General features: G+C 40.2%; 4 protein-coding genes across 6 annotated transcripts; 2 read left to right on the top strand and 2 right to left on the bottom strand.

Moving 5' to 3' along the window:
* Positions 1 to 4,803: 4,803 nt before the first annotated feature.
* On the top strand, positions 4,804 to 6,612 carry LOC134858318 (myb/SANT-like DNA-binding domain-containing protein 4). Its single transcript, XM_063874145.1, has 7 exons — positions 4,804 to 5,181; positions 5,371 to 5,438; positions 5,620 to 5,793; positions 5,885 to 5,943; positions 6,034 to 6,093; positions 6,221 to 6,283; positions 6,367 to 6,612. The coding sequence occupies exons 1-7, from the start codon at positions 5,027 to 5,029 to the stop codon at positions 6,514 to 6,516; spliced, it is 729 nt and encodes a 242-aa protein (XP_063730215.1). The 5' UTR covers positions 4,804 to 5,026; the 3' UTR covers positions 6,517 to 6,612.
* A 455-nt stretch (positions 6,613 to 7,067) lies between these two features.
* On the bottom strand, positions 7,068 to 8,320 carry LOC134858319 (putative nuclease HARBI1). Its single transcript, XM_063874146.1, has 3 exons — positions 7,648 to 8,320; positions 7,448 to 7,563; positions 7,068 to 7,252 (listed from the first exon to the last, which is right to left on the bottom strand). Exons 1-3 carry the CDS (start codon positions 8,075 to 8,077, stop codon positions 7,109 to 7,111), a joined length of 690 nt encoding a protein of 229 aa, XP_063730216.1. The 5' UTR covers positions 8,078 to 8,320; the 3' UTR covers positions 7,068 to 7,108.
* A 55,944-nt stretch (positions 8,321 to 64,264) lies between these two features.
* Positions 64,265 to 91,202, top strand: fancl (FA complementation group L). 2 transcript variants are annotated; one of them, XM_063875341.1, is made up of 14 exons: positions 64,265 to 64,579; positions 65,176 to 65,234; positions 65,310 to 65,370; positions 65,866 to 65,922; positions 66,212 to 66,309; positions 73,518 to 73,614; positions 77,396 to 77,464; positions 82,918 to 83,068; positions 83,168 to 83,251; positions 85,342 to 85,387; positions 86,954 to 87,035; positions 87,804 to 87,920; positions 89,691 to 89,762; positions 90,069 to 91,202. In XM_063875341.1, exons 1-14 carry the CDS (start codon positions 64,493 to 64,495, stop codon positions 90,102 to 90,104), a joined length of 1,116 nt encoding a protein of 371 aa, XP_063731411.1. In that variant the 5' UTR covers positions 64,265 to 64,492; the 3' UTR covers positions 90,105 to 91,202. The 2 variants fall into 2 exon arrangements, with proteins under 2 accessions (XP_063731411.1, XP_063731412.1); XM_063875342.1 differs by lacking the exon at positions 85,342 to 85,387 and having other exon boundaries at positions 86,921 to 87,035.
* LOC134859050 (serine/threonine-protein kinase VRK1-like) lies at positions 88,832 to 114,444 on the bottom strand. Of its 2 annotated transcripts, none has more exons than XM_063875338.1 (14): positions 114,249 to 114,444; positions 113,211 to 113,345; positions 112,129 to 112,184; positions 109,146 to 109,215; positions 106,277 to 106,364; positions 104,551 to 104,659; positions 104,371 to 104,463; positions 104,071 to 104,203; positions 96,443 to 96,563; positions 96,222 to 96,280; positions 93,614 to 93,780; positions 91,621 to 91,755; positions 90,613 to 90,825; positions 88,832 to 90,472 (listed from the first exon to the last, which is right to left on the bottom strand). In XM_063875338.1, the coding sequence occupies exons 2-14, from the start codon at positions 113,338 to 113,340 to the stop codon at positions 90,152 to 90,154; spliced, it is 1,695 nt and encodes a 564-aa protein (XP_063731408.1). In that variant the 5' UTR covers positions 113,341 to 113,345; positions 114,249 to 114,444; the 3' UTR covers positions 88,832 to 90,151. The 2 variants fall into 2 exon arrangements, with proteins under 2 accessions (XP_063731408.1, XP_063731409.1); XM_063875339.1 differs by having other exon boundaries at positions 90,613 to 90,822.
* Between the last annotated feature and the right edge of the window lie 29,735 nt (positions 114,445 to 144,179).

Below are 144,179 nucleotides of genomic sequence, written 5' to 3'. Positions count from 1 at the left end.
AGACTCAAGTTCTTTACATGATGTAAGGGCTTTAAGAGAAGTACCAATAGATAAAGACAAGTTGAAATGTTGGCATTGAGTAAAGGTGAAAATAAAACAGTTTTCCATAAAATACTATTACAGAGCGATTAAGATAAAACATATTTGTGCATTTATTTCACAAACATTAACTGAACGTGGTTGGTAAAACCTTGCTGCTGAAATTCAAAGGTTGAGTATCATGCATAAACACACATAAAATTACAAAAAGCTCTGTCCTCCTCGACATGCACTCACAGAGATAAACAACAATAATAAAAAAAGAAGCTCCTCCATCAGCCTGCCCACCAGTCCATCCCTCAACCTCAGCCACATCATATGTGACTGCTTTAATCGCAGGCCAATCACTGCCGGGTCACAATTAATAAAAGCCACAGCAGCCGCAAATAAACAAGTCCAAATTGCTGCCTTAATCGAATGATGCAAACATCGGTGAGTTACAAAAGTTCACTGCTGCCACTGACAATTTCCTAATTGTATTCACTCATTCATGGCAATTTTATTAACATGGAGCGGATGTCTTCTGCCCTTCCACTGTCACAGCACCAGGGATCTAATTTCATTATTTTCCACAAGATTTGCTTGACTACTGCCGCCATGCTAGTGGCGCGCCATGGCCAGATGTTTATGCTATTTAAATGAGGAAGCAAAGCCTGTTGGGTAAACATAATTAAAGAAAGTTGAAGCTTTCTTTTTTTTTTCCTCCTTACTTTCCCCTCTCTCTTGCCCTCTCTTTGTGTACCTAGCTCTTCTCCTAGGAGCCACACTATCTTTGTTTCTTAACTTTACTTCATTAGACAAATTTCAATTAACATCGGAGCCACATGTTTCTCTGAGCGGGAGCACCAGGCCTGCATGGTGGGCTGAGTACGCAGAGAAGTGTGACGCGGTGGACACAGGAAGCACAGATGCTTTAGTCTCTCTCAACATGCGAGTATGTGCTACAGAAACTCCTGCAATAAAGGAGTTTGTTGCAAGTCCATCTCCTGAAAGTGTGTTTGTCTCATCATTCACAGCTCCATCCTACCTGTGCGGCTGATGAATCCAAACACTGTTGACCCTGTGGCCTCCTCCGTTGCGTGTGTTTATTAAAATCATCATCCAGCGCAGACCAATCACACATTACTGTCCACGCCTGTCGCATGCTAAATAAGAGCAGAGACAGAGTAACAGAGAGAGAGACGTAGGGTAAATTAAATCACTCATGTCACAGTGCTAATAGGCCAGCTCCACTCTCCGTGTAATTCCAGGGGCAGAAGCTGCAAAAAAAAAATAAGTTGAAAAAAAAACTAGAGCAACAACAATCTATTAGGGCCAATATCACAGACAGACTGTTACAAGAGGTCATTACAAGATTATGTAAACCAAGAGGGCGCATTTCCATGCAGTGGTCATTTACATGTGATTATGGCATCAGTGATTATACAGTAGGCGCCTCAGACGTGTCAAGCTAGACACACACACATTGAATTATGTTATGTTAGGGGGACTTGATCTTCAGAATAAACTCCCTACAGCTTCTGTTTGGTCGGATTTATTCGTAGATGCCCTCATTTAGCAGGATGATTTGAGGGACGCCTCGCTCGTAAAAAGCCCTCATTCTAACCGCGAGAAGCAGAAGCATCCATTTACTCCCTTTGATAGAAAACACCCCATTCTCCGCGCCCCATCCAGCCTGCTTGATGGCTGAAATATGCTTTGCGCGGCTGCAGCCATACAGGCGCTTTTTAAGTATGCAGCGCGAGGCACATTCGATACCCTTTAGTGCACACGAACTGAGTAGCTGTCAAAAATACAACAGGCATCTCAAGTAATTATGCAGATTTATGCAAAACATTAACAAGAAGAATTAAAGGCACAAATGAGGTGGCTACACTTGAATTGTTAAGATTATGAATAATTACCATGAATCTTTTTGCTCTTAATATAACTTGTTTTTGATAAACAAAGCCTTAATTATCGGAATACTTTGGAGGATTCCGGTGACCTTCATTAATCTTAGACAACAAGTCTCCGGTGAGACTTGAGATGAGGTACGTGCACTCTCGTGCGCTTGTTCACGCCCACACACACACACACACACAATGTGTAGGGTAAACACGCACGCATGGCAGCGCATATGCTAACTAGCCACTTCAGCCTGCAGCGAGGAGACAGACAGGTATGTCTCCTAGTTAAGCCAAGAGAGCTCCTCACACTCCCCGGTGTGTCCAGGTACGCTAAGCCAGGAGGACAGATGCATGCACACACACTCACACATACACAGCAGGTGACTCGGATGCTCCTTTGAGAATTGGCAGCACCAAGTTCTTCACTAATTACAATTACAGCTCACTTTCCTCCCCTTTCCACTTTCCTACAACTTTGGACATGAATATTCCAGTGGAGCCATCGTGCATTGGACACGCTGCTCAATATGTCCAATAATTAAAAGCATGATGTGCAAGATAAAAATACTAAGGCAGTGCAGACTGTGCTCAGAGCTGGCTGGGAAGAAAAATTAAATTCAGCAAAAAAACACAACACTGTACTGGAAGAGAGGAGCCTAATCTGTCCTGTTTTAATCATTGCACACAGAGGTGGAAAAAGTACTCAGATCTAAAGGAAAAACTAGCAAAACTACACTGTTAAAATACTAGAAGTAAAAGTACAAAAGTATTAGCATCAAAATATACCTGAAATACCGAAAGGGGGTTGAAGGGGTAGTGGTATTGCCTTTGTCAGAATCATATGATTTTTTTACTATATTTATTGATGCATTGATGCATTCCTCCTTTTAATGTTGCATCTGGTAAAAGCGCTGTTTATATTTAATTACTTTATATGCTTCTGGTTAGCTTTACCTAAAATAACACACCAAAATGTAAAAGTTAAAATATGTCATATTTTATATATATTCTTTTTTTAATAGTGTAAATCTGCAGAGTAGCTAACTATCTGCAAAATAAATGTTATGGAACACAACAAAATGAAGGTGGGTTAAAAATACCATAATGTTGGAATACTCAGTTGAAAAACAAATACCTCAGATTTCTACTTAAGTACAGCCCTAAGGAAAAGTTAATGTATTTACTTTAGTTACATTCCAGCAAAGCTTTAGAAAACTCCTAATTGTCCCTCTTTATTGTTATATTTTTTGGGTATTAAAATCCTCAAGATAGCACATAATGTTTCAAATGAATAACTTTCTGTGCCACTCAGTAGTCAGATATTGAATGCTGTGTTATATATCCAGTAACAGCAAGATTGTCTGGGACATTACTATTTAAATACTATGCATGATAACTGATACGATCATATTAAGTTTGATTATTTGTATTTGTGTTCATCATAATTCATTGTCTCGACTCTACACCCTGTGATGCTCAAACAATAAAGTCTGGTCCCATGGGCGCCAGGCAACCCCGAGTCCTGTCAATCAAATGTGCTGATTGTTTGTGTTGAGCTGTCCTGTTGTTTCTATTTTTTCCGTCTTCCTTATTTTACTTTTACTAATTTCTGTGGAGAGCCAAGGGGCGAGAGTCATGGACATTCTCTTATCTAGCACAGAGTCTGACAAACTCACTGCTGATTACCCAGAGTCATAATAAAACATCTTTATAAACATCTTAAAAATAGAGGAAGCTACCGTTACTAATTTGGTGTTGAAACTTAAACAGACTATTCTGCCAAAGAATAAAACGGTTCCTCTGAAGGGCTGAGGCTTTAAAACAAGAGTCAGTGGTTCAAGAACATCTTCTGAAAAAAGGTTATGACCTTAATGTTCCATTAGCGAGCTAAGCTAACAAGCCAACGTTTTTTTGCTATGACAGAACGAGAGCTTTATTTTTCTTCTTTAAAAAATAAGTTATTATGTATAACAAGTAGTGTGGAGTAGTGCATAAAATTACAGGGGGAATTTAAGAGAACAGTAGGAACTAATGTCGAGAAAAGCTAAATGTTGCAATTGTGCTGATGGTTAACTCGTTAGCAACGTCGGTTCAATGTTAGCCATTCAAGTAGCTGTCACTTGGCTTCTGGTATCGCGGACAAGTGAATATCATTATACTGTGTATCCTCAGGGGCGTTTCAAGACACTCTGGGGGCCCCAGGCAGAAGAGACCTGGGGGGCCCCACACAAGCACGCACACGCGCACGCACACACACACACACACACACACACACACACACCTCCTCATCATGGCTTGAAGTTGATGGTATGGCTGGGAATTATTTTTATAAATGAGTATAAAAGTAAAAAGTATACAAATAAGAAGTCATTGCTTAAAAACAAACATCTGTGGGGCCATATTAAATCAAATAATCTAAATTGGGGAGCAACTCACTGTCAACTCATAATAAATTCATCCTACCGTCAGCTGTTGAGGCATCTTTTTGAGGACAAAAAATGTAAGCAAAGCACCTAGAGATAAAAAGAGGAAAAGAGTTTTAATATTTTAATCAAGCAAAGTGGACAAACACCCAATAGTTAAGATATACATGAAATCATTCACAGCCGTTGACATCACTCCAGCTTAAGTTAAGATTGTGTATACTGTAACACATTTAAGAGCCAATTCAAGGAGATGCATAATGTCTTTCAACTGCTTTAGTGACAGTTTGGACCGAACTAGCTAGTTCACTGACAGAGTAGCCTAGCTGTTGTTAGCATTGTTGTCCTTGTTGTTGTATTGTTAGCAATTGATTATTCTGCTAATGGGAGGAAAGAAACACTTTGGATTAGCTAATTTATTTTTTAATAACATAGCTTTTGTTTATCTTTTACACACCTGGGGCCTGTACTACGAACGGAGTTCAACCTACTTAGAACTAACTCAGGGTTTCCGCGGTAACCCGGGGTTGACTAAACCTGGACATCTTGATTGGTCTTAAACGGTACTACGACGCTGATTATGAAGTTGATCAGCTGAACCTGTGTTCACTCAACCAGAGTTACTGCGCGTTCACATAAAAGGGGTGGTACCAGCGCAAAAAAACACTCTCGATCATGGCGGGCTCTCCCTATTTCACAGAAGAGGAATGCGAGATCATAATGAGGAGTTATGAAGAGTATAAACCGACCCTGGCTGCTAAATCCAACACCGCGGCAGCAAACAAGGCGCGACTGGGGTGTTGGCAGCAAATTACAGACCGCGTAAATTCGTAAGTAGGCCTATTTCTTTACTTCTATATGTCCGTTAAAATAATCCCAACCTGAATACAGTATGTCAGGACGATGTACAATAACAGTCGGAACGTTACTGTATCGTATGTGCAACCACAACTGAAGCAGGACAACTGAATGTTTAGTCCCCTTCACTAATTCTGTGTATGTCCCTTAAATACTTCCAGAGGTACCAGCAGCGCCAAACGGACCTGGCAGCAGGTGAAGATGAAGTACAAAAACATCATTCAGAATGGTAAGTAAGAATGTGTGTGTGTGTGTGTGTGTGTGTGTGTGTGTGTGTGTGTGTGTGTGTGTGTGTGTGTGTGTGTGTGTGTGTGTGTGTGTGTGTGTGTGTGTGTGTGTGTGTGTGTGTGTGTGTGTGTGTGTGTGTGTGTGTCTTGTCAGAGAGAGCTAAATGTGTCTGTCTTTAACAGCCAACAAGAAGAAGGTAGAAATAAGGCGCACAGGAGGAGGGAGGGCACCAGACTCCTTTACTCTTGCTGAAGAGTTGGCCCTAGCCAACAACAGTGGCAGGGTGATGATGGATGGGGTGGCAGGGGTACAGTCTAACCCTGGGGCAGCTGAAATGTCCACCCTCTATGTGCAAGGTAATGTATGGCATTCATCGTTCTTCATGTTAGAGTATTTTGGCTTTCTTCCCCTGAATCATCAGTAACATGTGTCTTCTGTTGCATGCAGTCGAGGGTGGAAACATCACAACCCTGCAGCCACCAGGATGCATTCATCCTCTGACACAGGTAATTCAAATGGATAACATCCATGACATGTAAATTAGGCTATGTCACCCCTAAAGTATGGGTGCAGCGTAAAATTCTGAATCTTTTCAGGATGATGATGATGATGATGATGACGAGACCCTCACAGCCCCCTCCGACACACACATGCAGGTTAAAACACTTTACTGCTACTATATGCCACATTAATGTCCTAGGAGGGTGAGCATCATTTGTCAGTACTGTCTGAATCAAGTGACCTGTGTCATTAATGCAATGTGTGTGTGTGTGTGTGTGTTAGGAGGACTTGGAGGAGCTTTCCCCTCCTGAAGCCTCCCTCCCAGGGACCTCACAGTCAGACAAAGTACAGTTTCTCCTTCCTTGTTTAATTACTGAATATAATGCATACTAGGCTAATGTGTACAACATGGGGTGGGGGTTGTGTAGGCCACAGTGGACAATGTCCGCAGTTTATACAAGAAAGTGCTGGAGCTAGACCGCACAAAGAAGAGGCTGGAGATCAGAAAGCTGGAATTAGAAATTGAAAAGCTGGAACATGAGAAGAAGGTATTGTCTTATCACTCCATTAATATATAGGCTACCCACACCCTATATGTGTGTCATTGATCTGGCTTTTCGTCACCTTTTCTTCTTGCAGGAAAGAGAGTCATCTAATAAATGAATAATATCAGAGATTGGTGTGACATGTCTTTATTTTTGTGCATTTAATTTGTGGTGTGTACAATTCATTGGAAAAACTGGTTGGTAATGGCATCCCTGACAGCACGGCCTGTTGGATGATCCAGGGTGATTGGATCAGTAATATCAGGGGGTGGGGGAGGATCATGAGGGGGCACTCTTTCCTTCCTTATTGTGGCGACATTCTGAAGAACCACACATGCTGCTATGGTTTGGCAGGCCCTGTCTGGCTTGACCCGAAGGACCTTCAGGCAGGCGAATCGGGCCTTCAATATGCCAAATGTCATTTCGATCCTGGCCCTAGTGACACTGTGTGCATGATTAAATGATCTCTGTTGCCTTGTTTGTGGATCAGGAAATGGTGTGATGAGGAACTTCATGCATGCGTAGCCACGGTCCCCCAGCAGGATTCCATGAAATTGCCCTTAGATGAAATGGAGGAAAAATTAAACAACTGTCACACTGATTTCATGTTCACTATTAAAGCATATTACTTCAGGTAAATCGATATAGGACTTTTACCTTGGTGGAATCTGTCAGACAGTGATGATTCTCTGAATATACGGGAGTCATGGACTGACCCTGGCCACCTTGCATCCAGGCTTGTGATCATATAGTGGTGATCGCATGTCATCTAAGAATATGTGCACAGGTAAGGAACATAACAGGTGAGGCATGCTGTTGCGCATGTAAATGACACCACCCCATGCAGAGGACAGGAAATCATTCTACATGACAACAGGAATTCACAGGTTGACATTACCTATTCCAATGAATCGTGGACTGTACAATGTACGCCTACTGTTAATCTGTTAGTCTTGTGTATTACCTGGACATTGATGGTGTGTTTGGACTTTCTATTCACAAAATCCCGCTCATGCTCTCCCAGGGGTGCACTGATAGGAATGTGCGTACAATCAATGGCTCCAATTACTCTTGGGAAACCTAGATATTTTGTTAGTCAAATCAGTTGCCAGTCACAATTATGAAATGTGCAAATTACCTATTTTTAGATTAGTGGCATATTACCAGCGATTGCATAGAACCCTTCTTTTATCTGACGTGCAGGCAAATGGCCAGGGAATACAACAAATGCATCCACCAGTTTAGTGAGAGCAAGTACCACCTTCCGTATCACCCGGCATACAGTGTTCTTACTCAGGTTTTCAGCATCACCGATGGAATACATATATTGTCCGCTGGCGAAATAGCGCAATGAAAGACATAACATTTGCTCGATTGTGAGGGCCTGACTTCGGCGGGTTACATTAGAGACGTCCGCCTCGAGCAGCTGGCATAGGTAACGAATTCCCTCAGCTGAGAATCTATATCTTTCATGGAGAACATCGTCCGGGTACGCCAGCGGATTCTGGCGGTCTCTAAATACCCTCGCCCTCCGAAGAGAGCCCCTCACAATCTGCGCGCCTATATCGTACGGATCGTCCAGGTATGCTGGCATTGTCTTTAGGGGACATGTCGGTGGAGGAGTGGTGTCTAAATAGGGTGTGGTTAATCGGAAACCTAGGGTTAACCAAGAACTAAAACTGGGAAGACCAGTTTTGGGATCCTACGTATATTGCCATGGCAGCATACCTCGGTTTTAACATATCCAACTTTCGTAGTATGGGTTAACCAGCAACATACGCTGCACGTGACCAAGTTACTCTCGAAGTTACCCCGGTAAGCCAGAAAACCAGCTTCGTAGTACAGGCCCCTGTACTGTAGGAAATGTTCTTTTATTCGAAGCCCAGGAGTCGATTAAAAGAAACGAAGTGAAGCTCCTCTTATAAGTATTAAAAGGAGTATTTAATAAAAGGATGCAGCAGTAGGTTTTACAAAAGTTTCACATGTGGCTCAATAGTCCGGTACACGCGTCCACAGGCCGTAACTACTGATGAGTGGAGCTCATCAGTAGTTACTGTCTGGCGGTCCGGAACAACAGAGAGCTCGATTTCACAATACAAACATGTTTTGTTGGAACAACCCCTTTTCGGTCATACAATAAACAACTTCGTGCTCCGGTCTCGTGCTCTCATTAGTTGGTAACGGGGGCTGGATCATGTTGGCTGCTTGTCACATGGGGTTCTCCGGATTCCTCTATTGGCTGACTTCGTCGGGGGCGGGTCCTCTTATGACGTCACCGTCGCCATCTTGTTAGTGATGTCCTGAAGCGCTCACATACGATATTCTATTATGCAATCCTTCTGAGGTTTATCAGTTATTAAACACGCAATAGTATCATTGCAGCATCAATGAGTGAGAGGTAGAGGCGGTGTGTTTAGTATGTAACTCCACGCGACATTCTCCCTCTACTCATATATACAATACACTATTAGCTATATGCTACCTGAGGCTAAAACAACATCCGGTAATACTACCGGATGTGGACAAATATGATCCGTCCTGAAACAGTGAATTATCTTTTAATGTTCCGTTTCAATATATTGATTATTTCTAACAGTACCAACACATTCTGAGAGATACAGCCTGCTTTTAGACACAGTGAACTAATTTACTGATTAGCTAGCTGTTGTTAACAATGTAATGAGAACCACCTTTTCTGACGCTTAATGGGACAAAACAACAAATGTATTCCGTGTAACATATTCTCACTTACCAAGGTCACGTTTATTTCTTTTCCTCTTCCTCTTGGTTCTGTTTTTTTTATTATGCCCTGAAGTGTCATTCCTCCTCATCTTCAGGCCGCGCTGAAATTACGAAGCATTTGACAGTGCGCTAGTAACATGTGGCCCCCTTTAGTGGGGATCCCGACGTGTCATTGCAGCGGGGGTTTCATGTTGTCGCTGTTGTGTACCAATGTTAACAGCTGTCTTTGAGGGGCCCCTTCCCAAGTAGCGATAGGACCCTTTTAGGGGGGTTCTGGAGATGTCATTGGAGTGATTTTCACATAGCCATTTCAATGTTGTCGTTGCTTTGGACCAATGTAATCAACCTTCTTTTGGGGCCCCCTACCAGCTTGCCCCCTAGGCAATTGCCTAGTTTGCCTTCCCCATTGCAACGCCCCTATGTATCCTCATTTACTTTCAATAGGTAAGCAGGACCAATGTTGTTTTTGTGATAAGGACTGTTGCTTTTTGTCTTTAATGGGCACATAATTGTGAACAGGATGTTACATGTACTGTATTATTGAGTCACCAGAACACTAAATGTGATCTAACCTTGTTCAAACGTTTTTAATCAACAGTATATTCTATGTGCAAATCATATAGGTCCATCAATTATTTGATCCCCAATAAGGCGCTCAGACTTGTTGTTGTAAGTTGGTTTCCAAAAAAATAAATAAAAAGGGGTCCACCCAGCAAAATGTGTTTAATGCTCTTTTATTTCAATTTTGTATGTTTTTAGTAAGGACAGGGGAGGCTAATTTGGTCTATTTCTGTCTTTGGTTGAGCGCAGTGTTAATTTCACCCAACATGAATAACAACTCGCAAAATCATGTGAAAATGATGCAAATTCCTTCTTTGGTTTAGAGGGAAATCTTTCAAGCTGAAACAGAACATCTAAATTACAGAAATGTCAGCAATTAGATAAATTGTTTGGTATTGATCAAGAATGCTCATCCACAGATATGATGTGTTAATTTTGTTATATGGGACAGAACAATCTTACTCGAATCTTTGTCTTTAAGCTTCATGTTGATTACGTCTGAAGCATTTTAACCTACAACCCTTTCCTAATGGGGAAGGTTTAACCTCATTAAACGTATTTAATATTAGAAATGTTTGTGGTCAATCTACAGTAGGTCTACGCATCTTATAATTGTGAGCAAATAATCTCTCGAGGACAAAATTGCAGTACAAAAGCTCCTTTGAAACATCATAGATTGTCAGTTTTGGAGGTCAAAGTTTTAGAGCCTTTTATTTACATCAATGAAACTTAACAATAAGCATACAGCACATTGAGCCTGCTTGAAATATTCCATAAGCAGTTCTATCGGACCAAGTTAGAATATTTTCCAGGGATGTTTGAGGGGGTGACCGCTAGACCTGTGCTTCCCAAATAACAACAGTGACTTTAACAACAGTAACTCAGGCCTGCTCTATTGATCATGAAAACACAGCATTCGTCATCTAGAGGAGAACAAAACAAGCCAATATAGCTTTCAAATGCTTTACTGCCCTCGAGAAAAACATCAATGTGGGAATATTGGCCCGGTTTGCATAGAAGGCAAAAAGAGCAAAAGCAGAGAGGGGGAGAAAAGATGGCCGCCGTTAAGCTGTTAGTCAAGAGAGCCAGATTTACCGTTTCTATTTCTACATTTTCCCTCTGCAGATCGATGGAAGAGTCAGTTCATTTTCTCCCACATCAATACTGTGGAGCCCAGTACAGTTCGCTCCCCTCCATCTGCCTTTCATCCCGGCCACACTGGAGCTTGTGGATGTTAGCGTTAGCCAGGCGCTCGAGGTGACTGCTGCCCTCGGCACAGGATCAGCTCAGCCTCACCTTTCCATGCTGTAACCTCACCCCGGAGGAGTAACGGAAAGAGGAAGGGAAAATAAATAAATAGCTGACCTCTTAAGAGTGGTTCGGGGCGATGTCTACCTCTCTTTTGTGGAACTTTCGAGGACCTTTTCCCACTTCTTGCTCGACAGCAGGATGCTAAATGTTGGCCGGTTACTGCACTTCTTGCCCTGACAGAGGTTTCTCGCGATGGGAGGATGTCTCTCTGAATGCCCTGGGAGATACGAGGCACCCTAGCCAGCAACTTTGAGCAGCCCCCCACCCCCACCACTACCACCACCACCAAACCCTGGCTCCAACCTTAGAAGCAGTGCAGGGAGAGGAAGTTTGAGAAAAACTGGCCTGAATCTCAGTGCTCAAGGGTAGTCAACCTCCATCCCAGCACCATGACCTCACCTCTGGGGTGGTGGTCGAGGCGGTCGTGGAGTCGGGTGGTGGAGAAGAAGAGGGGGTGTGTGTGGGGGGGGGGGGGGGACTTGGCACACATCTTTGAGTGTAGTCCAAGGTGTTCACAAGGAATTCATGCCCCAGGACAGGAGCACTACACTCTGTTCACATGACTCCTGTTTGAAGCTCCTTTCTAAAAAAAATATATTTATTCTTTTTTTTTTTTACAAAAATAGGGCAGCCTGTGAAACCAATGTGTGATAAGTTTGAAGTCTCTTTTGCTAAAGGAAGGACAAAATGCTATCATTGCAAATTAATAATCTGTCTTGGATTTATGAAATGGAAACAATAAATAAAACTCCTATACTCGTTTAAATCTAGTATTATTATTTGTTATTAGTTTTTTTTTGCCCTGTCATTTAAATGTTAAAACTACAGGAAAAAGATGATTAAAACAATACTCTCTTTATTGAGTTTTACAGATTTGGAAAACATGTTTTAATATGTTTTTTAATAAATTTCGGAGATTTTTTATCAAAGAAATGATGTAACCACAGTCAGAATCTCCACATGTTCTAATACAAATAAATAGGTTTAACAATTTTCCTCAAATCTATGGGATCATTAAAGAAACCAGAATAAATCAAGTTGTTGCAAAATAATAATACAGATTAGATAAAAATATAATTGTAATAAACATAATTAAATGTATAATATATACTGTATATCAACAACTGTTTTACATCTAATCCTTCTATAAAGAGCTGTACATAAACAAGCCAGTAATCTGTTACGATAAAAAGATTACAACATATTATCCTTGTGATGACATCTCTCTAACATGCATGTTGTTCTCTTTAGCTTTCTGGGATGGCTTTGGTAGAGACTTGAGGACTGCAGCTTTTTCTCAGTCAACTTTCCCATATCACTACAGAAGCGTGCAACAAATTGCTCACATTCTGACCCTGACACCTTCCTCATTAGGCCTAAGTGAAGTGCTGTTGTTGTCTCCTAGCCCCCTGCCCTTACCTGCAGTTACCTGCTCCAACATGGAGAAACTGCCAGCGCTGCCATTTGTGCTCTGGTGTATTTGCGTCCGCCTCCACTCTCCCATGTGGCCTCACACATACACACACACACACACACACACACACACACACACACACACACACACACACACACACACACACACACACACACACACACACACACACACACACACACACACACACACACACACACACACACACAACCACACTATAAGTGTTTGCCCCCACCTCAAGGCAAACAGATGTCCCCTTAAGGTAGCATGTCCACGTTTACACTCAACACATCCGAGGCAACATAGATGTTCACAAAAGACTAAAAAATGAAGACACCCTGCAGCTTAATCCATCCCAATTTAAAAAATATCACACTAATCTTTCTCACTTTCTCGGTTACATTTTCCTTCACTTAATCTGACATCATGTTAGGGTGCTTGACAATATGGGTCTTGTGTAGGCATTTAAAAGAGAAAAAAAAAAACTGAATAAAGAGAGTACATATTTAAAAGATTTCTGCAAAGGAAAGAACTTGAAAGCATGGTGTTTTTCTGTCGGTTTCTCACTCCAGGCACGTGTGTTTTCAACATTTCTGTCAATTCACAGTGATATGAGACGGAGGTTACATCCCGGAATAGATACAGTATGAGAGTGTCTTTCTACAAATATTTCTGTAAGAAAAAAATCTAAACAGTGCCAAAAACCCAACTTGCCTTACAGTAAATGGTATGCATGTATATTTAAAAAAACATTTTCTATCTCTCTCATACACACAGAACAAGTCTTACTGCGTTTGCTCACCCCCTTCATTTGGGCTTTTGCCATTAAGGTTTTATGTGTGTGTGTGTGTGTGTGTGTGTGTGTGTGTGTGTGTGTGTGTGTGTGTGTGTGTGTGTGTGTGTGTGTGTGTGTGAGAGGGAGAGAGAGAGAGAGAGAGAGAGAGAGAGAGAGAGAGAGAGAGAGAGAGAGAGAGAGAGAGACTGAGCAGCGCATTTGTAAAAGAGGCTCGACCTGACAAATATATTCGGCTCCCAGTATCAGCCTAGCTCCAAAATTCATGTAAAACACCGGTAACTCCCTGTGCCTTTTGAAAAGGGATCGGCTGATACAGGATAATGACGGAGATTTCGACTTGATTATGGGGGCCCATCCCCATCAAATATTCCAGTCCCTTTTTCAGATTTGAGCAAAAATCAGACTGATATACCTGTAGGCTTTCAAGCTTCAGCACTCTTTGGAAAACAGAACAGAGAAAAGACAGTGTGTGCATGTGTAGAGAAAAAAAGGGAAATACCTAAAAAGCAATTGAATATCTGTTTTAAATATATAACAGGAAATAATTTTGCCTCAAATTCAGCCTTTGATTTGTATTTTTAAAGGATATGCTGATTTATCTTTCTTCAAACTTTTCTAATGTGCAATATCGTTAAACTATGGTTAATATATCTAAAAGGTTTCAAGGTTTTATTGGTCATATGCACAGCATATACAACATACAGTGGGGCAAAAAAGTATTTAGTCAGCCACCAATTGTGCAAGTTCTCCTATTTAAAAAGATGAAAGAGGCCTGTAATTTTTATCATAGGTACACTTCAACTATGAGAGACAAAATGAGAAAAAAAATCCAGGAAATCACATTGTAGGATTTTTAATGAATTAATTGGTAAATTCCTCGGTAAAATAAGTATTTGGTCACCTACAAACAAGCAAGATTTCTGGCTCTCACAGACCTGTAACTTCTTCTTTAAGAGGCTCCTCTGTCCTCCACTCGTTACCTGTATTAATGGCACCTTTTTGAACTCGTTATCAGTATAAAAGACACCTGTCCACAACCTCAAACAGTCATACTCCAAACTCCACTATGGCCAAGACCAAAGAGCTATCAAAGGAGACCAGAGACTAAATTGTAGACCTGCACCAGGCTGGGAAAACTGAATCTGCAATAGGTAAGCAGCTTGGTGTGAAGAAATCAACTGTGGGAGCAATTATTAGAAAATGGAAGACATACAAGACCACTGCTAATCTCCCTCGATCTGGGGCTCCACGCAAGATCTCACCCCGTGGGGTCAAAATGATCACAAGAACGGTGAGCAAAAATCCCAGAATCACACGGGGGGACCTAGTGAATGACCTGCAGTGAGCTGGGACCAAAGTAACAGAGGCTACCATCAGTAACACACTACGCCGCCAGGGACTTAAATCCTGCAGTTCCAGACGTGTCCCCCTGCTTAAGCCAGTACATGTCCAGGCACGTCTGAAGTTTGCTAGAGGGCATTTGGATGATCCAGAAGAGGATTGGGAGAATGTCATATGGTCAGATGAAACCAAAATAGAACTTTTTGGTAAAAACTCAACTCGTCGTGTTTGGAGGAGAAAGAATGCAGAGTTGCATCCAAAGAACACCATACCTACTGTGAAGCATGGGGGTGGAAACATCATGCTTTGGGGCTGTTTTTCTGCAAAGGGACCAGGACGACTGATCCGTAAAGGAAAGAATGAATGGGGCCATGTATCGTGAGATTTTGAGTGAAAACCTCCTTCCATCAGCAAGGGCACTGAAGATGAAGCGTGGCTGGGTCTTTCAGCATGACAATGATCACAAACACACCGCCAGGGCAACGAAGGAGTGGCTTCGTAAGAAGCATTTCAAGGTCCTGGAGTGGCCTAGCCAGTCTCCAGATCTCAACCCCATAGAAAATCTTTGGAGGGAGTTGAAAGTCCGTGTTGCCCAGCGACAGCCCCAAAACATCACTGCTTTAGAGGAGATCTGCATGGAGGAATGGGCCAAAATACCAGCAACAGTGTGTGAAAACCTTGTGAAGACTTACAGAAAACGTTTGACCTCTGTCATTGCCAACAAAGGGTATATAACAAAGTATTGAGATGAACTTTTGTTATTGACCAAATACTTATTTTCCACAATCATTTGAAAATAAATTCTTTAAAAATCCTACAATGTGATTTCCTGGATTTTTGTTTCTCATTCTGTCTCTCATAGTTGAGGTATACCTATGATAAAAATTACAGGCCTCTCTCATCTTTTTAAATGGGAGAACTTGCACAATTGGTGGCTGACTAAATACTTTTTTGCCCCACTGTATGTTGGCAATGAAAATCTTATGTCGCATGCTCCTCCAACAACTCAACATACATGGTGCAAATAAGATAAATAAAATAGTGCAAAAAGAGAGAAGAATATTTACAATAACAACAATAAAGATTTGAGGATGTGAAATATATACATATGTGGAATACATTGAAAGTATTTAAATACTGTACACTGTTGTATGAGGAGGTATGGACAGATGCATAGATTATGTATAACAGATGTATATGGCAGATGTGTATAATATATATATATATATATATATATATATATGTGTGTACTATAAACAGATATGTATGGCAGATGTGTATAATATATATATATATATATATTATACACATCTGCCATACATATCTGTTTATAGTACACACATATATATATATATATATATATATATATATGTGTGTACTATAAACAGATGTGAGTAGACATTCACAGAGCTCAGGAGTTCAGCAGTCTTATAGCCTGTGAACAGACTTGCAGGTTGTGCCCATGGTGAATTATGAAAAACACAACTCTCTATTACACAATACAAAGTATTTCTATTACTGAAATGTTGGGTATGTTGGGTATGATATGCTCATAATACTGTCTTATGCAACATATGACAAAGGGTCACATTGTTTCACTGTTAAGAGTCACAAGCCAAAACACATTTTAGGGATCCGCAAATTGTTGCAATGCTGCTAACCTATGTTAAATAGTCATTACGCAATACTCTGATTTGTCAATGGAGAGAGAACGATTGAAGAAAAGAAGGTTAAGTGTGCTATTACAGGCTACTGTACCGAATACACAACAACCTATTATTACAAATACAATTGTAAGGAGTGGTGCGTAATTTCAGGGTTTTGTTACACAAGTGTATAAAAAGGCCATCAAATAAAGGCTTTTGTAAGGACTTTAGGACCAAATATAGCATTACATGTGCTGGGAGAAAGGAGCCTGCAAAAACATCAAATGATCACAAAATGATTGGAAACAAAATATGTCCCAATGAACTCAACATCTTTTTTATTTTAAATGGCAGCATAAAAAACATTGCAATATGATTGTTCTCACTCATATTTATGCTTCACTATGGGATGTGCCTACATGCGTATTCCTCAGAAGCATCAATCACATTTCACCAATTCAAATGTTGTGACCTTTGAGTTGTGTCATCCACCTTGCTCTTAAATAGCTTGAGGGTCATTCCAGAATTGGAGGACATTTTGACAAAAAATTTTTTAAAAAATGAATCCTTTATTTTAAATTTGTTTGTTATTTATTTAATAAAAACAGGTAGTAGCTTGATGCTGAGAAGGCATTCGACCGAGTTCAATGGGAATTTCTATTTGCAGCCTTGTCACATTTTGGATTTGGACCAACCTTTATTAAATGGATTAAAACTATATACAAAAACCCTAAGGCAGCGGTGATAACAAACGGTGTAATCTCACCTCCTTTTAACCTCACCAGAGCTACTCGACAGGGCTGTGCTCTATCACCACTACTGTTTAATATCGTACTGGAACCGTTAGCTATTGCCATCAGAGCCAATACAGCTATTAGTGGGGTGGAAGGAGGAGGGAAAGAGCATAAGCTGTTATTATACGCGGACGATATTCTGATGCTGATAAAAGACCCTTTAAATTCAATACCACACCTAATGAACACGATACAATCTTACTCCAAATTATCAGGATATAAAATTAACTGGACAAAGTCTGAAGCGATGCCTATATCTGGATTATGCAACTCAAACTTACTGACAAATTCTGGCTTTAAATGGATACCAACAGGGATGAAATACTTGGGAATCAAATTAAGCAGCGAAGTGGAGGAAATACCTTCATTAAATTTAGAACCATTGCTCCAAAAAATTAAAGCTAATTTGAATAAATGGGGGAAACTAAGGCTTACATTATGGGGGAAGGTCAATGTGATAAAAATGGTGGTTACACCGCAAATTAATTATGTGCTTATGATGTCACCAATAACTGTATCTCCTCAGATCTTTAAACAGTATGATACAATAATTAAAGAATTCTTATGGGACAGGAAAAGACCCAGAATTAAATTTAGTAAAATGTGCTCTCCTAGAGACAGAGGAGGCCTGGGGTTGCCAGACCCGAGGTTATACTATGTCTCCTTTGAAATGGCCAAATTAGCCTATCACTGGAAAAAAGACAACCAAGCAGAGTGGGTTACTATAGAAAATAAGCTGTCATCCCCTTTCACTCCTATTGATAGATTCTCACAGTCCTCACATAATGTAGTGAACCCTATTATGTCTCACTCCAAAGAGATCTGGATCAAAATACATAAAATGCATAAGTTATTACATTGTAAACAAACATATTCTTCTCAGTGGCATAACCCCATAATCAGTATAGGGAAGGCATCAGTATATTGGAAGGAATGGCACCTTAATGGGCTGTGTCATATTGCTGATCTATACGAGGAGGGGGTGTTCATGTCATTCCCTGATATGAAAAGAAAATACAATCTCCAAGGAAAAAGGACATTTTTGGAAATATCTACAGATCAGAGACTGTATAACATCCCGGATTCAGTACAAGGATGGGAACCACATTACGGACTACTTCACGTTACCTACGGAGTGCCACCGAGCCTTTATATTCTATAGAACAACCAACCAATTGCTCAGTGATGACTGTCGGAACCTGAAAATAATATGGGAGAGAGACCTGGGATGTTTGATGGATGAAGAGGAGTGGCTGAGAATCATATCTAACAATGGGAAATACATTAGGGAAGCTAAAGGGAAGTTTACACAATACAAAATAACACACAGGTATTACTGGACTCCACAAAGGCTCAACAGAGCAGGTATAATAAATAATAACTTGTGTTGGAAATGTCAAAAATGCATAGGTACTCTGCTACACTGTATCTGGGATTGCCCTGTCATTCTGCCTTTCTGGAAAACAGTAGTGGACAACCTGAGCAACTATGCCTATTAGGGGATAGAAGCCAAATACACAACGTAACAAGCAGAGAATTCTCTGTAATCATGGCAGGGACTACAACGGCTGCTAGGACAATACTTAAACTGTGGAAAACACCCAAACCCCCTGAGCTGAAAGAGTGGATGATGAACATTGTGATAAAGACAGCTTCATATGAACGTATGCTCAACAGGTTGAACAATACAACAAGACCAAGGCGCCAGCCTGGGACTTGTTCTGGGCTTACATCACATAGCCTGATGAGCCTACAGTATGAATACCTCCCTCTGATTGTATCCTGTATCCAGCACTATGATCTATTGTATGGATATGCTCTCCAGCTATGTGACCATCAATATGTCCTCTTTATGAACAGTATCGTTCATACTGTACTTTTATTTTATTTTGGTATTGCTATGACACTGATACTACATGTAATATGATAAGAAATGTCTCACAATGTAAAATGTTGTACTGTCAAACACCAAAGAAAGAAAGAAAAACTTGAATTACAAAAAAAAAAAAAACAGGTAGTAAAGCATGACAAAAAATGATTTGGCTAGCTCAGGCATCAATGGTACACTTTTTATTAGATATTTTATTTGGTGCTTTTCAACAGCGCTCAATCGGGGCTAAAACTTTAAAATCAATAGCAATCAACTTTAAATAAACAAAAAAAAAAAAGAATTCATAATCTGGGAAAATGTTAAAACATGTAGATTATGCTAAATGATATATACAAATCTAATTGTTTTAAATAATAATAAATTGTACTACTATTGCGCAACCCTGTGTCTGTCATTACCTATTGATTGATTGAATTATAGTGACAGGGTTGCAAATCAATGCTTATTTTAGCTTTATCATTTGGGAATTCATGCTAGCTGCAGAATGTGTTTGTACTTTCAAGGCAAGGACAAACTTAGTTATTTACCTAAAGAAAGAAGATAACTTTCAACTGAATTTGACTTATTGTGATAATATGAGTAACAGGGTTGAGTGGGTGAGAGTGCCAGACTGAAAAATAAAAGAGAGGACTGAGATTTGGTGTACCCATGGCAGTAGAACATGGCTTGTTGATGTTATTTCCTCTGTGGCGCTGTAACTTTCTCTGCCAAGGTTAATTGGTTTGGTTAACAGGGTTGCGCGCATGTTAGGGACACACCATCAGTTTAAAATGACTGTTATTTAAAATAGGTTTATGATTTAACAAACTGCTATGACAATTGCAAAAGACATGTATTAACATTAAGTAAAAAGCCTATTTTAAACGTTAAATTAGACACGCAAGTTGGTAAACAAGAAGTAGGGACAAGAGAAAAATGCCATTTTAGAGAGGGTTTTAGAGCCATTTGATATTTGAAATAATATTTTGAAACCACATTTTCTACAACTGATTTTACATTTTGTCTAAGGACAAGTATATTTAACACAACAAGTGCATGGTTTAGCATTGGAATGACCCTTAAGCTAAAATGCAGTATCATTCATAACCCTTCTCTTGTTTCTGAGCTTGCGCTTCCTGTTTTTGTAGGTTAGCTAGCTTAGCTGCATTCACATGACAAGCGGTAAAGGCTCGACTAGGCGAAAGCGTTACTTTCAAATTTGAAACTATTGAAACGTTTTACCTCATGTGCCTATCAAATTATATGACAGCTGTATGAAGCAGCGCAAGCTAGCAGGGGAGGTAACCATAGAAACTAAACTTTAGTAGCTGGTTTCATTGTAAAGCTCTGTGCCAACCTTGCACTGAGCAAAAAGCTCATCTTGATTGTGTACATGCCGTGTTAACTTTCCATAGACTAACATTTCATCCCCGGTCACTATCTAGCTTGAAATGCTTCGACTTCCAGGTCTTCAACATAGACTAATACATTCATTATTTTATTAGATATTAGCACACTAGCTAATACACCACATAGCCAGGGTTTTTAAATATTAGCACACCAACAAAATACATGTTATAAGGATGTCTTGCTTGACTGGTTACATGGTGAACTTGGCCACCTCCTGCATGTCTGCGGCCAATAAACAGCTAGCAGCAGCTAACAATTTAGAACTTAATTTACAGAACTTAGAAATTAATCAGTTCTCCTGTTTGCAAAACCCTGACATGTGGGTGGTAAATGGAGAAATGGGGGTGTGAAGGAGAAAAATACAGGTCAACGAGCAATTTAGAGAGACACAAATGTCTTCTTCGAAACCTTTTGGATTCATGTTGATAACCTATGAGATAAATATGCTAAACATTTGACTATGAAAAGGAGAGGTTGAGAGGAAACAAGGAGAGGGTGAGGGAGAAAGAAGGAGGTGCAACAGGCACACACATAATCAGAAGTTGCTGGTAATGTGCGGGCATTCACCCATTGGACGAACATCTTTCACTTTATTAGCATGACAAAGAACACAATCATTTTGGCTATGCCTGAATGCCGTTTTCATTAACTTCCCAATGATTTATTAACAAAAGTGTCAGGAATGTGAAAGCTGCAGGCCTCGGCCAAATCCCCAAAAAATGAACGAGACGCAGAGAAAAAATAATGCAAACCAGATAAAGAAATGTCATCTTAGAAAATGAACAAAGAGAGACTAAGAGAGAAGGGATGAGAGGTGAATAGGGGGTTAAAAGGTAGACGGTCTTAACAATCATCCCATTCTAAATGTAAAGTATATCCAGTTAATTATGACATTCATTAGGTCTTTACACAGCACATTCAGACAGAGACTCCCAGCTGGGAAACATTCTCCAGTCGTCTAATAGAGAATTCCATCAGTCGAGGGAATGAGGCTCATATGCTTTTATATGCTGGTTCACAGTGTCTGCATGTCTGAAATTAAAAACGCTATATTGTCATTATGGGCCGAATAAAATAATGCTACTTTCTAGGTATAGCCATGAACTTGAACCAGAATGTATGACCTTAATATATCATAGATCAAAAGACATGTCTCAGTTGTCATGATGCCAGTTTTTGGTTTATCTGTTTTATTTTCAAAGGTATCCTCCACCTGTTTCATGTCTGTTTTTACTTCCTGTCCTTGGGTGATTTTACCACCTGTTTTACTGTCGCATTTAACAAGAAATATTTTAGTTTCTTCTTCATCAGGAAGTTCTGTTCGGTCCTGTTCTGTTCAGTTCTGTTTTGCCTTCCTTTCAGTGGAGACTCTAAGAAAGGTATTTTTATCTTCCTGTCTCCTGCGTTTTGGTCCATCCTACTCCACCACCTGTGATATCAGCATGTTTCGTGTAACAACTTGTTCATGCATTTATCTTCAGCAGACCAAACTACTGTGATGATGTCTTTATTAAAAATCAGAAACATTGCTGCTCGAGTCCTAACCAACACCAGGAAAGTGGATCACATCACTCCAGTTTTAAGGATCTTACATTGACATCCCGTCTGTCAAACAATTTACTTCAAAATGCAACTGTTAGGTTTTAAAGCACTCAAAGATTTAGGGCAAAAATATATTTCTGAACTTCTGCTACATGATGAACATCCGAGAACTCTCAGGTCTTCTGAGACGGGTCTGCTTTCTGTCTCCAGAGTTAAATCCAAATATGCAGAAGCAGTGCTTAGTATTATGTTCCACAATCTGGTACAACTCCCAGAAAAACTACAGATACGATGCAAATGTTTTAAATCAAGGCCAAGGGTCTTTTCTGCTGCCTAATATTAAATCAACAAAGTATTCATGTCTTACACTACATTGTAACTTTCATTCTATTCAAGCAGTTTTTCCTTCTTTGATTTTTAATCACTGTTTTAAATGTATTTCAATGTAATTGCATAGTTTTTTTACAGTACATCGTCATGCTTTACTGGTTTTGCAAAGCTCTTTGAATTGTCTTGTGTATTTTGAACCCTTGGATATTGACTGCTTGTCTACCTAAAGAAATACTGAGCTCTTATTTTCACCCTGACCCAAGGAGATGAAGTGAAAACTGCTCAGCATTCTGTAGACCAGAACTAATGCTTCCATTTCTTTGAGTGTTTCCTACTGTATGAGTAAGTTATGAGCAGGAGGAACTCTAAATGAGACCTGTTTTGTTTGGATCCCCATTGGATCATGGTATGCTTTTACGGACACACTTTTTTATTGGGGTTCTTGGCTGGCTGCGAAGGTGTAACAGATCATTTCAGAATCCTAAAGGCCTGCCTGGGAGTCCCACGTCACCACCTTAACCCACAACACAAACAGTAACAACGGAAAGAAGGAAACTTGACAAGCGGTTGAACGATCGAGCTTTCCAACATTGAGCTAATGAACGACTGTCTCCTTGCCAGTCCCTCTGAAAAAAAGAAAACAGCCCCATGGAAATTAGCTCAACAGTGCAATTTAAGAGAGCCTTATAAATCAATCCTGGTGAGTACACATATTTCCGTGTGAGGAGAATTTATATGTTTAATTACCGAGTGCAGGTGCCGGGCCCTGGCTGTACTCATTACAGTAAGATATATGAACGCCAGAGAGAGCCTGGATAGCGCAGGACAAAAGGGAGGACAAAGTAATTAGCCGGCTCTTATTTAATGGGACCCTTCCTCAAGTCGTTCCCAGCTCCCGTCGCGGCTTCTCGTCCATATGCTTCAATTCAGAAGTCATTTCATAAAGGACCACTGGTGGCAGGTAGCACAGCAGCAATTAACACTGGCTCGGAATGGGATCGGCGGGGATTGAAAATGAAGTGTTAAACACTGTGTAATATTTGATTGTCCAGCTTTTCTCACCACAACCCGACCCCCCCACCCCCCCTCCCTCTCTCCCTCTCTCCCTCTCTCCCTCTCTCTCTTCCCTCTTCGATGGATTTTCCCAGAGACGGAGAGCCAAGCTTTGGGATTCCCTGCTGAGTGGAACCGGGCTGCAAATGCCTTTGGCCACAGAGTGGTTGAGGTTGATTTTGGCCGTGTGTACTGTATGTGTGTGTGTGTGTCTGTGTATTTGGCTAAAGTGTTTGTAAATCCTCCCGTGAACTGCAAGAGGACTTGAATTCACTAGTTTCAGCTTTGGCTATCCTGGACCTGTGTGTGTGTGTGTGTGTGTGTGTGTGTGTGTGTGTGTGTGTGTGTGTGTGTGTGTGTGTGTGTGTGTGTGTGTGTGTGTGTGCGCGCGCGTGCGCGCGTGCGCGCGTGCGTGCGTTGAGCCAAGTGACAACTGCACTGTTTGCAAAGGCTAGAATATACACAAAAAATGATGGATAATATGTATGAATAACTATAATAAATGAATGGAATCTAATTTGCTTTGAATATATTTATAAACAGACATGTTAAAAAAAGAAAGATATAGGGAGAAAAGTTAAATATTCGTGTTCACTTATTTTAACATTAATTCAGTGGGTAAAGACAGGACACGTCTTTCTACCCGACCTTTTTTGATGAAAGAACTTCCACGCAATTTACTGTCGCTAGTGGACTACTTTTTTTGGTAATTGTAACAACTCCTACAGAGAGATACATTTCCTTTGTGGTCAATTGTGTCACATCCATTAAGGCCAGATCTGCCAGATAAGTAAAAGATAAGTGAACTATGAAAAACACTAAGCATTTACAGAAATGCTACCAAATGTTTAAAGACTTGGATCAGGCAAAAAAAAACTTGATAAAAACATCCCAATTCAAAATGACACAGAATAGTTCAATCAAAACCTGTTTAAAAAATGCATCACAAAGCTAAAAGAATTCAATAAAATAAAATAACTAAATCAAACAATAATCAAAAGGAAATGCTATTAAAGACAATCTTATTAAAACAATAGAATAATCATTAATGAACAAAGAATACAAAAAGGAATGAATGAATACAAATACAGTTAAAAAGAAAAGCAATGAACACAATTCCTTTATCATTAAATTGATTTTAATTGTTATAATATTTGAATAGTATAACATCTTCTTTTATTATAACTGTTGTTGATATAAAACAAACACAGTTTATCACATGGGACGTTAAAAGGAGGGATATCATCCTCTTATCCCACTCTGGCCAGTAAACAGCAAAGCAAATCCACAGAGGACAGGCTTAGCATTCTCTTTCTGTTGACACACACACACACACACACACACACACACACACACACACACACACACACACACACACACACACACACACACACACACACACACACACACACACACACACACACACACACACAGCAGTCATGTTGAGTGAGTCCAGCCAGCCTGGGGGCGTTGTTTGGCCAACATTAAACCGGGCTATCCCTCACTGGACACCACTTGGCTGCTCCTGACCCCGGTCTGCTCGCCGTCTGGCCACAGGCTTGTAGCAGTTGGCAGGCCCGCCATGTCTCTGGCACATGCCAACTCTTGAGTTCATAGCTTTTGACCTGTGTGTTGAGGGGATGTGTTTGGCTCATTCTTACACATATAAACATTAGAGTGTAGCCGAGGGCCAGTTTGGCCCGAGCAGCCGTGTTTAACAGGCTGACAACGGTTGAATTAAAACACCTGATGTTCTCAATCTGTCTGGGAGACCGTTACAGCCGCTGTCCTTCGGCACTCTGGGCACACAGACAGCATTTGGATAGTAACATTAAGTGATGCACTACACTGATAAACACACAGATAGTGCTCCAAGGGCTTCATAATCAACTTCATAATTTGGAAAATCCTTACTCAGCTCAGGATGTGTCAACATTAAGCCGTCTAAAACAAAACACTTATTTCTTTTGTTCTTTTTCCCTCTTCCTTCAACACAAATTAAGCTCCAAAGCTTTATTGGGCAAGAAAAAGTGAGCTTTTGGAAAACAACGTGCCTTCAGAAAACAAATTCCCGTTGCCTCATACCTCTCTGATCCCTCCTTTTAAATGTATTACTATCTACTTAATTTACTCAATTATACTGATTTTGTCTTGTGTCTTCAATTTTCCCCAGATGTCGGGTCCAGTGTCTAGTTTTCCCAGAACAAAAATGGAGAAAAGAGTAAAGATTTAAATAGAAATTTATTTTAATATAGTTCTGTCCTTTAAGTTTGGAGATCTTCACAAGATCAACCAAGTGTTGACAAATGTTGTAACACATACTGTAAATGGTCAAATTCACACATTAAAACCAACTTATTGTGATCAAGGAGATTCCAAACACAATGGCACAGGCAATATTCAGGACCCAACAAGTAATGACACAACACACACACGTCCTCATTCATAGATGAGACAATTTTACGAGACTTAAAATTACTCGGGTAACTTCTTGATGACATATGGACCTTGATACAAGCATAAAAGTTAGAACTCCGTAGAGATTGGTCAAATGCTTAAAGGTCCCGGAAGCACTAGCCACTAGAAGCGCAAGTCTTACACCGTAATGACGTTATGTAAGGGGGGGGGGAAGAAAAAAACTGCCTTCTGTAGGGGACTTTGCGTTTTCAATCATCATTCATTTGTGGTCAAAAGCATTTGAATGAGCCATACAGGAATAGAAATTAAGCAGTTATATGACCTGGCGTAGTATTTATTCACAACATTGCAAATCATTTCAATTATTTTAAATTACCTTGATGGAATTCTTATTTTTCACATGCATACATACAAAAACACACACATGGTCCAATAATGCTCCAACCTGAAATCAACCAAATTTTAGAGGAGCTGTTCTTTCCCCATTATTGTGATGATTTACCAAAATAAAAGTGTATTTACAGCTCAAACAGATGACAGATCCCCGCCAGAGGGGTGGAAAGAAAGTACTGAATCTTCACTGTGGATAACAAACTTTGTCAGCGAGCGTGACGGCCACTGCAGGTTTATAGAGACAGGGAGAGCCAGGCACAGTTGGCATGGATCCTTACCTGGGTAAGAGCGGTTGGCACTCCTCCAGTCAGCATGCCATCCCGTCAGCCATCTCTCCTCCCAGCCCCTCCGCCAAGGCTCCATGCCCCACTTCCACTCACACTGGGGAGGCCAGCAGAGAAGTAAATAGAGAGACAAGAGATAAGAACTAGTCACTAATCAGGTAGTAAACAGATCAGACAAATAAGAGGAAGGCCCTGTGTCCACATAGCATCTTTTCCTTTCAGAAAGAAAGTCCCCTTGCATCATATTTTGTGTTTGGGCTTTTGCTTCATTCTGAAAGCCGTAGAAAGAGGAAAATACTGCTTAAAGTAAAACATTCACCAAGAAATAACATTCAGTGTCCGCCAGGCGATTTCTTCCAACAAATGGGCTTTTCTGTCTTTGTTTTGATAGTACTGTCACCTAGTGACATCACCAGCCCTTTTTGGGAAATATTTTCAACTTGAAGTGTTTGGAGCATGTGCAAAAAAAGACGTTTAATATTAGGAGACGGAACTGGAATTTTATGCACAGATTTTAAAACGTATTAATATTTTGCCCGAGCTATTTCATCAGGTTTTCTGACTGAAAACGAGTATGTATTTATTAATGGAAATATTATGTGGTTCTTTGGGGTACTAAGATCTCATAGCAGGGACCCTAGATAACACCAATACACTTTAACAGTCCTATGATTTTGGTTTGGTTGAAAAGGATAGGCTATATCATACAGAGGTGGGACCAAGTCACTGTTTGGCAAGTCCCAAGTAAGTCCCAAGTCTCAGCAGTCAAGTCCAAGTCAAGTCCCAAGTAAAGACAGAGAAGGGCAAGTCGAGTCCAAGTCCAAGTAACACCAAAGCCAAGTCGAGTCCAAGTCCAAGTCCCAAGCTTCTTCGAGTCCTGAACAAGTCATCATGTACTCTTCACTTAATAATGCCATTATCAGACTAACGATCACACAATTTCAACATATCAACCTAATCTTCAGTATTTTTTTATACATACAGATTAAACTATGCATATATTTTATATATCTGTATATACGCATGCGCCCAAAGACCTTCAAAGTATTGTGTGTGAATGGTGGGTTAGAAATGTATGAGCAAGGAAGGCACCACTGTCATCCTAAAGTTGGTAAAGCGCCTTGACTAGTGAGGCATGGACTGTGTGGATGCATGTAACTGGCATTGATGCTTCAGTGGATGCCAGTTACAGTAGGTCAACATTTTGCTTAAATCACAAAGAAACCTAATATTTCAATAAAACAATGTTTAATCTGCATAACAATTAAGCAGCATGACTACACACAATGAAAGGTGCTGGGGGTAGGCGCTTGAGAGACAGACAGACAGAGAGAGAGACAGAGTACACCTCCCTAATCTTAGTTATTTGTGTACATACCTGCAAACTCAGAAGGGCTGAAAAAGGTGACAAACTAAACCGTTGTAGGGGGGTCTGGGGGGTCTGGGGGGTCTGGGGGCATCCCCCCCCACCCCCCCAGCCTTTGTACACGTTGCCTAGCAACGCCGCACATGCGCATTATATCCTGCTCCGCTCCGAGTTATAGTAGTAGGCTATTCATGGGAAACGCATGAACAGCACGTTAAGATCTCGGCCAAGTCGTCATTAAAAGCAGTTCTTCATTATTTAGGTTAAGCGGCGGTAACGCCAGTGTTAAACAAGGTGTTAAACACGCAAATGCCGGTTGGTGTGCGTACGGTACTGAGTGTTTATCGGTCCACGGCCGTAATGAACGTGTCGCATTGGTCCATATGTAATGCGCACGTTCTGTTGTTCCCATTGGCATAGAGCTATTGAACATTAATTTTGACAAAGGATATGGATAACATATCGCCCACGGCAGTTTTGTCATTGTATGTATAGCCTATATTTGTATTACGCTATCATCATTCAACATGTAGAATGAACGTGTTATCTATAGAGTCGATTTACATAGATAATTCACAACCATGAACCTAATCTGGATCTTAAACCTGCCAATTGCAACTGAGAGAGACGCAGACCAGACGGACAGCTCTCGACTAGGCTTCCCTTCCGTGGCACAATTGCATCTTTTCCGTAGATGAAATCCGGGGAAATCGTGAATATTAATGAGGGGAAACCCGGGGATTATCCAATCACGCTGGTTAGGTCCCTGATCCAATCCAAAAAGGCCAAAATCCACCACATGATTGCATTGCTCGCACTTGCCTGCCGGCTCTCTCACTTTGCGGTCTTTGGGGCTTCGCAGGTTCGCATTGCAGGGAAGGATGTCCATGATCAGGAAATTTAGCTTTTGACTCGAGGCATGTCAAGTCATTACAAGTAAAAGAGGCAAAGTCCGAGTCAAGTCTCGAGTTAATAGTATTCAAGTCCAAGTCGAGTCGTAAGTCATGCCGAATTTGATCAAGTCAAGTCTGAAGTCATTAAAATCATGACTCGAGTCTGACTCGAGTCCAAGTCATGTGACTCGAGTCCACATGTCTGATATCATATCACTTTGGAATACAGTGTCAAAAAGGACATTACTTTGTTAGAGACTTATAGTTGAATGTGAGAATGCAATGTCCCAAACCCTAAAACTGACTTCACATCATACGCGATGTATTCCTTGCTCATCGCTAGGTAATAATAGCTAGATAAGTTTTGTTTTAAAACAAAATCCTAAAAAATCAAAGTAATTCTTATCTTATCTTTCTATGGTTGCCTCCCCTGCTAGCTTGTCGTCAGCACAGCTGTCATCTGATTGGTTGTACCTCTTATGGTCCACGGTAAACAAGGTTAAGATTGAAATAATTTGAACTTTGAGCCCAGTGCTCGGCAAACAAATTCAAGCAACACGTAACGCCTTTTCTGGTGGCACAGATCTCTCCATAGAAACACAGCAGCAACATTGGTGCAGATCAGCTGTTATATCATGTGAATGCAGCCTAACGCTGGAAGCTTCCATACTGTTACTGTTTTACATGGTCAAAAGTTGATGTAGAGAGCTAAGGAAGCATGTACTAGTACTAGAACCACGGGGGAACATCCAGGCTATGTAGGGCGTGAAATAACAACCAGATTTGATTTCTAATGAGGCTATGATCTTTAAAACTGTGCATAATTGTGCATCTCCTATTTGATTTCTAAATATAGTATATATTGGTGTGATTGGTAATGCTAATAATTGTAATACAATGTATAGCTTTTTGTGTTGTTAGTTTACCGTTACACCGTTATAGTAAACTGTAACTTGTTTAGGTGCGTTAAAACAAAGTGTGACCAAACTTTCTTTTTGTATTTATTAATAATTTTAATACATTTTATTTGTATTGCACTTTACATTTCAGCAATCTCAAAGCAGGAAAAACAATTTAAAATAAATGCAATAAAAAAATTATTAGAAATGTAGATTCTCCAAAGCTAAATTGACGGGAAAGTTCCAAACTTACAAAACTCACTTACATAATACAGCTTTAATCAAAGATGAAAAAGATGGAAAGTTGACATGAAGGAGGTTCAAAATGACTACATTTAGTTTTATTCCGATCAATACATTTTTATTCAGAGCAAAATGTGAAAATATGCTACCACTTTCACAAAAAAAACATAAACAAATGGATTATATTGTGTTTAAGCTAAGAAGAGAAGGACGGAGAGAGGAAGGAACGGAGGGAAAAGGGAAAAAGAAGAGGGGACAGAGATGGGGAGGGTAAAGCTCAGAAGGAGGAGCGATGAATTCCCCAAACTAATCTGAGTATAATCAGGGCACTGCCCCAGTGTCCTAACCCCATACACACACACACACACACACACACACACACACACACACACACACACACACACACACACACACACACACACACACACACACACAAACACACAGTAGATCACTCCCGCCTACCCATAACCCCCACTGCGTGGGCGGTGGTGTTCCCCTGACCCACTTAACACATCTGGGTCAGCTGTATTCAACCACAGCTCAAACACACAAGCCAGGTACATTAAGAGAAATGAACACACACACACAAAAAATCCTTTATTCAAGATTCAATAACAAACACATCCCAGAAATCTCCCTATCATAGATCCAACAAACACCAAACCAGAAATTAAATACACAATAAAGACACAGCTGACGGGGAAGACAAACACAAGGGCAGCAGGGCGAACAGAATCAGGTAATAAAACAGGAGTTTTCTGAGCAGTATACCCAGGTTGAAACACCATCAGACTCTTTTAAAAGCCCAGTTCCAGTAAGAGCAGGGGCCGAATACACTTCACCGTATGTAAAAAGCACTGCAGACAGATACCTCGGGGAGCCAAAAGGTTGTCTCGCGAGTTGTAGCGCTGGATGTAAAACGAGCAAGTTTCTTTAGCGCGGAGGGGCCTTTTTTTTTGCCGAGGCAGGAAGCGAGAAAAGGGCACATGAAGAGATCGGTTAGGCTTTTTAAACGCAGGGGTAGTACTGGCTGTATCGCTTCCAAAAATAAAAAAGGGAAGAAAAAAAAAACTTTTGAAGTGTGTTTGTGTTTGAGGCAAGGGAGCAAAGGTGTGCTTTTGCGTTTGAGGCAAAAGGCATGCAGGAGTATCTTCGGTGTGTGTGTGTGTGTGTGTGTGTGAGTGTGTGTGTGTGTGTGTGTGTGTGTGTGTGTGTGTGTGTGTGTGTGTGTGTGTGTGTGTGTGTGTGTGTGTGTGTGTGTGTGTGTGTGTGTGTGTGTGTGTGTGTGTGTGGAACTCCCTCTTGCCAGTTTTAAAAACCATCCGTAGCCCAGGTAAATGGCACGCTGTCCTCTGCACATGCCCGGTGGCTTTCTCTTTCTCTTCACAGGGAGGAGTTCAGAGGGCCAGTTAGCACCGTTCACAGTGAACCCTGAGGCTTCACTCACACACACACTCTCACACACACACACTGAAATGCATGCACAAAGATTTCTTTGAGCACGCACACAAGGCCACAAACACATTCACACATGCTCAGAGGCTCTGGTAAATTCATGCAGAGGCAGCACTTGTACATGCAAACACACACACACATATGTGCGCATACACACATACAGTTGGCCCGTGGCTAGAGTGTTCAAACAGGCGTGATATTGAAATCCAGCAGTCGGGAGAACAGTGGGTTTTGCTGAGGTCCATAGCAGGTTATTGATCAAGGTTAGTTTACTGTGAAAACTCTGCCTGTGGCCAAGGGCCATTCACACCAGAGGTGTGTGTGTGTGTGTTTGTGTGTGTGTATGTGTGTGTGTGTGTGTGTGTGTGTGTGTGTGTGTGTGTGTGTGTGTGTGTGTGTGTGTGTGTGTGTGTGTGTGTGTGTGTGTGTGTGTGTGTGTGTGTGTGTGTGTGTGTGTGTGTGAAATCTTTGTTTGCCACAGACACAGGACTGCAGATGTCAGTGTGAGTAAGTGTGTAGGTGTATGTGTGTGTATTTTTGCACGTATTGAAAGTTTATGAATAGACAACAGTGCTGCATTACAGTGCCTCCGCTGTGTTTTAATCAGCTACTAACTGAGCTTATGCACTGTTTCTTGAGACCAGGTATTTAAAAATTAAACAATACAGACAGGTGTGTAACTTCATCAGTGGTTGGCACCTCAGAAATGGAGGGAAAGTAGTCAGGAACGGAGGGTAAGGGCAGTCTTTTTGAGGAGGTGGCTATTCTGTTATTGGCCTCAATATAAAAAAAATGTATTCTAACCAATCAACAACAAGAATACATAATTGATATCAGTCTTAATATTTTCCAAGCGTCATCTTTAGTCTGCTCTACTATCGTATGCGTGGGTGGTAGATTGTCAGTAAATGATAGATAGATAAAAACAGGTTAACAAATACATGAAATGTGTAAATGCATGTAAAAACAACTTGTATTTCATTTAGGCCTTAAGAGGTTTAGGTCCACATGTGCATTTTTTTTCTGAGATCTGACCAAAAGTTATATTTTTATTTAGTTCTGAGACAAAAGTCTGAATTCTGAGAAAAAAATCTGAATTCCGCAAAATTTTCGCACAATACTGACTTTTTACAGGGTTCATTTCCATCCTAAGCTCACAAGTCTTTACAGCATGTTATGTTTGCCTATATATACTGTATGTGTGTCCAGCAGTGGCTCAGTCCGTAGGGGCTTGGACTGGGAACCCTGCTGTGGTGTCCTTGAGCAAGGCACCGGACACCTCCAATCCCCCCTCCCCATTGCTCCCCGGGAGCAGAGTTGAGAAGTTCGCTGGTGGTGTGAGACTGCTCACTTTTCATGTTCTGTAGAGCGAAAAAAAAACTTGGCTGCAACAGTGCTAATCTCTCTGACACCGAGAAACACACACATTGACATTCTCACACACACACACACACACACACACACACACACACACACACACTCAAAGTTTCTCTCGTACTAACTAAAGCAGATGTGTGGAATGTGTCTGTTTATCTATTCAGGGTCTAAGGCCTGGCATCAAACAACCTTTATATGGAAATTCAACTCAAACACCAACTCACACCAAGAGACACATCCATATACAAGTGTGTGGAACAGGAGGGGGAGTCCAGCATGATCTCACAAGTTCTTTTGAGTCCATTGACACACATCCTCATACATACACATGCATAGTCTTCACAGGAAGGCAGCACAAAAACTAAAAAAAATAAAAGCAGGTCAGCCATGTCTTCTTCTTCTTTACTGCAATCATACATTTTGGTGTATAGGCCAGCAACTGTGATGCTAGCAGCACTGATCACAAACTCGCCTGCATACTTTGTATAAATCTGGAGGATAATGATATAAGAATAGTATATTTTCTTTGAGGACTTTTCATTTTACACAAACTAAACATGTTTTCATTACTGCAAAAAGGCTGCTGATGTGGCGCTAATACCCCCAACCCCTATATGTATTTATTTAATTGCTTCTCAGGATACATCGGGTTGATTTCTCACGGTGCGTTCACACTGATGTGAAGAAAATATTCAACCCGCATCATTTGTGTTTACTCCCGTCACTCAAACTAGAAGGGGTGGGGCTTAACTCTGTGTAGATACCAACAACAACAAAATATTTTGCAGTGATTAAATTGTACTGCATGTAGCATAATGATGCCGAAATAACAACAAACAGTCGAAACCGATTAATACTTTGGCAGGCAAAACACTTTTATAATGTGCGGTTCTTAAGTAGAAACCAGATCGCTCAGGCTCGGCTAAGCTACCATTTGCGCCACGTGAAAAACTTGCTTTGAATCAGGTGTGATTGACTATAGAATGAGCATAGATCTTTAAGTCCCATTTTCTACAGGAATGTCATATAGTGGTAAAAGGAGTTGTTTACCTTCATGATTTCATTTCATGTAACCTCTTTTCTGCAACTCTAACTCCCTGGCTCCCACTTATTTAAATTCCTCTCTTGAGATATAAAAAGAACTGAAGAGTTTAAAACTGTTTTACTTCAAGTCTAGATGTAAACAAGTTATAAGACTTACCCAAAAATAGTGGATCCGTGGCTACACCTCGGGACTAACTTTCGACTGTTGTCCATTCTTGTAGCTTTCTTGTTTTCCAGTGGTTTACAGATGGACAGTATGTGATGAGCAGCAATCCTAAAAGGCAGAGTTAAAAAAATCAACACATGGCACAAAAGCAGAAATGAATCATCAGTATACATAACTGTATCAATGCCTAATTATTGCAGTCACTTAAAAGTCCCCTATTATATTATTTTTCAACAATATATGATAGGTCTCAGAAATATACAAAACATGTGTGTAACCCTTTTTAGTGGAGGTACAAAATATATATAACAACTGTAGAAACAAATGTGATATCTATCTATGGTTAGTAATGTCAGAAGCTCTTGATACGACTACGGAGCCAAGGATAACCCAAACAACACACCAGGAACAACTCAGACACAGTATCTCTCCTTGAGAAAGAACTACTCTTCCCATTTAATGAACACAGGGAAGGATGAATAGGAACACCGTTATACGGTAATACACAGTTCTTACCCGGGTAAGTATACAAATAAAACAAAATGATTCAGCTGTATTGATAATCTTTAGGTTCAATGTGCAATCTAACTCCTTCTGTTCCTCACAGCAGATAATACTGTTCAGTCCACTGGGGAAGTGGTAAGTGTTCGTCCTACCGCACAGTTGAGTGCGTTGGTTGGGTGTGTGTGGAAACAGAGTTGTTCAAGTTCAGGGTTCCAGTCTTCTGCATGCAATTGAGTTTCTAGTTCCTCTCACTAGTAGCTCGCCATCAAACGTCCAACAGTCTCCAGGCTCCAACTCCATGTGGGTCTGGAACTCTCCAGATCCACAAAAAAACCTGACCTATTGTGAATAAGGTCAGAACATTCAAGCTTCTAATCAGTTCAAAGTATTAGAGAACTAAAGTTACTGAAATAACTGTTCACACTGAATTATAACAAAATAAATCTTCCTTCACATATCAACATTCACTTTCACATATCACAGCTGCATGAAATATTAATAGTACAACAATAATAATAATAAGTAAAACAAAACACATGTTGAGTGCATCCTTTGCTTGAACAACCAAAACATATAGTATGCACAATTAACAACGTGCAGATTTGTGTGCTTAAACAGCACAACCCTAAAACTTTCAATAAACATGTATAGCTTTTCTTTCCGTGTTTCATGTGTTGCTTGTCTCGATAGTTGCTCTCACTCCTCGCCGCAGCTCACGAAAAAAAAAGAAGCGCCAAGGGCGGAGGTAAAAAAAGCGGGAGCTGATATCCGATTGGTATACTGAGCTAGTATCTTGAAATGTAAAAGGCTAATAAAATAAACAGGAAGTAGATGCTGGCTGGGGAAACGATCCTTTCCAAATAACTTCCAGTTCATCTCTTCTGTCATTGTTCATATTTATAATTGGTTTCTTTTCATTTATTTTTAATACTGACCTTATCTTCTGTACTTACTTTACATATGAATTGAGTAGATTTGAATGTGGATTTCTTTTCAACAGTTCTTCTTCATGCATAGATTATTTAAACCTTGGTTACATGTGTCTAAAACGTTTGGCTCCCAACACCAAACCGATCATTGTAGCATCCCATAAACCCCTCTGTTTCAGCCCTGTTCCAAAAGTGCTGATTCTGTAGCTTTAAATGCTAATGAGCTGCTGCTGGCCACGCCCCTCTTCGAGATGATTGGTTCAAGAAAGCACAATAGTGCTATAGGAGGAGATTCAGGAGATAAGGTGGGCAGGTGTTACCTTGGTTGGTTAATGGCCAAAATCTGTCCAGCTCACTTTCAGACAGGTTTTTATTTAAATTAATCTTTTTTTACGAAACTTTCTGAACCTCTTAATACAGAGGGGACACATATGTATGTGTTAAAGACATGGAAAAGAAGATTTTGCATAAAAGGTGACCTTAAACACAAATTGTGCTGAAAAGAAAGTCTTTAAACTATAGCCAATGGTCAACCAATGATGCATCTTTGTTTTCTTTATTATGCTTTAACACTGATCCAATTCCCCCAAACCTCAGTGAATTTATTTCACCAAGAAATCATAAACCATCCGTCTAAACTATTGTACTTGTGTAAATGACAAATAGCCAAATATCGCCACTTTGCAGAAATGCCCTCCCTCTGAAGGTCTCAAATCGAAGGATAGGATTGCATGGACAAACAGACGCATCACACATGTAATTCCTTGCTTTTTCCACCCTCCTCTGTCCGGTCAGTGTAATGGATGGTGAATCCGTTGCTTAGTCATGCATACAGCTGACAAATTGTCCCTCTCCAAGCACGGCCCCACCGCCGTGTGATTTGTGAAAGACGGGACGCGACAGGATGAGTCGGCAGCTCAGATTGAAAAAGGGCACTGAGGATACAGGCAAACTAGTCTGAAAAGGTGCATTTGGAGAACATTTTAAGAGCGCTGTATCCATACGAATGATTTAACCTCACTGTTGGGACTGTTTCATGTTAAGTAATTCGGTGTTCCTGGTCTTCCCCATTTTAGCTGATTCTTAACCCATAATAATGTAGATTTACCATGTTGTTGTAGATGGTTTTATCAAGGTTATAGTAGTTATTCATAGTTGTTCGCTTGCATTTGTTACTTATGTCCTGTACGACTGTAGGGCTTGTTTACCTGGTGTCATCATCCTATTAGTTTATCCGTTTCCTGTTTTATTCGGAAATTTCTTCAATCTCTTTCATGTCTGTTTTTACTTCCTGTTTTTGTGTGTTTTCCCGCCTGTTTAGATTGTCTGTTCTGGCCTTATTAGTTCCACCTGTTTCCCATCAGCCCTGCAACCACCTGAACTCCTGTACACCTGCACTTTTCCCCCTCATTTGTTCACCTTCTGCTTTCCCCTTTAGTCATTGTTGTATTATTGTATGTTGGAAAATGTAGAGATTCTTTTGACTACAGCAACAACTAAATGTGATCGCATATTTATCACAGACTCCTTTGTATCAAAGTTTTGAAACCATTTACATTTTTTAAATAGTTGGCAGTAAAGAACCGGTTGCCCATTTTACAAAATAATGTCTGAACACATTAAAGCTGGAAACGTGGCATGATTTACTCGATTATTTGGGATAACTAGCTTTGTGTTTAGCGTATTGGGAGCTTCATAGACAGTTGACCCAAAAAGAACAACAGCATAACTATGGCTGGTGAAAAGTCAAACAGTGTTGATATAGAGGGACAAAGTCCATGTTACGATGAAGTCAGGGGGATTAAGGAAAAACATCAGACTTTACACGTCTCTTTCCAACAGAGAGTTAACTTAAAGTGTTTTTTAGCAAAGAAAAAAAATGCGAATTTAATTTACCTTTCACATTTAAAGAAAGAGATGTACCCAGAGGTTTTTGTTTTCCACCCAAAGTATTGAGGATGTTTTTGTAATTGACATACAATGTACAAATAAAAGGTATACATTGTTATTCTTCTATGTTTGGTACACATACAAATATACAAGTGTCAAAAAGAAGCCAGTATTAATTTTACAAGGTTAATTTAGCTAATGTTTTGCTACTGCGAACGATAACGTTGCTAGCTAGCTAACAGCAGCTCCCACCACTTTTATTCAGGGCACAGAATCCTCGTTCAATTTGAGAAAAAACGTTAGCATTGCTAGCTAGCTAACAGCAGTGATCTGATACTACAGCAGCCGTGTGTGATTTAACTACATGGTCAAGATTGTGCTATAGTGTTCACAGTGTATGACATGGCATTACACTGAGAGAATTGTTTAAATGGAGGCACAGCTGTAAAGTTTTGAAAATATAATCACCAGAGTTTGGCCAAGATGGGGATTTCCCGTAAGAACAACATCGTCTCAGCAAAATGATCGTATTGCATCCCTCCGTGCTTAAGAGATAGGACTCCCATGTTCTATTTACTAGCCGATAATTCCTAAATTAGGTGTCAAAATCAACCTACCGTCAAAATCCCAAAACAATTCAAAATCTAGTTGGAATTGGTTAAAGATAGTTAAGTTTGACATCAGTTTAGCGTTTTAGACAATACAGTCCATCAACAAACAGACAATACAACCAAACCCTACAGGCATTGGACTGATGGGGGGGTTAAAAGTATCACTAAAAACACTGCAGAAAGATGTAAAACATAAAGAAAGTAGTGTTGTTTTTTAGCATCTTTGTAACCTAAGAAATCTGGTGTACATAAAGTAAGGCAGTACAGTAGTGACCCAAAGCTGAGAGAATAATCACACACTTTCTGACTACCCAGATGTAAGCACATGCTCCTTATGTGATCCTTAAAATCGCAGACCAGCGCAGCAGAGCTTTCATAAATTGGCCTACTTTATGACAAGCCACTAGCCATTAGGAGGAAGTAAAAAAAATGGTTTCAAAGATGAAAAGACAAAGAAAATAAAGGTACATAGGGGCTGGAGGGAGGTGAAAGGGACTCTGGTTAATTCAGAACACTAAACGGAGTGTTGTGCCAAGTCTGCCTCCCCTCTCTAACCCCCTACTCCCACCCAACCCTTTCTCTTTGAAAGGACCATGGGGAGGCTGCAGCTTTCTAGTCATAAACATCTTGCGGGTAGGTCTGCACTGGGCCTTTGCCACGTTACACATTTGCTTATATGAGGAAAAAAAACGAGTTTGGCACAAAATCTACTTCTCTCCCTTTTTCTCTGTCTGATCGTTCCTTGAGGCCAGAGTTGAGGCTGTGATAGAGATTAGGACAGCAGTGCTACTGACAAGGCAGCTAAATCTATGCCGGCTGAAAAACCTGGCAGTGGTAGTGTTTGGGGAAGGATTGTTTAAAGAGAAGGCTTTGACTAATAGCGAGGAGAGAGACGAAGAGCTGGGTCAGGAAATGGACTGGGCCAGAATGGTTGATTGGGGAGACTGATCAGTTATGATTTAAGGCAGATGTAGGGCTCTCGCACGGCTGACTTAGGTTTGTAAAAAGAGTGCGTGTGCCTAGAAAGTACATCTGCATGTGTGGCTGACTACACACTCTGAGGGTGTCAGTGGTATGCAGCCCAGAGGGACTCATGCACACTGCACTTGCAAAATACTGAATACACAACACCGCCGCACGACAGGCCAACAGTCGATACAATATAGTGCCCATATGCCTGTGATGGCATCCAGATGAGTCGGACTACATGGCAGGGAGCCATGTTGATGAAAATCTCTCTGGGACAGCTCGCTCTGGTAAATCATGAGGATTTCCCCCCAAAAAAAACACTATTGGACCCATGATATACACTCAGGGCTTCGATATTGACGTGTCGGGTGAATAAGGTCTAATATAGAGAACCCGTTAAGTAAGGAAAAAAAAAATATATAGTAATGAAAGTGTTTTTGGGAATAATGCTAGATCATGTGCATTATGTTCCTATGATTTCTCTATGTGTTCAATAGAAAGACATACATACAAACAATAAAATAACACTGTAATCCCCCCACACTTCTTCAATGTTGTGTTTGTGTTTTGCCTGAGCATTGTCTTGCCTCTTGCCTCTTATTTCCCTCAGTTCAATTAATTCATTTTCAAATTCCAGTCATTACCTCTTGGCACTTGCATGATAACTGTGTCAATCCGACTATCAGAGAGGTTGCAAAGAAGCACCCAGTTTAGCAAGAAAGATAACCTTAACCTCTTAATGGATGGAAAAAGCAAAAGTAGTGGAGTTAAATATTGGTAATAAGATAACTTTAATGACTTTTATTTACTGCTAGATATCGTTATCCATAAAAATACATCATAGATCATGAGTTGACTAACTGTTTGTATCAATGAAATGAACCTGCATAGTAACTGATATTGTCATGTAGAGGAATAGTAACAGGAAAAGGAGTTGTCATATAAAGCCATACTACCTCAACATTTTATATAAATACAGTACTTGAACAAAATGTATTTAATTACTTTCCACCATTGGTAGGGGGTCAGTAGGGTACTAATAGATGAACAGGACTGGACATCCCTAACCTAAATCAGTTGAGTTTACACTGTTTAGGTTAAAACTTCATTCTTTTGTATAGTCTTTCAAATAAGCCAACATGCTTTTCGTATGTTTTGCTGATCAACTTAGTCCCAGACCTCAGCAAATCATTTAGATAGAACAGTATTAATAACATCGATGAATGATGGGCAAAACTAGTAGAATAAGATCCAAATTACGTTTGAAAGCTAATTTTTTGCCTTGGACTTAACCTCAGCTACTTATTTGGAGGTGCTGAAACAACCTCTGGTCAACATACCATAACAGGTGATGTAACAGTATTGAATGTTTATGAGTCTAAAACATTTTGAGGACGTTTTTATGCATTAAACTTCCTTCAAATCCACTTGATTCTAGTCTCCTTTGCAAGACTTCCAGAAAAGTATTCTTGCATATTATTTAGCTTTATTGGGCACCACAGTAGCCCCCTCCGAAGAATTATATGCCGACTGACCCAAGGTGTAATTAATTGAATTGTAAACTTTATTGCATTGACTGTTGCTCTGAAGCAGTGGTGCCTAAGCTGTACTATATGCGAAGTGTAAGCCAAGATCATTTGGTTTGAAAGCATTCATTATACAATAAAACACAACCACAAATTTTAAGATAATGTAAAAGCTCTGCAGATCATTCAAAAGCTAAGTCAGAACACTCTAATAATTATTTGTGTACTGTATGAGTGTTCCTATATGTGTGAGTTGTTTCTCGCCCTAGATAGTGACTCTTCCTGCTTCTCTACACCCACCACCTCACAGTTGCAGATTAGGCCGTTTAGCGCTCACCACAGGGCTAGCTAATCACCAAGGAAAGGAAAGGGTTGGGGCGAGAGAGGGAGAAAGAGAAAGGGGGGCATAGAAAGGGGAGTGGTGCTTAAATGCCCCCCACCTCCCCTTCTCCAACCATCCGACCCCCGCCAATTCCCGCCCCCGTACTGCCCGCGGGGCACCGTCACGGTGACAGCGGTGTGACAGTAATCTTCCAGTGACACTTTTCTGTCTTCTTTCTTTTTCTATTTTTTATGGGGGGGAGGGGGGGGGGGGGTTGAGAGAAGAAGAGGGAGGTGGGTGGGTGGCAGGAAGGGTTATTGTCACCCCCCCTACACACACACACACACACACACACACACACACACACACACACACACACACACACACACACACACACACACACACACACACACACACACACACACACAAACACAACACCCAGAGGTACCGTGACACTTAAACGATTGCCCCCGGAGAAGGCAACAACACGGCGGCACAATGCCGAGCGTTTGCCGGCACCAGAGCAGCCAGAGATGCCTTTTCCTCCCTCGCCTCTAAAAATACTTCAACACAATGCTTCTGATAATAGGTTTATGCAATGATGCACTGGCGCCTGGTAATGCATCCACACCAACATCACCCACCACCACTACCAAGTCAAAAAAAAGGGTACAGGAGCACACTGATTTATTTCGTCCTTCAGTAGGACCACTTATTTTTATTTGGTAATATTAAAATTTATGATCGGCCTCTACCACATAATAACTTCTGCTTACAGATAACCACATACTTAGGCAGCTCTCTCCCAATTTTTTCAAGTGTAACAGTAATCTGATTACATCTTTCTTTGATATAACGGTAAGGGAATCCTTTTTGTATCGGGATTACGTAATCCTGTTACAAGTAATCCATTGCTCCCTAATCCAGCTGTTTCTACATCAGTTATCGAATCAATAACTAAATAAGGAACAATCAAATCAGCAAAAAAGGAAAGAAAAAAGTGCAAAATGCTTTGACGGTACTGCAGCTTCACCAGAGTCAAAATGGACGAAGACATAACAGTGATGAATGATGAAGACGTGCAGTTGTGTCAAAATGGAACTCTGGTTACAAATCAATCAGTGTGCTTCAGTCCCTGTGACACGAAATCACAGCATGTTAACTTACTGCATGTCTTAAATGTAAAATATTAAATCTCCAATATGCCAAAATACGGATGTCATGTGAGGTTTTCAATACTAAGATTTATGCTGTCAACTAATCCCCTGACTGAGCTTCAAGCCCATTGATTCCTGCTTAAATATTTGAAAATGGGTAACAAAGATATTGGGTAAAAAAAAAACTGTCAGGAATATGCAGCTAGGCCCACACACACACACACACACACACACACACACACACACACACACACACACACACACACACACACACACACACACACACACACACACACACACGTTGGATTAAGTCATTACGGTGGCAAGACATTTGAAGTAGGTCTGACCCAAAATCTATTACAGTGTGTATAGTGAAGGAACAGGAGGAATAAAAAAAGGCCAGACCAGTTAGTAGGCAGGCATAGGGAGTAACATTTAATGGGACTGTGTGATCAGGAAACAAGCGTGTATTCCCTTAGTAAAAACCTAAAAAGATCATATAGTGTTTGTTGTAAAGGATCAGATGTTCTCTCTCCTCTGTCAGTGGTTCTGTTCTGTAGGCTAAAACTGTAAGAGTGAATCTATACTCCTACTGCCTGAATCTGCTTTATGGTTTTCTCTTTCTTTGGTTCATTTGTTCTGTTTTTAATTCAGCAGGTGAACCTATATGTTCATAACATAGTGTTTGTGAGTTTAACTGGGTATTAAACTGTAGTATGTGCTCATGTGTTTCAGTTTTGGAGTATAGGCTACTGCCTGCATATGCTTCAGGAAAGGCAGAGGTCACATTTCTTCTTTTCTAATGTTACATAATACACTAATACGCATAATAATACATGTAATACAGACATAAAACACTGCTATTGAGGTAATCCAAAAGTAAAGAAAAGTAAAGTTACATTACTTTTATATTGGATCCTCAGATTGTATTACTGACATTTTGTTTCATTGTAAGGGAACATTTTGAAAGTAATCCTCCCAACCCTGTTAGTAGGATGAATATGTTGTTGCTTTTGGTCTATAAAGGAAAATGGCTGTCCAAAAAGATCCATATAAATATTTCCTAACATTTATTTAATAGTACTGCTCTTTGGAAAGGAGAATAAATGTACCACAAGAATGAGACAAAGGTCACAAGAACGCAACCTCGCCACACACTGCGCTTAGTTTATGATCCCAAACCACCTGTTTATTGTAACTTATTCTCTCTGCTTGTTTGAATTGGCGCACAAGTACATATTTATCTCCTCATTGAACACAATGAGGAGAGATGTGTCTACGCATGTGTCAGTAAGCAGAAGGTAGCACTCCAGACAAAAGGAAAAGGAGCCAGATTTAAGAGCATTGTCGCTTGGTGTGCGCCAAGCATCTCCATAAATCCTAATACACACTCATTCCCCGTGGAACTGGGGGGAAAAAAAGAAAGGCAAAGAAAGGGAGGGAACAAATGCATTTTCTTCTTATCTATCTGTCTTTCACTCTCCTTCCCCAGTGAGGGAGACAGAAGGGAATAAATGGCTCCCCTCTTCCTCCTCTCCTCGGTGTGGGCTGACAGCGCAGCAGATGGTGGTTTAAGCAGTGAATTTATGAGCGCCACAATCTTAATGTTGCAGAAAGAAAAGAAAAGGACTCGCATCAAACGCCACTGACAAATGCACTTGCTAATATTAATGCACTCCTCATTCATCCAATATGCTGCCTAATTGCTTTTCTGTACACAGTAATATGGCACCTGCTGCTCAAGTCCGGTGCTCGCGTCAGGAGAGGGTGTAAGGGGGGGAGGTAGAGACGTGGAAGAAGAGAGAGATGAGAAAGTCTCTCCCTCTCTCTTTCTGTCTTTCTTTCTTCCTCCCTTTATTTTCCCTGTGATGAATGCACGGCTGTGGATCATGCGCCAGACCTGTCAGTGTTCCTAATTAAAATTTTATACTTACAGGCTCAGGGAAAAAAGGTGGAAAGCACTCAGTAAACAATCAGTTATGAGAGTAGAGGAAGGGAGAGGCCAGCACACACACTCCTCACACTTTACGTACAGCATCATACAGAGAAAGAAATCTGTGGACTTTATTACAAGGCCGTCTTGCCTGGCAGATCAAGCCCGAATCTGAAAAGGGCCTAAAAAAAGCTGAGCTGCCCAGCAAGAGAGAACTCTTTCGTGGGCTCTTGTGGAAATGCCAAATGCAATAAAAGCACAAAGGCTCCGTCACCTTCAAAGTGTCGCTGACTGAAGTGGTTTCGCAGAATTGTTGCAATGAGCCAGAAAGTTCCAACGAGACATATAATTCTTCGAAGTTCCAGATAGTAGAGTAGTGACCAGACGTTATTGTTAACCGAGAAAGGAATCAGTGCAACCTTATTAGATCAACTTTATTTATCCCTGGGGAATTACCCTGGTTTCTGTACAGTTGTTCCACTTAAAAGATAAGTACAAATATAATAGAAATTAAAATAAAAAAACATAGATAAGTGTAAAGCTAAAGTAAGTATGTTTAATACAAATAACAATTAAAATGTGTATTTAAATGAAAAGTTAAAGCAAGTATGTGTAATAACAAAATAATAAAAAAAGACTAAGAAGTTAAATTAAAATGTCCACTTTAAAGATGAATAAAAGTATAATAGAAATTAAAATGTTATTACGTATATATAAGTAAAGTTAAAGCATGTGCTATAAAAAATACAATTAAAATATGTAAATGAACATAAAGTTTAAGTAAGTAGTTAATAAAAAACATGAAGAAGTTAAAGATTTCTTTTTAAATGTCCATTAAAAAATCTGATAAAATATGAGCACATTGTATTACAATATATGACAGGCATACCACAATTTATACAGGTGTGTATTTGTATCTATAAGAAACTTTTTAAGCTTTTAAAAGAACATTTTGGTCATAATTTAATTCAAGAACTCAATGCCATATGTTTGTTTTGTTGTATAAATTATTCAGCGCTGATATTTTGCACATTATCCACATCACTGCATTACTAGAGGCTTGCATTAACTTTTATCTTCATTATTGTTCACGCACTGAAATCTGACTTCTTAAACATCACACCGATGCATGTGATCATTCCAGTGCTTTGCATCATGTTTGGGGTCCATCTGGGGCCCATGTTAGCCCCCTGTAGCCCCTTGTCTGCCCTCCAGCTGCTGCTAAATGCACTAAATTGTAAAATAATGAGCTAGTAAATTGCAAGCAAATATGGATGTAAATTAAATAAATCCTCCAAACTATAGATTGTCCTTTCTCCTCACATCAACAGTTAATGGATGTGTGTTTGATGGAGAGTAGCAGGTATTTCCTCGTGTGCTGGGATGAGAAACTGAAAATGCATTTTGTTTGTATGAGGCGTCAGAGGCTGGGAAAAGATGAATAGGGGTTTGATGAAACAGAGTGCAGCAGTTATGGAATGAGAGGTGCAGAATGCCTCGCTGGTTGCTGGGTGAATGATCAATGCAGTGCCATGAAGGAGTGCAGTAAATAAAATCATCAACGGCAATGTGATCTAATGCTGGAACATGACGTAACCTACAAAAAAGGAAAGTCAGTGATCCAGGTGTCAAGACGAAAAATAATCAGTCACTTAATGAATAATAGGATAGAAGTGAATAAAAAAAAGCGATTTTACAAAATGAGCTACATTTGGTGTATTTTTCTCTCTAATAAATGATTAACATAATAAACCTGTGATGAGATGAAAATATAAGAACAAGTTTTACACTTTAAAGGGACAGCAGCAAAAGTAGCTGCTATATAATAAAGCAAATGTATCGTAGTTAGATGAAGAAAAGCCAAATATTACAACTGAAATAAAAATAAACATTATAAGATGTAATAAAAAGAGTAAGTCACTTAAAAAAGACCCAGAGCAATCCTGAAATGCACTTTAGAAGGATAATACTATTTCAATTGTTTCAAAGGAATATTAATTTAGACAGGAATTAAAATATTTATACTGATATGCTAGTAATAATCCATACTGCATCAAAGTATTTGAACAAGTAGTAATAATATACCATCATCACAGGGAGCCAGGTTTCCAAAATTGGTTCCGCCCTCCCCCTCCGCCACTTCACCTGAAGTTGTAACATTTTAACAAGGATAAAAAAAGCTACATTCTATTTCATTGATCAGTTTTTGTCAAACTTGATGTAAAGTGTTGTTTTAGAGTAGTTTTAAAGCTTTTGTATTATTTATGTTTTCCTATTATTATAATGGCCTATACATCGTCACAATTCAACACATAAGATGAACAATTGTTTGTGTTTATTGATGGTTTTAATTGCTACATTTAAATTCCCCCTGAGGCTTTTAAAACTGCATTTTCATAATGCATTGTGTGGTTGTTTGTTGTTATGTATTACATGTGGCTACTAACACGTACAACTACCATTACCACAGTAGCATACCACACAATAAGCACAATAATGATAAACCTGCTATATAAGCTTATTTTTTATGATTATGAGCTATTTACTGTAAATCCTGATCCACCGGAACATGATTGAAGTGTTACCAAATGTTCATTTTCACAGTTAAAGGAAGATCAATTATTATTTTCAAAAGCAGCATATATAAGTTGTAATAATGAGGCAGCAGACACTGAAACATCAGACACAGTCAATCACACAGGATTCACTTTGAGCATCTGACACACACATACACACACACACCTGCTTCCATGGCTTCATACCCGGCGTGTCTGTGTATGTGGGCGGATGTTTCGCATGCTCTTACCTTGTCCCCGAGTGTGTATGTACCATATGTGTGTGTACATGAGCGCGGGCTAACTCCTTTATGCGTGAAATGGAGAACACTTTGCACCTGAAGGCACACGTCAACACGCCAAGAACCGCCATCAGCTCAGGACTTTGAGTCATATCCAGCTGTTCACACACGCACACACACACACACACACACACACACACATATCCGCATGCATGTGCGCGTGGATACAAAAACATATCTGACAGAAAAAAAGTGATAAAACATTTTATTTTTCCACCCACTCACTACAACAATCCACTGTGATTCCTCCCATGAGACAAATAACGGGCATTAGTTTAATTATTTCAGCAGCATCATACATTCAGTTTTAATAAAGCATGTGTTTAGAGCTACTGGAGTGCTACCAAATTAGCGCCATTGAAAAATAAATAAAAGGGAAATAGATAAAGGAATCGAACTAACTCAACTCGTGCTGGCAATTCGGAGACCACCACAACCCTAATGTTTTATAGTTTGTATGTTTAAGGGGGGACGAGTGCAAAAAGTCCTCCCTAATTTAATCACCGGTACATTTGCAAGTCGTGGAAAGACCGGAGCATCGCCATCGCCATCATCTTTGCTGGAGATATACTACCAACAATCCTTTTCCACAGGCTGACTAATTAGCCACATAAAGGTCAAGTAAAGTCAGAGTGTGATTAGAGAGAAGAGGGGGAGACAGGGGTGGGAGGGAGGCAACGAGACAGACAAGAAGAAGAAGCTCACATACATCTAGTTTTGGACCTGTGCCAAAACGTCTTTCCTTCTTTTTTTGTCACCCTGCTTTTTCTTCTTTTTTTACCCCGTGCCGACAAGAGAGCATTTTCTACAAAATGTTGGCTTCAATTTTTAATGAAATGCTTATGTTGCTGCACCTGGACACGCTGGCTAAGCTGGCCCATCAGGTAAGGGTTCCCAGGAGGGTCATTAAAAGCAGATCGGACCTGCCTGTGTGCCAGGCATGATGCAAGGCCTTCGAGAATCAAATGCAGTGAAGACGGGTGGGTTTCTCTGCTTTTAGGGAAGGTGTGTGTGCAGTTAATAAGTAAATATGCATGTGTTTTTTTTTTTCACGTTTGTAGTTACTATGGCGTGACGCTCTAAAAATGTCAGTGTTAGATGCAGTGTTTCTATGCTGGAAAGTGTGTGGGTAGTTTGTCTGTCAACATGCATTTCTTTTTTGTTCATATTTGTAGTTTTTATTGGCTTACCAACCACTTTGTTTAGCTATATTAGCATATGTGTGTGCTAGCATTTATTATGTATATCTGATTGATGCACATGTTTCTGTGTAAAGGTGTGTGTGGGTTTTGTTAACCCATATACATTTGGTTTTCCTTTTTTGTTTATGTTTAAACAATACCAATTGGCGTCATACTTACATTACAAACCACAGCTACATTACTGTGTGTGCTAGTAATTACTGTGTGTACATGTTTACAAAAAGCATGTGTTTCTGTGTTCTAAGGGAAGGTGTGTGTAAAGGTATTACCCTTAAATGCATTAGGTTCTCTTTCTTTACTGTGTGTGTGTGTGTGTGTGTGTGTGTGTGTGTGTGTGTGTGTGTGTGTGTGTGTGTGTGTGTGTGTGTGTGTGTGTGTGTGTGTGTGTGTGTGTGTGTGTGTGTGTGTGTGTGTGGTTTGTAATTCAATACGCATTTGGAGTTCTTTTTATGTCCATATGTGTAGTTTTTATTGCCTGCCCATCCAAAACAAATTACAAATTCGATGTCATAGATTAGCAAACACTTGCTTTAAGCTATATTAGCATGTGTGTGCTTGCATGTACTGTGTGTATGTGTTATATGCATGTGTTCTAGGTGCTTTAAGTGAACGTTTGTGTGATTTGTGAATCAATATGTGTTAGATTTTCTTGTTTTTGTCCATATTTGTAGTTTTTATAGGGGGCGCTCCAAAAAAATAGATTGTAGATTGCCAACCACTTGCTATATTAGCTTTTATGTGCTAGCATTTACTGTATGTGTTAGATTCACATCTGTGTGTGTGTGTGTGTGTGTGTGTGGTTGAGTGCCAACATGACGGTAGATGGAGGACCGGTGCTATTCCCAGTGAGCCTTGTACAGTGGTCTTGCCGCAGGCTTGTCCCCTGGCTCAACATTGAGTCAAAACATCTCCTGTGGTAAAACAAAAAATCCCAAGAAAAAAAAATACAGCATAGGAGTGCGCTTCCCTGTCAACAGCAAAACACAGCAACATGTTGGATGACAATGACACTGACACTGCACTCCCAACCTTTGGGAATTCACCGGAGTGAGGAGCCCGTGTTTGCCTGGTGCCAAAGATCCGAATGACGAACAGTAGGCTGTGTGTCATTCTGCGGGCTTTTCTAAAACTACATATGCTTTGCTACACACAAGGCAGAGCTCTTACACACTGACAATGGCTGTGCATTTGTCCCTCTACCTGCAATAGCCTGATCCCTGAGGGGAGTGGATGTTTTAAGACATTCGAACATTCTCATACACACACAGACACACACACACACACACACAGGGTAAGTGGACCCGCAGCCTAATGCAGTTTAATCACTCCCAGCACATCCATCAGGGGCTCCAGTAGGGGAGTGGAGTATTTTATCACCACTTTTAAGGGTTATTAGTACAAATACACTGTCACCCTGCATTACCACTGCAGCGCTTTAGGGTGCCATGCCCCCACCACATTCATTACAATCTCTATCAATATCTATCAGAACTAAACGCTCCCTCTTTCTCCCTCCACCCTTCTCCTTCCACGTCCTCTCCTCACACACTCGCTGCCATTAAAAGATGAAGACTGACTCCCCTCTTGGCCCTCTCCTCCCCCTCTCCTTGCCTCTGTCTCCCTTCACCTCCTTTGACACGCACCTCTAAAAGTTTCACTCTATTTATCGTCCGATGTTTTTCCGGCCGGATGCTGTCGGACCGACTTGATGGAGTTTGGCGGCTGGCAAGGACACAGCTAGACGATGACTTTAAGTGCCCAGTGGTCACTCAAAAAAAAAAAAGAAAAGGGAAAAATCCTGGATCGGATGACTTCTTTTCAGGCAGACTGAGCACATTATTCACTTTGCTGTTTGCTCCATTACCGGGCGTGCAAAGGTGAGGGGATTATGAGACATTTGCTTTTTTTCCCTTTTTTTTTGATGTGTAAAGTTACTTGAGGGAAAGGACAGTTTGCAGTTTCTGGCCCTGGAAGGTGAAGTGGGGGATATCAATCAAGCAGTTTCCGACACCTATGGAGTCCATTACTGACTGGCAAGAGTGACATTTGGACAAATTTGAAGGGATGTTCTTGTTCAGGTCTTTTAGTCAATGATAATCTGTAGGGCGTCAGTGTGTATCTGTTTCTGTACCTCGAAGTAGGTGGGCCTCACACTATATCATTAATGTCATAAGCTACATATGACAGATACTGTGGATCTTATCGCTTGAGTTTGATTTATATTTTGTATTTATATTTTTGAAGCGTAACAGCAATCGCTTGACATGAAAAGCGAACAATAGGTATAAAGTAACTACATCCTGGTCAACTTCATGGCATTATACGACTTTGAGATGAGGGGACCAGAAGGGGTAAAATGGTCATTTCCGAGTTTTAGGACTCATTCCTGCAACTACTTTATACAGCAACTTGTTCTTATCAACGGCCAGAATGTCGTCGAATGTTGCCAAAATCGGACAGTTTTAATTGAGTCCCAGATTAGCCAAAATGATTAAAGGCAAACATTAAAAGTATTGCTAAAAGTGATTCAGCATCTTTGTATTCTATCTACAGTTTTATAATATTCCTTTATCCAGGCTTTATACAGTACAAAGGCAACAGCAGGTGTGTTTAGGCTCACTGAATGTAAAACACACTTTTTTTAATTCTACAACCAAACAAACTTACATAACATATCCTACTCCCTCACTTTTAGTTATTTTTTCCATATTTTATTCATGTATGGATATTCTCCAGCCCAGACTGAAGTCGTCATTGAGCTTTTCCAACAAACACTGTGTACACATTCATCTGCATATCCTCATGCTATATCCCTGATTCCTGAAACAATAGCCGCCATCGAACGTTCATGATTTACTTTCACTTGACTCACTCTGCCTGGGATCGTCTAGTATTAACTTAGATACTGTATATAGGTAGGTTTAGATATGAGAAGTGAGATTGTTTCTGGTAAGATATCAGAGGCAGAATAGGATGGGTCATGCCATCATCTGGTAAGGTGAGTAGAGAAAGTGTAGATCATCTGAGCAAATGGCCTTCGGAAGAATAGATATTTATTGGCATGACTGGCATGTGAAGATTCAGCTCCAAAGATCCATTAGGTCCTTAGCAAAACAAAAAAAAAAGAAATTCCAGGCTAGCTAACTAGTTAGTGTGGAGACAACTTCAAGTTAGCAAAGTTAGCATATAAATAAGGAAGTTGTCACATTTTTTGTTTCATTCGCCAGTCAAGTGTTTTTTAGTTGTCTAGATCTTCCACAGGTAAACAACTTAGGTTTAGCAACAACATTATTCTGCCTTACAAGTATCTTTTCTTTAAAAAAACACATGTACACATATACCAAAATATCAAATTTGTGTCTTTTTGTTCAAAACATTTAGGTCTCCCCACCTACGCCAGCGCTATAGTCCTACTACTGGCAGCTGTTGGCCGCAGGTTCCATGGCTGGGGAAGGTTATTTGGAGGTAAACCCACACAGCTTGGGCTTGCTAAGTGGCACAATTATCATGCTTACACAGTATTTACGTCCATGGCACACACCTGGCACACAATCGACTTGGTGTGCATTACCGTATGAACCAACCTCTAAAAATGCATACAATGCTCCAAACCCCCTCCCTGAAGAGGAACAATTTAAGTTTGAGGTTGATGTATAGGAGCTAGCTCCAAATTAAAAAGATATTACAGAAGGAACCATTAAAGTTCTGCTTCTCAAATAGCCTTGAAGCCTGCAGGTAATGTGATGTAAACCGTATCTGCATTTACATTTAAGCACGTTTGGAAAATAACCGTCACATGAACTCCATATGTTGGATCTTTCATCCCCCCACACTCACATTACAAATACACAATCAGTTCAGTCCTTTTTTTAAGTTCCTGTTTCATCTGATCAGGTGGCTGTTTGTTCTTCTTTTAATTATTTTCTTCTTTTTATTTTTTCCCAGGATCATGACATAAAAATCTATACTTAGATTCCCCAAGCTCTCGTTATCCAGTTGCACATATTTCATGGTGAAATAAAACAGCTTCATAATGAACGTTGGAATTTGACCCCATACGGTCCGGGCCATGCAAAGGTCGGGGAAATTAATTTGGCCCACTATTTCTAGAGAAGATGGAGAAAAGGAGTTGGAAAGACAGAGGAGAAAGGTTATTAATATAGTGTACCCCTAACCCTAACCCTGCATTACTTGTACCTTTAGGGTTAGCCATCCGTTCATGAGTTTGATCGTAACAACCAGTTACAGTTACTGCATGCAATTCAAACTTGTAGCCTCGCATAAACGGAAGTGTATCTTTACGGTGCTTTCCAAATTGAATTTACTTCCAGAAGCGCCGTTAAGGATGAGTTTGTGTGCGTGCGTGTGAAGCACCTCGAGCACCGCTGTCATCCTTACGAGGAACAAAAGCACTCAGCATTACAAGCCCGTCCAAGCCGAGTTCTACCCTGTTATTTATGGAAAGCGAAGAGTGTATGGATTAAACAGATGATGCCAAGACGAACAACACACACAAAAAAGAAGAAGCCATGATTCATTTCCCAAACCATGGAAAAGGGCCAAAGGACAAACAAATCAATGGCAGTTTGGATGATATCTGGCCTCGAGCACTGACAGGCCTGGGAGTGTTTGGCATGAATGTAAATGTGAAAAGTGTAGTTTTCTTTAAATGCAGCTGGGCCAGCTAAAACTACAATGTATGCTATTTTTTGTCCCGATTAACTCAAAACGTGTATTTGACGCTACTGTTGTAATAAAGCTTTCAGCAGTCTGCTCCCTCCGGATTAAGCTGAAAAGTGATGCTGATGATTTTAGGAGACAACACTGAGATCCATCAAATCAGAATCCAGCCAAAACAATCAAATAATGCACTGTATAAATGATGTCACACTGTAAAATCTATGGCTTATTGTCTGGGCAGAGGGCCAATTCACATTGCTACACTGGTTATGCAAAACGGAAGGAATGCCTTCGAACGTGAGCTAGTCATCAATATACAGCTACTGTTATTCAATGTAAATTCGACGTGTGTTTTGTGTGCTGACGGCGAGCCCTCTTAAACGCCACATGTGAGAGGGAGGATGAGGAAGAGGAGGAGAGCGAGGAAGAGCGAGGAAAAGGAGACGAGGCCCTGGCTGGCTGGCTGCCACTCATCTGGGCACCTTCTCTAAGCAGGGCAGAAAATCAAATACGCCAGGAAAGAATTAAAAGGATAAAGAGAGGGGAGAGAGAGAAAGAAAAATGATTTTTTTTCTCTTATAAATAGCAGGGCTTGCCAGAAGGCAGAGGAAATGAGAGCAAGTGAGCGCTGGAAAAGAAGGGCTTGAGCTTGACACGGGGCTTAAAATTGAGAGGGGGGCGGGAAGAAGGGACCTACTGCGCGAAAATGTCTCCAACCAAAGCAAGGATTAGTGTTCCAACCTCCTCCACCGCCAAGATCCGCCAGTACAACTAATCACCTTCACAGCTTCTCTCACTCCCTCTCTCCTCTGTCCTTTTTTACTCTTTTCATTCCCTTCTTTTTTTTGCCTCCACTCTCCTCTGCTCTTTAAAGTATCATTTCGCCCCTCTCGTCGTCATTATGGCTCAAATTAAAGCGGAATATGTTCTGCCAAGAACGATTAGCCGCCGCAGCCTAACCGGGTGCAGTAAGGTGCTTTTTTTTTATCTAGTGTGCGCGTGCATGGTACATTACCCGGCACGGGAACACAACTTCAAAAGGCATCTACATATATGATGACAAGGGATGTCGCAGATAAACCACACTCCATCCTCTCCCTTTGCTTTCTGTCTGTCAAATCCCCTCTGTCACTCCATCCCTCACTCTCTGATCTTCCCACCATTCCCGCCTTTTTTCCACCTGTCAGTCCATCCTTCCCTCCTTTTTTCTTTTCCCTCTTTCCTCTCCGACATCCATTTCCTCTCCCTCCACGACAAGGCTCCTCACAAAGATGGCGACGGCGACAAGTACGACGGTGCATAAACATAAACAAGTCAAATTGATCACACAGAAGATGAGCCAGGCGGTGTTTCTTTTTTTTTTGAGGGGGTTGTGGGGGGGGGGCATGAAACAGACAGGAACGATTAAGCTTCGTTCTCTTCTTTTCTCCCAATTCTTCCTCTTGTAGAATGTAGGGGGGAGAGCATTTGCAGATCCATCCCGGAGAAAGAGCCACTTCATAAGCAGATGCCTGGCATACGATTGCAGCCGGGGGAGTGTGTGAATTCATTCTCCTCCGCTATAAATACACGGCCGTGTCTCTGTATAGGTGCAAGCGCAAAATGTAATTAGGCAGTGAGGCAGAAAAAGCAAGCTGCCTTTCTCTACGTTTGCATATTTTGTCCACAAATAATGTACTACAAAGGCAACGAGAGGGAGAAATCTCTCTTGAATATTCATTTACAAAATAACGGTTTGCTGATAAGGCCAAGGCATGTGATAATCAATTAGCTAAATGTTCTACAAAACCTGGCAAGAAGCGAAAAAGACAATAATAATAAATGCACACACACACAGTGTAAGTTGGGGAAGCGAAATGACGGCTTCAGCAGAAGTCTGCGTTGAATATCCATACCACATTAGCCTAGATAAAATATCACAAAGAACAAAAAAGGGAGCAGGATATGTATTTCTAATGAGTTTGTTTGTTTCGAGTGTTCGTACAATAAGGAAGAGTTTGTTTTACATACAGTGAGCCTAAACGCACCTGCTGTTGCCTGTGTAACATGCGTGGGGTAAAAGAATATTACAGGAGAAGATGCACATGTGTGTGTGACAGGAAGAGATGTCAGTGTGGCACGGTATAGCGAGTTCATTTTGTTTTCCATAGTGATAAACGGCGATGGTTAAATGCTTAATGTTTGAGCACTGCACTCGATTTATTTCCTAATTTATTAATGAAATGTTTGGTCCAAATATATGTGTAAATAATGAAAAATGCCCAGCACAATTTCCAAAGCTAAAGTCTTCAAAGTGCATGATTTATTAGGGCAACAGTCCAAAGATGTATAATGGTAAATGACTGAGCCATGCACTCCAAGAACTTTGAAAACACACAGGATGAAACTGATATAGAACTGCAAATTATTTTTCTGATTGATTTATTTTCTCAATCAATGGATTATATCACTTGGTATATTTCACTTTCGAATGGTAGTCCATTCGCAGTCGAAAAATAGTCACAATTGTCAGTCCTTTCAACAGTCCAACATGACTTCTTCTAACTTGTTTCATCGGATCAAGAGTCCCTATGAAAGCAAATGTGCCGTATAATGATGCAAATTCTATGCAGAAATCGAAGAAATGGCTTAAATAATGAATTGATTATAAAAATATTTATGATTAATTGTCTGTCTATCAACTAATTGATTATTGAGCTTTTTTTTCTGATCTTGGTCTGCATATGTCATTCATGTTCTGCTGAATTCCACAAGTCTAATTGTACAGCATGTCCAACACACTGTAAGTGAATTGTCCTTTTGCATTACTGCTGTGTATGCATGTGAAACCAATTACAACACATGCAATTAGGCCTTGTGCCCATTAATAGCTCTAACAAATACTAATGTTAGATATAAGCAGCTGCTTTTAATCCAATGCTTGTCACCATTAAGGTTTCTCCTCGAGGACCCCGTGCCCCTGATGCCATGCAGAGCCCGGCGTCCTCTACTGGTCAGAGCGGGAACAACATCTGACCCTGCCTCTTGCACCCGACCTGGCAGGGAACAAAGAGCCAGCGCTGTGCCAAGGTGGGCCCGGGGAGGGGAGGTTTCCAGAAAAGGAGGAGGTGGGGGTTGGTTAAGGGCACAGGCATACTGGAGCAATGCAGCTGTGCTCCACGGTCTACCCCCAGCCGAACAGGGGCAAACGGTTTCAACGTGTGTCACGGGTGGAGGGCAAGGGGTGGGTAGTTGTTGGCACAGAGGGGTGGGCTGGTAAGACATCCGTCATCCTATCATCAATGCTGTCACATCTTAGACAAATGGGCTGATTTCTACAACCCGAAAACAAGGGAAGGCAAAAGGTATCGTGTGACTTTTTACGGCCTACTACAATGAACAAACTGAAACGTTGACTTTGATTAAATGTATTATGTCAACAAATGTCATATAACATTCACTATCACTGTATTAGGTTAGTTGAAAGCAATAATATTAAGTTGAACCTTATTTAAACGCAATATTATTGCTTTCAACTCCTAAATACAGTTGTGTGAAATGCGTTGACATAACACATGTAATTAAAGTCAACCTTTCAGTTTGTTCAGTGTTACTAGATTCAGTAAGCATTGGCCACAACTCATCAAAGGAGGCAAAAACAAAATGGTCACCAAGTCAGGAAATCTGTCAAATTGAAATTAAAAATCAGCTCCTGAAGCTGTTGTGCATATGATCGTCCTTGGCGGAGGCCCAAAGCCACGTTTCAGGGTCCGGAGCACCCGCTTCTGATGAGTGAAAGAAGGGAGAGTGGCATATTTAATTTCCCCCCACTACCCCCATAGCACCAACACCGACACCACCAGCTTTTTGTTTTTCGAAGCTTCACCGTGGCAAGGTCTTCCGTAATGACACCTTGACTGTGAAGAACTTCATCTACTCCGTCGCACTATCTGCCGCCCGCGTGACAAGACGGCGGGCTTTGTTGCGAGGAGAGCTTTGAACTGCAGACTGACAGCGCAGGGGAAGCCGTTCCAGGCGTAAAGGTAAATTATTATTACTTACACGTTTAACCCAGCACCTACAACCCCCCTTGTACACCCTTCACCACCCTCTTCCCCGTTCACCGGACGAAGGAGGCAGCGGTGGTGGTGGTGGGGGGACAATTCTGACATCATGTTGCCCTCTTTTGGTGGGTGTTTGGAACTGCACCTCACTGTCCTCTCACCTCAAAGGCAACAAGATGTTTGACAACTCATTCTAATTATTCTATCTCGATGTTTAATGTAGGAATACACAGCATGAAGATGCCAAGATTAGTTGAATCTAGGAAAATTAGCAATCCTTCTAAGAACATTTCAAATGAATTAAATTTACAACAAATGTTAGAATGTGAAACTTCTTCATCACCTCAACATCACAATATGTTTTCTATTGCCTGTCCCTGAATCAACCATACATTACAGGATGGCAGGACTTTTTTGTTGTTGGTGGATTTGGAAAACTACACAGCCAAATTGTGTCTCCATTTACAGTATTCACCTTTGCTCCTTAATCTTTCATACACCTCAGCATTGTTTTTAAACCATATTTTAATTTTGCTTGTACATCCAGGTCATTTAGATCCATTGTATGAGATACATCACCAAAAAGGCAACTTAAGTATAGCATAAAACGACAGAAACATGCATAGATAGCTTCCTGATACATTGGATTACCATGTGGGAATTCATGTCCAGTTAAGATGCAAATGCAATAATATATTTCTGAAAGTACCTAATAAAGTAAATGGAATCACGCTGAAAGAGGAAAAAAGCTCAAATCCACCAAAAATAAGTAAGTTCTGTCAATTTCAAGTTTAGTTTTTTTTTGCACGATTCCATCCTAAATCGGGATATTTGAAAAAGTCTTGTCAAACAAGTTTTACATTTCTACTTCTAGAAGAGCTATAACAGCCATAGCAAATGTACAAAAAAATAAATAACAAAAGACTGGGCATGTGTATTCATGGAGATCACATCACAGTACTCTACTCACCAGAAAAAAAGGTCTTGAGAATTCTTAGCTTTATATTCACTCATTGCAATTTGTTTCTCATAAATCCAGGGCTGTCCTTTCAAGTTAATCTTCATATGATTTAAAAAGACTTCAGAAATAAAAAAAATGCAAGAGGGACATACTGTTAAATACATTTAAACTTCAGATACAATCAGTGCCTGGACTAACTAGCGCCAGAGGGTTACATTTGAGACACTTTATGATGAAACAGGTGAAAGAAGATAAGATAACAAAGCTTAATCATTGGCCACAGATGTAATTTTTTAATATAAAATGACACATAACGTGGATTGAGGCTCATGTTCTGCTGTTGATCTTATTCCCCCCCCCACACACACACACACAGGCAGAGCTGAGCACACTGGCAGCGCCTGTCGTCAGGCAAAGCTCCAAGCCATTTCCCCGAGATGCATCTCCACTGAATCAATAGGGCCCTCGTAGCATATCATTAGACATAAGTATTATAATTACTTGTGTTATTAATTTTGCCTTAATACCAGGGATAATATGATATGTAATTCAACCCTATTGAGGGAAGAGAAAATAAGATAATCACAAATGCATCTCTTATGAAAATCAATGCTGAAATGGATATTCCAATAATGCCAAACCACTGCCCCTCTGTTTTTTTTCTCATGCATATCAACCAATCATTTTCCGCATTCATCTGGAAAAAAATATATAAATATGTCCGACATATTTCACATGGACGCCCCTGTCCGAGGCAAAACAATATGGATTTGTGTTGCCTCGCAAACAATTTTAATAAAAAGCTATTGATTGGAGATCGAGCGGTTAGCCTGTGGGCGCGGAGCAGCAGACCCCACCGGGTCCAGATCATTAATGTCCTCAACTGCTGGCTTCACTGGCGCAAATTTGTTCAATAAGGGTCTGGCACGCATGCTTCAGGGTTTGATTTTGATACAGCCACATCAAAGCTTCTGTGGCTGCTCCACAGGCCAGGAATCTAAAACACGTTAGCCACACATTAGCTTAAAACACGAAACGAGCATGTGTTTTTCTTCTCTGGGAGTGTTACAATGGATTCCAATTAATAAAGCATGCTAATGTTTTGAGAAAGTGGCAAATGATTAATGAATTTAAACACACATTACTCCTACTCAGCCTGAGCACTCATGGCAAACATCATCTGGAGACTAAACAGGGCTAGTTGGAGGAATGTGCATAGTAATAGAGCCCCAACCCACAGCAATCCACACACACACTGTTCAGCTTGTCATCAACAGACATCCTCCAGACAGAGAGGGGGGGAATGAAGAAGCAAAACACACTCTTACATCCTCTGCTTTATGTCAAACCTCATCGAAATGTGTGCAGCCACAGTATCTACGTCGAGGCTAAAACACAGGCATATACTTTCCCGAGCAGGTATCAAAGCGTTGGCGCAGCGAGACACTTTTAATTACCAGGTACTTTCCTTATGCTCGTGATTTCAATTTCTCCCCGCAAAGCTGGTAATGATATTCAAAATGCCTGCTGGCAACTCCAACTCCTCATTCTCCCCCCTTTCTTTTTTCTTCCCACTAAGATGTGAATACCCTAGTTTATAGGCTTATTTGTCCTCCAGTCACTTTGTAAAATCTTTATTCTTCCGAAGATATCTTTTTAAATGTGAGCCTCGCTGGAAGGAATGGCAATAAAGGTTTTGGGGTAGGGGGGGTGGGGGTTGGAGAGATCAATGCAGAATGTATTAGCCGGCACTACCGAGACCAACTTCAATAATAAAAGAATTGATCCTTTAAACTGAAGCTTACTCCGGGCCTGCATGGTAAAGGAGGATGGTCCATTCCAATACTGCGCGGGACAGATGGAGAATCACAGCAGGGTATTTCACCCCCTCCCCCCAAAAAATATTCACATTGTATTTCAAACCCATATTAGATTCAGTCGCACGATTACTGAGGGATTCTTTTGGAAATGCATGCATTATGGAGGAGCATATCCACTAATACAGCATATAGAAAAACATATTCAATTGGCACTACTTAAGCTTTGTCAAAGGAGGGTGAGCAAAGGGAATAAACGGTGAAAATGATACAGTTAAATGTAGATTTTTGTAGAAGAATATGTACTGAATGACATTTAAATTTATGGTTAATAGGGCAATTTGAATAGTCGATACGTGTGATTTAATTTAAAGAAAAATTCCTTGGCATTTTTGTTTTTAGAACAGGAGCTGGTAATATTTCCATTAGCCACCGGACACATCAGATCCCAGCAGTGTCTGTGCACACAGCCGTTGGTAGTAAAACGCCAGCAGTAATCAAGCGTGAGGGCTGGATATATAACAAGCACACTTCACAGTATGCCTAACAAGCGCACTTCACACACTAATCAGCTCAAGTGGACTTGCATCCACATCCTTGCACTACATTCGTGCGTAGGTACGAGCAATGGTTTAGATTATGAAATTATCCGGATAGTATCAATAGATAATATTATCAATGATTTGACAAAATGACTGACTACGTCGAGGATTAGAAGGCAGTGAACATTCCTGTGGCAATAATTGTGCCGAATGCAGAATGGGGCTCATATCTAATCAGAGAGGAAATAAACACAAGGTACTTTTTTTTTTTGTTAAGAAAACTTTCTCATTGATTTTCTTATAAATATTTTGTGCTCATTCACAGTGCTTCCATATCAACACATTAAACAAAAGCAAAAAGACATACCAGTACGACCAGGATTGGTACAAAGGGATTTAAATAAACCAGACATGAATGAGGCTGCAGCTAAGAAAAACTTTTCTCATGAATGTGTTTTCTTAAAAAAAAATCTATGCTCAATTAAATGTCAAACAGCTGAAAAATTAAATCACAAGTTCCCAAGTGAAGTCCTCAAATATGTTTTCCCGACACACAAAAGCCTGTATGTTTTCATATATTTATTTATAACGTATACTGAGGCAGTACATTTCAATATTTAAAAAGCTGGAAACAGCAAATAACAACTGACCAATTCTCCAAATTCAACTCATTTTCTGTCAATTATTGATAATTTGACTAATTGGTACAACTTGAATAAACAGTTTTAAGAAGCTCTAATAAATATTAATTATTTCCCCAGAATAAAGATTTGAGTGTTACCTAAACAGAGACTTTTTTGCCCCGTGTCATAATTCAGATTGAGAAACTGCTTATTTATTTTGGATCAACAGTAAATATAGTCAAATGTTTCTCATTTTGCATAAAAGGTGCAAAGAGAAATCTTTTATTTGTAGCTTAAATATGAAAGCAAAATAAGTTTCAGCATCAGTCTGAAAACACAGCTAAAATACACACACACACACACACACACACACACACACACACACACACACACACACACACACACACACACACACACACACACACACACACACACACACACATCCAGTGACCCCCAGTTCTACCTAATGTCTCCTCCACCCATAGAGGGATGCGGAGGGGGGTGCACGATAGACACCGCCTCCTGTAATCCCATCAACTCATGTCAGACAGCAGTTTGGATACAAGCCTATCTGTGAGGCCTGTAATCCACGACTAAGGCTTCACACACCGCGCTCACACTATCTGCAAACACACACAAACTCATGCACTCACACACACGCACAGGTTGAGAGAAAAGTGATAGTTGGTGTTTGCTTTACTGAATTTGTTTTTGCAGAAACTCTTGATATGCTACTGTAATGCACATAAAGGCAGAATCAGCATGTTGTCATGCATCATTTTGGCACACATGCAGTGCTTTGAAAAATAAATGCAAAGACTTGTATGTATATACAATGTAGATATCAACGGCAAAACATGCGAAGGGAATTATATAATGACTATGTTAATCAGTTTATCCTTAGGGAAAGGGTGCAGGTATAGAACATAGAAAGAAATGTCAATTTATTTTCTGACAATTTGACAGAGAAGTGCATTTTTAGAGAGCACATAAATCAAATGTGTGTCTGAACGTTTAACATTTTTTGCAAAATGTGCTGACATATTACAGAAAAGCAGTATATGAGGCTTTGTCAATTCTGACCTGTTGAAAATGTATTTCTTGTGATATAAATGGTTAATAAAGCTGACTCAAGTGTGGTCAAATATCACGCATTACATTACTAAGATTAAACATAAAAATCGGCAAAAAATGCTAAATTCAAATATATCCAAAAAGGACTAAATCCATAAAATAATCTACACGTGGCCAAATCCCTGAATGCCTTCACCACATTTTCCTGTCAAGTCATTCAATCAATCACCGGTACCGAGGAACAACGTGTCCCATTGTCATTCAGATACATGCAAAATGCCACAAAGAGGAGAGAGAAAAAAAGAAGAAAAAAACGAGAGATAAAAAGACACGTCGGACAAGGCACCCCTGCTCATGTCTTGCTTCGGAGAAAGAGAGGGAGAGAGAAAGAGAGAGACAGAGAGAGACAGAGAGAGAGAGAGAGAGAGAGAGAGAGAGAGAGAGAGAGAGAGAGAGAGAGAGAGAGAGAGAGAGACGCAGGGTGCAGGACCCACACGATGTAGTTCCAGCCAATTGCATTCCAGAGAAGTGACCATGGCCAGTGATAAACAAAGCACCATAGATCATTCCTCCCCCAGACGGAGCTCCGGCGCTGGAGGCAGCGGAAGGCAGAGCGGTCAGAGTGAGACAGAAAGAGAAGCAGACAGAGACAGAAGACCACAGAGAGCTCACCGCTTATATGCCCCTCTGCTATCCTCTGATGCTACATTCTGACGCCCTTTTTGCAACTGGAAAATGCCATTAATGCCGGCTGTGCAGATTCCATCACTGCATGACAAGAGAAAGGCAGCGAGAGAAAAAGAGGGAGGGATCCTTCTCTCACTGTGCCGATGCAAAAAAAAAAAAAAAAAAAAAACAGCCTTAAATTGTGTCCTTTAACAGAACAAAAAAGGCATTCAACACTTACCCAGATTAATTTGCGTCACAACAGAAACCTCAGATATTCCTCCCAAACAGATGTGGAGCAGTGAGGTTCCCCTTCTTTTGTTTGTGTGCCTGCCCGGGCTAGGTTTCTCTGTTGGCATCAGCCGGCTTTTTTACGGCTTTTGAAGCAGGTGGATGACAAAAACATCAATCTCTCCAGGCACATTGTGTGGCATGCACGCGTTGACACACTCCCCTCACCGGCTCTATACAGTATAATCACACATTCCTATTCTCTCCTCGCCAGCTCCACGAGTAAAATACGGGGCTCAAAAAGGAAACTGAAGGACAAGTGTGCATTGTTGGAGTGTGCTTTTGTTGTAATCATGTTTTGATTGGATTAGAATGGGAATTTGCTTTCTTTTCAGAGTTACATTTGCCATATGGCAATTGGTAAAAGGGAGGGCATTTGGAGCATAAGCCAGAGTTGAAATCCTGAAGTGTCCATTCTATTGGTTCCCGTGTTTAAATATTTATTGCAAACTTAGCTAGGTCAGTCGGGTTCAAGATCAAAAGTCCAAAAAAAAACCTTAGAAAAGAAGAAACCAAAACATATCAAAAATGTGTCCTCTGCTCAGAGTCTTTATTGAAAGGAAAAGCTGCCTTTCATGAAGCATATTCAGGCAGCAGTCTATACACCAACACATGCACATGAGCACATACTACAGTTTAAAAAAGCAGGAATAAAATCTGAGCTGACAGAAAATGCTCCGTTTTAGTTTAATACACACATTTAATCTCACACACACATTATGTTATGAACATAGGTTCACCTGCTGAAGTAAAAACAGAACAAATGAACCAAATGAAGTGAAAACCATAACGCAGATTCAGGCAATAGGTGTTTAGAATAATGCAAACTCCAATTTTCAGAAAGTTATGAGTAATCTGATAAAGTTTTTTTTTTCTGTAAGTACAATTACTTTTTTTTGTATCCTGATTACGTAAACCTGTTCGATGTAACCTATTACACCCCAAGCCTGATTATAAACAAGTATTCATTGGGTTGCCAGAAACATGACTGCGATGATTAACAAGACAAAATAACTCAACGGTCCGTATAATATGTTGCGTTATTTATTTTGTATTTTGTGTTAGGCCTATACGTTTTTCTAATAATGTTGGGCAACACGAGTGATCAGGGGGTTGCCTAGCCCCTGCAGAGCATACCTTGTGAGGCAACAACACAAGTGGTGTCGCTGAGGTAGGGAAATGACTCAACAAATAAGTCATGTTTATTGTGCTTTCACACAGGACATAAACAGCTGGGTGGAATTATGTTGTTATTTGGACCATCCCATTATCCCAGCCATTCATCCTAACATGTTCAAAGTTTGTAACTATTTATCACCTGTCATTGCTCATTATAATGAAAGTTATGCTACATTATTCATTGGGTTGTACGGAAATGACAAGGGCATAACATTTCGTAGGTTTAAATAAGGAATTTCAGTAACCTGTCTGTGTATTTAAACAATGTTTATAATATTGATTTGTCATATTCCTTACATTTTGTTGTACTTCAAGATACTGCTTTATATTGTGCCGTCCAAGGCAGAAACTTAGAGAAGGCTTAATTCAGTTCCAAGTGAATGCTCTAAAAAGTCATTTTGACAGCATTTTATGTGTAACAGCTAATCCAACTTTCAAAATCTTCTACATCAGGGACTGCATTTGTGTTTTGGGGTTTTACAAATAATGCCTTTTGGCCCTTGTAATCACTTCAAGCTACAGTTGAACCAAAATACAACTTTTTACACGTCAAAAAAGTCTCTGCCTCTGATCTCCGATATTTTTAAAAGTCACTGAAGGCAGCTGCATGACGTCATCTGTTTTGTTTTTCATGGCGGGCTGTGGAGCTTTCAGACAACTTCGCCTAACTTTCCTGACAGAAAACAAGTAACTCATTGCATTATAACAACCTTAACTTAAGGTTACAAGTTCAACAGTTTGGTGCAGGGTGCTCTTTTATTGAAACATCTAAAAAGCCCTGCTAGTTAATACTGTTAGGCTCGCTAACGTTAGCTAAGGAAACAGTCCTCCTGGTTTGACAGCTAGTTTACAGTCACTGTTAGAACGATGGAGAGTTCATTCGTAAAAGACAACCCACTCCTCTTACCTCTCAACAAGGAGAAAACCGTTTATGACGGATTCATAACAGTCCAGGTAAGTGAACGTGCCACTGCATTCTTCTTTCAACCACCAACTCCAGACATAGTCGAATATTATAATTGTATGATTTGTTGCTATGGACAAATTAACATGTTGATACAAAATAAAAAAATACTTACGGAGGGACGTTACATGAATGTCTGCCAACCGCTGGTAAATTCGGCATATTTTTAATCGTCTTTCACTTTGGAGGTCATGTTTGTAGCAACTTTTATTATTATTTTACTCTTGTGAATGTACCACGCACCGCTACGTCATGTCACTTTTACAGTATGGGTACCAACTCTAAAAAAGTACAATTTCCAAAAAACTACTATTTCTTTTCATATATTGTTAATGCCGAATTGAAGAAGTTATATTGTTTATTTAGATGGGGAGAAGATTGTGTTATACACTCTGTTCAGCTTTGACAGAAAGCAGAGAAACCTTACATTGTTGCATTTCTCAGTGAAGTTCGGCAGGTCACGTGTTGCTTTTCTCCGAGACAGTTATTAAAAGGAAGCTGGATAACCTTTGCACACGACCTTTGTCAATTTAGCTTTGTTCTGTTGCCTGTCATGTAATCTGCTGTCATGCTATGTTTCTCACAGGAACGCGACTTCAGATTGAGAATACTACTACCTCCAGATCGCGAAGTTAAACGGGCCAGGTGAATGGCCATCTCACCTTTTTACAAGAAACCTTTGCATAGTGATGTTCTAACTAATACCTTTTGTTCTTGTAGGCTGCACTGCTGCTGGCAGTTAAAACACCTGTTGCATGGCTATGAGCACGTAGTGAAGCAGGTAAACTCTACATACATCCATAAACGAATAAATACAAACTGTCACATTTTTGCTGCAAATTGCGTCATAATATTTATTTTAAAGTTGTGTGTGCTATTGCAATCAAGTTGATTGTTTTCTTGCCATCTCATTTTACTCCTTTGTGTTCTCTGCATTGTGCCTGGCTTTGCACTTCTACTCTGTCAGCCACTAAGAAGCATAAAAAAAATATTTTTCACTGTTTAATTAACATCGCCAGGAAAATGTCCCTATTTGTTATGCTGCCCCTCAGGGTTATTTGGATGAGATTGATATTTCACCCCGGGCTGCAAAGTTCATTATTTTCACAGCCTTTAAGCTATCATAAATTATTAGAGCTAGTGGCAGCCCCCATTAATCACAAACAGTGTGTTTGATTTGAATGGCTGGCTAGAGGAAGAAAAAAAGAATTGACACTGTCACTTCATTATCCTCCCATTCAAGGATGTCTCTTCTCTCTTGTTTGACTCCTCACAGAGGCAGCAGCAGTCGCCTGATCTTGTCACTTTCATTCTGGAGCTGAAGACCGTCTTGGTAAGGAGGAGAATGACACGGTTACTTTGACATTGTTGCTTCATGAATAGGAAGCAAAACGAAAAACCTAGAGACGCTATCAATAGCCTTGATCTGGAGGTACCAAATACATGTTGGGTTTGTTAGATTAATGAAAAGTGTAACGACCTATGTGCTCGCCACCGAACACTTGCACAAGACTTATTGGCCCTGCTTGTTGTATTCATGGTGTAGTAGAGTGATGTCGTTGTGATAGGATGTGCATAGTAATCAGGGCCTAAAATAAGGAGCTTTTTCTCTGTTGTTGCAGGAAGTGGGTCTGAAGAGCCGCCATGAGTGCCGCTCCATCCCACCTCCACAGTATTACGCTCAGCTCATCTCTGAGATGGAGACCCTTGGGTGGGGCAAGTAAGTGACAAATACTAGCAGTGTTTAAAGGAGCATAAAGCCTCTGATGACACAGAGCGTGTGTTTTCTTAACACAAACCGTGAACTCTTCACTACCTTATATTGCTTTGTTTCCTTGAGCCACTCATACGTCTTTTAAACTGACATTTCTGATGCGTTATCTTTCAATGTATTAGTTTTACTGATAGTTGTGAGTACTTCTTTGGCTTTTAGTGACGATTTACAGTTATGTGACTGGTGGTTAAATAAAATACGATGAAATAGTTTCCAAACTCATTCAACAAAAAGGCCTTGACAATAGCCAAACAAATCTATCTTCTATCATCTTTTCTTCTACTACACCATGGAGACTACTATGTGTCTCTTTGGCGTCTTCCACACAGGTTGCCCCTATCTGTGGCACTTAAAGGCTGGCACTGTGGGAATTGTAGTATTTTACAGTCCATTAAAGGACTTCAGATGGAAATGAGCTATTAGCTCAAATCTGGTATGAATCATCTCTTCTCTTTTCTGAGATTAATGTAATGTATGCATGGTCCTTGTTCAAATAATTAAAAAAGAAATGGACTACAGAGGTCATTTCTAGGGTGCATTACTTTACCTTGAAACAAAAACTAAAAACTGGCTCTAACAGTACAGTTTAAATGAATTAAAACAAATGATCTGAAATGACACGTACCATAATTATTTTCTTCTAAGTTGTTGTTTTCTGTCAGATCGTGATAACTACAGTAAAATCATAATGCTACAAATATCCAGTCAGTAAGTAATCATCCAATTGGACCTGCACCTGTCAGTAATTGAAAACAATTACATAAACACACTGCTGTCTGATCGACGCTTAACCCTCGTTTTGTTTGTAGCTAAAGTTTATTTTGTTGTTTCTTCCACAACTGAGGCTAATTGCATTATTCTAAATCCTAATCAGTAGTGTGTGGTAATTGACTAGTGTTAACGACTTCATTTCTGTGCTTGGAACATGTGATGGCAAGCTTACTAAATGTTAATAGCTGTTAAAATGGACAAAAACAAGCTTTCTGAGGGCCCATTCTATCCTCAAATGGCATCAGAGTGAGGCGTCGGTGGTCCACCCGCCATATTCTCACAACATCCAGTGAAACAATGGTTGCCATTGGCCTGTTGACAAATAGTATCACTTTTGCAGTGGTGGATGTTTATCTGTTGTCACATACATTTTTTGCCAACTAAACCCACCCACTTACCCATTTAGCTGATTTCAGATAGAAGCCGCTTGCTTGAAACAACTCTAGCACGGCGTCACCAGTTGTAAATAGTTGTATAAATCGACCGACAGTAAGAATGATATGACAAAAATCAGTATTTTCTCAAAATGAACAGCTATTTTTGTTTATTATTTTCCTATCCCCCCTGCATGGTCCCTGGGTTACTCTGAAATACATTTACTAGCAGAACTGATGGAGCTTGTAACTCGATACGGTTATCAACTGTGTGCTTTTCTCTTTGGAAGCTACATGCTTCAGTTATTATTAAAAATGTGAATGTTCTGAGACTTCTTTTACTTTTTGTTTACTTTCCCCAGAGGTACGATTAACATACCGAGGTGTATACAGAGCTAGAGTCCTCTGGCGCCTTACAGAGCTATGTGGAGCAGTCTTTGTTTTTCCCCCAGCAGTGATTGGAAAGCTAGCAAAAACACAGCTCCACATTAACAAATGGCTCTTAATGACTTCCTTATTTTTAGTTATTGAGTTATAGTTAAATCCAGGTCACATTTAATAACTCTCATCCACATGCAGCGACAGACCCGGCTAATACCGTCTACTCCTCTCGTCATGAGGGAAGTGGGGGTGGTGGTGGTGCTTCGTGGGAAGATGTCTATTCTCCCCCAGCTCAGATTAAGCCTTGACTACTACACTCATTTTCCACTTTCCTATTAATGACCACGGCTACAATTATGATATTAGCAAAATGCAAATGGCTCTAATTGAAGACTCTCAGGTTTTAATAGGAGAACGGGGAGGGTGGGGGGTGAAGGTATGCTTTATGCTGGAAATGGGACCAACATCATTTCCAGTGTCGTGTTACGGTTAGCAGGCATTATACACAGTGGGCCTCAATCTCCAAAGCACTCGAGATTCGCTTAGCGTCTTAATTGGTATGGGCCGTGCTAATAGTCACCAGGGGTTTTCAGCTGTAATTCTGTCTGCTGATTGGCCCAGGTAAGTGAGTCTTCCTCTCTCTCCGCTCCCTCTCTGCGTGTCTCCATCCCCGCGTTTGAAAGTGTGGTCATCTTAATTGGCTGGCGATGGCCTACCATGTGTTAATTAATGGAAAATGAAGTCAAGTAGGTCAGCCGCCATCACTTCGGTGGCCCCAAAAAACGTGGCCCCCGCACGCTCCGGGGCTCATTACGGGCACAGCTGGCACTCCATTTTCGCAGCCTCTTGGTGTACCTACCAAGGCTCCTCTTATCACGGTGTAACCACTCAGTCACAGTGTGCTGCTGCTCTTCTGGGGTCAGGTACAGCAGCTCTCTGACAACGGTTGGCCCAGAGCTGAGGGATTACATGCTACAAAGTACTTTTTTTGCGTGTCGTATTTATTTTCTTACATTATTAAGCCAGCTAAAGGATGACTACTGGGATGTAAATGCATTCTAATTCAGGATTGAGATGTATGGAGTAATGTCCAGTTGGTAAACCGGGCTTTACCAGCAAGGACAACGCCACAACAGTATGTCGGTTTAAGATTTAATTGGAGGAGATATTGGGCTTGTATGAGACAAGGAGTATGCTCCAGATTAAACAGACTGGGAAAAGGGTTGACAGGAAAAAGGATGAAGGGGTGTAAGTAAGGAGGGATGTAGTGATGGAGCAAATAATAGATGAATTAAAGTAGGAAGGGAGGGATGAAGGATCAAATAGATGTAGGGAGGGAGGGGTGAATGGAGAAAGAGAGGGAAAGATTTACAAACGGATGTAAGGAGGGAGGAATAGATGTAGGGAGGGGTTAAGGAAAGTAGAGAGTTAGAAAATAAGGTATGGATAAAGGGATCTAGGAAAGTAGGGATTAATGGTAATACGGAGGGAGGAAGGGATCTAGGATAGTAGGGTTAAAGGGAAGTAGGGAGGGAGGAAGAGATGGAGGAGGAAGTGATGTAGGAAAGTAGGGAAACATGAATTAAAAGGAGAAGGGTGAATGGAAGTAAGAGAGGTATGGATAAAGGGATCTAAGAAAGTAGGGATGAATGGAAGTACAGTATGGAGGGAGGAATGGATATAGGTAGGTAGTAGGAATATAGGGAAGTAGGAAAGTAGGGAGGAAAGGAAGTACGCAAAAAGGGATGAAGGGATAAAAACATGAGGTGAAAGGATGAATGGAAGTACGAGAGGTAGAGATAAAGGGATGTAGGGATGAAGGGTCAAAAGGATGTAGAGAGAGAAGAAAAGAAGGATAAAATGATGTAAGGGGGGAGGAATAGATGAAGGAAAGGGGAGGGGTTAAGGAATGTAGAGAGGTAGGGAAGAAGGTATGGATAAAGGGATCTAGGAAAGTAGGTGTGAATGGAAGTATGGAGGGAAGAAGGAAAGTAGGGTTGGAGGGATTAAGGGAGGAAGGGATGAAAACATTGGGGTAAAGATGGGGTAAAAGGAGAAAGGATGAATGGAACGAAGATGGATGGTGGCTTGTTAGACAATTTAAGCCGAGTGCGTTGACCGGGATATGTTTTTTAGCAGCTGGTTAAAGGTGTTGTATCCCTGCTCCCCAACCTAAGTAGATTAATATATAGCTGCTCTACGTTAAATTACATTGTTTTATTATTATTATAGTTTGTTCCCTTGCACACACATCGCTTTTGCATTGTGTCGTACTGTATTGTACGTTTTCTATGCCACCGTACAAAGTTGTAGTGCATCACACTACAGCGCATATGTGTTATTCTCACCGTTCATTAATCACTTTGAGGACACGCAAAGAAAAAAGAGAGAGAGAGACATGTGCACACACACCAGCACAAATGTGCGTGGTGTGCACTGTCTGGAAGAAGCTTGCTTGGCTGTGGAGTTGCAAATGGGATGCTCTCATCAGTCTTCCCAGCAGGACGCCTCACTGTCACGCTGCTTCCATCATGGCAGCTCGTCCCTGCTATCCTGAGTGTAATACCTCAGAGGAGAGGAGATGGAATTGTGTGTGTAACTGATGCAGTAAGTGAGGAGGCCTTCTTACTGCTGATACTATTTGTTAGAGTTGGTCACCTCAATGGTTCAAAAAGCATTGATAGCTGTAAGAGGACTAGTCAATAAGCAGCAGGGGCGGGGTTAATGGCATCGTCACGCAGTTCAAGGAATAAGTCCTAAACCTGGAAATAAGTTTGCATTTTACAACTGGTTCCCTTGTCTAAACATATTTGTGAACGAGTTATTGTAAAGAAAATCCCTTTGCTGTTGTCGAGGGAGCCCTTGAGATGCTAACTTCCAGGATGCCTTTCAAAAATACGTCTTCTACATCATCCTTTTAAATTTGTTAGAAAGGAAGCAATAGAATATATGCCGGTATTAAATTAATACCAGGTTGCTTTAAACGTGTGTTATGATGAACCTCCCAAAAAAAGTCTTTGTATGTCAATTACATATACCCGAGTGCAGAAACTCAGGTTCCTGCTGTGATGTACTGTCACCACTGACATCAGAACAAAGAGAAACTGCACTTCATCTCAAACATTCACTTTCTCATTTATGGATTTGTTCATATGGCTGCTTGTCACTTCCTTCTCTAGCTCAGGTCTATTAACCGGTCATGCTTGACAGGTTTGTGTATTTATTGCTGTTAGCAGTAATGGGCATTTTATAGGCTGTACTCTTTGTAAATGTGTACTGGAGGATATAGAAGTAACTTCAAGAAGTTCTTTGCTGCAGCTAGATTATTTTTGGTGTGTGTGTGTGTGTGTGTGTGTGTGTGTGTGTGTGTGTGTGTGTGTGTGTGTGTGTGTGTGTGTGTGTGTGTGTGTGTGTGTGTGTGTGTGTGTGTGTGTGTGTGGGTGTGGGAGGAGCAGATAAAGCAATTTGTTTTTAACATCTTAATATGCCGTTAGTCTCACAGATAAGATAAGATGTACCCTTTATTAATCCCTGTGGGGAAATTCAGGAGTGTAAGCAGCAACAGATAGATAAAGAAAGTACAGATTCACACAGGATAGAAAATACAAATGATATACAGGTAAGTAACGGTTTTACAACAAACTGTAAGAACAAAAAACATATTTAAGAATGAAGTCGGCATATTTACATTTCGTATTGTTCAAAATATACACATGTATGTGTGCAGAACAAAGGTCAACGTTATTGTTCAAACGAAAAGATAGTAGGAAGGGAGGAGGTCAAATTGAGCAAGTAAGAAAGAGACTCAAAAAAGTATTGGGATGATCGTGGTATAGAATGGTGCAGGAGTAAGTCTTAAAACCCAGAAATGAGTTAGTGTTTTCCCTCGTCTCACAGGTAAAGGTTTTTTTAGAGGTAGATGCCTGACATAAGATCTGTGGTTAACACAAGATTACAAAATGTACTGTTTTGTTCTACGACATGATATAGCGACTAAATCCATCCTAGTTTCTGCAATATTCTGCAATCCAAATCTAAATCTAATCTAAATTTTGGTATCGGCCTTCAAAATACATCCTCACCGCACAACTCTTTGGTGTGTTTGTGTGTAAGTGTGCACATGACTCTTCAGCACCGTTGCCCTTCGCCAGCGTTTATTTGCAAGTTCATGAGCGAGTAGATGCGTTAATGAAACGGGGAACATTTGAAAACGGTCTCCTATCATTCCATCACTCCTCTAAGTGTGTGTGTGTGTCATCCCTGAGCACACTCCTCTCTAACACACTCCATAAATCCCCAGCAGATATACAGCCATGTCAGCCTCGGCACACAGCGTCCATCGTAATGTACTGTAAATCTGGAGAGGCACTGTCCAAAAGCCTTTGTCTCGGATCAGGCTTTGTTTCCAGTGGACTAGAGGGAGGACTTGAGAGGGGGGGGGGCTCTTTCATAGTGTGCTGGAGCTGCTGTAAATCTGACAGCAGTCTTGGTGCACGCCCGGGGCCACATCAGTGTTTGTCCTCAGACTCAAAAGGTTAGGATTAGCCGAGGCAGGAAAGGGTCTGATTTACAGGGCACCTTAAGGTTGAGTGTGAACCTACCGCAAGGTCACTGAGAAACATCACTGAACTGTTTATTTGAAGTTGTTATGGTACTGTTAGTATGAAGCTTTCTTTCACTTGAATAGGGGCAGCCGGTGCCAGACAGTTCTTCTGGGAATATTTCAATGTACCAGACAAATGAGAGCAATTCTGGTAAAATACTAGCTGTGTTTGTTATTGAGCTTATTATTAGTGATCAGAAGGCTATGTAAAGATTGTCATCACATGGCTTGGAGCTTTATATTTGATTGAAAATGTAATATTGTAATATGTGATATTTTCTCAAGCAAGGTAAAGGTCAGGTTTTTTTTAACTGTTCATGAAAGCCAATCTCTTGTGCTTTTATGCCAACAGTTTTCTGTTAAATGATACACTTGTCACTGTGAAAAAGTATTCCGAAAATCACTGAGGCAATCAAGAAAGAAATGCAATTCTTTTAGGGTAGGCCACTAACCTATTAAGTAGGATCATAATTGTAATTTTTGCAAGGGTTTGGTGTTTATTTTGATTGTTGTGTCATACATTTGGTCAACTGTCCCAATTATAAATGCATGCATATTTGTGAATACATGTGAAATTGCAGAGGCTAATTGTATTGCATCACGCCATTTTTCATTTTCAGTCAGGTGAAGAGAGTAGAGAGGGTACCTACGTTCAGTATGTTTGCTTACATTTTATTAGTAAGCACAAAATCCAGGTTTTATTTGTTGAAACAGGATAAACATAATACCCTCAGCATCAGCATGATTGCTTTTTTCTATATTCCTCCATTAGAGCATTACAAAGGCACTTGCTGGAGGAGAATGCAAATAAGACTTTATAGAAGAAAAGCCTTGAAGGCGGCGCTGTAGCCTGATGTAATGTCACCGTGTTGGTACCCGGAGTGATAAATCTAAAGGCAGAGTTGATGTCTCAATATTGCTCTCTGCTGCTGTGATTAATGGCGGATGATGGCTGCTGTCAATTTACAGTGCGCTCTACGCTTCTCCGTGAACGTGCGCTGATTTATTGTGTTCGTGTCTTTCAGGCTGCTCTACATAGACACAGAGTTCCGAACGCTGAGACTGAACGCGGAGGACTCCTCGGGAAGGCAGCATATCCTCAATATTAAACTCAAGTCTAAGGTACGACACACGTACGTTGTGGTACGACACACACACACTTTACTTTAAGGACTGGATGATTTTCACACTGTGAATTATTCATGATCAAATCGGAATACTGTTGACCTACAGCCAATCCAAATACAAATACAGGCTGACTTTACCCAACGCGGATGGGACGTTCAATTTGCTGATAGCAAATCAGTGATTTACATCTGCGCCCCTAAATCTAGGTCAAACTGGAGAGGGTGTGGAGAGACATGGTAACCCGCTGTGACTGAGATGTAGCACAGATAAAACATCTCCACATAGACCCCAGCGTGATGGAAAACCTTCATCTATGCATAGAGAAAAAAGCCAAAACACCCACACTCATCTGCATAGCTGCTGATTCCGCTCGCTGCTGCTGAGAGAAGTACACAAACCCTTCACCTACTGTAGGTGCAAGTAAATGTCGGCTGGGGAATTAATACAGAGCGTTTGGAAATGTTTGCATGTCACAGATCTCCAAATTGCCAGATAAGAGGTGACAGAGTGTGTTTTATGATACTTTGTCCTGCATAATGGTTGATTTTTGTATTGAATTGCAGATGAATCTAGACTAGTCTTGGAGTGTACTAGAATACTCCTCCACATTCTCAAAATCTGTATGAATTACTTTTTGTGTGACAATTGCTCCTTGTGATGCTGGTAACTGTTTTCGATTGGCTCAAGGATACACACTAGGGCTTTAAAGAGTTGTGGAATGAGTCCTTAAATCTGGTAAATGAGTTAGCATTCTACCAGCTCCTGTTCCTGCCTCACTATGCTTTTTTGTTAACATGTTTGTAGCCTGAAATAAGATTTGTGGTTAATACAACCTTAAGAGATGTTCACGTATTGTTCAATGACATAAAATACATCAATACATAATCGCTGATGGATGCCCTAAGCTTATATGTGTCTTAAAAACACTGGTGTCTCACAAGTGGCTAAAAGAGACAACTAATGTTTTAACTCGGAACATTAGCCGCTTTTAGCTTAGCAGTGATGTAGTTAGTTTATAGCGCAGCATTATCTATTTTCTCCTCTCAATTGGATTAACGTAAACATGGAAAATAGTAAAAATGTTTTTTACAAGTGCAGATTATCCAGGTGAACAAAACAAATAAGTATTATAAACATGCTTTTGCCAAGGATTTCTGTATTATCCCAAAATCTAAGGTATAAATCCCATTGCTCTTTGTCGAGGAAGCCTAGTTGTAACTTCCCGGTTAGGCCTTCAAAAATACATCATTCAGCTCTGTTGTAGGAAGAGGCAGAATAACTTAACATATAAACATTACATGACTTAAGTATCAGTTCATAGTTTATTGTTCTGGCCAGTCTTTCTTTCATGGCAATATATTCCTACTATAGTTATTACGAAGACCTGTGAACACATTGACATTGCTTCAACAAAGTAGAGAGAAACAAGAAACCAAAGCAGCCAGACAACACGTTTCTATTTTTAGGGTTTATGCAGTTTGTCATCATCCCAAGATAAGGATTTTTAAATATTACATACAGCTGAAAATAGAGAGGAATGCCACTTATTTTAATGGGTGAGATCTACCAAGTGAGCTACCAGAGGCCCCCAATGTAGAGCTATTGGGCCAAGTGGGGTCAGCTTTGGTACTAAATCTTTTGCCATGGCATAGCTGACATCTTTTCTGTCTTCTCTTGTGTGAAATCTGGTATATGACTATGTATTCAGTTTGTATAAAACATTGGGAAGTGGTCAAGGAAATTATGTGGTTATTTTTCCAAACAATAAGCACTAACCTGGTCCTTTTTTCCCATTTTCGGAATTTTACTATTTTGTCTCTGGAACTTTTCTTCAAATTTCTCTCAGGATTGAGCTTTTACTAGCTGGCAGGATTGTTAGTATCTCACAGTGGGGCTGCATATTCTGGCGTAGTGAGGTGGTGCTTAGCTAAGCCCAGATGACATCCACCGGGGACAAGGGAGGGTGGTGGGACCCCACTCTGTGTCCACCTGCCCACCTGGCCCACCTCACCCCTCTGGCACCCGGTAAAAATAGCTTAGAGTGCATTCCAGCTGCTTCCAACTGGATCCAGCGCCAGGTCATCCCTCACCAGGCACAGCTAGGGGGGAGGCAGCACTGGCATGGACACATAGAGTCTCGGAGGCAGGGGAGGGAGAGAGGAAGAGCTCAGGGGAAGGACAGGAAGTAACTTGGTGTTGAAGGTGAACAGGGAGAGGAAATCTGGCACAGGAGTACTGACCAAAGCTCCTCATAGAGGGACGTATTTCTGTAGGCCGGCCTGGAAGCAGCGATTCCGTTGTAAAACAATTGTGCTGCTCAAAGTGACCGGTAACATTTCAACTGACCGGACAAATGGGAAATACTCTTTATGAAGGCTTTGTAAAGAAATACATCATCAAGGCATGATTATTTTATAAAACATGTTATTGTTGCTGTTTGTCTTGCTATGTGTACACAAGCGCACCTCTGACATGCACGCTGTGGCTCGTTTTTGAAGGAAATGTAACCGCTCTCAATTAAAACTCTCCAGCCAGAACCGGCACAGCAGGAAAGCAAGTAAACTTCTGCTCACCAGGACGTGAGGGCGCATCAGAACCGCTGTCCCAACTTTTTTTGTTGCGCAATCGCTGTTGTATAACTCAACAGTGTGACCATGAACGAGAGACGTTGAACAGTTGATATTCACAAGTACAGACGGTTCAATATATCGATACGTTTTCACCAAAGCAATATCATTATTGTTTCAATATAATTATCGATATCATTTCCCAGTGTTAAATGATCCTAAATCTGCCCGTGTGGAGGTGTGTGTTCTGTCTCTGAGCAGAAAGAAATGACCAAAGTTTATTTTAGTTTACTTGAGCGCAGTCATGGCGCCCTGGTCGTGCTGAGAAATATATGTGTGTACATCACAACAGTGGATTTCAGCACGCAAAAAGGCAGCATATGTAAGGCACCTTATTCCAATTAGAAACATTATTGTTCCTCTGAAAAAAAGGTCCCGTAGCGTCGTTCCAGAGCACTATGTGCACTGTCCTCACAGACTAGTCGTCCTGTTGTGCGCTTTTGGCATCGATGAGAGCAGCTGGTGCTGACTTGTGTATTTAGCTTATTATTATTACACATGAAATTGTGCTTATGGCAAATATATTTTATCGGACACTATGAACGGAGATATTTTAATATGCCGGACTTCTAGAGATTTTCAACGCAAACTATGCCTGGAAGTTATCACCGCCAAAGCTTCCCTGACAACAAGCTAAATATTGCAGAAACAAAGATCTGTGGCCAACTCGTTTATCATAGTTACAAGTTTTGTTCAGCAGAATAATATCTACATATTTACACCACTTTTAGGGTTTTTAAGTGTAAATGAAAGTAAAAGCTAAGGTATTGCTACATTTGCTGACATATTTTAAGCCTGTTTAACCACAGACCATATTTTGGGAAACTTACCATAAACACATTTTAACAATCTATTGACTTTGAGACAATGGAGCTAGCAATGGAGGAAACAAGTGCTAACATGCTAACTTGTTTCCGGGTTTAGAACTTTAATAAAGATAACATTAGGTTTACATGTATGTAACATAATAAAGATGCCTACTAATGGCAAGTAATAGACAGTCTTCAAGTCATAAGCAGGACCAAATAAAGGCAGGTTGCTCTTCAAGGCCAGACATACAGTATAACAGCATGGAGCCGTGGAGTTACCTCTCATTGTTACGTAACACAGAAGCAGCTCTATAACTGTCCCGTCTTCTCCCCCCTCAGCACCCTGTGGAGGCTCCTGAATGCTCTGCTGACCTGCCGGTGCCTCTGGCAATAACCTGGACTCCACAGGTATGTATCTGTGCAGGACACAGTGTCTACCATAACCATTTATCCATCCCTCAATTTGACAAAGTAAATGGAAAGTAACTAAGTACTGTACTCAAGTACTATTTGACCACTTTTATGCTAATTATACTTCTGCTGCTACATTTTGGAGACAACTATTGCACTGTTTACATCGCATTCAGTTACTTTTACGTATAAAAACGCAGGATACCTGATAAGATGCAGTACTGTACTATATTTATATTCCTAGTGAACAGTTAGTAAATAAGCCCCAAGTGAAAAACTGCAACGTTTTAATGCCCCCACATGTATTTATTAGTTATGGAAACAGGATAATATAATATTCTATAATAAAATGATACTGCAGAAAGTGACCACTTTAACTTTTGATACTTTCAGTACATTTTGTTGATAATAACTCTCTACTTCTACATATATGGAGTGTTTTACGACCCTAGTATTTGTACTTTTACTTAAGTTAAGATACTGATTACTTCTTCCATCACTGCCTAATGTTATCTGATGCTGAATAGAGGTGATGTATTTTTGGAGCCCGAATCGGAAATTAGCCCCTCGACAAAGAGAAATGGGATTTCGCCATTTGATGGGTATATTGCAGAAAATAAACCCATTGATGAGGTTTCAGAAGGATAATCTCTACATATTAACACCACTTTGTGATTCTTCAAGTGTAAATGCAATAGCCAGGATAAAAAAGTTAACGCTAGGCTATTAACGGACCACATCACGGTCGCATGGCTGTGCATCATCAGCGCTAAGCTAAAGGCAGCTTACGTTTGGCATGAGGACGTGGAGGTCTCATTTAGTCACTTGTTAGCAACCTCTGTTTTAATGAAGTTCCAGACATCAAGAATGGATTGATTACTGACACATTTTATGTCAGGGAACAAAAGGTGAAATCTCAAAAAAATGTGGACTTGAGACCAGCGAACCGGAACTGGTAAAAAGTTACATTATCTCTGCATTTTAGGACTTACTGCAAAGCTTTATTATTTAAATATAGTCACCCAACCCGTCCTTAATTATCCTTTATCTATTGTATACCTCATGTCAGTAAATAATCATCTGAATTCATTCATCGTCACTTTTTGAGATCTCCTCTTGCTCAACCTCAGAGCCTCGCATTCGGAAAAGGTTGATGTTTCCTTCTAATATTTGTAATGTGAGCTCAAACTGTGATTAAGGGCCACATAAATACACTTGACTCATCCTGGTGCATGATTGGACAAAACACTTCTCTTCTGTAACGAGACGATTTATTCCCGCCCCTCAAATTGAGTCCACTGTAATTGTCAGGAAAGTGCTTTGATGTGGAACCAGCTGTGGGCTCTTTGTATCTCTTTGCTTCCTCGTTATTGTTGTTTGCGGTCTTGCTCCTTTCACTCTGCTTTTCATCTCTGTCACTGCCTCTGAGTCTGTGTCACACACACACACACACACACACACACACACACGTCTTTTTTTTTTTGTCACTGCAAGTTTTTTTATTTTTCAGTCGCTCTGGCCATCGTAAAAAGTGTGTGTGTGTGTGTTGAGTGAAAGTGTAGGTAAAAATCAAAGCGAACCCTGAGAAAAAAAATGTAAGCAGAGAGATGTGTGTGTGTGTGTGTGTGTGTGTGCGTGTGTGTCGTTGAGCTGATACATGGCAGGCGTACAGTGAGGACCAGCTTAGAACAGCGCTACCGTATGGAGCCTGTCTGCCTGCTGCGCCGTTGATGGATCTCTCCCACCTTGCAACATGAAGTGTGTGTGTGTGTGTGTGTGTGTGTATATACATGTGTGTATGTGCCTGCATCTGCGCCAAGTGTGTGTGTATGGCGGGGGAAGGGCCTGTCTGTCGGCAGTCCTGACATGTTCATTTGAATGAGTAATTATTGCCTGCTCTGTTTCAGGGCCAAGACATGCCACTCTGTGCATTTGTGTGGAACTTGAATGGGAAGAGAAATAAGTCTGTGTGTGTGTGTGTGTGTGTGCGTGTGTGAGTGTGTGTGTGAGTGTGTGTGTGTGTGCGTGTGTGTGTGTGTGTGTGTGTGTGTGTGTGTGTGCGTGTGCGTGTGCGTGTGCGTGTGCGTGTGTGTTTAGTTTATGTCCTTTGTGCTAGGAGACTACACCAAGGTGGTTTTTAACAACCAAAACTCGTTTCTGTGTGAATAACATGGTGAGTGAGGACACCAGAGCTACAGTTAAATGCAAATTGTAGCCTGACTGAAAGTCCTGCCTGTATGTGTTGAAATATATATATCTGCGTGAAGTGTGTGTGTGTGTGTGTGTGTGTGTGTGTGTGTCCGGAGCTGTATATATATATATATATATATATATATATATATATATATATATATATATACATATTCACTGTATATATGCAGCTCCAGAAAAATTAAGAGAGCACTCCAAATGTTTCTTAAATCTTTCTCTCTACATGTATGGCAGCCTCCAGTGTCTGTTGAATTCCAACACAGAGACATGTTGTCATTATAGTTCATAGAATACAAGCAAAAATGAATAACATTAATTAATACCTATACTTAATAAAACAAGAGAAAATGATAATGCTGAAGTGGTCTCTTAATTTTTTCCGGGGCTGTCTATGTATATATATTATATATATTTTTGCAATGCATTTGAATTGTTTTTCTCAATCACAGCTGATACCTCAGGTAGGAAAAAGCCAGTCTTGACCATAAAACCATTTTTTTTGGTGATCATGGGAGGCTCAATCTTTTTTTTTTTAATATAGTACTTTAGTTTCAGTGATGGCATTTGTAAAGCTGTAATTAGTGAGAGTTAGTTATGGTAAGTAATAGTTTTTTTTAGCAAATATATGATTTGATTGAATAATGACCTGATTTGTCATGTCATCATTCATCACTTGTATAGGCACTGGACATTAGTACTATATTTGAGTCAGCAAATATCGCACTGGTGAATTTCTGAAGCTTTTATCATTCCTAAAAACAGCATTTGTTCTTATGTTTTTCTAGAAAACCCCTGCCGCTAACGTCATGGTCAAAATTACCCCCCCCCCCCCACACACACACACACACACAAACACACACTTTCCGGTGAGATTAATGCATTAAAGCTGCTGAGTCATATATTGCACCTCAAACAACAAATACATCCAGAGTTCTGGTTTCTTTTCTTCCTCTACAGAAAAAAGGAGAGTAAAAGAAAGGATGTGATTCAGAAATCACAGTTTCAGTGTCAGCCTGCTGCCTGCCACTCGTCCACCGGCAGACCCACCGGACATCCATCCCCTATTGATTCTCCGTAAAAACAAAGCTGTCTCTGCCGCCTGACTCTCTATTTGACAAGATTGTCATATTTTTTGGAGTCATCATACCGTCTTTGACCAACAGAAATATTATTTTCTGGCATCAATTTAACATTTGACGGAGAAAATCAGCATTTTGGTTTCAGGGCGCAGCGCCCCTGTTACCTGGTTTTATACAAAACCCTGTTGTGACTAAACAATATTTTTAAACTTCATCATGGAGAACATTAGCCGCCTTTAGCTTAGCGGTGGTGATGTCATTCGACTGTTGGTTACTTCCTCCATAGCCTAACATTAGCATTTCACTTCATTTACACTTAAACATTAAAATAAAATAAAAAATAGTATTTTTTCTAAAGAAAGTGTAATGGCGATGAAATAAATAAGAGGGAAGCCTGCCTGCCTTTAAGAGCTAAATTGAGGTCAGCCAGAGATGGCATCGATAGATAAAGAGTAGTGATTGAGGAGCAGATCTCAGCTCAGGCTCAGTGTCTTCCATACTTTCTTACAGCTTCCTGCTCTCACATGTTCTTCTCAAAGATACAGCAGGAATTAAATTACCAGCTCTTTTTTTTTTTTCCTGAACTGGGCTGAGCGTAGTTATCCTGAGCTGTAACCGTAATCATGCCACTGGCATTAATTGGGCTGTAATTGCCGAGGCTCTCAGCACCTGGACGATGCTTAATTGTGTGCACTGTGCTGGCACAATGACCCATAATTTTTGGTTCATTTTTCCCACTAATTTTTTCTCTCTCATTCCATCTGTATTGGTCTCTGACACCTCTATCAGCCTCCCTTTCTCTCCTCTAAGTGTGAGAGTGTGTCTGTTCGTGTGTGTGGGTATTACAATGTTTGTGCGCCTTAAGTTGTTACTGTTTTAACCAACCTGCCTACCTTAATATATGCACTTTCAGTTTCCATGTGAAAAATACTATTTGGTAGTTCTAAATAGAGTGTAGAATTATGAAAGTGACTTTTGTCCGACCAATCCAAATTCAAATACCTACAAGTGCTTAGTTTACTATCAGACAATCAATGGAAATGAGAGAAGGCAGGAGGCATTGACTGTAGCACAACTGTTAGCATACACCTGCAGAAAACTACAGACATTCCCAGCAGCCTCAGCTGTTCAGTAGTTTGTGCTCGCTAATATTTTAGAGAAAGATGTGGAAAGTGGAAAACGTTATGCCTGTTGAGCATCATTGTCATTCAGAGCATGTTAGTACTGTTTGCTACCGTTAGCATTTTGCTCAAAGTACAGTCTTAAGCTGTGTCTATATAGCCATGAATCCCAACCTGAAGTTTGTTTGAATGAGCTTCACTGCTAAATCTGACAGTTTTAGAGCGAGTAGGACGATGTGCATATGGCGATAAAAGTCAAAAACGTAGGTAGCAAGTATCGGAAGAAAGAGTCCTGGACTTGGCGATATTGAAGAACTTCCTCCCTAACACTGAAACTTCTACACTTATTTTGTAGTGTGTGGAGTTGTAACAGGCTCAGACAAATTCACTGGAGGCGGTCAGAGTACGATGCAAAATAGCTTTTACTTCACCAACAACGCAAAACAGTCCAAGCAGACCCTGAGATCATACTGCTAAGCAACAGTATAAGCATTTTTATAGCTTAAGCGCCCTTGATTCTCATCAGTAGACCTTAGTGAAGGACCAACCTCCTTATTTTCTTTGTTACACACATAGCATAGATGTTTTAATAGTGGTGGCCTCATTCACTCCTCTCTGCAGTTGGAAAGGCCTTGTTTTTTTTAAACTAGTTCATACATCCTACTCTTAACAGATACAATATTGATAATATTTCAACTACATTGTATAACATAGCATTCATGCAAACAGAATATCCAGGGTCCACCGGCCTTGTTCCAACAAACAACTGTTAAAAAGACGATACCGCTCAGGAACAGCCACTATGCGGACACAGGCCTTTTAAGGAGCTTTTCCTTCAAACAAATCAGTTTTTTATGTTGAATCAAAGAAGAAAGTGCATATTAATTACTCTAAACTGTTCCCCTTGCTTCCAGAAATTACATTTGGTTTTGTTCCGTAACAATAAAGAACCAGGATTTCAACAGAAGCTTTAGGAAGCATCTGGTTTCTCCCAAAAATAAATCTGCTTTGTCTGATCCTCTTTTTTTTTTTTACTAAGAGCACTCTGGAGCAGCTGCACAGCCAGTTCCTGCTGCTCTTGGAGTCCCTGACTGAGTTCTGGGATATCTTGGATGAGATTGACAGTAAGACCTGGATTCTGGAACCGGAGAAACCCAGCCGCTCGGACACCATGAGGCGTATCGCCATCGGTACCGTTTATGTTCAACTGAGTTTTCCTACTGATCATGCAACTATATACACAGTACATTCAATAGAAAAAGTAAAGGATACATCTCGTCTGTGTGCAGGAAACAACACATCCATCAAGGTGGAGGTGGATCCCAGACACCCTAAGATGCTGCCAGAGTGCTGCCTGCTGGGAGCTGAGCATGGTGGGTAGTCAAACCACAGAGACATGGCAACACTTGAACGTTTGTTTTCCGGCAAAGCAAGAGCACAGGAAGTGTATCTGCACTATTACACACTCAAAACTGACACGCTGTATTAAGGCGTGTCAAGTCCTCTCCTCATTAGTTTCCATGAGGTTCAGTTACATTGTTTACTTATGCCCTTCTAGGAATTGCATGTGACGCATACAGATGTTTAATTTGTATATACTTTTTGATATCAAATGAAACATTAGAAATAACCTTGTTGTCAGAGCCAGAATTTAGCTTTTATAAGAAAGGCTACCTAATGCTGACGTATGTAGTCCAAACAGTATAAAGGACTACAATTCCCAGTGACAGATGGGCAACCTGTCGAAAAGACCGGAACAGTTTTTAACCATTTTAAGTTTTGCAGGTATACTACACTTTAAATAGAAAGAAAGAAAGGACCACTTATTATTTAATTTGAGTTGTACCCCTTTTGTCTGATTTGTTTGGACTGTTGTGAAGTTCTGTATTCTTTGTTATCTTTGTCAAAAAGTCTGTTATTTTATTTTGAGCAAACATTGCACAATATCATCACACCATGTGAGGCCAAACAAGCCGACAACAATGTGAGTAAGACAAATACAAAGGAAAGGAAACGCGTTAGAAAAAGGAAGCCACCACATCTGGTTTCCAAAAAGTCTTAACTAAATCATTTCTAAAGCACAGCATTCATTTCCCCTTTGTCTAAATGAGTCACTTGCTATATGACAGTTTAAGAGGCTTATTCTGCTTTCTCCAGTTTTCTGTTTCCTGTAGTGTGTTATTTAGGTTTTAGTGCATGGTCTGCAAAGGCTAAAATCCCTGTGTTCTGCCACCATTGGAGTCCTTTGTTTACTAATGTAATCTAATGACATCACATTGTAACACTTCTACAGTTGAATATGAATATGAATAATAAGTAAACTGAGTGACAAGTAGACTATTAAATTTATAAGGGAGCTGCTGCAACAGGCTGCCACCTAGCACGGCGCCAACAGCGTATGATTTCCGACTCATCTCTAAGCCTCTGACCAATCAGCAGACTGGGCTCTCTTCAGACAGACATTAACACAACATTAAAGAATATAAACATTTCAGAGGCACGGAAATACAAATATGAACCTGAACATTTGCATATGTCCTCTTTAATCTACCTTAACCCCCCAACAATGTTCTAGCTACTTTACATTTGACTCCATCCATCCATCCGTCCGTCCGTCCGTCCGCAAAAATGCCAGAAGCAGCTAATTCTCACATTTAGTTTAATGGCCACGCTTGTTTGGGAATTTTAAGTTGAACAATCTAGATCAAACACTAATCATTTGATTGTTTAAATCCTAAATACCTTATGGGAATAACTGTGTCCTAAGCCGCTTCAATCAGAAGCAATCAGATGGCTGTTTTTATCAAATACTCGGCCTGCCTAGGATCATCCCAGGCAATAAAGTGCAGATTCAGCCCGCCATTATTCAGATCAGATGGTCTGGACTCCAGCCAGACTGCTCGTGCTGCCTATTGTCTGTCGTCATGTCAGAAGACTTGCGTCCACAGTGTTTTCATTCCCGCCACGCCGACACCGGAGTCAGCCGGCGAGCTACGGCTTTCTATTTAAGTCCCCGTCAATTGTCGTCCATTGTTTCTGTAAACCCAAGGTCACGCAACTCCTAGCCTGTTGCCTAGCAATGCAACTCAAAAGATATTAAACAGATACACACTTCAGCCGGCAAGACGGGAGGCAGGCGGAGACCCTCAAATACGAGGGGTCGTGCACAATATTGCTTTTTGCATGTAGGAATAACAAATAGTGAAAGTGATGAGTGCTGCACGGAGACAAAGCTCCCCGGTGGAACAGAGGCGGCGATGATGGTTCATATGTGGCGGCCTGTTGTCTAATAATAAAGGGCGAGGGTATGCAGAGTGCGGTTTATTTTAAGGCAGTCGTCATTTTCCGAGGGCTTATATACAATAAAAAGTGAATCCGCAGGTGCTTGAAATCAAATTCAAGGCTTTTATTAGTATTACCGTTTACGTTCTACACCGAATAAATCCCTGCTCTGTCGTTGCAGCGGTGACTCCGCTGAGGAACAAGCTGAACGGCAACATGCACCTGTGGTAAGGTTCTCTGTCTTTACAAGCTCTTTACCTATGTTTTCTACAATGCAATTATTAGATTGATTGACTTTCAGAAGAGCTCTGGCCTGATAATGTTATGATTACATTAATATTTATGAGGCCCCTACAATTTGAAAAGAATACCTATTTTGACTCAAAAAGGGTTAACAGTGTGTGAGGACGTGATTACTTTGGCGTCATTATCCTCATTGAAAAATAAATAAAGAGGCCCTATATTTGGGGTTTTATCTTCCCTGTAGTGTGTTATAGGTTTCAGTGCATGTACATGGTCTGCAAAAGCTATAATCGTAAAGTTATTTCCAGAGGGAGTTTCTCTCACACAAACTCCCCCCGACTGAAACGCCTTCATTGGACTCCTTTGTTATCTTCCATAACAAAACGACATCACTGTGTAACACTGCTGCTCCAACGCATTGTAAGTGATAGGTTAAGGGGCGGGACATTTCTTTGTCTAAGCGGTTGACTAATCACAACAGAGCCGGCCAGCTAACCAAAGACAGGGCTCTGGTTTCAGACAGAGGGTGGAAAGAGGTGCTGCAGCACAGGCAGTATGAGAAACATAAAGAGCTTTCTGAACATTAAAGCATGGAGACATGTCCCAGCAGAGGAACAACAATACAAATACAAACAGAATAGGGCCCTTTAAAGTGACCATGGTGGGTTTTTCAAAGAGAATCTGTACCAAACAAGTATGTTGAGGATGGACTATAGAACAAAAAAACAAACATCCAGCAGCTCTGTTTGAGCCCTTCATATTTACAGCTAATGTAGGAATACTTGGTTCTTCATCCCAAGGACATAATCAAATCAAATACCCTGATAGTTCTACATTGTTAACCAAAAAAGTATTGCTAAACGGGGGAGGAGGAAAGCTAGTTAGCGTTAGCAGCAGGTGGGTAGCACAGTCCTGTTTGGCTAAATAATGGAGCTAAATGCTAACAACAATGCACGGTTCCATTGAGTTAGATAATGAATGGTTCGAGCTATATTCAGTCAATGAGTACTAGGCATAGGCACATTCTTAGTTAGCATGTTGTGTCCAGGAGTACGCTCTTAAAATGATTATAAAAATAGATATTAAAGAGCAACTTATGACCTTTTTAACAAATAAACAACAGTGTGCCAATGGTGAAACTGGGTGTAAAGCACTCAATGGTTTTCATTGTGGTTGTCTACTGTTAATATCTAACTCAGAGTTAAGAATCATGGAATATTATGGATATGGAATACATTTCTAAAGTACGGGATACTAAAGTTCCACCACTATGATTATCACTGAAAGAACCCACACAGTTACTCTTCAGTTTAAAGTAAAGCACATATTTAAACTCTCACCACAGGTTTCAACATTTGCCTCTCTGCATGACACGTCTGAGGAAAACCTCCCTCCACTGCTGTTCGGTGTAAATCCGCTTCAGCTTTTTTTCCTTTTTGTTTTTGTTATACCAATGGTGAAAGTCTCCTAATCATACCCCAGTGTCTTTGCAGACTCATTTGCATGTGGTTAATTAGTGTGTGAAGGAGCTGTCTGTGGTCTGCTGGCAGGAACCCGGACTCCAGCGTCTTGTACAACCTCCGGGATGTTTTGGAGATGGAATTCCCGTCACCTGCCACCCACGAAAAATCTGTACGTGACACAGTTGCCCCCTTTCCATTTCAAACATGTCCGTTTCCATCACTATTACCTCCAAGCGAGTGTGTTTATGTGTGTGTATCCTCCAGTTTGTGCGTCTGTTTGAGCTCCGAGTTATAAGGGGGCGGACATACGATACTGCCTATTTTTCAGTTCATTTCCATATTTTTTCTCTCTGTGTTTTGTTGTTCCATGAGGTGGGCACAAATTCTCCTTTAATTGGGTTGTTTACAGAAAAGATCATTAGAATAACAAAGATGGCAGGATTCTCGGCACTATCAAATCACTTTAATCACGCAAAAAAGCATTTATCTCTCTGTTTCTGACGCTCCTGCTCTCCCCCTCCCCTCCTCGCGGAAGGGGTTTAAAGGGCGCCGTGTTTATCTGCTGTCGCCGCGGTGATTAATGCCTCGGCTTCATTAACATTCAGAGGAGTGCGAAAAAGTTGAGTTGACCAGATGTTGATTTATTTTTATTTATTTTTTATACCTGCCATCCTCTCTTAATGGATAGCTCCAGAAAAACAGGAGCTTCTCATTATGCCAAAATGCAAACGAGGCGGAGAGAAAAAGTGTGTGTGTAAAGGGAGGGGGGACGGGGGGGCTCGGGGTGTTACAGGGTGATGTTAGCACTGCAGTTTTAACTAGAGAATTGTTTAACACTAAGTGGTTACAGAGGACCTGCCCATATCTTAAGCATCTGTAGCGTACAGAGAAAGCACGCTGTGTATTTATTCATTTGGGTGTGTTATTGTGTGTGTAGAGCTTCAGTGTTGAGTGCGGGATCTGTTACTCCTATCGTCTTGAAGATGCGATCCCCAATCAGGTGTGCAATGACCCTCGCTGCGGCCAGCCATTCCACCAGGCCTGTCTGTACGAGGTATGGACACACACACTCACGCAAAAAACACACACGGCTGTGAGGAGCATCTGCACATTTCCTTTTCCTCTCCCATTTTTCTAAAAAAACTGAAGGTTATGCGAGTGAATAAACAGGTGTCCTTCTTAATGTTTCAGTTCAGAATGATAAAGGAACGCAGGCTTTATAGATAACTAAGATAACCAAGATTAATTCCAGCGATAAATGATTCCCCTCCATGAAGTTTAGTGCTAAAAAACAAATAGTCAAAACATTCAAAGCAGCAGAGGCGGAGGTATCCTGACACTCAGTTTTATGGTATGTCAAAGGTAAATTGAAAAATACGTTGACAGGCATAGTGTAATATTTCATGTTGAAATTATCAGGTTATATTATGTCATAGTGTAGTAGCTCGAAAACACATTTTATAAAACATGACAGTACTGTATGTCAAACATATAAATATAAATTGTTTGAAATATTCCAAAGTGGTAATAATATTAAAAACGTCAGAGTATAGTGTGTTAAATAAATCAGGATGTACAATATATTGTATGTCAACAAATATTAGACAAGATCATAGTATAGTATGTGGAAACATGTGGCAGTTTCATACTATAATTAATTGTATTATATTACTATATTATACAAAGTGATAACATAGTTTGTCGATAGAATTAGTTTTGTACGTCGAAAATACTATAATATTAATGAATAAATATTATGATATGTATTGTAAGAAAATGAAAAATGGGGACGTAGAGTACGATGAATAAAAAGAGAATACAAATCATTTTACGTTGTTCGAAAATCTTTCAAAAAATCATAGAATAGTATGTCCAAAAACAAGTTCTTAATTATTAAAGGGAAACATAATTCCATAATCTTTTGCTCAATGATTGACAAAGAATATTCATTTGATCAAAAAGAAATGCAATTGCAACATGTGCTTTTATTCTGGATATATGTAAATACTGGTTAAACATTCAATGTGCTTTTCAGCTTTGATACAACCGAAGAGAGTTTCATTAAAACCCCATTTTGAAAGTGAGCCAGGTAGGGGATTTCTGTAGTAACATTGGTGCTTCTCAGGTTTGATACAAATCTTTTAATGGTTTCAAAAGCTGTACTAGCGTTTCTGATACTGATAGCAGTTTCTTTCTACTTGGCACTCAGAGGTTTGGAGAAGGACTATTAAAAGGTGGATCACTGCTGCTTCACCACACAGGAAATGAGCTCCAACCGCCTGAGCAGGGACTACTTTGTTTAAATACTCTGGATAGAGTGGTGCAGTGAACAAAAATGAGCATCTTCCTGGTTCCCGTGACCAAAACCGCTGTTAGTGTATGTTTTTAAATATCAAATCAAGCTAACGTAAGGCTAATAAACAAACCACATCCCGGTTGCATGACTGTGCATCCCCACCACTTAGCTAAAGGCGGCTAATATTGCTGTGATAACTTTCAGTATCTTGTTTGGTCACTTAGTATTAGCATTTGCTGTTTTTAAGGCACATAAAGCCTCATCAGTGGCGTATTTACTGGCTTACAGTGAAACAAAATAAAACCATTGACCTCTCTCACTTCCAGACTTAGTTCCTGCAGCATACAGACGCTTCTTTAGAGCCTAGAAAAAGGTGTCAGGAAGACATTCCTTAAGTCCCACATAAAAGCCCTTTAAAATGCTTCTCTTGAAAAGCCTGAAGTAATAGGTGTACCTTGAAACAAGGGGTTATTATCACTTGACACATTGGATCCAAAGTGTTTCTGTCTTTCTTCTGTCCTCCTCCAGTGGTTGCGAGCGCTCCCCTCCAGCCGGCAGAGCTTCAGCATTGTTTTCGGAGAGTGCCCTTACTGCAGCAAGGTACGTGTGTGTGTGTGTGTGTGTGTGCGCTTCACAAAGGCCTTCACTGTCAATAGAAGACATTCATCTTACTTAATTAGCACAAATCTTTACATAACCTTCTCTCTGTACGCTGCATTCACTTATTCTTGTGTGATGGAGGAAGTTAAGTGTTTGATACTCCATATCTATCGTTTGATCAAAGGCAGTTTAATGACTTTTGTGGGAGTCCTTCATCTACAGTCCAGTTAGACACAAGAGCACACTTCATTTGTTCACAAAGCGATCTTTCATACCAGATTCAATAAGCTTCTCCTTCTGTTTCAGCCTATTACGGTGAAAATGGCCGCCCAGAAGTCCTAAGGAGTGTGTTCCAGTGATGATAGACTAGAAGATCCCTTGAATTTTTTTCAAAAAGGTTTGAATTCACGATGGCAAACACAGAGAGCAGCACCCAGGAAAAGGAATACGCTTGCGAAAAAGAACATGGAGAGCAAACCGTTTCTGCGTGTGGGAGGAGCTGCATGTGTGTGTTCGTACCACTGAGTCTGAGGCAGGTCACAGTCATTCTTAGGAGCTGCCCACCCCTGGTTCACATACTCCTGGTTGGGCATCCTTTCCTCCCTTCTCCCCCCCTGTGCATCCCAGTGTTTCCTCCCGTGCATCAGGAGTTGTTGTTTCTTGCCCTCCAGAGTCGACGACAAACCGTCTGCTTTTCTGCCGGTCAATTTCTGTTAAAGATTAAAGTTGGCTTTTGATATGGATTTCTTTTTTCAAAACATCTTCACAAAGACTTCTTTGTTTTATTTATCTCATACTAATAATATTCACAGCAAATAAATAACGGTCTGACAGCTTCTCGTCTTCACACCTGTTTCGACTGAGTTACGCGGCCGATAGGGGGGCCCCTCAGATAGCATGCAGCGATGGGTCTGGGACTGGCCTCCTCCTCCTCATCCCCCTCATAATCACCATCCTCTTCGTCCTCCTCTTCCTCCTCAGATTCACTGTCATTTTCTGCATAAGCCACAGCCGCTCTTGGCCTAAAGGATCTGCTGACAGCGGGCACACCTTCAACTTCCTTCTAGAACAAACAGCAGAAAAAATAACTGAATTATTAATTGATTTGTAATATTTGATATTTTGGAGTGCAATGATGTTTCCTTGTTTCTGTGTTTACACTGTAGATGCGTCCGGATTTAAAAAAAATAAAATATACTTCAATAATTTCTTTTGAGACTGTTGAAAGGATTATGAAAACACAGACTTTGCCGCTTCCTGTTGACCCTAACCACAGATGATTCCATTATCAACTTATGATTGGACCATACCATTTACAAAGTCAAAATGGAGTTTTCCACTCCGTTGCTATCACGTTTTATTCTCAGTGTTCTGTGAGACATGAGTCTTGGTTTAATAACATTTCTTGAATGATTCAGATTCCAAGATCATTTTTACAAACCTGCTCCCAGGACTATGTGAAGGGAGGACACGGAGTGGTGCAGGGATGAGTCCTAATGCTGGATATAAATTAGCATTTTACTTCTTTAGCTTAGCGGTGGTGATGCCCAATCAAGATGTAATATCTTTAGAGCCTAACATTAGCTTTTTAGTTTCAGTTATTGTATTTACGCTTATAAAAGTGGTGTGAATGTGTATACATTATGATGCTGTAGTAAAAAACTACAAGTATCATAAAAGGTTGTTTGGCACATCGTCTGCAGTATTTCATACATTTCTAAGAAAGATCCCGTTCCTTTTAGTCGAGGGAGCCAATGAAACGCAAACTACAAGTCTGCTTTCAAACATACGTCATCACTGCACCACCTTAAAGTTATTTGGCTAAGAAGACAATGAACGGTGATGTTTCGGACCTCACCTGTGATTGGGCCTGAGGTTTATCGAGGGGGGGTCCTCGTATGTAGCGAGCTGGCACAGGTTTAGCTTTCTTCTCCTCCTCTTTATCGTCCTCCACAGCCTTGGCTTTGGGTGGCCTTTTGACACGTCCTGCTTTCTGTTTGACACAAAGGTGGGCGGGTCTTCCAATTAAACACTTCCTCCTTTAACTACTGAACTCTTGATTGAATTATTAAGTTGAACCAGAAATCCTTTATTCATCCCACAGCGGGGATATTTACAGATTAACAACAGCAAAGATTAAGTGCAGATAAAAGGACAAACATAATAACGGGTATATTAAATTAATCTGTAAGCGAATAGAACATGTTTAATACATATTAACTGTAAATAATAAACAAAAAGCACCATTGTAAGTGAACACAAATAAGCTTTAAAGTAGCAGCTAGTCAAACCAATAATACATTGTGAAAGTAAAGTTATATTGCACGTTTAACTTTGTGTAGCAACTTCACTCATGACATTAAATTGACTTTTCTCTCTTAAATAAAACTTCCTCCCAGCATGACTATAATTACCGATAAAATAATAACGTATTTATCCAACAGCGGTGCGGAGTGATTGGCTGTGCTGAGCGGCCTTTATCGCTGCTGACATTTCCTCTGCGCACTAAGCCGCCGGTAAATGGCCACTTCTGTTTAACTAGGGATCAAACTGGCCAGCACTTTAGCATGGAAATGAAATGACACAAGGAGAGGAGCGGAGATCAGGAGAATAATTGGAGCGGCCCCGCGCTGTAGGGGAAGTGTGTGTCATCAACTTCTTCAAATTGGGCCGTGGAGAGGGCGCTCGCCCCGGGGGCCCGAGGGGTCAAGAAGTGATTTTGCGGCGAATCACAGTCCTCCTCCACCTGTAGACCCGGTTCACCTAATCATTGTGAGGGGTAGGGAGGCAAGTTAACCCTCCCCTTCACTGCTGTCACGTTTCTCCACTCTGGGGTTAAGAGACTCAGACAGGAAGCTGTGTGACCGGAGTGCAAAAACATTTCATATAAACTATTCCCCGCTGGCTGTGAACCCGCGATCAAACGCTTCTCAGTAGCAGATTTGTTGAAGAGCAGATAAAGAAGTTTTAATGCCGCAGAACTCCAAAGACAGTAAACACAGCCATGAAAATCAACGGGACAGAGGTTGAGCGTGTCTCCATCTTTACGCTTTTGGTATCAACATCTTAACACCAACAACATTATTCTTGAGGAGACTAAGACAAGCCAATCCCTCGAACTTCTACCACTGCACCATTCTTGCAAACCGCAGAAAAACACTCCAGGGGGGGGTGACAACCGCCCAACGCACTACCGGAAATCCTCTCCCTGCTAGCAAGACAAACTAGCACACATGGATCCTTCGGGGTGGCGTGCAGCATTGTGTGTAACTCCCCAACAGCCTGTCTTCTCTCTGGGAGGCACTACAAGAACCTCCGCACCAGGACCAGCCGATTTAGGAAATGGTTTAACACTATTTTTACTGGGTAGTTTGTTAAGCCAACAAAACAAATGGAAGGCTGATTTACAGGCGTCTCTCTCCCAACGTATGTCAACGGGAAAACTGTTTTTTAGCCAAGTGACGTCACAGACTGAAGCAAAGATGTCGTTTCACTCACACCTCGTTCCAAATGATGTCTATAGTGTACATATTATACTTTCTATATTTATACCAGCTCTTATAGTGCATTCAATGTCTATACCACTGTACCTATAAATTGGACATGTACATGGCATTTCGGCGTCCCCCTGTATGTACCACACACACAGTACACAAATTAATAATGATGTTGACATTTATATTTTGATATGACTCTTTAAAGAACACTGCACAGATGCTAACTGCATTTGGCTGTGTTGGTATTCTATGCAATGACAGTGAATCTAATCTCAGGTGCTTGACACAGCAGCAAGGACGCAAATCATTTCCACATAAAAACGTACATTTAAAACTGAGCTGTTCCTGTCTCACCTTCACATTGGTGGGCTTGGTTGCAGACCCCTCTGCAGGTTCTTGAGGCATGGAGAAGTCCAGCCCTCCGGTGTGGACACTGGCCAGCAGGTGTTTGAGGAGCTGGTAGTTTGGCTTCTCTTGGTAGTCCAGAGCTTTCACATAACTGAGGAACGCCTCCACTTCATCTGAAAACACAGACATGGGAATGTTAAACTGTGCACAAAATAAGCCAGATCCAAACCAACAGGGACACATATGCTACCTGTTGCAGGAGCTGTTACTGATCGATTTGACAAACTGAGACTAGGGGTGGTAGATATTGACCATAAATCAGGGTTTTGTCTAAACCGGTTAACAGGGGCGCTGCGCCCTCGTACCAAAATGCAGATGGCAGTGATGGCAGAAACGAATATTTCTGATTGTCAAAAACGGTATAACTACTGAAGGAATATGAAATTTGAGGAAAAAATGACGACTGGCAGGCAGCAGGCTTACACTGAAACTGTGATTTCTAAATTAGTTTGATTTACTCTCCTTTTGTCTGTAGAGGAAGTAAAGAAATCATAACTGGTTTTATTTCTTTGCGGTGCAATATACGACAGTTTTAAGAAGAAACTATTACTTACCTCTTCGCTGTAATGCATTATTTACACCTAAAAGTGGGCGGGGACATCATTTTGGCCGGAAGCGCCGCCATTACTATATTTTTCTACAAAAACCCCTGATAAATAATATTTCAATATTTTAAGTAAGTAAAGTATAATCACGTTTGGGATGGTTATTTTAAAAAAAGTAATCTGTTACAATAACTAGTAACCTGTAAAACATTTATTCAGTAACCTAATAAATATAAAAGTAATGAGGCCGGATTACACTCCGTTACTTTAGGATTACCTCTAAAGAAATGTCAATAAAATGTGTTTTCACTCTAGTGTATGATGTAAGGGGACAGACATATTTGCCTAACTGAGACAAATTATGTAAGTTTCAGTAAGTCAAAATTGTAACTATGAAACTACCTCGGGGCACTTGAGTCACAAACAGAAAAAAACGGATGAACCTGAAGGTCTCACAAATCCAGCAACTACACCGCCCCTAACCGTATCTCCTACAGAGAGTAGATTAGGCATGCACACAGTCATAGTATGCAGTGTGTGTGTGTGTGTGTGTGTGTGTGTGTGTGTGTGTGTGTGTGTGTGTGTGTGATGATCATACAAAGCCACTATGCATCACACACTGGCAGGGCGACATGTATGACACATTCTGCAGTAACACTTGTCACACACACACACAGTTGATGCATCCTCCTGCTCTTATCTGCGGCGGGCAGCCGGGCCTCGTCAGCAGAAGAGAGACCGGTAATACAAACATACATCACACACACCGAGCCTCACACAGGTGTGACCTCCCGTTATAGAGAGGGGAGATAAAACTTTGAAAGGCGTGTCGACGGGACGGCTGTTACACCGGAACAAAGTTATTCAGGAGCTTCAGGTAACAGAGGGAAAAATGGAGGCTGTTATTCTAGGGGGGGATTTGGAAGAAACATTGTTGGGGCTCGTTTGCGGACTCTTAAGCTGCTTTCTTATGATTCGCGGTGAAACGGATCTGCACTGACGTGTGTTTCCTGAACGTCAGCGTTTACCCCAATAAGATGACATCTGTATGTAGCGGCGCCATAGTTTGTGGGCGTTGTATGCAATGTGAGCGTAGTTTCAGACATCGTTAATAGTTTAAAATAAATAACTTCTTGATTCTTTTTTGTTGTTCCCCCCTATTTACGGCGCCCCCCATGGATGGATGAGCTCTTAGCATTCGCCTATACTGCCTATGCCCAGGGCCGGCCCTGACTGTTCATATAGTTTGACGGGTGTGAAAAAACGTTAAACTAAAGTAGAATGATCTAATTGCGGAACATCTCAAATCTATTATCCTTTGTTTTTTGACTTAAAACATTGTCTTAAATATGCTGTCTATGCATACAGGAATATTGTTGTTCAACAGCTGTTACTTATATGCAGAGGTGGGAGAAGTTCTCAGATCTTGTACTTGAGTAAAAATACCAGGAATACTCTGTTACATTAAAAGACCTGCATTCAAAATGTTACTCAAGTAAAAGCACAAAAGTATTCTCATCTAAATGTACTTAAAGTAGCGACAGTAAAAGTAGTCATTGTTTGATTGGTCCATTTCAGAATAATATCTCTGATATGTTTTATAATGATTGATCATTAAAGTGTTCTCAGAGCTGGTAAAGGTGCAGCTAGTTTGAATGGACTCTGTATACTGCAGGGTAGCTGCTGGATTTACTCCAGGTGAACTAAAGTCTGATTTAGGGGATGATTATATGTCATCATTAATCCAAATCTGCCTAGTAACCTCTGAATTGTAGTGGGGTAGAGGTACAAAGCAGTAGGAAATAGAAATATTCAAGTAAAGTAGTAGAATCTCAAAATTCTACTTGAGTAAATGTACTTAGTTACTTCCCATCTCTGCTTATATGCTCTTGACTGTCAGCCAACTCTACTCTCTGATTAGACAGAAATGATTCTCCTCCATGGACCCATCGCACTATTTACAAATTCTCAGTTTAAGGTAAATAGTGTAAAAGTTTACCCTTCCTCACCTGTGCTGGCTCCTCTCACAGACAGCTGTAGGACTGAGTCTGGAAGATTATCCATCAGACTGAGAAAGGAGGAAGAGGAGATGAAAGCAGTGACAAGGTGAGGACAGAAACATTATGAGAGATGTAAGTTGGGGGTAAACAGTAATGTGGGAGCAAAGAAATGTGTGTTAAAGTGAGTTAAACGAAAATGTTCTGTCTGTAGAAACAGAACTTGGACCTACCTGGCCTTGGCCTCCTGGACCTTAGTTGGGTACTTCAGAAGTTTCTCCCAAGGTAGAGAGCCACATAACCAGTGAAGAAGACAAAAACCCAAAATCTGCAGGTCACCACGTCTGGATGGAGCTTTACAAAGACAAAACGAGAGATAAGCTGGTCAGGAAAAATATGATCTAATAGACAACCCTTATAATTTTTGAAAAATCCCACCTGACTCCACCACAAATAGTGTGTTTGAGAACACTTTTAGTTTTGTTGGTCAAAGCTTAGCATTTTGTCCTTCTCTTTTAAAGATCAGTAGCGTAATTCCACAAAGAGGCAAAAAGCAGCAGTACAAATGTCAGTGTGACTTGCACTCTTATCACAAAGAGTCACCTTAATGTACTTTCAAAGGACAAATCTTTCACCAGAGGAGTCAAGGTTGGACACAAATACCATTTCCAGCTCTGGCAAGGTGTAGCACATTTGTGATTCATGAATAAATTGAGAAATGTGCAGCAGAACAATTCCCCTCTTACATTGTGTCTCTTGTCAGTTGGACATTTTGGTTTGGCCTCACAAGATGAAAAAATATTCTAAAAGCAAATTGTGGCTTTTAATTTGCAGGCTGTTTTGTTACATTAGTCTGAGACACCATGACACGTTTTTATACTGTAGTAACCAGTGTTGGGCAAATTACTTCCAAACTGTAATACAGTACATATTACATTACTGTCTTTTTAAAGTAATAAGTTACATTACATTATTACTGTCTCCGATATGTAATGCGTAACACTACTTGTGCGTTACTTTGAGTTACTTTCACCAAACGGCCAAATGTTGGTCATGGTAAATGTTGCGGCAGCAAGGCATTGAAGGTCCAGTGTTTGCTAAGCTAAAGGAGGTTATAGAGGAAGTTTCAAAGCTCCTTTCCTATCATCTAGAGAACTCCAACAGCTCTTATCATGGCTGCCACTGAGGTACTTCCGGGTCATTTCACTCCGTTACGAACCTTCCTAAGACATACAGACAATTTGACCACAACCTATGTGTTTCTTTTGTTTTAGATTCCAAAATGCCAAGGTAACGGATTCACGACAGCCCTTTTTGTCAGTTAAGAGTTCACGGTAACAGTAAAGGGATAGGGTTAGCTTTCATCCCTACTTAAAGCTAGCAATGAAGGGTTTTAACGATGACCTGAATATTTGTATACACCAGAATGACTTCCCATGTATAAGACTTCTTTAAGAACAGGTTTGTTTGCACCTTATTGTGAATGTGTGATTGCAGGGGTCTGAATTAATGTGCGAGGTCTATCAATACTTGTCGACCAAGTCCATCCAGAAAGGGGTCGAGCCCGGGGACTTTTAGCAGCTCAATACTGTAACGGCCGCCACCCGTCTCCGGAGAAATTACCTATCGACTAGCTCCATCAACGAGGAGAAATCTCCTCCCTGAGCCACAAACGCCATTGATCCTTCCCTACAGTCTGGTCTAAGGAAGAAGCTCGGTCACAGGACCAGACTACACCAAATTGGTGGGCAGTAATCTGATTACAAGATAAGCAATTTGTATTATAAGTTTTACAATTTATTTTCATCATAGATGGATTCTTCAACATGGGGAGAGGGTATGGGGATGAAGAAATTGGCAGGGTGAATGAATCACTTCAAGGAGATAAATGTGTGGGGGTGTGCCTGAATAAAAAACTTGAAGGTTAGCAGGGGGCGCTAAACTGCTAGGACCCAGCAGGACGGAAAAATAATCAATGACTGAATGGGAGAGGCGGTTAAAGTCTGGATGTAGACACTGACTGTGTAGGAAGGGCCTTTGAGAGGAGGGGTGTTAGCAAATGTCCTTTAACAATGGCATCAGAAACCTTAAAACTAAACTAATACCCACAGGTAAGGGTATGAAACCCTGTGGGGGTGCTGATAAGTAAGGGATAATGTGCAGCGAGGCGGTCATTATGTGGAAAAGAACACCCGAGGATCGTATTTCTTCCGCTAAGAAAAAAAAACCTGTTCCACGGCTTACCAACGGCTGGAACTGCAACAACAACAACAACTTTATGGCAGCACTGACCGAAGTTTTCTGTAACTGTTCAAGTCTGTTCACAGTTTCTGATCCACTTACAAGTCCTTAAACACTGCAGAGCCCAGACCGTGTTCCTGTAGTGTCTGTCTTCTTCTGGGGATTATCTGACGTCCCGCGCTCCGTAACATCTTTTCCTTTCTCTTTCTTGATCCTCCTTAGCAATAGTCAATATAGTGCTTTACAGCGGTCTGTACCACTGGATTAACACACATGTTCTGAATTGACCAATCAGAACTGAGTATTCAACTAAACCATGTAGCAATAGATTGTAATAAATGTGGGTTTGAAATTTCCCCCTTAAACACCGTGAGGTTTTGGTAGAGAAAGTTTAGAAACTCTGGTTTAGTTGACTATAATTCAAAATGTCCGGAAGACAAAAAAAGCAAAGCAAAAAAAGGCATGATTTTATTCAACCATACTCTTCAGACCAGGAGCATCAGACCAAATGAATTACATCTGAATGTCACGCTATGGATGCAAGTTCACTACGAACACACAAACTGGCGTAAGACAACCCACAATCGCCACCAAGTAATGATGACTGGTTCCAAAGTGATTCATAAAACTGTGATTACATACACAAACATCCGGTGTTAGTGCTGTCAGAGGAACACTTACATCTGTCCTGGGCACGTTGCCGAACATGGTTGTATGTCACAGAATTTCTGAAAGACATCACGCTTTGATCAGGGTCTCAGCACCTTCCTACGACTTTTCAAAAGACCCTCCAGATAAAATTCCCTCAAATCCAAGAACCCAACATGGCTTAGCTGGAGACACGGATAAAGGTGGATGACTGTTACAAAACTGAAACTTTATAATGAGAAACAACAGATGTTTCAGAAGCTTGCGGACAATGATTTAAAGCATTGAACGTGAAACCATGACGCAATTACAGAGGACTTAGCTTAGCAACTAACGTTACCTTTAAATAATGTTAAAAAAACGTCATATTTGTGCACAAAATGTATGAATTCAAGCTCTTTTAATGACTTACAGTATGTCTATTGATGTGTTCTTTAAAAACTTAAAAGCCTTGATTTTTTTTGCCCTCAAACTGACAAACTTTCAACGGTTTCAAGGATCCGTTGAATCCATGTTTGATAGCTCAGGGTCCAAAGTGGAGCCGGTTTCGTGAATATTGTCATCAATTGCCCAGATTGTGTAATAAAGCGAGAAATAAAAGGACTTCATTCAACTACTGGATGAAGCAAGCAGAAATGGAAATACCATCTGTGAAACTACAGTAGACTGGTTGGACTTTTACGGCGACTTTTTTAACTAAACAAGTCTACAAAAACATTCATTGCCTTCAGCATCAAGTGTCAACTATCCGTCAGGTCTAAATATGACACTGACTGCTACGCTACATCTCAACAACTACTGACAATGACAAATGTTTGCCCTTGTGGGCGTAAAGTATGCATTAAGTCAGCATTACAGCGTGGCTTCCTGTTGTTGTAAATAATTGTACAACACTTCACTGCTGCTAAGAGCGTGTTAAAGGAGAATAAAGATGAAAAATATACGTGATACTGACACTGGGAAAAAAACTGTTGCAACTCCCAGAGTGCAATAATAGGTTAACAATTAAAAAGATCAACGAGTACATTAAGTGCCGCTGCCCTCTGTGTGCTCTGGGCGCGTTATCAAAGCTCATAATAGTGTTTTCTGTGTGTGCTCTTCTTTGTTCAATGTGTTTTGCCCTCTTGTGAGGAATGGCAGGGCAGTGCAGAGAGATGTGCGTTCACATACATGCTTAAACAGCTCTGAAAGGGACATGCTTGAAAAACACACACAGGCACGATACATGAATACTGAACACCCCCATACACACTCTCTCCGTGCTTTAGACAAGGAGGTGAGGCAGCGATGGTGTTGTTGTTAATTATCTTCTATTGTTATTCAGATTCCCCAAAGCGTGCCGCGGTGTCACACTCTTAACCCTTCCGCTTCACAGTCTTGTCGTTTGGAGACGGTCTTCTGTCTGCCGGACGCCCACCGAATGGTGGTAATTACACCGTTTAGCTCCGAGTTCAAAGGCCTGCCATTCGCCAGCTGCGTTCACCAAACCTTACCATGGCAACCTGTCAACATCTTTGCAGGGATTGGTGCCATCGGGTCGAAGAGGGGCCGCGTCCTTGGTCTAAATCTCCATGCGCGGTGGAAAATACTTAAAGATGACAATAACCGGGAAAATACAAACGTTTCTGTTTTGTTCCCATAGCTGGAGGTTTGATCAGTTCTTTCAAGATCAAGCTGCTCTGTGTTTACAACAATAATAAATTCTGTCAGGGTGGAATAAGTGGGAATGATAATAAGATGGACAGCTAAATTGTGCGTCCATAATTGTAGCAAGTGTTGTATTTTTGTACATTTAAACTGCAATTGGTGCAGTAAAAGTGACACTGTTTGACTTTATATGCCAATTTATCATATCATGCTATAACCTTTTGGATGTATTACATAAAAGGGTCCTTTTATGCTAATTTCCAGGTTCATGTTTGTATTTGGCGCCTCTACTGGGACATGCCTCCATGCTTTAATGTTCAAAAAGCTCTTTATTCTTCTCATCCTGCCTGTGCTGCAGCACCTCTTTTCACCCTCTGTTTGAAACCAGAGCCCAGTCTGCTCTGATTGGTTAGCTGGCCAGCTCTGTTGAGATTGGTCAACTGCTTAGAGATATCCCGCCCCTTAGCCTATCACGTACAATGTGAGTACTAGCAAATAGAAGTAAAAGTGTTACAAAGTGAAGTCATTATATTGCGAAAAGACTGCAATTGAGGCATTTCAGGAGCTAGCCAATAGAAGTAAACAAAGGAGTCCAATGGAGGCGTTTCAGGTAGGAGGTGAATAGGTGGGAGAGAAACTCCCTCTGAAGGGAACACAGGGATTTTAGCCTTTACAGACCATTGACATGCATTAAAACCTTTATAACACACTACAGGAAAGGGAAAATCCCCCAAAGCATAATAGGGCCTCTTTAAGTCTTGGAAGGCTCTCAAAAATGTCATGACGTATATATATTTACTTTTCTCAACAAAAAAGTTAAACCGGCATGGGTCTGTGTTTAAAGCGATGATGAACTCTGTCAGGCTGGCAGAACTCTAATAAGTGCACATGTTGGAAAGATAGATAGCAAACAAACGTGCATTTATAATTGTAATTTCTATAGCTATGCTTTCTCCCACTGCTTTCAAAATCATATTAAAATTGACACAGTTTCCATTTGTTAGATATTGCTGACAGGACATTTTCTGCCCCTCTTTTACTTATCGATCCTGCTGATAGAAACACTACCGCAGCGATTAGGCGGCCTGAGCCATCGCTAGCACACAATATCGAACTGGAGGGGAGTGGAGTTGGGGCGGAGTGGAGCTTATGGAGGGTTATCTGTGGCTAGCGCCTCCCTCTAACCAAACATCAAAGCCCTTAATTAATGGGGGATGAATACACGACGCAGGTTATGACTTCGGCTAATTAGGGTATTGTTAAACAGGGACGGTGGGGGGCGGGGGGAATTCAGCAGGGGCTGCGGATGGAGAATCGATGGTCAATGAAGAGAAGGAGCATGTAGGCAATTTGCCAGTTAATGTGTTCCCAATATCATCCGAGGGAGGCAGGGGGGCGGCGGGGCGGAGAGGGGAGACTGTTTTACATCTATTGACAAACTAAGACTGCCCACAAAAAGGACAGAGCTTACTGTAGGATTAATACAGATACTGTTGGAAGTACTTTTCATTCTTAAAAAACTAACTAAAATCACTGGTAGCAAAATCAGCTGTCAGGGATTATCAATAAGCATTTCATTGCTGGTGTTTTTTCCAAGCTGTACATCTACCGGCGTAGGAAAAAAGGAAACATAACCTCTAGGCTCTTACTGTACACTTTTATCTTGGTTGCTTGTTAGCGCTTATAAATGTATTAATGAGCAGCTCATACAAAACAAATTGAAAGACCTCTTTAAAATGACTTGTTGAATTAACAAAGAAGCTCTGAAAAAACTGAAACGTTGACTTTAATTAAATGTATTATGTCAACAAGTTCCACATAACTGTATTAGGTTTGTTGAAGGCAATTATATTAAGTTTAAAGGTCCCCTATTATGCAAAATGCACTTTTTGCTGTCTTTTATACATACATGTGTGTCCCCGGTGTGTAAGGAAACTCACTAAGTGTCAAAAATACAACCCTCTCTCTTTGCGTCTTTACCCACATCTCTAAAAACAGGGGTACAAACGAGCTGATCCAGATTTGCTTCGGTTGACATGACATCATAACCTGAAATGTGGGCTGGCTTTACATTGAACTCCTGGCAACGTCCCGCTCACGTGACACGTCTCAATTTATCGTCCGCATTATACAGTGGCGAGCTGAATCCCCTCCGCAGCACCTCTGTGTGTCTGTGTGTTCAGCAGGATGTCTGCAGGAGGGACTTAGAGTTGATGTATATAATGTATATAATGTTCTGTTCTAGTGGTAAACTCTGAGAAGTGTTTCAGAAATAATGCTGGATGTGGTTTGGAACATAATGGGGTTTAATCACGGCAGTGTTTAGCTTAGTTTATCCCTGTAGAAAAGTCTCTTCAGAGGAGAGAGAGCTGCATGACGCTGCAAAGGGGCGTGGCCAGCTTCAGCTCAAATTTAAAGCGACAGTCACAGAATCAGCACTTCAGGAACAGGGCTGAAATAGAGGGGGATGAGGCATGCTGCAATTGGGGATCTGTTTGGTATTTTGAACAAAACTCTTCACAGACATGTTTTGTCCATAGCCCTATAATATGTTGCTGAAATACAGCATAACAGGAGACCTTTAAATAAAAACATTAGGTTCAACTTGTTGACATAATACATTTAAATAAAGTCAACCGTTAATTTGTTCAGTTAGTTTACTTGAAGTCAGTGTAAATGTGGAACGTCCTTATCTTCTGTGAACTGACGCAGAACTAATTAAATGAACAATTGTGGGCTGAGAAATATGTTGTTTCAGCATCAAAAAATTCACAGAGTTAATTTTACAACATCTCACATCATGCCACAACCTTTCCCATGCTTTTTTTGATGCAATAATGACCTAAACTAAAGTATAGTGCAATTTCTTGATGAACCATTTATTTTTTACTGAACTCAAGTTTGAATGCCAGAGAAGTAGTGAATTATAGGTACCTGTATGGTGCACTAACACAAGTTGGAACACTGGACACACACACTTGGCATCTTTTAACATAAGTTTCGCAAACTGACAAATAAAACTTATTTCTTTCCATAAATTAAATTAACGTACCACTAGACCATTGTCGAAAAGGAGCCACCGTTCATTTGAATGTGTTAAATGGAAATTATCTAATGAGTATCAACCACATATGGTAACGTTGCCAGCTAGCTAGCTTACAGCTAGCTTACCGATTATCACTTCCAGTGAGGGCAGAGCAGTTGTGTGCGATTTTGAGAAAACACTAAATGATCGAAAATCCCACAATGCACTGTGTTCGCAGTCCAATGCAGTGTACTTGTGTCAGAATCAGTAATTTCTACTTCTCTTTTTATACTGGCTTACCAAGTCCTTTGTGGGCATCAAGGCTGGTGTACTCAATGGTTCCATTGTGGCCCTTCTTGGGGTTTTCCTTGTATTCTTTGTGGACTCCTTCAGGACAGTATCTGTAGGACAGCCCGTAGTCTGCGAGATAGACCTACAGGACACACATACACATAAAAGACATAAATGATAGATCACTTGCATAGTTAGAACTCAGAAGCATAGTCTTGATTGCAAAACATACTTAACAATCATTTTCTGTAGACTATAGCAGTAGTCATTACTGTGCACATGCAGGATAATCAACGGAGATAGACTCACCTGTTCGGGGTCTCTGCAGCCCAGCATGAGGTTGGCAGCTTTAATGTCTGCATGCACATACTCGTTCTCATGAATATACTCCAGAATGTCCACCTGGCAAAGGACGGAAATTGAGATCAATGCACAACGTCATGGGTAACCTTTGTCCGCCTTATGGTAAGGATATTAAAGTGATCGCACCAGTCCTCGACCAAGCTGGAGAACTGTGGCCTTCTTCAGCCGACCTCCGCTGTGTTCCAAGATTTTCTGAAGGTCACTGCCCAGCCGGTCCATGGCCATGAAACGATACCTGAGAGGGAGAGGGGAAATCGGTGTTCAATATTTTTTTGTATCTTTAAAATAACTCCTAATGCTGATTAACTTGTGTTTGAAAGTATTGAAAAAAAACTGTGGAATCTCAGATGTTTCACCCGGGAATAACAGGGTTTAAACAACCTTGCAGTCCTTTAATGGAGGGAGAAAAGTCGCTGTGAAAAAGTGTTCAAGCATTATAAAAAAATCGGAAAAAAGGAGGATATTTACCCAAATATTCGCAAGGCTTTAAATCAGGGACATTCAGCTGGCCTGCTGCTCACTATGGACGCTCCCTGTACAGTGTTAAGTTGATTTGCTTGGCTCACTCAGTGTGTAACCATGGCAACGCAGCATCATCGGGTAACATCTGCCATTTGTTGTTATGCAGCAGTGACAACAACTTTTTAAGATGATTCAACTGCTAATGTGTGTGCAAAATGAATCATGCGGCAATGTAATCACTTTAGGACCGGACGAACAGGTGGAAAAAAATCTAATTAGAGGGAAAAAGGTTACTTGTTGGATCTGAACGTTGTTTTTATGGCTACATTACATTTTAAATAAACAATGTCACACTTGTTCTAAGCTTTTCATTATAACAGGCTTGACTGTGTGTGTGTGTGTGTGTGTGTGTGTGTGTGTGTGTGTGTGTGTGTGTGTGTGTGTGTGTGTGTGTGTGTGTGTGTGTGTGTGTGTGTGTGTGTGTGTGTGTGTGTGTGTGTGTGTGTGTGTGTTTTAGGGCCACTAACAGAGCCTATGGCTGCCCTGGGAACATTGGTATCACCATTATTACCTTCTGAAAGACATTCCCATTCAGTAAGGGAAAAAAGCTCTCATATGAACAAGATGTTAGAAAGAAAACACACGGTAAAAGGAATACAGATAAAAAGATTGTTCTATTTATAATTATTATACAAATTATAGTAATGAACATAGTCCTCCTTCCAAGGCAAAGATATAGTTAATCTTTGATTGAGTAAAAGAGAGATTAAAATTATAACGCTGGTCTAAAAACTAGTCTTGAAAGTAAGCCTTTTCCGAAGTGGCTGGAAAACCTGCTCTGTTCAGAAAGAACCAAAAAAGAACTGAGAACATACCTGATGTTCAACATGACAAACAAACGTTCTACCCAATGTGTCAGATGTAGTTTGGCTTCTTTTGAAGGGTCGGTTTTATGCTCGTTTCAGGTTTAATGGTATTTAGTGTGTCTACTGTGACATGTCTCCATGCTTTAATGTTGTCACAAAGCTCAGCCTACTGCCTGTGCTGCAGCTCCTCTTTTCACCCTCTGTCTGAAACCAGAGCCCAGTCTGCTCTGATTGGTTAGCTGTACAGGTAATGTAATGTGTACGGGTTGAAACCAGATTTAATGTGAACCTGTTTAATTGGCATTTGTCATCATGACTAATAGCCTACATTAGCAAACTGTGCTGATGGCGTCACAGCACATAATCCAGCTTGTGTTGCATTAGTAATAAGCAACATGTAAAGTTGATTTACATAATATAATCATACAGTTCAGCCGAGTCCCGTGTTTGTATCCCTAACCCTTATATCAAACGTGTATTATGGTCATCATCCAATGACATTTGTCCTGAAAGCTTGTCAATACCTCAGGTCGTTATATTCAGCGAGTCCTGATCCCCAGTAGGTTGGTATGCCCAGGAAGTCCAGGTTCCTTTTCGCCTTCCATTTTTGCACTGAAACAAGAATAGATAATAAAACCAGTTAATTATGTCAATGACTGTTTGTATATTTCTGTTTTTAAACTCCTATAGTGTCTGAGAAGACTGAATTGCAGGGGGACAACCAACGTCTACACTTAACTCTAAAGCACAACGGTTGAGGCAGATAAGAAACCTTGGTCTGTTGAACCATTGTTCTGACTGAGGACTTAAACAAACTTTGATGTTACTCCCTAAGAATTCTCAAAGTCTAATCATTTCCAAACCCTGACTCAACCCCAAGTATAATACTCTCCTTTTTAAATAAGTATTGGAAGAAAAGCAACAAATCTCAAAGTAGAACTGAACTTGTTAGGGTAATAGAGTGATACAGAAATAACGCATTTATTTTAGGCCGACAAGGAAGTTAGCATTGCTTGACAAAAGGGCTCCCTCGACAAAAAAGCAGTGGGATTTTTCCATTGGATTTTGGAATATTGTAGAAAATACAATGTTTTAAGCTTATATGTGTTGTTCAGCAATAGTCTCCACATATACAGCAGGTACAATCAGTATTGAACACGTCACCATGTTTCTCAGTAAATATATTTCTAAAGGTGCTGTTGAAATCCAACCATAGATGTCCATACATTAAGTTATGTATATTAAAATGGAATGACACAGGGAAAAGTATTGAACACGCTGACTGAAATGTATTTAATACTTCGTACAAAAGCCTTTGTTGGTAATGACAGCTTCAAGACGCCTCCTGCATGGAGAAAGTAGTCGCATGCATTGCTCAGGTGTGATTTTGGCCCATTCTTCCACACAAACAGTCTTCAAGTGTTGCATGTTCCGGGGGCCTCTTCTATGAACTCTGATCTCTAGTTCTTTCCATAGATTTTCTATTGGATTCGAGTCAGGTGATTGGCCGGGCCATTCTAGCAGCTTATTCTCTTTCTCTGAAACCAACTGAGAGTTTCCTTGGCTGTGTGTTTGGGATCATTGTCTTGCTGAAATGTCCACCCTCGTTTCATCGTCATCATCCTGGTAGATTGTTATCAAGAATGTCTCTGCACATTTTTCCATTCATCCTTCCTTCAATTATATGAAGTTTGCCAGTGCCTTATGCTGAAAAACAGCCCTGATGTTCCCACCTCCAGACTTCACTGTTGGTATGGTGTTTCTGGGGTGATGTGCAGTGCCATATGACCTCCAAACACGGTGTGTATTATGGCATACAAAGGGTTCAATTTTGGACTCATCTGACCAGACCATATTCTCCCAGTATTTCACAGGCTTGTCTAAATGTTGTGCAGCAAACTTTAAACGAGCTTCAACATGCTTTTTCTTCAGCAATGGAGTCTTGCGAGGTGAGCGTGGGTACAGGCCGTGGCGGTTGAGTGCATTACTTGTTGTTTTCTTTGAAACAATTGTACCTGCTAATTCCAGGTCTTTCTGAAGGTCTCCACAAGTGGTCCTTGGCTCTTGGACAACTCTTCTGATAAATCTTTTTTCACTCCTCTGTCAGAAATCTTGCGAGGAACACCTGGTCGTGGCTGGTTTTTGGTGAAATGATGTTCTTTCCACTTCCGGATTATGGCTCCCACAGTGCTCACTGGAACATTCAGGAGTTTAGAAATCCTCCTGTAACCAATGCCATCAGTATGTTTTGCAACAATAAGGCTGCGAAGGTCTTGAGACAGCTCTTTGCTTTTACCCATCATGAGATCTTTCTTGTGTGACACCTTGGTAATGAGAGACCTTTTTATAGGCCATCAGTTGGGACTGAACCAGCTGATATTAATTTGCACTGACAAGGGGCAGGACTGCTTTCTAATTACTGATAGATTTCAGCTGGTGTCTTGGCTTTCCATGCCTTTTTGCACCTCCCTTTCTTCATGTGTTCAATACTTTTTCCCTGTCATCCCTAACACATAACTTAATTTATGGACACCTATGGTTTGATTTCTTTGCACGTGTGGATTGCATGGGTTGTTACCGACATCTGATGAAGATGTCATGTCAACAGCACCTTGAGAAATATATTTACTGAGAAAAATAGTGACGTGTTCAATACTTATTTTACCCGCTGTATACAACAATTTAATGATTTTTTATTGTAAAACAAATTGCAAGAAGCTCACATTAGGCTGTAAACAACCTAAATCCTGGTAGCATGACTTGACATCACCACTGCTAAGCTAAAGGTGGCTAACATTCGGCGTTATGGCGTTTAATAATCCCATTTAGACAGTTCTTACTAACCACCGTTTTTTTGACACATAGAAGTTTCAGATGTTCATTTATGTCTTATTTTATGTTGTAGAACACAACTGAAAAATCCTCTCAAGCTTTTATCAACAGATCTTATTTTGGAATATAACAAAAAACCAGATATGGTCAAAGGCTGTAAATATTAATGTTACAGTATTAAGGGTTAAAACACACAGCTGCACACACACACACACACACACAGCGCAGACAGAGCAGTGGTTCTGGCTCAGAGCTGGATCGCGGTCGGCCTGACTGGCTCTCCACCAGACTGGCAGGTGGTCAGGGGCTCAGCGGCGGCCCGGGCATCATTACGTGTGAGTGGCTTCCTCTCTCCCGCACCTCTCCAAACCAAGGCGTTTGGAGAGCTCAGACAAGCGTGGAGAGGGGGGCTAACTGCCACTGAGGTGCATGTTTGCTTTGGCTTATTATTAATTACTGTGCTGCAGGCGGCAAAGCCTCCGTGTCTGCGGCCACTTCATCAGTCAAACACACTCGTGCTCCAGTGAGCTGCCGGGACACTGGACGGACGCTGCTACTCACTGCTCTCGGCTTTGGCCGACCTCTGGTAGAACTTGAGCTCGGAGAACAGGGGGCCGTTCTCATGGTACTCCTGTAGATGCAAGGGAACATTACTAACCATTTCATTATCACGGTCAAAGACGGCTAGACAAAAACACGTTAGCATTTCCCAGTTGAAAGAGATAAGGCTCCACAATAAGAAAAATAAAGTGATCTTTTGACTCATATTTTGATTAGGATACAGGGGGACTGATCATTTTGTATCATTATTCTCATTATGAATACGAATTATGGAAAATATATTCTGATAATCATGGTGGTATTTTTAAACAGCGTTATAAAGTCTGTACAATACGATTTGTTGCCAAGTTTGTCTTTGCACTTCCAGAATACGTTGTTTAAAATGTTATTTTAACACATATTTAGCCTTAACAAATATTGGGCTTCCTGCGATTTGAATGTTGGGCTAGTCTAATCCATAATTTGATTTTGATAAAAATGTGATTAATTGTATAGGGTAGTAGGAGACATTAGTGTGGTATTCTTTTTCTTTCAAAGATTTGTTTCTGTCTAAATCATAGGACTCTCCAAAATAAATAGAAAACACATGGCACGGCAGCTAAAACATTTCCATTTAACCATTTGAACTCTAAATTAGGTGGAAGGAGAATTCCACCTCTTTTAAAAAATATCTAGTCATGTTGTCTAAACTGGGTAACGCCCTCTTACTGTCGGCGTGTGCCCTCAACCAAATGCAGATTTTCCCCGTAAAATGTTAAAGTGATGCCGAAAACAATATTTCTGTTGGTCAAATACAATTGAATTGCTCCAACATTATGAAGATGGTGTCAAATGTCTCATCAGATGGCAGAGACAGCTTTGTTTTTATGGCGAATAAATAGGGGATGGACGTCTGGTGGGTCTGCCGGTGAACGAGTGGCAGGCAGCAGGCTAACATTGAAACTGATTTCTGAATCACATCCTTTCTTTTACTCTCCTTTTTTCTGTTGATGAAAAAAAGAAACCGGAACTCTGGATTTATTTGTGGTTTGAGGTGCAGTATATGACTCAGCAGCTTTAAAACAGGAATTCTTATTATGTCTGCATGCACATACTCGTTCTCATGAACGGATATGTGCATGCAGCGGGCCGTAATTTTCGCCGGATGACGTTAGCGCTCTCATACGATATTTTCCCTGGGGATATATAGCCCAGCCTTGGGAGGAGGTAGAGTATTCTTATAAGAGCATTATAGCATGACATTAATATACAGGTGCATCTCAATAAATTAGAATATCGTCGAAAAGTTCATTTATTTCATTAAGTCAATAAACATGTATTAACTCAGATATTATATGAATTCATTACACAAAGTGAAATATGTCAAGCCTTTATTTGTCTTAATCTTGATGACTACGGCTTACAGCTAATGAAAACCCAAAACTCAGTATCTCAGAAAAATGTGAATATTGTGAAAAAGTTCAATATTGTAGACTCACGGTGTCACTCTAATCAGCTCATTAACTCAAAACGTCTGCAAAGCTGTCCTGAGCCTTTAAATGGTTTCTCAATCTGGTTCAGTAGGCCTCACAATCATGGGGAAGACTGCTGACTTGACAGTTGTCCAGAACACACTCATTGACACCCTCCACAGGTAAGCCTGAAAAGGTCATTGCTAAAGAAGCTGGCTGTTCACAGAGTGCTGTATCTAAGCATATTCATACAAAGTTGAGAGGAAGGAAAAAGTGTGGTAGGAAAAGGTGCACAAGCAACAGGGATAACCGCAGCCTTGAGAAGATTGTCCAGAAAAGGTCATTCAACAATTTGGGGGAGCTTAGGAATGGACTGAGGCTGGAGTCAGTGCATCAACAGCCACTACGCACAGATGTATAGAGGACATGGGCTACAACTGTCGCATTCCTCGTGTCAAGCCACTGCTGAACCAGAGACAACGTCAGAAGCGTCTTACCTGGGCTAAGGAGAAAAATAACAGGTCTATTGCTCAGTGGTCCAAAGTTCTCTTTTCAGATGAAAGTACATTTTACATTTCATTTGGAAATCAAGGTCAAGAGTGGAGAGGCACAGAATCCACATTGCTTGAAGTCCAGTGAGAAGTTTCCACAGTCAGTGAAGATTTGGGGAGCAATTTCATGCTACCCTCTTCTCACAAGCTTTATGGAGATGCTGATTTGATTTTCCAGCAGGACTTGGCATCTTCCTACACTGCCAAAAGTACTAAGACCTGGTTTGATGACCACGGTATTACTGTGCTTGATTGGCCAGCAAACTGGCCTGACCTGAACCCTATAGAGAATCTATGGGGTATTGTCAAGAGGAAGATGAGAGACACGAGACCCAAAAAAGCAGACGAGCTGAAGTCCGCTATCAAAGCAACCTGGGCTTCCATAACACCTCAGCAGTGCCACAGGCTGATCGCCTCCATGCCAGGTCGCATTGATGCAGTAATTCATACAAAAGGAGGCTTAACCAAGTACTGAGTGCATACATATGAACATTCTTTTCAGGAAGCCGAAAATCGTTTTTTGTTTTGGTCTTATGTAATATTCTAATTTTCTGAGATACTGATTTTTGGGTTTTCATTAGCTGTGAGCCGTCGTCATCAAGAATAAGACAAATTAAGGCTTGAAATATGAGTTTAATTTTTTTTATGAACTTTTCCACGATATTCTCATTTATTGAAATGCACCTGTATATAATTTATCAGAATTTAGCAGAGACTTTATTCCAAATCATCAAAGATCTAAACTCACTCTATTCACTCAGCCACCAATTTGCATGAATGATTCATTTATTAAAGGCTGATCCAAACCTGATACCTGAACCATAAAAACTTTGCAAACTCTACTTCCCCTTAACAGAAATGCATGAGATTCAATATTCAGTCAGCTAAATGTATTTTTACTACATTATCCAAAGTTATTTAGCTTAGCTTCTTTTATGCGTCATCGTCATTAACAGCTGTCTAAAGGTAAAATGTACTTACCAGTTTTATGACAAAGTCAGAGTCTGCTGCAACAGGTCTGTCCACATCACGGGAGGCTGGAAACAGTGAGGAATATTCAAAGAAAATACAGACGACAAATTTATAATAAATTATGAAATGTCTTAACTCTTGGATGAGATCCAGTCATTTGCATGTTTTTCTTTATCCCATACCAGGAAGACAATAACAAAATGCTGTACTTAAAAGCCGTACTGCACTTATGGATTTGTAAATGTTGGGAGTTAGTGCTGAGTGGAAAGGTCTCCATAGATTAGAGGTAGGAATATGTTAGGAATCACAGGGCTGTCTTGTTACAATCTGATCTGTTGAAAGAGCTTCCAACACAAAGAGAAAAACAGATCAATCAGAGTCTCCCAGGAAGAGAGAGATGTTCCATTACCTGCATGAACAATACATAAGAATCAGAATATTCTATTTATAGAATCATATAAAGATATAAAAATATGAAATATGTGATGGAAATACATATAAAACATATAATAAAATATGTACATTGACAATAGAAGTTAAATTAAATATGTGCAATAAAGAGGTGGAAGAAGTACTCATAGATTGTTTACTTGAGTAAAAATAGAAAATACTAAGTTACAATTCAAAGTCTTGCATTCAAAATGTACTTGAGTAAAAACAAAAACGTACTATCATAACTATATATACTTTAAGTCCTCAATGTGCAGAATGGCACATTAAAGCACAATATATTTTACACTATTGTAATATAATTATTGATACATTCATGTGTTCCTCACTTCGATAATGGGGTTCATTTGAATTACTTTATATACTTCTGTGTGGCTTAACTGTTAATAACATATGATGATGTGTTGATTTAGTTCTTGTATTAATAATCTAAATCTGTAAAGTAACTAGAAACTAAATATGAAAAATAAATGTAGTGGAGTAAACGAATAATGTGAAAATGGTACAAGTACTGACCCTTTTTACTAAAGTACAGTACTTGAATAAATCTAGTTACATTACACCACTAGCAATAAAATATATAACAAAATAAAACCACAATTGTATATAAACATAACAAGTCAACAGTGAATATCTATTACCTAAATAGATGAGTCCACAGCCACCTTGACCGATGATTTTTCCCAGCCTCCAGTTCTTCTTCTCGCTGTCGGTCAACAGGAATCCTTCTGGGAGGGGTTTGGGCAATGCCCTCTTCTTCGGTGATGGCATGACAACTGAGGAAGTGTAGGAAAAATGTGATATTCGGAATTCTTATAAAAAGGCATAAACAATTGACATTAGATCTCATGCGCCATTGGTCCCACACTACTGAAAAATAGTAGGCTTTGTAGTCACCTTTCTGTCAAGATGAAAACAAAACTGAAACACAAACTGGCTCTTACAACATTGCCCTTGAGCAATCACTGCCAGTTGTGTAGCTTTCAAAAAGATCACAAACACATTTTTAAATAAAAAAGGATTTCAAAAAATAATATTAGAAATTATTATTTCCAAAAATCAAAACGACAGTACACACTGTTAAAACGTTTGGATATCAATAATTATTTATAGAGTGTTTTATCTGAATATCCAACTGTGTTTGTGACTAAGTGACTAGGGATTCAATGTTCAACTTACTCAAATACTATATTACTATTAATTATAATTTGAAGTTACTTGTACTTTATTACTTGTCAAGTATTATAAGTACTTTGATTCAATGCTACGTAATAATTTACTACACTGCACTCCAATATTGTACTGGGACATAACGCATAAAAAGTACTTATACTTTTGGTATTTTAGGCATATTTACATGCTAATACTTTGTACTTTTACTTCAGTAAGACTTTGAATGCAGGACTTTTACTTGTAAGAATATTTTACGAGTACTTCCTCCACCACTGTGAGTAACACAGTTTATATTTAAAGGTTACACACAACATAAGAATGACAACAGAAATAGCGGCACAGTTAAATTTAACTTAATATCGTTTAACACACCGCCATTAAAGTGACAGGCCTAATGCACTGGAACATGTACGGTTTAACAACTAAAGCTAACAGTTACCGTTAGTATCAAGGAGCATTTCTCTATCAGCTAACTAAAAGCGAGTAGGAGTGATTATATTACTTACATGCTTTGTTATGTACCGACCTCGAAAGGGAAACCCAGCCGTACGTCGTCCCTTTGCGTATAAAAAAATATCGATACTAGGGAATTTATTTAGATACACGTGGATAATGTGTACTTGAAATCAAATCAAATCTTAAAATGTGTATCTTTCCTCTGTTCCTCATTTATCGGTGCAAAACAGAAACAAACGCTTCACTTCCTGAAAGTGGTCCCTCCTGCTACACCGCACAGCCAATAGAATGCAAGGAAAAGTTTTGCCACGACACAACATCCAATGGGAAAGCAGTGGGATTGTGACGTATAATGCACTCAAGCTGACAATTTATCTGGCTGTACATTTAATAATACCTTTGTTTTTAACATATTTTATTACATAGGAACCCCTACATCGATTTGTGTTTAAACCTCACGATAACAAATAGCATTACACTTCTTCAGAATAACTGGTTTTCTTACATCTCATGATTTCTAAATCCCGTTAACTTCACACAGGGTTTTGTGAAGTAATGGCAGCCTATATGTTATGCAGTATTTTAAAGAGCATAAAGGCAACTATGAAAATGTATGACTATGATTTAACTTTTTACAATGAAATATTTTCATTAAAAAATGTATGAATGTATTTACTAAATGTCAATAAATAATTTAAATGAACCAAATAAGAACAAAAACCCACTAAGAGACCGTGATTTTATTGGTGTATATTATTCTATGAATAAACAAAATAAAATGTATTATTACAAACATTACGTTTTACTTTAAAGCCTCATTATTGCACACATTTCCCTGCCATTGATTCTGTGGGTCACCCTGCTTCACAGAACACATTATTCCCATGTAATAAACTCATTCGTCAGTTATTAACATCTTTAAATGCTTTTTCTTAGGAGTTTACACTCTGCCAAGAGAAACAATTGTTGTGTCTTACACACAGAATGTTTGTTTTTATCCTGATTACATAATCTCGTCATAGGCAATCCATCACTCCCCAAGCCTGGTCAGAGATAGTACACCCTTTTACATTCAGTCCTGAAGTGGATCTATGCAGAAATACTTCAAATAGTCAATAAGGGCAGCGCTGTTCGCAGTTACATGCAGAAAAACTAAAGCATAGGTGATGCTAGATTCTGACACTTTGTTGGGCCTTCAAAGCAACCTCTTAGATATTGCTTATTCAACTTACTCTCACAAATCAATATCAGTTTGTTTTCAGGAATTCAGGCATCCCTGTTGTAACCCAGCTTGATCTCCGTTTTGCTTGTAAAACATGGTCAATACCATGCCTGACTAATGAACACGGGCTGGACGAACAAATGCAGCAGCGGAACCGGTTGGTGGACACAAACTCGCACATTTCTCTCCACTCATGGCTCCCAATCAAGCTTGTTTATTCTGATGAAAGGAGAGGGAAAACATGCTTTCTCTTGTTGTTCCAGTCGGCATGCACCTGCAGAGAGCCTATCGATCTCCAGGCACCCCCAGGGCCTAATTTAAGACTCAAGGATTCTGCAATGAAAGGAAGAAAATAAAAACATCACTGGTTGAACATCAGGTAGTCGTAAGTAAAATATGGCGATAACTGAGTCTGCTTTGGATTGAAGATGAGTTTCAAGTCATGGCCGCTGTTTGTCTGAAGATCAATGGAACAACACTTAAAATGAATGTGGCCTAATTATTGCACTATAGAGCCTTTGGTGTCTAAATACCTGCTATCAACTGAGCTTCTATCTAATTGGCTAGGGATAGCTTTTAATTGCATAGTCTTTCACTGACATCTCTTTAGAAATATGTATATCATCAATTTAGTGTAGTTTTAAAATGTGTTGTATATGCTAGTCCTAAAAGGTGTCCTTATGGAGTTTTGGACTGTTGTGTGTTCCCTGGAAAAAGTATCCAAGGACAGATTTGAACCTATGTGCCTATTAAAAAAGTTATATGTAAAGCAAACACTTTAAGGTATTGATTTCGGACACGACAAGTATATTTTCTGTGAATCTGGAAGGAACATGGTCAAGTCATGTCACTAAAAATGTATACCATAAAGCCTGTGTTACAAAGTGGAAGTGTCTAGTTTGAAAACCAGATGCAATGTCATGTACCTGGTTCCTTTACCAGCCTCTTTTGCAGGAAATGTAACTTGTATACAGTATGTGGATACACAGGTGTGGGGTTGTGGCTCTATGAATCAGAGGGCTACGGTTAGGGTTAGATATATAAAAAAACCTCATTGCTTCCTGTAAGCATATCTATGGTATCGAAGCTCCCTCTCCCAGTGTCTCATCTTAAAAATACTCGCAGTGATTTTTTATTCTTTCTATGAAAATATTATTCCAACAACATTGAACATTTTTGTATGACCGACTAGCTTCACCGCCTGGGATTTAAGATTAAGATTAAGATGGACCTTATAGATCCCCCGAGGGGGAAATTCAGGTGTCCACTGAACCGGCTACCCTTCGATCCAAAGTCCAATTCCCTACAGACTAAACCAGTGCCAATTTTATTATGTTTCTCCCTACTATACAGTATGTGTTTGACATTGTTTTTTCAATATTAACCCACCAGAACATGCCTGCTCTCACACTTGAAAATTAGCATGTTACTGCTCAGTCTGACAGCCGTATAGTGAGGGAGAACGACGATAAAAGTTTCACACGCACCATTAGCTGAATCATGGGTCCATTATGCCTATCTGCTCAAAGTATTTTTTATAAAATTTGTGCCAAAGACATCCAGTTTGTACAAAGATTCAAAGATGTGATGCCATATACACAACTACGGTGTAGTTATGCAATGAATAAAAATGGTGCTGCTTTTCAAAATGTGGAACTGTCCCTTTAACCAGTTCTCAGCGGAAAGAGGCTCTTAACTTCGATGGAAGCTCAATAGAGGTTAAACGACTGGATAAAGTCATTGTCCAGTAGGGTAGTGCTGTACACCCAATCGATCCAACATTCACAGGTTAACTTTGTTGATACTGAAACCTCTCACTGTGGTCCAGGTTTTAACCCTCCATCCCTTTTCTCTCTCTGTTGTCTCCTCTACCTGTCTCTTCTCTATCCCGTCACCTCTCAGCCGGGGTAATTGCTCCGGCACCTTCCAAACGACACCGTCATTTCTTCCCGTAGCCTCTCATAGTCTGGGCCCGGTGACACCAATCTCGGCGAGGGCACGACACCATTTTGCGTAACTGGCCCTCGTGATGGAGATGGCATAATAGTCCTAATTAGGGGGGCTCGGGTCGGGGCAGCCGCCGCTCTGACCCACGCCGGCCGGAGTCCATACGGTGGGAGGCTGATAATGAGCCAGTTAATGTGCTGTGTCCGTCACCAAGGGATACTCAGTATGGACATTGTGCCAAAGAGATAAAGGGGGTTTTACTCTTTTTGTCCTCTATCTCAGTCATACAAATATAAATTGACATTTTGTGCGGGAAAAAGTCAAAATTCACTTCAAATCTATCTGCTTGATTACCAAGTCAGACATGTATTCGGTGTTAATTTTGTTAGTAATTAGAGACATCTCGACCCGCTATCATTTCAAACTGTTTCATTTTATGAATCATTTGTTCCTGGCCATGTCTCTGAGCTCCTATCATGCAGCTGTGTCACCGTTTCATGTTGTGACTCTGTTCTGTCTATGCATACGAGATGTATTGCTGGTTCAAATGAAAGTAATACAAATCTAATGGCCAGTAATGAGATGCTGTTTCGCTATTATTGGACGTGGGCTGGGTCTATGCCAGTGTGTGTGTGTGTGTGTGTGTGTGTGTGTGTGTGTGTGTGTGTGTGTGTGTGTGTGTGTGTGTGTGTGTGTGTGTGTGTGTGTGTGTGTGTGTGTGTGTGTGTGTGTGTGTGTGTGTGTGTGTGTGTGTGTGTGTGTGTGTGTGTGTGTGTGTGTGTGCATTCTCAATGCTGTGTATGATTTGATATTAATAAAGCCATACTTTCTGCTCCAGGGAGCAAACACTGACCAGGATTCAGATTAGGGCCTTAATGGCTTCCAGGCCTGGGGCTAAATTGAAATGTAAAAGCCCAAACCAAACATCATTTAGTCCTTATATTTCTTGATGTGGCCCAGCAAGTGGAAATTGGAGGCATGTAGCTGTTTAACTGTAATTTGCTTTGTTTCATGCAAACACTGCATTCAAGAGGCCGCGCTACTTGAACAAAGACGCACGTCTGGATTTGCATTGAGATGCTGTTCTGTTAATCTGCTTCCACTCAGCAGTCCCCTTCCAATGAATTCAACTGTTCAAGCACTTATCAGTTATTCCTTTGATGTGTAGTACTCAGTGTTGTCCCATGAATAAAATCTTTATCATAATATCTTGGTTGTTTGTTGTCTTACATAATACACTGAAGTAAAAAACATGGTATTGTTATTTAGTTTTCTCTTTTATTTCCAAAAGTAACCGAAAAGTAATCCGGCTACATTACTTGTATATTTTGATACCCATTTTAGGTTACTGATTACATTTTGTTAGTAAATGCAATAGAGAGCCTCAGTCCCTCCCTTTCCAGTGGACCACCATGGGACCTTATATCAGAAAAAATATGTATTGCAGTCAATGGCGAGAGAGACATTTTTTTTTGATCCCATTTGAGTTGTGCCATGAATTACACACATGATGTTTGTCAATCTTAAAAAATCATTTCCATGTCAAGAAAGTCACAGTATGTCCTAAAACTGTTGAAATATAAGACTATAAAAAGACTCAACTAGAAATACTACTAATCCAAGAGTCGTGTGAGTGATGTCATAACTGATGTCATAATTTGTTCCCTCCACTAAATATAAGAGATATTAAGATAACTTTAACAAGATGCCTGTGTGCTTAGTAACAAGCTGTAGGCACACCAGCAATGGGTCCAAAGAAGATATTCCATTTGTCCTCAACTCAGCTGCACTTTGTCTTATTTCGAGCACTGGATAGCCCTATGTGTCAAGCCATGACGCTACAGTGTGCTTGCTGTACACTCAAGGTATATGCTGTGACTTTAAACAAAATAGGCAAGATAGTTGTCTGGTGCAAATAACTTCCATGTTGTGTTTATGTGTCCTTTATCGAAGTCCTGCGTTTCTTAAACCCATCGATTCCTTCCTTTAAAGTATTTCATAGTACAAGGAAATGAATACATCTCAAGTTGGAAATAGAAAGAAAATGCTGTAACCTCCACTGTAGCACTGGGATAATTTCCCATTACCATTGTATTTGTTCAAGTTCTCTCCCAGTAGACATGGCCTACAACAGCTCCAACACCCAATATCAATTGTCTCTTGTACAATGATTAATACCAATGGAAGTGTTCTGTCAAACGTTTATTATGTATCTGTATTTCCCTTTACACACTGAACAAAACCAAGGAGCATGGAAAGTGACTGCATGGATGGATGTCTTTGTTGTGTGTCATCAAAAGCAGCATGCCAAGAACACAATGTTCGAGCACTTGACACATTCATAGCTTGATACATTCATTTGGATGACCTTGGCCAAGACATCACCAGTGGTAATCAGGGGAATAAGAAAAAAGGAAGACATTTCTGTCTCTACCTGTCTCAAATTGATTGGACAGTTTCCACCCATGGAGTGATCATGCCTACCTTCATTTCTATGTGTCATTGTCTGGAAGTTCATGGACTGCGGTCACTGCCATATTTTTTATTAAACAAAGTAGTCACACATCAAAGTACTCTCTTTGTACTCTCCTAAAAGAGAGTTATATGACTTATATGCAACATTTAATGTATTAATACTGCAGTTTGAAATACAGGCCTGACCTGACCTGATGATACTTTTTGTCAGATGAAGTTTGAAATTTGTCTTGCTCCATTTACAACATCAAGGACATACAATAAGAAAGGAACAAGTGAATAGACCTTTAACACAACAACTTTCAATCACAATATGTTAAAGAACCATTAGCATACATTTGATTTGGGATTATCTTCTTATTTAATGTTAACATTGACTGCTGCACAAAATAGTGCTTGAGTCTGACCTTGGTACCCAGAATCTCCAATTTGACGGTAACAATGTATAGAGTTTCTTAAAGGGTTGACCTATGTTTTTTTTATCAGATTTTCATTCTGAGGAGCAGTTTTCACTCTATAGCTGTGGAATGCAATCATAGCTAGACCAAATTAAAGATGTTTCTGGAACTTCCACCCACTAGATTTTTCTTTTTTGTGTGTCCACACATGATAACGTCAGACTTTCTGAAAGAAAGGTTGAGGATGAGAACCTACAAACGATATGGTTCTCTGAAGGAAACTGATGGACTTTCCCAAGTGTAGGAGTTCAAGTATCTCTGGTCTTTTCTTAGGTGAAGGGACAATACAGAGTGAGATCGGACTGAGAATCGGAGCAGTGACTCTTCATGACTCTCACCTACAGTCAAGAAGGAAAGAACAATATTGCGGGTACAAGTGGCCATAATGGGTTTTCTAAGAAGGGTGGCTAGTATCTTTCTTAGGGATAGCGTGAGAAGTTCAGTCATCCAGTAGGGACTCGGAGTGGGACTGCTGCTCCTTTGTTTAGAAGTACAAGTAAGCAGTTGAGAGGGTTTGGGCGCCTGGTAAAGATGTCACCTGGTAAAGATGTCGCCTGGTAAAGATGTCGCCTGGTAAGGATGTCACCTGGATGCATCTATCATTTACCAAACCCATTTCAGATTTGAGCGTCAGAGCATCACTCATAGCGTTTACATCTTACAAATTATGAAAAAGACAGCTACAATCTCTTCATTGAGCATCTTTTTCAAATGCATATTGATTAGAATAGAACTTTTGTAAGATGAAAGAATATCACCGTTATGCAAAGCTGAGTAAATGTTAATAATTGTTTTGGTTTCTAACATTTTTTACATAAGTACAGTATTAGAGTATATGTACTCAAGAGGATAAAAAATATTCCGTTACATAACCCTCCGTGACCTGACCCCGGATAACCTCTAGAAGATGGATTGATGGATGGATGGTTGATTTATTTGAGGTTTCTCTGCATTTTAAAAGTACATCAAAAGGGTTTTGCTTAATATGCTGGTGCAAAAATACTATGCTCAATTGCTTATTAGAATGTATATTATTTGTTTTGTACTTGGGGTTTTGTTATAGTTATAGTCTCTCTAATAATTCAGTTTTGGAGGATTAAATAGACAGATCATTAATATAATGATGCTTACCTTCCGCTGACAGACAGCTAAAATATCCAGTTACTGGACAGAACTCCTGATGTATTTGTTTGTTATGAGAAATCATACCAGTTGTTAAAGAATAACAAATACACATCTTCATATACTGTATTTAGTTGTGTTTGAAAGTCTCTTAAAAACGGCTTATTAGCATTATCCTTTTTTGGTCTTAAGGGATTTTCAAGAGCCTTAAATCAAACACTCAACAATATAATGCATGTTTCTAAAGTGATTTTAACTATCTCTCAACACTCATTTTCTAATTGCTCCTAAGGGGGTCTTCAGACTTGTATTATTCAGCAGAAAGGAGGTTAGGTTTATAAAATACATTTCAGTTCTTAACTTAGTAACACACACAACTTGGTTAACCTGATACTTGTGACCTGTGTCTGTAGATGTAACTGAAATATACATGGGTCTTTAGACGTTTCTCTTTAACATCCAGGTTATATTAACAGACAAGGTCATGATGAGAAGGTGACATTTTGTTTTTAGTATACCTCAAAGCAGTTATACTATTACACCATGGTCTCATTCCCTGGATGTTAAATACCACCCATTTGGCAGTGTCCATTTGTTGTCTATACTGAATGCTACTTTAGACTATAATTAAGGAAACCAACATTTTATTCTAACTACGCCATATGACTGTAATCCAGGGGTGTCCAAACTACGGCCTGGGGGCCTACTGCGACCCGTAGTACATTTTGAATCAGCCCGCAGCAAATTCTTGAAGTATAGTAGAATATGGCCCACACATGAAACTTGTGCTTGTCTTATATTGTACTTCTTAAATATACATGTACAAAAATATTACACAGTATTCCAAAGCTGTGATGTAGGCTGTTTCTTTTTTCTTTAAGCATATTCAAGTATCAAGAATAATTTACTTACATTTCATTGCTTTTGCTAACTTATAACTTAACTTAGAGTTGAGGCAATATACCTCAACTCTAGTGAGGGGCCCAGCCCTCTGTGTTTCTGTGTGTGACCCTTGGTGAACATTTTTTGGACACTCCTGCTTTAACCAATCAAGCTTTAGTGGCCGATTATTCCTAACTACTGTATTAATGTATAATAGCCAGAATATATCATATCTGGGGATAATTATCATGAACATAGTATAACTTTTGAAAAGAATGTTGCTTCTTACAGATGAAAGGCCTTACGGTGGTTAGCTCTGTATTCAGTTATGCAGGTCTGAAATACACGACATTAAGAAATAAACAATAAATTAAGAGACCACTGCAGCATTTTCATTTCTTCTGGTTTTACTATGTATAGGTATGTCTTTGAGTTAAATGATTTATAATTTGTTTTTATTGTATTCGATTAACTACTGACAACATGTCTCTGTGTTGGAATTCAACAGACATTGGAAGGGCAGCCATACATTAAGATAGTGAGATTTAAGAAAAATATGGAGTGGTCTCTTAATTTTTTCCAGGGCTGTATATAAGATCGGATGTTCAATGAGTCAAGAACCTGTTGACCATTTGGAGTGTCTTCACATTCAAGTAAACTTCCTCTTTTCTTTGACAAATATACAGAGTAGGAATTTGTAGATGACTTTCAAAAGGTATGAGTGAATAGATGAAACATGGAGAAGGAAAAAATATTACATCAAAAACTGCTTATATTCACGTTTGCTTGTGTTTCTGTGGATACCTGAAGCTGAGGAGTGAGGCTGCTGGCCTTCAAGCCATTCACACTAACAAGACTCCACTGTTTTACCTCCTCAAAGCAACATTAAGCATCCAACTCAATCCTGTCTTTGTGAAAGCAAAAAAGCAAACAACAACAAAGGAACACTGCTGGTGAAGAAGAATTTATTGATTTATTGTTTATGCTAACGAGAGTTTGTAGTTGAAACAAACACATTTTTTGTTTTGTTTCATCCCAAGTCCAACCCCTAAAATCGTCCCGACCCCAATAAACAATACTTTTGAAAATACAAAAGCTTCTCTGATGTTGATCCCAAAGTTTCTATCCAATTTATGTGTGTGTGTGTGTGTGTGTGTGTGTGTGTGTGTGTGTGTGTGTGTGTGTGTGTGTGTGTGTGTGTGTGTGTGTGTGTGTGTGTGTGTGTGTGTGTGTGTGTGTGTGTGTGTGTGTGTGAGAGAGACATCCAGCCCTTCTATTCTCTCACCTGGGGCTCCTAACTAGCTCGGAGAGTACGGTCTTGTGGCTATAGGTACCGCAGGGCAATTACATAACTATGATTTGCTGGAGACTGCCTTGTCTTTGATGATGTTCCTCAAACAACAATGCCTTCCTTCTCTTCATCCCCCACCGGTCCTCGCACAGTGTTAATTACCAAACATGATTACCATCTGCATCTAAACCACTGTTTCCCAAATGGTGACTTTGATAAGGTATAAAGTGAATATCATGTAAGATGATAGTTGAGGTGAAATCTTGTCTTACAAACAGTCAAAAACAAAGCTTTGAAAAGAGCGGGAACATGATCTTTAGATAAAATGTGTGCACACAGGATTATAGTTTTTTCTAAAGATAGTGAACAATTGCAAAAAGTTCAAATGGCTATCAACAATGGACCAAAATGCCTGGCTCTGCAGCTGCTAAATGTTAAACTACTTTCACCTGCAGTTTGTCGAATTTGCATCTGTCTGTAGAGTAGGTCCAATTCCAAATGCGACCCTCTGTGACGGAGTGAACTCTGTAGCTTATTTAGGGACGTCTCTTTCCTAATTTAAGTCAATGAGAAAAAGTATTTTTGGGCCCAATGACATCACAGAATGACAAGGAAGTTGTACAGCCACTGTTTGGTCAATTGGGGTCTAATGAAGTCTATGGAGTCAGTGGTTTGATCCCCTGCAGTCAACATGTCGGAGTGACCTTGGGCAAGAACCATCAGCCATATAACATTAGATTTATTTTTCAGAGCTTGCACTGCAAACAGCAGCCCGAACTGGCGATACTCCTGCTTTTTGCAGTAACAGGAGTTGGACGTGCAAGGAGAGTAAATAAAAAGTAATTATGGCTACAGATAGGATATCATTTGCTCTTTCCAATAAAAAAGAAAAGTGTCTCTTTTAAAGAGGCCCTAATATGATTTTTGGGGTTTTCCCTCTTCTGTAGTGTGATATATAGGTTTTTGTGCATGTAAATGGAAAGATACTTTCAGTTGTTGTGAAAAGATGTCCCTTTTTTGAACATTAAATCAAATAAAGATGCAACAGTAGAAGCACAAAATACAAATATGCATCTGAAAATAAACTAAACGAGTCCTCTTTAAGATAAAGGTTAAGGGGGACATTCAGCTTTAAATACTCAACACTACCCTTTATGGAGGTAAAACAAAAAGGAAAACCGCTTCTCAGAAGTTTTGTATTGGCATTTGTTATGCATACACCCAATGTGGACTTTGAACGGAAAATGCAATTAGTGAACATACAGTAAAATCATGATCACCATGAGGCCAATATACCCTATTTGTTACCATATAACTGATAATACTTTCACAAAGTGTCAGTTTCAGTCAGTAAGGGCTGTAATCATTCCAATATAACGCTGGGTAAACAGAGTTATGCTTGGTTTACCTTCCATTATAAACTCACTGATACACATCCACACACTTTGTTACCTTGATGCAAAGAACAGATATGCCCATGTTTTTTATTTTAGATTTTTTTAGGCTGAGCACATCGCCAGCACAGTGGGAATGCATTATTCAAATAGATCTTTGTTACTTCTCCAAGATGATTGTGGCACAATCAGCCATGAAATAAGTTTGCTGTTTTAAAAGTGTTATTCTCCCTCCAGGTCTCTCAGGTGTAGCTTTGTATTCAGGTCGGCTTGCCTGCGCCAAAAATCAATCTCAATCAAAGGTGGTGAGGAGTTTATCATAAATTATCATGAAAAGGGTTCCCACTCAGTAGATGCTTAATTACAATCTCATTTGAATAAGTTTGCATATTAATGAGTTTGGAATGAAAATGGTTTGTGGGGTTTGAGATGGGGGGCCGCGGGGTAACCCACGGCGATAATGACGGTCCTTTAAAATGTATGCGATATTATTGCTGTTGGAGAGTCACACTCTTCTTTCTCTCTCCACATACACACACTTGTACATATGCATACTCCCATAAAGGCATATGCTAACACTCACAAAGAGACACACAGGCTATACACACATTAGTGCTCACACATGCACACTCAGGGGCGTTATAATATGATTAATGGGGGAGTGTCTCTGACATTAATAAACTATAACCAAATTAAAGACTTCATTAGTCTCAACTCGGGTGCTCTGTTTGGTCACACGGTGAATCAGCGCTGTGTGATGTTTGCCTCACGTTACTTTTCTTTTCTTGCTTCACACACCAACAAAGTTTACTTTTAAATGAAGTTCTCAAGTCACATTATATTTTCTCTGATAGGGAAGTGGACCAGAGACATCGGAACCCAGACATTGAACAAAACGTGTGTGTCTACCACAGAGGTAGTTGTCTTCAATTTACAGAAATCCAATGGGGAAATCCTATTGCTTTTTGTGGAGGTAGCCCTTTGCGATGCTAAATTCCAGGTTTTTTTTAATTTAAAATCTACTGTTCAATTAGTTCAGTCTATACTTGCAGTAACATTTCATATTCAATCAATACAGGGAATCATGTTGTGGACATACACTGTCTAAAAATGTACTGACAGGAAGGCCCAAGCTGTAATACCAAAGTAAAGTTCCTGACTCTATTTTAATGTTTCGTTTTATAATAGTGTCAAGTTCCATATGCCACATTTTAATACTTATAAATGATTCTGTGGTTACGGTTTCACACATTGTGGTGATGTTGCTATTAGCACTTACAGGATGTTTCCAAATGTGTGCTTGCACTTCCCATGGTATCACATCCTATCAAAGTTATGTTCACTTGAACTTTTAATGAATGTACATGATTCAGCTTAGCATGAGATTGTTTAGTAATCACATATTGTCATGGCATTGTAATTTAGCCGAGTTTCATAATGTTTTAATTACAAAGAGTTTCTGTTCTACACTCCCCCCCGCCTGAAACGCTTTTGGAATCCTTTCTTTACTTCCATAACATAGTGACATCACTACGTAACACTCACGCTTATATTGGCCAGCGCTCAGACACATTCTACATGGTGAGACATCTCTAAGCAGTTGACCAATCATAACAGAGCTGGTCAGCTAACCAATCAGAGCAGATTTGGCTCTGGTTTCAGACAGAGGGTGAAAACAGGGGCTGCAGCACAGGCAGTATGAGAAAAATAAAGAGCTTTCTGAACATTAGGAAAGGTAAACAAGTCACAGTAGAAAAATAAAATTCAAATATGAACCTGAGAATTAGCATAATATATCCTCTTTAACTTCAGACGGCTCCAAACAGCATTGATCATGAGCCAAAGCTCAGTTTATCCACTTCAGCAAAACCTTTACAGGTGAAGGGATCCAACTGTTCCTTCTTTGATCTAAATTCCAAATAATAATCGGGGAGCACTGGATTGCTTTATGCGCCTGTGACATACAGAAGCTGTTGGTTCAGCAGGAGGTGGATATCTGACTCACAAAATGACATGAATTGAACGGTCCTTTAATAAACAAGATCACCCTTGGCAGTACTCACTGAACAGCGTGTGGATTTTAAATATATTTCTGAATTTCCAACCATATAAAGAATTCAACAGTTTCTCCCTGCTGCTAATTTCTGATGAGCCATTTATCTGCTACTCTGTAGGGAAATAACCCAACAGAATGCTAAAATCACGTCTCGGTTTTGATGTCAGAAGTTACAGATGAATGTTGATTCATGTTAAACAGAAAAGGGATAATACATACTTTGCTGTGTTTTTGTGAAATTGCATCTGACTCTTGGACATTTAGCTTCCAGACAGATAATGATCAACAATAACAGCAGGATCTAAGATCCCTCTAAAGAGGAAAGGCTGTGTTTGTTATGTTTTTAAGGCAGTGATGGAATGTAATGTGCTTTTATTTAAGTCAGGTACTTGTGCATTACTTCAGTGTTTTCTTTTCTTTCAACTTTACTACAATCTTATTAGATATGTGGTGCTTTTTACTCTACTACATTTTTAATACGGCTGAACTTACTTCACTTTTTTTTATTTTGCAAACAAAACACAAGTTTATAATCAAACTATTTTGTTAGAAATTAAATAGCCAACAGATTAAACAATAGCAGTTCAGTGGAAGAATCAGATTGACGGATAATTCCTTTGCATCTATTCGAGTATTTATTATTTATTATTGAAATATTTTTGATATTTTCCGGTACTTTTTAAACAAGATTATTCTGCATTTGGTAATTTTATGTTGAATACTTAATGTATATACTTTAAGCTAATTCAAGAATTATTCCTGTAACATTCGAGAATTACCACAGTTTGGTTTTAGTACTTTTACTAAAAGATCTGATTACTTCCTGGATTTATTTAGTTGAAGATGAAGTTGCCTGCTGTTTTGTTTCTTTAATTGCATCCTCCTATGAAGGGCATATAAGCAGCAAAAAAACATTTCACACACTATGTTATTATAAGCAGATATAAGGAAATGATATGTGTTTATTAATGTGTGTTCCCTGTGAATAATATGTACCTGATGTACAGTTAATAAATGATTGATAACCTGAAACATCATATTTAATAATATATTTCACACATTGACAAATCCTTATAGTGTGGTAGTATTTATATTTTAACTTCTTTTTTTTTTTAGCTTTATGGGATTTCAGTTTTTGGCTAATTCAATGCGTTTTAAATGATGTATTATTTTAGCTAGATATTAGATTTGGACTAACTTAGAAAATGCACTCATCACGTCTTCTACCTAAATTATATTGTGTGTAAATAATAAATGAATTAATTAATAATGTATTACCTATAAAAGCTAAATGGTGGGATAATTACAAAGTTTTAATTTACAGCTATAGCTACTGTATTTTTAGAACTTTATAAATGTTCTGCAAAAAAGCCACATAAAAAGAAAAGTGACCCAATTGTCTCTTTTAACGTGCCAATATAACATTCTCTGTGTGCATGGAATAAATCATGACATCATGTTTGGGATTTCAAATGTTAAATTCAACAATAGAAATAGTTTTAAAAATGTAAAAATGGAACAAGGTGAGTAAAAGGATTAAAGGTGTCTCTCCAGCGCTGCTGATAAGGCCTACAGGAGAAGGTAATGAGTGCACTGTAAACATTATGCAACTCTCTGTGATGCATAGCGCTGCAGATACTGCTTTAAGTAGAGTGTCACCTTTGTTCTCCATAGGAAGCATGCTTAGTGGAGCTCAATTGTTGTGAACAACGTGCTGCAACAATACTTCTGTCTGTAACGGTGCTGTGTGTGTGTGTGTGTGTGTGTGTGTGTGTGTGTGTGTGTGTGTGTGTGTGTGTGTGTGTGTGTGTGTGTGTGTGTGTGTGTGTGTGTGTGTGTGTGTGTGTGTGTGTGTGTGTGTGTGTGTGTGTGTGCAGTTCAGCAGGACTGCTTCAGAGACCTTGGGGCTTCCAAGAAATAAAAATCCGGAGAGAGAGGAAAGTGAGTGCCGTCCAATCGGATGACGGCGAGGATCATTCATCCTTGAGGCAACAGCAGGGACTAGTGGTGAAAGACGGCGACGGACGTGCACTTTTCCTCTCCTCTATTTCCATTTTCCCTCATCTTTGTTTACCTCCCCTCTCATTCTCAATCACTCCGCCGTTGTTTCTGCTCTTTCCTCCCCACCTCATTCCCTTCTTTCATTCTCCTCCCTGACTTGACCTTTTCGTCTGTTTGCAAGATTATTACAGCTACAATTATTGCAGATTACGCCAAGGGAAGAGCACACACACACACACACACACACACACACACACACACACACACACACACACACACACACACACACACACACACACACACACACACACACACACACACACACACACACAAAGCAGCTTTTTATTAGATCTGTACAATAGTGCGTATTGACTTCTCATTTCACCTAAAGGGCAACACCCATGAAATAGGGGAATTATATTTCTATTGTTTTTTTATTTATTGAGTATGCATGTCGCAGTCACTCTCACCCTTTGCACCGGTGGTTGCTAATTTTACACACACTTTTATAGAAGCTGTAGGGAAAATGTATTTGTTGACCTATAATGAAAAAAAAGTTCCTTAGATGGAAATGTGTGCCTTTATTTAAGTGACAGTGATGAAAGGGGAAGACAGAGCCGATGAAACATGGCAAATGGTCCCAGGCCGGATTTGAAACTGGGTTCTCCGCATGGGGAGCACTCCCCAGCTCTATGGTGGCCCAAAGGGACCATTTTAAGGTGTTCCAAAGCAGCATTTCTTTTTAAACGCTTTTTATTTAATTTTTTATTTCATGACCTTTAACAACCTGTTCACCTGTGGTTGGTAAATTTAAACAGTGTTATATACAAACTGTTAGTGAAAATGCAAATTATTGATCAGTTTTTAAACAAGGGCAATGACACGTGACAAAGGCGTGATTCAAACAGCTTTGTTTTTAAAGGATTTCAAACACCTTTCCCTTCAGTTCTTCAGTATTTCTTGACCTTTTACTTCGTTTTCACCTGTGGTTGATAATGTTACACACACATGAGCTGTTAAGGAAAATACATTTAGTTTTCTATTTTTCCGTATTTTGAGAGACACTTTGACCCATGAAAGGGATGATTTCAAGCTCTCCAAAGCTTTTTATTTGTTGAAAATTCAACCATTCTTCCCCTCAATTTTCTTCTGTATTTCTTGACACGTAGTAACATAAATCATCATATTTGACTGTGTATTTCGCAGCGTGTTGATGATCAGAAGCAACAAAAAAAAAAGACGGGAGGTGGAGAGTGTTCAGCTGTGTGGAAGAATCTGAGCTTAATCAGAGCTGAGGGCAAGCAGATTAATTACAGTGCGACTTTACGCACACAACACCTAAAGTACACACTTTACGTTCACACACATGCTCACACACACAGACACACACGAGTGTAAAAACGTAGACACCGGTGGCCTTGGCTAATGAAGACAGCATGCTAATGAGCAAATGTAGCGCCTGTAAAAACTAAAAAAAAAAAAAGGAAAAGAAAACAGCCGCAGAGCAAATAATTCATAAGAGTCATATTGATCTGTGAGTAGAGACGTTAAGCCTCCATTAAGGGCAACAAAAGGAAGGCATCATGCTTCATCAACAAGAGAAGCTGAAGGGAGAAATGTGAGATCACAGACAGATTGTCATTAAGGACGTCATGTGACATGCACACACTGTTTGCACTCATGCACGCCTGGTCACAATGACAGCAACACACACACACTGGTGGAAAAGTAGACGTGTGCCCTTACACTGTAACACAGAAGGAGGGGAGGAGGAAGAGACAATAATGAAAGATTAAGAGCAGGAGAAGGAGAACAAGAAGGGAGGGCGGCACTAATAAATCAGGAAAACACGCAGCTCTGTTTGTTTGGTGATGGACTCAGGGTGAGCTTTTATGAGAGTGCTGCGATCCGGCAGCCCGCCGCATGAATACTAAATCTTTACCATTAAATAGCCACGCTCAGCATGGGCCCTGTGATAGGATGGGACTGGAGGAATCTAACTCTGTTTTAAGGAATGTAAAGATTTTTCTTTTTCTTTATCTTATTTGCCTTTCTAGAACGTGTATGGTTACAGAATGGGCATACATAACAGTGTGAGACGCAGTTAAAGCTTAAATACATGAAATAACTAATTAGAAAAAGAGAAACAGAAAGGAACAAAAGAACACAAATTTGAACATTTGATAAAGCTTGGTTCAAATGTTTTTTCGGACTGTAGTACGTTGTCATGGTGACATTTCCAGAGGTTACTATGTTGTAAATGTTTGGAACCCTGTCCGAATGGATTATTGGATTAGATTCTGTCTGCCTTGGTTCTTGGAATCATCCAACCAATGCTGCAAAGGATTACAGAATACATGGGGTAGCCATCATCGATACGCAAATGTGCAGTTAAAATCAATAGATGTAAAAAGAACGGGATACAGCATTAATTCCTATGAAAGTTGCTCTGTGGTGTATGAAGCCAAATGGCCTGACTCTTTAGAGCAAAAGTTCCCATATCCAATCTGGAAAATCTCGGCTCACTCAAATGAATGGAGAAAATAACTCTGGATTCAGCTTTAGCACATTTTACAGCTTTTAGACCCTAATGATTTAAATAAGGGCTATAAATGTGTTCCTTCTGGGTATTTAAGTTTTTTTTTTAAAGTCAGCTGATTCACCAACATGTCTTTCCCTATTGAAGTCAATAGGAAAAAGTCTATTTTGGCCCAATGATGTCACTGACTGACAAACAGTTGAAGTACCAGCGTTTGGCCACTACAACAATGTGGTTCAACGTCTCAAGGCACCCAGATGCAATGCATTGTTGGGTCTTGTTAAATGCATTTATGTCAGAAGTTTGATGCTGCACTAATAAGTTTAGGACCAAAACAATGAGCTGAAAGACCCTATAAATCTATAAGCTAAAGGGAACTGCAGATTGGGACGGGTGAAAAACCCTTGTAGTTTTGTAGTTTAGGTCAAGTAACAACAGAATCACTTTTTGAACGGTGTAACTCAAAATGACAAAACTACAAGGGTTTATCACCCATCCCAATCTTCAGTTCCCTTCAGCTTCTTGAACTTTTTAGGGTCTTTCAGCTCATTGATTTGGTATTGCGTTTAACAACTTACCTGCTTGGGGGTAACTCTCCCCAATCATTCCTTCAAACAATCACATGTTTGAGTGAAAGAGTTCTAGTAAACTCACTGTAGACTACACGGCAAGGACCAAACAGTAAACAGATAAAGTTAGCTGTTGAATGAGCGAATAATTTAGCAGCTAGAACACCTAGATATTTCCCTCAGGAGTTGTTGGAGACCAAACTAGAGCTAAAAGTAGATTGACATATTGGACTTAGATTCATCGTGTCTCTAGAAGCACAACTACAAATGCATGTGGCTCCGTGTCTGTTGGATATGCAAATTGCCAGATGTTAGCACATTTACAAGGTGGTAATATTTCACTGTTGCGTTCACTGCTCTTTATGCAACAATATGTTTTTCTTTTGTTTCTTAATTTAAGTGAGCTGGTCTTTTAAAATAAATGGTATTCTTGTCTGTCAGAAGTGGGGTATGAACACCCAAGTACTTTAGCTTGCTCAGGCAGTATAACACCTGGAGTGGGGAGGGGAGGGAAGTGCAAAATGCTTCTTATGCAAATTATTTTTCAGATTCTCAAAATGAAACCTTTGTGTACGTGGGAAATGTATTCTAAAGGATGTGCGCTATTCACTTGAGGCAGGAAACTTGACAAAATAGGGAACAAAGACACACACTATGCAAGTAGTAGGAGTATAAGTGATTTATCATTCGTTCATTCAGAGAGTTTTATCTCGGGCTTAGTGAAATAGACCTTTATAAGCGAGAAATCTTGTATTACAAATGGCTAGTACATTCTGTTAGCGTGCAGTGATTTCAGTGTCATTGATGAAGTACTAACATAATAAATAACATTTGTGTTAAATGAGAAAGAAATGCCACCAAGTCTATGTATGAGTGAGTATAAAGCTAATTCTGAAGGTATGTTGAGTATTTTTTAGACTATTTCTCCATTTTCATACATGAATGCGCACACACACACACACACACACACACACACACACACACACACACACACACACACACACACACACAAACACACACACACAAACACACACACACACAGTTCTCGGTGCACCAGAATGATTGAGATTGCCCTGGCAGAGGTCCAAACCTTGTTTTGGGTTTAGCCCATGCTGAGAGAGGGGAGCAAAAGCGGAGAGTGATATACTTCATCCAGGCTCTCATTAGACAACTCGGGGAACACGTCAAACTGCAATTTGTTTCCCTTGCATCCAATAAACAGCTCATTCACTGGTCAATCAGTCACCACAGCGGCTAGTCAGATTAAACCCAGCAGAGGTTGACAGAAAGAAAAGAGATCCAGAGGAGAAGGAGGTTCGGAGGAGAAGTGGGGAGAGGACAGCTGAGACAAAGAAACACAGATAATAATACATGCAAAATATGTATGTCCTGTTTACTAGATAATAGAAGATGAACACCACCTGCTGGGTCATACACTAGTGTTCCATACTAAGAACATACAGTATATTGGCAAGGTGGCAGGACACAACCATATCTAAATATTGAATGCAAAATCGTTTTAAATCATATGTTGCTAAAGAAGTAAAGACCACTAAATTCATATTTTGTTTTATTTTAAGGTAGAGCAGTAAATGATTGGACTACGCATACATGAAAAATCTTTCCAGGAAAGTGTGTTTACCCCATGTTCATTGCAGGATGTACAATTTGGATTAGGATTGTCTTTCGTTGAGTGTGTTATATGATCTAAATAATGTCTGTCACATACTGATTATGCCTTTAAATCACATACTTCTACAGTGTGAGAGTCTCAGAGTTCTTTCGCAGTGGGACAGTCATTGTCTACTAGCAAGTCCACACTTTGTTAGCCTCAGGATGCACAGCTAATATTGAAAATGGCAATGAGGAACCAGAGTTTGAAGAGCCTCTCATGTCTTTCAAATCTATCATTTGAAAGCGTTGTCTTTCTGAATACATTATAGAAACACTGGACAAAGAATGGTGGATTAGATGGACAATGTGTTCCGACTTAAACTGGATATGTTCTTGGTTAGGGTTAGGGTTACGCCTCACTGAGACTGAACTTCCAAGCAGAGCCATTATATCAGTCAGGGCTGAAGAGAAAGTGTAAACACTTGATCCTTTTAAGGGATATATCTGAATGCTTTATGTGGGGTTTCTTATTCGTAGTCCTTTTACCTACAGCGCATGGCGGTTGGCAATAGATCGGCCCAAACATCCGGCCATCGCTTGTCTCTATTCTCTCAACACACTCTCCCTCTCCCTTCTACTTATAAAGTTCCCCTTCTACCTCTTACTTGGCCCAACTCCTTCATCCCTTCACCCATCGACCACCTTTAACGATATACCCCTACAACCATTCATCCCTCAATCCTTACATCCCTCCCCTCCCTACATTCATTCATCCCTCCCTTCTATCATCTCTTCATCCTTCATCCCAACATCCATTCATCCCCCCTACCCTTATCCCTATCTATGCTGGTCCTCTGCCTGTCTCAATTCATATTTAAATTCTGAATATTTTAAACTTGTAATTCTAGGAATCGTCATGGGCCCGAGCGTAACCATGCTGGCGACGGAACCCCCACACGGACCACAGCACATCCTCCAAGACCAGACCAACAGACGGCATTCGTCATAATCATCTCATCATCCCAACCGTATCAATTCATTGTTACTTATTTCAATAAACCTACAAACATTACATCATTGTGTTGTGGTCCCTGCTAGTGAAACAGCCTTTTCCAATGGGTAATTGAAGGTGCTATCTATACTCTCTACAAAGTCACCAGAATCCATGGACAAAGGCAGGTGACTGAGGCATGATTGTCTAAGTATTTGTTTAGTTTTTGTTATTTACCATATGTCACCGATTGATTGCTGTAATTTTCATTATAGTATACATGGTCAAAGTGGCACTATGTTTCACCCTCATATTGAAGTTATTACAGGGCCTAATGATGGCAGAAGTGCCTTGAATAAATGTTCCGTAACCTTTCTGTTGACATGATCCCTGGGTCAAGAAACCGGCCTGCAGGACTCACAGAAGACACCAAAGGAATGTTAATGACAACGCACCAATTTACAGCAGAATAGATAATAGCATCGCAAGGCACTGACCCTTTCAAGGGCCATCTCTCACCACCTGTGGAAGCCACAGATGGCACGGAGATATCAGGAAGCACGGAACAATGAAACTGACTTGTAATGCACAATTGAATGTACACTAGTTGATTGTTATTTTGAATTAACAATACATTCATAATAGGAAATGATGATTCAAATGCTGTCTTTGTTGCAGAAACAATAGCAACCGTGTTAAAAGGAGCAATTTACACCACTAGCACAGATTACAGGTGGAAAAGTCATTTCTGACCTTACATGTTTCCCTCATTCAAGATGTGAAAGGAGCAAGACGACATCTTGAAACATGGCTGCCATTACTAACAATATTTTGTTCAAATAAAAGGCGGTGGGCCTCATATGTAATCTTTATAACTTACCATGCTACCAGTGGACATTGACATGTTGCCAGGAATCTGGATTCCTGCCTTTTTTATATCCCTGATTTCGATGCTGGGGAATAGGCAGCGCAAAGCCAGAATGCGTACATGCGTCCTACTTCAAGGAAGGATTTCTGTATATTCTGGTTGTGTTTGGACACATTGTCATTTAACTCACAATCCCCCCCTTTGTTTTTAAATCACACAAATCCTAATTTCAGTATTGTCTGCTCCAGCAGGACTGCATTCAGTATACTTTTCTTCAGCTTTTTGATCTGTAAAAAAAGAGCTATTGCACAATTTGCATAGCCAATTGCGCAATAGCTCTTTCCAACTAAAGTCGTGTTGTTTGAGACATTAAAATAACTTTCATAGTGGGCGAAACTGTGGGATTTCTGCCTCATAGTGACGAAAAAGAGAAGTCCCTTGCATAACCTTTATATTATTCTGAGTTAACTAACATTGTCTTTCAGGTTGATGATCCGTTGTGTTAGTTGTCGATCAACAGCTGAGGAAAAGGCACAATGTAGACACATTCAGCCTGAATTCTGATCTTCCTTGATGTGCAATCGCTCTACTTTATCCTTTGCTCCAAGTATTGTGTTTACAACGCATATGTTTTCTTCACCTTGAGGCCTATTTATCATTGCCACATACTTTATTCTCTGTATGACATATTTGCCACCCTGGTTCCTTATAGAACTTTATTCTTTTGTGTTGTAAAAGCCCCACAACCAACAGTTTCCTATGCACACTGTGTTATAGTGTCACTTAAATGAAGATACATTTCTTAGAAAAGACACTTTCACCTGTTATTATTGCTATTGAAGGTTGTGCGTTATGTGTGAGCAGAAGGTATTTTGAGAGTGATAGTGAGAATGTGGCACATTCAGGTGTCTGTGTGAACAACCATACTAGTGCACTATGGAGGTCACATGAATGAATGTATCTAGAGGTTATTTAATGTTTAGAAAGACGACATCTTTGTGTAGCCTGTAGGTGTTTCTGCAGGCGTGCGTCACTGCGATTCTATTTTATTTGTATTTGTTTATTTGAATGCAACCTCATTATATTGCATTGAATTGTGTGTGTGTGTGTGTGTGTGTGTGTGTGTGTGTGTGTGTGTGTGTGTGTGTGTGTGTGTGTGTATGTGTGTGTTTGTGTGTGTATGTGTGTGTGTGTGTGTGTGTGTGTGTGTGTGTGTGTGTGTGTGTGTGTGTGTGTGTGTGTGTGTGTGTGTGTGTGTGTGTGTGTGTGTATATGTGTGTGACTGTTGTCCTTGTCAGAACACCTGCTGTCTCCTCTCTCTACTCTGTCCTTTCTTCTGACACTTCATCATTCAGAGACACACCCAAACACACACACACACACACACACACACACACACACACACACACACACACACACACACACACACACACACACACACACACACACACACACAAAAAGGACCCTATACACACACTTTGAAACACAGATAGATGTAATCCTGTATAATATATACTGTATACACAAAGCACACACACACTGCAGGGGACTTCCCTTGATGTCATGTCGCTACTGTATAGTCAGATGCATTCAGCACACTCCTGCAGAACATACATTGTCACATACCCACCTACACCCACCCATAACCACCCACACACACACACACACACACACACACACACACACACACACACACACACACACACACACACACACACACACACACACACACACACACACACACACACACACACACACTCTTGCTACCACTTCCCTATATTTTCTTTTCTTGTGCCAACTTCTTTCATCCCCTTTCCTCCGTCATTCCACCTTACGCATTTTTTCCCCCACTCCCCCTCCATCTTCCTCTTTTGCTCCTCCAGTCCTCCATTCGTCCACCCTTCCATCCTCCCTCCCTCTCTCATTACCTTAATTAGATCCAGCAGATGAACATCGTCTAGTCTGTTGGGGAGGAGGCGAGGCCTCAGTGATGCAATAAGGCTCATTTGCATCGGCAAAGTTAATTGCGGGAGCGGAGCAGGTGTATGGCAATAATGATCATCACACATGACACTCACCTGTGACCAGCGGCGTATGTGACACACACACACACAAACACACACACACACACACACACACAGACACGCACACACGCACGCACGCACACATGCACAAACACACACACACACACACACACACACACACACACACACACACACACACACACACACACACACACACACACACACACACACACACACACACACACACACACACACACACACACACACACACACACACACACACACACACACTGAACAACAATGCATGTAGCCACGTGTTCAATTACGTGCATATAAGGTTTTTGAGATGCACACACACGCGCATACACCAGGAAATTTGACAAATCTCCACACAGATGTATTTTAACATTTTTAGCACACTCGATCATCTCGGTCACCAATTTATTTTTGTTTCCTTACTTACCTTTACATTTCTTTTTTAAATATTTGAAAGAATTTGATCGAAGGACTATGACATGCACATTCAAATTATATCCACTAGGTAAGTGAAATAGCAGTTAAATAGGAAAAGCACCTACTGTATTTGCATGCAATTAAAAACAGTGAATGTAAGTCAGACAAAAAATAAGAGAAATTAAAGAAAAGTGTAAGAAAAGAAATTAAGAATTCTGAAATCAAAGTCAGGAATCTGAAATAAAGATTCAGATTTTAATCTCATAACTGAGAAATGTGGCCCTAATCCTCTTCCGTATCAATGCAATGGCCTGCTTATTCTATTTCCTCACTGTATCCCTTCTTTACAAGTTACACCGCAAGTTGCAAGGTGGAATGATTATTGGATGAAATAAAAATGCTGAGATGACACAGGAACAGAGCTGTGCTGCCTGTAAAACACCACGGACGTCATCGTTGGACTGCAGTCTGCGGCTGGCCTCCCAACATCGAGCATCGCTGTCAAGAAAGCAACAACTTGATGGGTTTGTCATTACTGTCTGACCTGAATAATTTATAGACCTTGAAGTGAGGATCACACGTCTGTGTTGCCAGGTTCAGGGCTTGGCTCACACTTTTGTCAGGTTGGGTGGACAGGGTGGTGTTGGTGGTGGTGGTGGTGACGGTTGCACCTACACTTACGGTGTAAGATGGATTTCTCTGTGCATATTTAACACTGCCATATTTAGATGCACTGAGGTGTTGCATCACTTACACTTAAGAAGCAGAGTTTATACATAAAACAGGAACAGGGGGTCGAGAGAACACATGAGCTGCTATTTCTACTGATCACAAAGTCGTGTCCATGCTAATGTGGATACATATTGACAGTGTACGCACTTTATATCCATGTGCTATGTTTAATATTGAAGAGACCCATTATCTGACACTAAGAGCCCCTGAGAATCTCCTTTCAATTATTTGTTTTGTTTTGTTGGGGATGAAAATATAAATAATATACATTTCAATATTAATTTCATTTATGCCCAGTAGGATTTTAGATTGTGTGGTGCATTTGAACGTAATATATCACGGGGCAAATTGGGTTTTGTGACGGTTTTGGAATGAAAAAATATTAAAAGGATACTTTTTATTTTATTAAAACGTTTATTCTAACATTAGAAGTTGATTATAGTCTATCTACATAAACATAATGATTTATAGTAAAATGGGTAAAGGATAAAACAAAAGATATATAATTAAGTGATTTATATAAAGTTTATATACATCACTTAAATCTGTATCTCTACATGTATGGCAGCCAGTCCAGTGTCTGTTGAACTCAAACACAGAGAAAAATTGTCAGTAATCAAAGACATTACATAGACTTATAAATAACAAAACAAGAGAAAATGATATTGCTGAAGTCTTTAAATCTCTCCGCTGCAACAAATGTATTTCTAATTGTTTTGTTTGCGATTTGAATTTCCGTGAAGGTGATAAGTTACATGAGAGTTACCCCAGAAAATCAGTGGTGGGCTGTCAAGACCAGCAAGGCCTTCTCTGCTGCCCTAAACACTATCAGAATCACTGAGTAACGTTTTTAATATAGTTTAATAGAATATACTATAATTTCCAATAGTATATACTATTTCACAGCTTTTCTTTGGGTTCTGCTGAGTCCATTGATGGTTCTATACGTTGGAACTTCCATCCAGAACTTCCTTCCTATCCAATCATATTTCAGTCAGGATGTGTTGCTGGGTCAAAGGAATCTGCCTTGATACCTTCAGAATCAACAGTGTGGGCGCTTGCAGCTTAAAATAAATGGCAACGAAACTGTTGCATTGACCAATCAGATTTTAAGTTGGAGACACTGTACGAACGATGCTGTTGACATTTCCAAGTCCTTTGATTGGATTGTCTGAGCTAGCAAACAGTGTTTAGTAAGTGTAGCGACCTTCTGGCAACTGCATCTGTATCGACCTTAGCAACCGGCACAAGGTCAAATAATTTTGTGTCGATTTTTACACGTCATTTTATCAAGCCAATATTGATGCTTCTGCTAGAGATAATGTATGTTGTCAGCTGGTGCCGCATTGAAAGGATAACTGTTGAATTGTGTAATTTGGGTTTCTTGCTTTGTAATGGCATTCATTCTGCTACATTAGATACCTGTCTGTGATGCAACCCCGTTAAACTGCAGTACTGTGTAATATTAGTTGCTTTTATAGCTGACGTCATAATGATGGTATTAAGAGTTGGATTTATTGAAGTAGCAAACTACTGAAGCCTAGGTGTGAAATGCACATCCCGCTACTGGAAAATAGAGCAGCAGTTGTGTTGAGTTTAGCGGTAGGGAGGAGAAACGTAGCATGCTGTAGCTGCTGCAGGACTTAGTGCAAATTTAAGGACTGACAAAGTGAAAATGTGATGATCATGCCAGATGGCGAGTTTTCCATGTCACTTCAAAGAGGCAGGGACGCCGCTTTGTAAGCATTCTGCCGATTGCTTCTCTTTTCATGTGCGGGTCAGAGGATCAGCGATGCTCTGTCTGAGCCTCTTCATTAGACTCATTCATTATAGATTGCCGTTTTAATTGTCCCCAAGTTCTGTACACATATTGCATTTCTGGAGTCGCATTTTTGCTTGGCGTCAACACTTTGCTCTGGAGACAAATGGCGGAATATGTTTGAAAAAGTCTTTGAACGACCAAGGATTTTTCTCACTAGTTGGTGTGGCATCTGATGATGTAAACAAACCGAGGAAGTGTTTGTTTTTTTCCGATAAAGAACGACTATGTTACACAAACAGTCCAGTGTGGCTCTGTGGGCATTTTTGCCACATTCTGAACTTGCAATGTCCCCTTCAAATTATTTGCAAAAAGACCTCCACTGCATACTGTAACATTGTCATTTTGACAGTCTTGCTTTTTGATCTGCCTCCCACAATGCAACAGAAGGTTCTCTGTTAGATCTACACACAAACACACCCACACCCACACAACAAGACATTAAAAAAGGTAAGGGGATTGAAAATGAAGTCTCCCCCTCGCCTTATGTTGACCCATCAGTCAAACAGGAAAATAATTTGCCTGAGAAGAACCACACAAACCGCAAGTAAACAAGCTCTTCCTTCTTTAAATGCATTATTTATGGAAAACAGAAGAGGGAGGGGGAGATGGTGGTTGTGGTGGAGTTTATGGGGTTCAGCTGAGTTATGAGTGCAGGATTGTCTATGATGTCCTTTGTGTATTATTCATGAGAGTCCCTGTCTAGTTAACATACTGTATCTCTGTGTACGAGACTCACTGTTGGTCAGTTTCCACTTGGTGAGAGTCCAGGGGGAAGCCAATACAAGTCCCTCCATTGAATGTACCAATAACTGCAAATAGAACCCTAACCCTAACCCTGTCAACCAACATCAGATTCATCATATGGGATGTGGACAAAGGGCTGAGTGGACAATATTTTATTATCAATCAAAGGCAACTACAAGTCCAGAAAAACCTGCAATTATTTAACCTCTACTCTAAGATGGTTATATTATATTTTTGTATTTACAATGGTAATTTATTGTGTGCTGTAAGTGTGTATACTTCCAATAAGTGGAATTGGTCGGACTCAAGTCAAGCTATATGGCTCCTTATTTGATAATATGAAAAATGTGAAAGCTAAAAAAGCCTTCAATATTTAAAGAAGACAATTTTATTTAAACTATGAAAGGACATGAATGACATTTGGATTTGGTTTGTATGTTTTTTTTGTATGTTCTTTTTGTATGGTAATGGTTATCAGAATACTTAGTAGTAAATAAAGAAAGTTTAAAGAGACCCTTTTATGAGCTTTTCCCTTTCCTGTAGTGTGTTATATAGGATTCTGTGCATGTAAACGGTCTGCAAGGGCTAGAAATGCACCACTTTTTAAACCTCTTTGTTTTCTTTTGTAAAATAATGACATCACTATGTGACACTCACACTTCTCTTGGCTAGCACTCCAACACGTGATACGTGGTGGTGGTTGAGCAAACACAACAGAGCCGGCCAGCTAACCAATCAGAGCAGACTGGGCTCTGATTTCAGACAGAGGGTGAAAAGAGGTGCTGCAGCACAGGCAGTATGAGAAAAATAAAGAGCTTTCTGAACATTAAAGCATGGAGACATGTCCCAGTAGAGACACAAAATATAAATATGAACCTTATATGACCTGCTTATATAGTCCAACCAAATTAAGTAGTCAATGTGAGAGAGAGAGTATTTGTTAGTGGGAAATTCTTAGAACAATGGTGAGCGATGGTGTGTCATTTTGCATGATATAAGCAGGTTCAGGCCTATCCAGTCCTCTGTAACACCTCACCTTTGGTAGGCGTTGGAGGAGGACGTTTTTGGAAGTGCATAGGCTTCAAGGTAAAGTCACAGGGACTCAGTGCTAAGATTTGCGGTGTTGCAGACTGAGAGAGGAACCAGCAGTAGCAGGCATTAGTTGTGCTTGCACAGCTGTAACAGTAATGCTACCTCATTCCTCTGCAGCCGAGGCATGGCCTGCAAACTGCGAAAAAATGAGAACACATCACTTCTGTACTGATTTTTTTCTTCTATTTATTAGTATATATAGCATATATTAGCAGTGGCATTGTTTCGCAATCATCTATTTTGCTAAAGGATATGTTTCATTAGCATGCTTCAAGTGAGGTGTGTGCAAGAGGAGACCATAACAGAGCTAAAAGCGTGAAAATTGGGCTTGAAATAGTTTAACAGGTTGACAGAATCAAGATGTTGTGTTGTGTAAATGTACTGCAGCTTTAGGGACTTGGTTAGCTGTCATAAAAATCAATCTAAGAAGCTGCTGTTAAGATTGTATTTCCTGTTTTGGTACTCGCCCCAAAAAAAGGCAATTGAAACTAACGATGGGTTATCCAATTGTTGCATGGTCTTGGTAAAATATTAAGAATGTGGACCAGTATATAGACCGCAGTTAACTTCTATCTACCATTTTTCATTAAAGTAGACCTTTATCCCAACCAGAGAAATTAAGCTGGCTTTTGTCATAAAAGAAAGTAGACAGCAACAAATTATAAGATACAGTTATATTGGTTTGAAAAAATGTAAAAGGGACGGAAGCAATTTTTCTTCGGCTTGGTAAGTGTATTAGGGCTACTCAAATTGAAATTGTAAATTACAGAGGAAACTATTACAATAATATAGTGTTCAGTACCAAAACATCTCTGATCTCTATCATCTCCGCTGCTCTTTCGCATAGATTCATATTTTAAAAAGGGAATATCCCGCACTTAATGGCTTTTTAACTGGCCTTCATCCTGATGTCTATGACATGGAAGTTGGCTCATTACACACTCTGACACCGTCTGTTTTAGCTAATCTGGCTCTGTACCGACGCACTAATGAGAGATTGGGACATCGACACCGGGTTCAGAGTGTGCAATGACTCATAGAGAAAAATGGCCCATCATGAGTGCCGTTACTGCTCTCATAACGCCTTGGAGCCAGAGACTTTAGTTTTTCTCATTAAATGAATAACATCATAATATTACCCTGTTCAGCGGTATTAAAAATCTTATATTTCCCAAAGCTGCTGAAATAAAAGGACTCGCTGTCAAATTTTGGTCCTCTCCAGCTCATACTGTAACCGTAGACGGTGACATAGCCAGCTGGGGAGGGTTGAGATGAGCACCGCAAAAGAAGGGAGGGATGTGTGATAGAAACAGATCGGTGGGCTAATGCTAATTTCCTTGTGTTTCCGCCGCTGATGGGGAGATAAACAGGAAGCGTTGTGGTAAATTCTGCCTGAAGAGTGTGATTGCTGACAGCCCTGACCTCCGCGCTCTCGCCATGTTTCCCCATAACTCACAATTAACGCTGACATTAGAGCATCCCCAGAGGCCCGTCCGGCTTTATTTCCCTGCCCGCCAGAAACCGGGCAGCGGCAGAGAGGCCCCTGGACCCGAGCCCAGTTCTATGATTTACCCGGAGTGAGCGTGATAGCGGGAGGAGAGGATGGAGAGAGGTGGTGGAGGAAATGAGGGGGTAGAGGGGTACCCTGAGCACACTTTGGGGGTTTAGGGCTGTTATGGATATGG

Source organism: Eleginops maclovinus, chromosome 22, assembly GCF_036324505.1.
Source record: "Eleginops maclovinus isolate JMC-PN-2008 ecotype Puerto Natales chromosome 22, JC_Emac_rtc_rv5, whole genome shotgun sequence".
In the NCBI taxonomy this organism is placed as follows: Eukaryota; Metazoa; Chordata; class Actinopteri; order Perciformes; family Eleginopidae; genus Eleginops; species Eleginops maclovinus.
Note: the sequence above shows the minus strand (reverse complement) of the source record. Positions and strands in the feature narration are given on the sequence as shown.

Bases quoted from the DNA above. Each gene is read 5' to 3' on its own strand.
- LOC134858318 (XM_063874145.1), top strand. From the start codon at position 5,027: ATGGCGGGCTCTCCCTATTTCACAGAAGAGGAATGCGAGATCATAATG. The intron at 5,944-6,033 runs GTAATTCAAATG...GAATCTTTTCAG, and splicing joins GCATTCATCCTCTGACACAG to GATGATGATGATGATGATGA. The intron at 6,284-6,366 runs GTACAGTTTCTC...GGGGTTGTGTAG, and splicing joins GGACCTCACAGTCAGACAAA to GCCACAGTGGACAATGTCCG.
- LOC134858319 (XM_063874146.1), bottom strand. From the start codon at position 8,077: ATGCCAGCATACCTGGACGATCCGTACGATATAGGCGCGCAGATTGTG. The intron at 7,564-7,647 runs GTAATATGCCAC...CAAAATATCTAG, and splicing joins AGGGTTCTATGCAATCGCTG to GTTTCCCAAGAGTAATTGGA. The intron at 7,253-7,447 runs GTAATACACAAG...ACATATTCTTAG, and splicing joins AACACACCATCAATGTCCAG to ATGACATGCGATCACCACTA.
- fancl (XM_063875341.1), top strand. From the start codon at position 64,493: ATGGAGAGTTCATTCGTAAAAGACAACCCACTCCTCTTACCTCTCAAC. The intron at 87,036-87,803 runs GTACGTGACACA...TTGTGTGTGTAG, and splicing joins CTGCCACCCACGAAAAATCT to AGCTTCAGTGTTGAGTGCGG. The intron at 87,921-89,690 runs GTATGGACACAC...GTCCTCCTCCAG, and splicing joins ACCAGGCCTGTCTGTACGAG to TGGTTGCGAGCGCTCCCCTC.
- LOC134859050 (XM_063875338.1), bottom strand. From the start codon at position 113,340: ATGCCATCACCGAAGAAGAGGGCATTGCCCAAACCCCTCCCAGAAGGA. The intron at 104,204-104,370 runs GTGAGTCTATCT...TGTGTCCTGTAG, and splicing joins GCTGCAGAGACCCCGAACAG to GTCTATCTCGCAGACTACGG. The intron at 96,281-96,442 runs GTAGGTCCAAGT...CTCCTTTCTCAG, and splicing joins GTCCAGGAGGCCAAGGCCAG to TCTGATGGATAATCTTCCAG.